Here is a 144179-nt window from a genome sequence, read left to right as displayed (position 1 = left end):
CTCTGTCCTCTCCTCCAGGGACATCTTCATACTGCAGGGAAAGATCCAGTTCTCTCCACTCCCTTCCCACTGCTTGGATATCCATCAGCAGATACAGATGTCTAATGATGCTGGCCACAAAACGCTGAGGGTGAGGGAGACAGAGGGACAGAAAGGAGGAGTGAGGATGGTAGGGACAAGAGCAGAGGCGGCTTCTGTGGTTTCTGAGGCCAAGTCCTTCGAGAGTCTGTTCTCTCTCAGTTGTGAAAAACAACACTTTCTACAGCAGGAAACAGCTTTGCTGCTTCTATTTCCACACTTCAAAGGTGGCTTCAGCAATGAAAGGTGGCTTAGCTGACGTCCGCATCAGCACTAAGGCAGGACACAGGTGCAGAAATGGCTTTGCATTGAGGATTTCTCTTTGGGACCTAATGACTTTGCTGAGGGTCTTTCACAGGATGGTGCTGACAAGCCAGGGCTGCTCCCACCTGACAGGTACAAACTCAGGCTTAATTTCCTGCAATTCTGGGAGACTTTTCTCTTTTCACATCAACTTTAGCTTTGGAGTTTAGCTGGGTACTATGATGATCTACAATGAGAGATTTAAATGAAAGGGTCAGAGCGATGTGACAACCGATGAGGAGGCAGGTGAGATGCAAAGACTTGAGAGACTCCACGCACCATTGCTGCCTCTTAATATGGGAAGGGGTTACCAGCCAAGGAAAGCAGCATCCTCTAGGAGCTAGGAGGGATCCTCAGCTGACAGCCAGCAAAGAAATGGAAATCTCAGTCCCACCACCTCAGGGAACTGAATTCTGCCAACAACCCAAATGAACAAAGAAACAGATTCTCACCTGGAGTCTTTGGAGGGAGCGCAGCCCTGCCGACACCTTGATTTTAGCCCCTTGAGGCCTAAACCCGACCTCTGACCTAAAGAACTGTATGAGATTTAAGTTTGTCTTGTTTTAAGCCACTAAGTGTGTAGACATTTATTACAGCAGCAATAGAAAACTAATACAGGATTTTTCTTGGAACTAGAGAATTTATTGAAAATTTTATCTAAAATACTAAAAGCCCCAAAACTAAGACAAATTTGGAAAAGAAGACCAAGTGGTGAAAAAGTGAACAAGTGGGTGTAGTGGGTTGAATCATGTCCCTCAGAAATGTATGTCCAAAGACATATCCCTGTGAGTGTGACCTTATTTGGAAATAAAGTCTTTGCAGATATAACTAGGTGAAGGATCTCAAGATGGGATCATCCTGGATTAGGATGGGCCCTAAATCCAATGACCAGTTTCCCTTTCAAGAGAAAGTGTAGAGAGACACATAGAGAGAAGGCTGTGTGAGTACGGAGGCAGGGTTGGGAGTGATGTGGCCACAAACCATGGGACGCCTGGAGCCACCAAAAGGTGGGAAGAGGCAGGAAGGAACCTCCCCTAGAGTTTCTGGAGGGAGCACAGCTCTGCCGACACCTTGATCTCGGGCTTCTGGCCTCCACACTGTGAGAGTATAAATTTCTGTTTATCTCCCCAAGTTTGTGGAAATTCGTTGCAGAAGCCACCAGAAACGAATACAGTAGGGGAACATGTGCTATAAAATTCCAAGATGTGTTATACATAGTACTGATGTATTATCACAGACAGAGACAAATGACAAACAGATCAGACCAGAACGCCTTGGCATATACCTGTGTGGAATGAAAAGCGCTTATCACACAGATATGGCTCTGTAAACCTGGGGAGACGAACTCAGCTCGATCGTGAGGTGTTATCTTTCTTATGCATGGCTGGATATGGCTTATTAATGCTTGTTCAGAAGTGTTGCAACTTTGCTCATGAGAATATTGGCCTGTAATTTGCTTTTCCCACATAAGGCAAATTATGTGGGATTTGTCAGAGTTTAGCATTAAGCTTATGTTAGCATCATGAAATGAAAGGCGAGTGTTTCTTCCTTTTGTATATGTATATATGTTGGTAAGTTTGTGAAGTATTAGAATTATGGGTTCCTTCCCAGGCTGGTAGCACTTTCTGATAAAATCATACTGGGATTTTTTTCTGTGTGGGAAGATTTTTAATTACTGATTTTATTTCTTAGTGGCTATAAGATTATTCAGGAATATTTCATATTGAGCCAGCTTAGCTATCATATTTTTCTAGATATTTATTTCATCTCGGCTTTCAAATTTACTGGCATAAAGATATTTTTAATAACCTCTGGCTAATTTTAATTTTTTTAACTGTTTGTGGTATTATTATCTCTTGTAAATAGAAATAAAATAGCAGGAAGAGCTGGAACTTACTAACAGGGCCACTGGTGCAGCGATATTTACTGAAGCCTTGCTTTTAATTGTCAAAAATCAGATGTCCATAACTTGGAGAGGAAATTAATGCACTGTGGTATATTAATACAATGGAATGCAGTACAGCAATAAAAAGGAATGAACTAAATCTACACATATCAACACGGATGAATTAATAAACACACAGTTGGATGAACAAAGCGAGTTCCAGGCTTTATATACTGTATGAAGTCATTCGTGTGAATTTAGAAATGAACGCTTGCACTTACATTGAAAAACTAAGAAAGCATGGGCTGCAGGAGAGCAAATTCATGATGATGTTGTTTCTGGAGATGGAGGGGTGTGGCCTGGGAGTGGAGCTTGGGCACTGCAGCCTTGGAATGACTTGGTTCTCAAAAGAAAACCTGAAGTAAATATGACGCAGCGAGAGAGGGGCGGCACAAAATGTAGTGGAAAATATTTTACAGGAACAAATGATTCTCACTTAAGCCTAAAGTTTTCCATTTGGGGCAGTTTTATGTTCCTACAGATTTTCTTTTTCCCCAGACGACTTCTAACTGTTATAGAAACTGATTGGTTGTTTGTTTTTTATTTTAAGGTTCTCCCTGGCTAATAAAGGCAGTTCTTTTGGGCTTGGTCCCTCTTGACAGAGCTGTAGGGCACTGACTCCGTGCTGGCACACCGGATCTAGGCCTGCAGTCCCGGCTCTCTGGCTTTGCCAAGGTGGCTTTGGAGGTGACACCACCCACCTGGGCTCTCACTTCTGCCAAGTCAGTCCCAGGGAAAAGCCACCTTCATGCATCCTTGCAAATGGTACCTCACTGAGTTACCAGAGGCAGCCCACTTAAACCCGCCCCTTATGAGTGCTTGTAGAGCCCTGGGCCAGGACAGTCGCATCCTGCCCAGGTCAGGGAGGCATCTAGTTCCCTGGGCCGAGGGCAGGGCTGGCTCAAGTGTGACTAGATGAGACTTTCATTCCAAGTTCAACTTAATTCAGCAAATATTCCCTGGAGCCTCCTCTTTGCTAGGTACCATGGGCAAGAATAGGATGCACTATATGATTTGTAGGGCCCAGTGCAAAATGAAAATGTGGGCCTATTATTTAAAAAGCAGGAGAAGAGGACTGTACAAAACTTCTTTTCTTCCATGGTCTCTCTCTTAACTTATCATGATGTCTTATATTTGCTATATAATTTCATTTATAATAAAGAAAAACTCAAAATTTAAATTATTAGCATGACTTTTACTGTTAATCTTTATAGTATATAATGCCAGTTTTAAATGCAAATATAAGAGCATTTAACTCACCAAAATTATACAAATTCACACAATCTGTATTTTGTAGCTCATTCCTGACGGATGGCACTGCAAGCTGGACCAAGGAAGGTTGGAAAGAGGAAGAGAGGGTCCCGAGCTCAGAGCCAGCTGAGTGAACGCTCCTGGGCTCAAGGTATTTGCAGGGGTACAGACCTTCATGGGTACCCGGGCCGCCCTCCTGCCTGCTTGGGGGGCCTCTGAGGAAATCAGGGCCTCTCCATTCCCCATGGCCATCATCCAAGACGTTTTTAAACCTCAGTCACGCTCAGAGCCTGAACTGCTGCAGCACCTCCCATCCTCCTGCCCCCGCGCCCCAGGGTATGTACACCTGACCCCAATCCACCACACCCATACCCAGCCTTCCCGGCCAACAGGACCTGTTGCTATGCCAGGCAGAAGGTGACAGGGGAGGCTGGGCAAGGCCTGGGCACCAGGAAGAACCTGTCCCAAGGAAGCAGGAGAACAGTCAGTGGTAGGACCACTAGAGACAACACACGTGCTCCATTGTCATGTCTGCCGCCACTTACAAAACACAAGGTCAAAGGTGAATGTATTAAGATCACAGATGGTGACAGCAGAGCATTCAGTCAGGTGCAGGGACCTCCTGAGTAAGCACAGAGGCCTGATGACTACACAGATTGCATCCACCCTGACTAAGCAATGAGAGGGGATGGGATCTCGGCCCCCAGTACTCCTCTAACAGAGCAGGTAATAATACAACTGGATGGTTGTGAAACAATGGGTTCCGCCAGCCCATCATGATCCGTAACCTACCCATCTCCTGCCTCACATCCCACTGTTCCCTGAGCAGCTGCTCCTCAGAATCACACTTAGAAAGAGCTCTTGTCACCCCTGCTTGCTCCTGTTCTCATGACAGATACTGCTAGCTGATCCTGGCACAAGCTGCATAGGAAACTGCAGAGTCCAAGGCAGAAACGGCGAATTGATCCCTGCCTAGGCCTAAGAGAGAACTGCAATCCCTCGCACAGCTATCAAGGCAGCCAGTACTGGTCAAGGTTGCCCTCAAAATGACCCCCACCTGTCAGCCAGTTCAAGCCTGCATTCACCTGTCTTCTGTCTTTGTACATTCTGTTCCCACCCCAGCGTGGTTGTTCTACCCTTCCTCTGGCTGATTCTCCCTCATCAGTCAAGACTCAGGAGCCTCTCCCTGGGAAGACTTGCTGCCTCGCTGGGCTGGCGTGGCACCCATTACCCCCCTGATGCACCATGATTCCCATTGTTTCACAACCATCCGATTGTATTATTACCTGCTCTGTTAGCGAGTACTGGGGGTCGGGACCCCATCCTCTCTCCTCATTGCTTAGTCAGGGTGGCTGCAACCTGCATAGTCATCGGGCCTCTGTGCTACTCAGGAGGTCCCTGCACCTGACTGAATGTTGTCAACTACAGTTGGCGCTCGCTATGGGCACTTGCCATCTACATCTACAAGGATTAAATCATGTGCTGCTGCAGCTGCTGACCTTCAACACCCCCTGAAAGGAGTTCGGGGTGGAGAGCAGAAATGAGGCACTCTGTGCTCTGGGAAAAACTGGCAGACAGGTCTTCAGATAGGTAGATAGTTTCAGGAGCTGATTTTATGAGCCCAATTCTTATACCTCCTCATGTCTAGAAAAGCACTAAAATCCTTCATGGTGATATCTGCTCCTCGTGACTAGCAGTAACCTTCAAGAGACTCGCAGAAACCTTCTACAAAAAATACGTGCTGGATTACATGTACTCCCTCTTCACCAAAATCACATACATACTGACCTTCCCCCCTACCTCTTTGGAGCAGTTTCTCAGAACTATCTGAAATGCTGTCTCCTGGGATATAGCCCTCATTTTGCACATTGTGCACTTCTTTAAGTTGACAATGCTCTGCTGTCACCATCTGTGATCTTAATACATTCACCTTTAACCTTGTGTTTTGTAAGTGAAGGCAGACACGACAATGGTTCTGATGTGGGTGTCCTGCTGAGAAACACACATACACTTCCAAGTCCCCCAGCTGGGTCCTGGGCACCTGCCTTAGGTTTGCTACCTCACTTGTGGGGCTGCACCTGCCCAGCGAACCCAGCACTGCCTGTACTTTCCAAACACAGAGCCTTGGTCAAGCGTCTCATTTTCCTCATCTGTAATGTGAAGATGATCATTTATACCTTACCAGAGCCTAAATGGGGTCTTCAGGCCCCAGCATTGCCCCACACTGCTGGCCCAGTGTTCGTGCTTGGGGACAAACCCTGCTCAAGGCCCTGAGCCAGCACAGGGACAGCCAGCCACTTCCCAGGACCCAGGCCCATGTCCTGGTCAGTGTTCTCAGCACAGGGTCTCCTGCTCCCCACCCCCGAGCTCCAGGCTACTGCGAGTGCCCACATGCTTCTGTGTCCAGCCCCTCTGAAATGCAGGCCACATAAAGCCCAGCTGAGGAGACTAGGGAGCACACAGTGACTTCCAAATACCAAAAAGATGTCAGGCCAGACTGTGGCCACCTCCTTCTCCAGTGAATCAAAATACTCTCTGCTTAGTGCTTTTCCCAACAGATAAGAGCAAATGGTAAAGCTGGCTCACACCTAGATAACACTCAAGCTGCATCTGCCCTGTACTTGGTGCTTTAAAACCAAAACTTGGGCGCCTTCCCCAAAGCTAGGGAGGCACCTGTTCTCAGGGTTGTAGAGGCTCAGAAAGGTGAAGCAGAGCATCCAGGTCACACAGCCAAGAAGCAGAGTACCAAGGCAGCTGGCCTCCCCTCTGTGCCTCAATCACTCAGCTGTGATGCCTCCTGGAAGGGAGGAAGCAAACATCCTCTCTTCAAAGTGGGGAAGTTCCAACTCTTGCAGCAAAGTTGTGTGGTCGAAGGATGGGAGTGGTCATGGTTAAGAGGTACTGAGCTCTTCACCTGCACTGTCTCATTAGAACCCCACAACCCTGCTCTTTGAGATGGGCTCCATTATCAGCCCATTTGAGTTGGAGAAACTGAGGATTAAAGAGCTTAAACAACTTCCCTAGGTCACGCAGCTAAGAAATACTGTTTGTGACTTCTAGGGTTATAGTATTAACCACAAGATGAGTTCCTGAGATGGGCCCTGTGAGCAGAGGACGTTAGCTAGACATCAGCCCAGAACTGAAGTGTTAATTACAGCTGAGTGACAAGGTCAGCCTTAGTAATAAGCCTGAGATCCTGGTAGTATTTAATACCTAACCTTTCTCCCTGGTCAGGTCCTCAGCATTAGAAACCTGAAACACTTCTAATAATACATCAAAATAGTGTCTTTCAAAGTGATTCCTTCTGCCAAGTATAAATAAGCCCCATACCCCACAACATATGCTTGGGAGAACTGGGTTTTGCAAGGCTTGTCAGGCCTTTACTATGCAAATGTCTCCAAGAAGGAGAATCACCAAGTAGCTGCTCCCAGAATTTTGTGACTAGTCCCTTTTACCCAGGAGCGGCTGAGGGAATGAGTGCCACATGGAACAGTTTAGGACAGCATTTAAGACTGACACGTGTTTATACCCTGTGAGTGTGGGGAGAGAGGGGGGAAAACATGCCAAGATAGTTTCTGAATCTAAGAAATAACTCATACCAACCTGGAGTCGTCAAGCCCTCAGGTCTGCAGACAGTCATTTTCAGTCATCTCTGACATTCCAGACATACTCAAGGGAATGGCTCTGGGCTGTGGTTGGCTCAGCTTGGAAGGTCAGCAAGTAAAAGGTGCTTATTAACCATTGGTTGATAAATGCAGTTGGTAAGTAATTAGACCAGGTCCCTGCTGTCTAATTCTATTTAAGTCAAACTGATCTATGCTAATGGAGGTCAATAAATTGGATGAATCCAATATAGTACCTTCTGAAGAGATTTATGACAGTCAGCTATTTCTACACACAATTGTGACCTGATTCTCTCAGAATTAAACCTTTCAGTGTTTCAGGATGCATTCCTCTTATGGCCTGGGAATTGCAAATCAAAACAACAAAATACTATGTCCACATCAGATGGGCAAAACTTAAAAAGACCAATACTTCATGTTGGCAAAGATGTAGGGAAACAGCACCTTGCGTCTATTGATGATGGTGAGAAATGGAATATTGCCTGCTGTATCAGTAAACAAAGAATGACACAGTCCTCAGCGATTGCAGCCACTGCCAATGGTGAGCGGTGAGCCCTGAGGGAACTCAGGAAGGAAAAGAACACCTGCCATCTAGCAGCCACCAGACTGCAGGCACTCCCTGTGGTGAGCCCTGAGGAAACTCAGGATATGAAAACATAGGATACTGACCCCAGATAGCTGAGGTGCATATCAAAGGAACTGTTTCAGTGAGCCCAGACTCTTGCATCTTCCCATACATAGAAAAGCGCTAAATTCCTTAACTTGAGATGTCTGGTTTTCTTTCATTAATAATGATCTTTTGACGATCAGACTACCTGCTCTTGGTTGCAGAATTCCTGTATATCCTGGCTCCCTCCTCGTCTCCTTGGAGGAGTTCTCTCAGGGTTACATGAGATGCTGCCTCCCGGGCTTGAAGTCTTAAAACTTTCCACCGAGTAAAACATAACTCTCAACTTTTAGGTTGTGAAAACTTTTTTAGTCAACAATGGGAAACAAAGGTCTACAGGCTTTTCTGTATCTGTTTGTGATTAGAAGACACTAAGGAGCACGTTTATGTGGCCCATTTGAAAAGTAAAAGCAAAACCTAAAATAAATTTAAGAAATAAAATATTTAGGTTGATTGTAAATTAAACTAAAAAATTTTATGAGTTGATTTTTTTTTTTTTTAGTTGAAAGCTTTGTTTTTAACCTCAGTTTATCAACTCAGATATTCATGAGTTAAGAATCTCTGTGCTATCCTGATGGAGCTTCTTCTGTAGACTTACATCATTGTGATCTCGGGTGGCCTCAGCCTGCAGTGGCTTGAAGCAGGATTTCTTGTTCCTGGCCAGAGATTGAAGTCAGGCCAAGGCAGTGAGACCGCTGAATCCTAGCCACTAGACAGTGGCCAGTGACAAGGCCCTGGCCCATATGGCTTTGCAGAAAATGAATTTCCACAAAGAAACAGAAAGTAGTGAAACAAGTGTTTATTAGGAGGGAAAAGAGTATGTGTGGATAGACATACGGGCAGACTCAGAGAGAGAGTCCCGCCCTTGTGTAGTTTGAATCACTTACATGGGGTATTTATTTCTTCCAGGTTTCCTTTGGCCAAACATCTTGTTTTGCCTGGTTCTGAGTCTGTATTTGGTTTATCTCAGGGTCCTCCCATGTGTGCATGTGCATCTCTTAGCCAAGATTGGATTCTAGCAAAGAGGCTTATGGGTAGGTTGACATCACTCCCTTTTTGACCTCCAAGGAGCCTTTCTGTGCGTGTGCAGTTGGGAAGGTCTCCTTGACCTTGAGAATGAGAAATATGTGGTCTCTTTCTTTTATCTGGGCAGGGCTCAGCTCCTCTCTCACTCCCGCTATTTTGGAGTATCTGTCCATAGGGGACAAACTCCAGCTGCTCACACTGAGGCCCATCTATCTCCTGCCTCAGCTGGACACTTCATAGAGTCACTAGGTGGTTCCTTTACTCATAGAACCATGTGTTAGATTTGTGGGGAAGAACTATAAGACAGAGCTACTAAACTATTAAAGACCTAACAGTCAAACTTTTTTATTCTTCGGTATTGTTATACTCCAACTATCTGTACTATGGTGTGATAGCTTAGGCGTGAATATAATTTGAATTTATGAATGGTAAGAGGGTGTCTAAAATTCAGAATGAGGCAGATCCATCTACTCTGACCCTAAGCATGGCCCTAAAGAAAACTACTTGAAGAAATTGGATTCAAAGATTACAGGCGGGGAATTTTTGCAGTATGTCCATATTCAAGTGGAGATCAAAGAAGCATTGACTGACATGACAACTATGGGCTGAGCAAAAACTCTTTTTAAAGGGGCTATCTTGAAGATTAGGATTCAACCATTGGAGGAACTACAGTGATATAGTTTACAGTGGAAGAAATCATAACATGTGAATTCCTTAAATAAAAATGTATTGACAAAAAACTGCATTTCAACAGTGCCAACTCTAAATCTGGACTATTCTTTACCAAAATATATGGTTCACACATACCTCTTTTAATTTTTTTCCTTTGGCCCATTATTTCTTTTCTATATGTTTTTAAGAGAGCTTCCTTATTTAATGTTTCACTGACATGAATATTGAAGTACACTTATATGTACACATTGTCTACACACATAGCATATGTAAAACGTATACAGTACACCTCATACATAGGAAATGAAGTATTTTCATATATTTAGCAACACAGGAAATGTGGGGGAAAGTACAAGAATGTTAAGTGCTGTAGATTAAAGATAATCTATTTTTATTAGTAATGTTTGGCTTGCTTGAAATTCAATTTCTTTAAAACTATGCTGGACATCCTACCTGGTATCTGAAGGCTGCTGGAACAGAAGCCTCCATCTCAGGTGCCTGCTCTTCTCAGAAAGGAATTTATCTGGAATTTATCCCCTGATCCACCTATGTATCTCCTCCAGCCTCAGTTGTGTTTGATTGTCTAGCCTTGCTGAAATGGTAGTTTAGGCCTGGGCATGTGTCCAGCCTTGGCCAGCACAGTTTCCTTTGGGTTGCTGAGAAGTTTTCTGTGAATTTAAGAAGAGACAAAAAGGAGTTTCTCCTCAAAAGTAATGCAGAAAAATCCATGATGAGCAAAATATCCAAATCTTAAATAAAGGCAGGATACATCAGAGCTGGGATGAGGATGTGGCAGTGAGGGGAGCAACTCAGTGGCAGTCTGTCCTCACTGCACTTCTGTGACAAGTCTTAGTGGTAAGCAGAAGCAGAAACTGAGTGCTTGAGTCCTTCCAGTGAAGCTCAGCTAGAGAGATTCTAGGAGTGGAGTTGATCTCAAGGACTCCTGAAATATTTGACAAACCTCAAAGGATAAGCCCAAAGAAATCCATGCCTAGACTCATAATCAATCTGCTAAACATTAAAGACAAAGAAAAAATCTTGAAAACAGAGAAAAACAATATGTTACCTACAAAGGAACAAAGATGTAAATGATAGGATTTCTCATCAGAAATCATGGAGACCAGATGGAACTGGTGTAATATATTTAAAGAGCTGAAAGAAAAGAACTTTTACCCAAGAATTCTATAACTACTGGTAGAAAATATCCTTCAGGAATGGAGATGAAATAAAGACATTCTCCCATGAAGGAAAACTAAGATAATTTATATCTAGTACACCTGCTCTAAAAGGATTACTAAAGAAAGGTTTTCAGACAGAAGGGATACGATATCAGAAAGAACCTGAGAACATCAGGGCTAAAGGAAGAGCAACAGAAATGGGTGAAAATAATAGACTATTGGATTCTTTAAAACATGTTTAATAATTGAAAAAAAAACATTGATGAGATTTTTCAAAATATATAGATGTAAAATATAGGATAACTATAATATAAAGAGTGGAGGGAAAAAGGGATTGATGTGGTGGTAAAGTTTCTATTCTCCTCTTGAAGTGGTAAAATTCTGAATCTAAATAGACTGAGAAGTTAAGTGTGCATATTACAATTAGTGTCAAAATGTAACACTAAAGAGTGCTCAAATACCCAAAAGAAAGTAGGAAAGAGGGAAAAGATTAAATAAAAGCAGGTATAATAAGTAGAAAGCAAATAATATATAATGTATATATAATAATATAAAACTAAACTTAAATACAAACATATCAATAATTACATAAAATGTAAATGGTATAAACACACCAATTAAAGGACACATTGTCAGAATGGTTTTTTTGTTTTGGTTTTTTTTGGGTTTTTTGCGGTTCGCGGGCCTCTCACTGTTGTGGCCTCTCCCGTTGCGGAGCAACAGGCTCCGGACGCGCAGGCTCAGCGGCCATGGCTCAAGGGCACAGCCGCTCTGCGGCATGTGGGATCTTCCCGGACCGGAGCACGAACCCGTGTCCCCTGCATCGGCAGGCGGACTCTCAACCACTGCGCCACCAGGGTAGCCCAGAATGATTTTTTAAAATGACCCAACTATATACTGTCTACAAGAAACTCCCTTCAAAAATATGTGATTTAGGGGGGACTTCCCTGGTGGTCCAGTGGTAAAGAATCTGCCTTCCCATGCAGGGGATGCAGGTTCAATCCCTGGGCGGGGAACTAAGATCCCACATGTTGCAGGGCAACTACGCCCGTGTGCCACAACTACTGAGTTCATGCGCCTCAAATAGAGAGCCCACATGCTGCAAACTACAGAGCCCACGTGCTCTGGAGCCAGCACGCCATAATTAGAGAAGAGAAAACACACATGCCACAACTAGAGAGAAGCCCGCACACCACAACGAAGAGCCCGCGTGCCCCAGTGAAAGATCCCACGTGCCTCAACGAAGATCCCACTTGCCACATTAAGAACTGATACAACCATAAAAATAAAATAAATAAATAATATAAATGTTAAAATATGTGATTTAGGAAGACTAAAAGTAAGATTATGGAAAAAGATTTATCATATAAACAAAAACTGGAGTAGCTATATTAATACCAGATAAAACAGACTTCAGAGAAAACAGAGTTATCAGGAAAAAAAGGGACATTACCTAATGATAAAAGGGTCATTTTATCAATACATAACAATCCTAATGTATATGCAATTAAAAATAGTGTCAAGGGCTTCCCTGGTGACGCAGTGGTTGAGAGTCCACCTGGCGATGCAGGGGACACGGGCTCGTGACCCGGTCCGGGAAGATCCCACATGCCACGGAGCGGCTGGGCCCGTGAGCCATGGCCGCTGAGCCTGCGCGTCCGGAGCCTGTGCTCCACAACGGGAGAGGCCACAACAGTGAGAGGTACGTGTACCGCCAAAAAAAAAAAAAAAAAAATGGTGTCAAAATATAGAAGCAACATTTGACAAAATTGAAAGGAGAAATAGACAAATCCGGGATTATAGCTGGAAATTTCAGTATTTTTTAGTAATAGATAGAACTAGTATCAGAAAATCTACAAGGACAGGAAGGAGGTCAAGATGGAGGATCAAGAGAAAAAAACAGATGGAGGATTAGGAGGAAGAGGAACTCACCTCCCACCATGAACACATCAAAAATACATCTACATGTGGCACAATACTCACTGAAAACTAGCTGGAGACTGGCAGAAAGACTGTTGTACAACCAAGGCTGTAAGAAAGATCCACACAGAATTGGGTAGGAAGGGAAAATAAGTGATCAGGTCAGGACCTGTGCCCCTGGGAGGAGATAAAGAAGAGGACGGGATTACACGGGGGTGGGGGGGGGGATCCTCCATTAGGGAGTGAGCAGTTGGAGCCACATAGACACCCCAGACCTGGGGTCTGACACTGGGAAGACTAGTCCCTATAGCTGGTTAGAAAACCAGTGGGACTAAGAAGAGGGCTGTAAGAAACCTAGACTCCATCCAAGAGGAGTGCACACACACTTGCTTACTCCTGAAACAAGGCGGAGAAAGCTGATTGAAACTGCATAGGACTCTGGATGGTTTCCTGCAACCACCCTGGCATGTGCCCTAGCCAGAGCTGAGCACCACTCCAGTCCCACTTGCTCTTTGGCATAGCTCCACACTAGGGCAAAGGCTGCAGTGACCAAGAGGAGTGCTCAGTTGTGAGGGATGGAGCCAACTCTAACCCAGAACAACATCTGAATGGGGCACAGACAGCTATTACTGGCACCTACGGAGGCAGTGCATCAGAAGTGGCCTGAGACTCTGACTGGAGCTGAGACTGACACAGCCCATGCCCAGATCCACACCAAGCACCCACTGCAGCACTCCTCCTATCTGGATGAGAGTGCCAGTGCTGGGAGGTGGAGGAGCACACACTTAGGGAACAGAGCCAGCTTGGACCCGACCCTCAGGGCTTCCCCTCCAGCAACTTGGGACCCACCCCCACCCCCAATAGGTGATGTGGGCCACTGAGCAGAAGAAAAGCACCTGCTCACACCTGGTTCTGGCTTTAGCCCCTCCCTCTCCAGCCTCACCTCACCAAGGTGATAGCTATCAGGACACTCTGGAGAAAGATGTAAATCATGCTCACATCAGATCCAGCTCTCTCACACAGAAGCCACTGAGCAAGTGCAGGCTGTATAGGGATACTCCCACACAAGGATAGATAACTGTGTCACCTAATTTCATAGAGAAGAGAAAGTCAAACAAAATGGAAAAAAAAAAACAGGAAATTGTTTGAATTGAAAGAAAAAACCCTTAAAAAACAACTAATGAAACAGAAATAAATAATTTATCAGATAAAAAGTTCAAAGCATTAGTAATGAGAATGCAAACTGAATTAGGGAAAAGAATAGATTAATAGAGTGAGAATTTTAACAAGGAACAAGAAAATACATAAAAAATTTACCAGTCGGGGGCTTCCTTGGTGGTGCAGTGGTTAAGAATCCACCTGCCAATGCAGGGGACACAGGTTCGAGCCCTGGTCCAGGAAGTTACCACATGCCACAGAGCAAATAAGCCCGTGTGCCACAACTACTAGGCCTGCGCAATAGAGCCCGTGAGCCACAACTACTGAGCCTGCGTGCCACAACTACTGAAGCCTGCACACCAAGAGCCCGTGCTCCACAACAAGAGAAGCCACCATGATGAGAATCCCAGGCACTGCAACGAAGAGTAGCCTCCTCTCACCGCAACTAGAGAAAGCCCACACATAGCAACAAAGAGCCAACACAGCCAAAAATAAATTAATTAATTTATTTTAAAAAAATAACCAGTCAGAACAGAAGAATACAATAATTGGAATGAAAAACACACTACAAGGAATTAGCAGCAAACTAGATGATGCAGAAGAGTGCTTAAATGATCTGAGAGATAGAATAATGGAAATCACCTAATCAGAGCAACAAAAAGAAAAACAAAATTTAAAAATGAAAACCATAATTCAAAAAGAGTCATGTACCAAAATGTTCATTGCAGCTCTATTTACAATAGCCAGGAGATGGAAACAACCTGAGTGTCCATCATCGGATGAATGGATAAAGAAGATGTGGCACATATATACAATGGAATATTACTCGGCCATAAAAAGAAACAAAATTGAGTTATTTGTAGTGAGGTGGACGGACCTAGAGTCTGTCATACAGAGTGAAGTCAGAAAGAGAAAGACAAATACCGTATGCTAACACATATATATGGAAAAAAAGAAAAAAAAAGTGTCATGAAGAACCTAGGGGTAAGACGGGAATAAAGACACAGACCTACTAGAGAATGGACTTGAGGATATGGGGAGGGGGAAGGATAAGCTGTGACAAAGTGAGAGAGTGGCATGGACATATATACACTACCAAACGTAAAATAGATACCTAGTGGGAAGCAGCCGCATAGCTCAGGGAGATCAGCTCGGTGCTTTGTGACCACCTAGAGGGGTGGGAGGGAGGGAGACGCAAGAGGGAAGAGATATGGGAACATATGTATATGTATAACTGATTCACTTTGTTATAAAGCAGAAACTAACACACCATTGTAAAGCAATTATACTCCAATAAAGATGTAAAAAAAAAAAATGAGAACAGTTCACAGGACCTCTGAGACAACATCAAGCACACCAACATTTGCACTGTTGGGGTCTCAGAAAGAGAAGAGAGAAAGGGGTTAAAATGTAGTTAATGAAATTATGGCTGACAACAGCTTGAACCTGAAAAAGGAAACAGATATCCAGATATAGGAAACAGGGTCCAAAACAAGATGAACTGAAACAGACCCACACCAAGACTTATAATAATTAAAATGACAAAAGTTAAAGAGAATTCTAAAGGCAGCAAGAGAAAAATAAAGAGTCATATGCAAGGGAACCCCCATAATGTTATTAGCTGATTTTTCTGCAGAAACTTTACAGGCCAGAAGAAAGTGGCATGATCTATATAAAGCACTGAAAGAGAAGAATCTGCAACTTAGGATACTCTACCCAGAAAGATTATCATTTAGAATCAAAGGAGAGATAAAGAACATCCCAGACAAGCAAAAACTAAGAGTTCATCAATAATAAAACTACCTTAAAAAATGTTAAAGAGTCTTCCCTAAGTGGAAAAGAAAAGGCTTTAACACGAAGTGTCTATAAGAAAGGAAAAATCCCGCTAGTAAAGGCAAACATATAGTAAAAGCTGAGAATTGGACACTTAAAAAAGCAAGTTTGAAGACTAAAAGACAACAAAATTGTAAAATCAACTGTAACTAAAATGAACAGTAAAGGGATAAATATGAAGATGTAAAATGACATCAAAAACACAAAATGTGGGGGAGGGAAGTAAAAACATGTAGATTTTTTAGAATGCATCTGAACTTAAATCACTACCAGTTTAAAACAAATGGATATAGTTATAGACCAACATATATAAACCCCATGGTAGCCATAAATCAAAAACCTACAATAGGCACACAAAAACTAGAGAGAAAGGAACACAAGCATACCACTAAACAGAATCATCAAACCACAAGGGAAGAAACTGAAAGATGAACAGAGAAGAGTGACAAAAACAACCAGAAAATAAGTAGCAAAATGGCAATAAGTACGTACCTATCAATAATCACTTTAAATGCCAATGGACTAAATGCTCCAATCAAAAGACATAGAGTGGGTGATTGGATAAAAAACAGGACCCACCTATATGCTGCTTACAAGAGACTTACTTCAGAGCTAAAGACACACACAGACTGAAAGTGAGGGAATGGTAAAAGATATTTCATGCAGATGAAAACAACAGAAAGCAGGGGTAGCAATATTCATATCAGACAAAATAGACTTTAAAACAAAATCTATAACAAAAGACAAAGAAGGTCACTATATAATGATAAAGGGATCAATAAAAGAAGAGGTTATAACACTCATTAACATATATGCCCCAATACAGGGGCACCTAAATATATAAGGTAAGTATTAACAGACATAAAGGGAGAAATTGACAATAACAGTAGGGGACTTTAACACTCCACTTACATCAATGGGCAGATCATCCAGGCAGAAAGTCAATAAGGAAACAATGGTCTTAAACGACATATTAGGCAAGTTGGAATTAATAAGTATCTATAAGACATTCATCCAAAAACAGCAGAAAATACATTCTTTGCAAATGCACGTGGAATATTCTCTAGGACAGATCACATGCTAGGCTGAAAAATGGGTCTCAACAAATTTGAGAGGATAGAAATTATATCAAGCATTTTTTCCAACCATAATGGTATAAAACTAAAAATCAATTACAGGAAGAAAAATACGAAAAACACAAACACGTGGAGACTAAACAGAATGATACTTAAAAACCAATGAGTCAATGGAGAAATCAAAGAGGAAATCAAAAAATACCTCAAGACAAATGAAAATGGAAACACGACTTTCCAAAATATATGGGATGCAGCAAAAGCAGTTCAAAGAGTTTATAGCAATACAAGCCTACCTCAAAAAACAAGAAAAGATCAAATAAACAACCTAACCTACCATCTAAAGGAATTAGAATAAAAAAAAAATCCTAATGTCAGCAGAAGGAAGGAAATAACAAAGATCAGATAGGAAATCAATAAAATAGAGACACACACATCCCCCAAAAAATAGAAAAGATCAGTGAAACCAAGAGCTGGCTTTTTGAAAAGATAAAGTTGATAAACCTTTAGCCAGGCTTATCAAGAAAAAAGAGAGAGGACTCAAATAAACAAAATAAGAAAAGAAAGAGGAGAAATAGCAACTGATATCACAGATATACCAAAAAATCATAAAACAATACTATGAACAGTTATACGCCAACAAATTTGACAACCTAAAAGAAATGAACAAATTTTAGAAACATACAACCTTCCAAGACTGAATCAGGAAGAAATAGACATTTTTTAATAGACTGATTACTAGCAGTGAAATTGAATTAGTAATCAAAAAACTCTCAGGAAACAAAAGTCTAAGACCAGATGGCTTCACAGGGAAATTCTACCAAACACAAAAAGAAGAGCTAATACCTATCTTTCTTAAAGTATTCTAAATAAATGCAGAGGAAGGGATACCCCCAAATTAATTCTATGAGGCCATCATTACCCTGATATCAAAACCAGACAAACACACTACAAAAAAAGAAAGTTACATACCAATATTGCTGATAAATATGGATGCAAAAATCCTCAACAAAATATTAGCAAAACAACTTCAACACTATATAAAAAGGATCATATACCATGATCAAGTGAGATTTATTCCAGGCATGCAGATTTGGATCAATACCCATAAATTAATCAACATGATACACCACATTAACAAATTGAAGAATAAAAACCACATGATAATCTCAATAGATGCAAAAAAAAATTTGACAAAATTCAACATTCATTTATGATAAAAACTCTTATCAAACTTGGTATAGAGGGAACATATCTCAATATAATAAAGGCCATTTATGACAAACCCACAGCTAACATCATACTCAATGGTGAAAAGCTAAAAGCTTTTCCTCTGAAATCAGAAACAAGAAAATGATGCCCCTCTTGCAACTTCTATTTAACATAGCATTGGAAGTCCTAGCCACAGAAATCAGACAAGAAAAAGAAGTAAAAAAATGCAAATTGGAGGGAAAGAAGTAAAACTGTCACTATTTACAGATGACACGATACTATATATAAACCCTAGAGTCTCCACCAAAAAACTATTAGAACTAAAATGAATCCAGTAAAGTTGCAGAATACAAGACTAATATACAGAAATCTGTTGGTTATCTGTATACTAATAGTGAACTATCAGAAAGAGAAAGCAAGAAAACAATCCCATTTAAAATTGGGATAATTTTTAACCCCCCAAAATAAAATATCTAGGAATAAACTTAACCAAGGAAGTGAAAGACCTGTACTCTGAAAACTATAAAACATTGATGAAGGAAATTGAAGGTGATACAAAGAAACATATGTATCCAGTATTCACCAATTAGAAGAAATAATATTTTAAAAATGTCCATACTACCCCAAACAATCTACAAATTTAATGCAATCTCTACCAAAATACCCATGACATTTTTCACAGAACTAGAACAAATAATCTTAAAATTTATATGGAACCACAAAAGACCCTAAGTTGTCAAAGGAATCTTGAGAAAAAGAACAAAGCTGGAGGTATCATGCTACCTGACTTCAGACTATACTACAAAGCTACAGTAATTACAATAGTATGATATGGGCATGAAAAAACACACATATATCAATGAAATAAAATAGATAGCCAGAAATGAACCCACACTTACATGATCAATTAATCTGTGACAGAGGATGCAAGAATATACAATGGAGAAAAGACCATCTCTTCAGCAAGTGGTGTTGGGAAAGTTGGACAGCCTCATGTAAATGAATGAAATTAGAACTCTCCCTCACACCATATTTTAAAAAAACTCAAGGTGGTTTAAAGACCTAAATATAAGACATGGCACCATAAAACTTCTGGAAGAAAATATAGACAGAACACTCTTTTGACATAAATCATAGCAAAATTTATTTTGGATCTGTATCCTAAGGCAAAGGAATCATAAGCAAAAAAAATAAATAGACGGAAACTATTTAAACTTAAAAGCTTTTGCACAGAAAAGGAAACCAGGAAAATGAAAAGATAATCAACTGAATGAGAGAAAATATTTGCAAATGATATGATCAATAAGGCGTTAATATCCAGATATATATAAACAGCTCATACAACTCAATATCAAAACAAAACAACAACATTAAAAAATGAGCAGAAGATCTGAATAGACATTTTTCCAAAAACATATACACATGGCCAACAAACACATGATAAGATGCTCAACATTGCTAATTATCAGAGAAATGGAAATCAAAACCACAACAAGATACCACTGTACACTTGTCAGAATGGCTACCATCAAAAAGTCTGCAAATAACAAGCATTGAAGAGGACGTGGAGAAAAGGGAACCTTTGTACATTGTTGGTGGGATTGTAAATTGGTGCAGCCACTATGGAAAACAGTATGGAGGTTTCTCAAAAAAACTAAAAATAGAATTACCGTATGATTAAGCAGTTCCACTTCTGCGTATATATCTGGGAGAATGAAAATACTAATTCAAAAAAGATACATGCACCCCAATGTTCATTGCAGCATTATTTACCGCAGCCAAGATATAGAAACAACATAAGTGTACATCAACAGATGAATGGGTAAAGAAGGTGTGGAGCATATATAAACAATGGAATATTACTCAGTCATAAAAAGGAATGAAATTCTGCCTTTTGCAACAACATGGATGGATTTGGAGAGTATTATGCTTAGTGAAATAAGTCAGACAGAGAAAGACAAATACTTTATGTTATCACTTGTACATGGAATCTAAATAATAAAACAAACCAGTGAATATAACAAAAAAAGAAATAGATTCACAGATATAGAGGACAAACTAGTGGTTATCAGTGGGTTGAGGGTAGTGGGGAGGGGCAAGAGAGGGGTAGGGGATTAAGAGATACAAACTACAATGTATAAAATAATTAAGTGGGCTTCCCTCGTGGCACAGTGGTTGAGAGTCTGCCTGCCGATGCAGGGGACACGGGTTCGTGCCCCAGTCCGGGAAGATCCCACGTGCCACGGAGCGGCTGGGCCCGTGAGCCATGGCCTCTGAGCCTGAGCATCCAGAGCCTGTGCTCCGCAACGGGAGAGGCCGCAACGGTGAGAGGCCCGCATACCGCAAATAAATAAATAAATAAATAAATAAGCAACAAGGATATATTGTACAGCACAGGGAAGTAGAACCATTATTTTGAAATGACGTTAAGTGGAGTATAATCAGTATGTTGTACACCTGAACTAATATAATATTGTAAATCAACTATACTTCCATTTAAAAAAAAAAAGAAAATCAGGAAGGATATAGAGTAAATGAATGACACCATCAACCAAATGGAACTGACATTATTGAAAAATCCTCCCAACAGCTGAAGAATATACATTCTTTTCAAGTGCATATGGAACATTCACAAAGATAAATCTTACCCTCAGTCACAAAGCAAGGATTATTTTTTTAAATTTGAAATAACACAAAGTGTCTTCTCAGACCATATGGAATTAAACTAGAAATCAATAAGAGTAACACAATAGGGAAATTTCCAAACACTTGAAAATTAAACTATGCACCTTTCAAATAATCCATGGGTCAAAGAAGGTATCTCAAAGGGAATTAGAAATATTTTGAACTGAAAGAAAATAAAACTATTCATACATCTCAAAATGTGTTGGGGGAGACCTTCCACGTGGTGGAGGAGTACGACGTGGAGATCACCTTCCTCCCCACAATACATCAAAAATACATCTACAGGGCTTCCCTAGTGACACAGTGTTAAGAATTCACCTGCCAGTGCAGGGGACATAGGTTCAAGCCCTGATCCGGGAAGATCCCACATGCTGCGGAGCAACTAAGCCCATGTGCCACAACTGCTGAGCCTGTGTTCTAGAGTCCACGAGCCACAACTACTGAGCCTGTGTGCCACAACTACTGAAGCCCACCTGTGCTCCACAACAAGGGAAGCCACTGCAATTAGAAGTCCATGCACCACAGGGAAGAGTAGCCCCTGCTACCTGCAACTAGAGAAAACCCCACACAACAATGAAGACCCAACGCAGCCAAAAATAAATAAATAAAATAAATAAATTTATTTAAAAAAATACATCTACTTGTGGAACAACTCCTACAGAACACCTACTGAAGGCTGGCAGAAGACCTCAGACTTCCCAAAAGGCAAGAAACTCCCCACGTACCTGGGTAGGGCAAAAGAAGAAAGAAAAATCAGAGACAAAAGGATAGGGACGGGACCTGCACCAGTGGGAGGGAGCTGTGAAGGAGGAAAGGTTTCCACACACTAGGAAGCCCCTTCGCGGGTGGAGACTGCGGGTGGCGGAGGGGGAAGCTTCAGAGCCACGGAGGACAGCGCAGCAACAGGGGTGCAGAGGGCAAAGCGGAGAGATTTCCGCACAGAGGATTGGTGCTAACCACCACTCACCAGCCTCACAGGTTTGCTGGCTCAACCACCGGGGCAGGGAACTGAGGCTCGGGCTTCAGAGGTCAGATCCCAGGGAGAGGACTGGTGATGGCTGCATGAACACATCCTGAATGGGGGCTAGTGTGCCACAGCTAGCCAGGAGAGAGTCCAGGAGAAACTCTGGACCTGCTCAAGAGGCAAGAGACTATTGTTTCGGGGTGCACGAGGAGAGCGGATTCAGAGTACCGCCTAAACGAGCTCCAGAGACGGACGCAAGCCGGAGCTATCAGCAAGGACACCAGAGATGGGCATGAAAGTTTAAGGCTGCTGCTGTAGCCACCAAGAAGCCTGTGTGCAAGCACAAGTCACTATCAACACCTCCCCTCCAGGGAGCCTGTGCAGCCTGCCACTGCCAGGGTCCTGTGATCCAGGGACAACCCTGGAGAACACACAGTGTGGCTCAGGCTATTGCAACCTCACACCGGCCTCTGCCACTGCAGGCTCACCCCGCATTCCGTACCCCTCCCTCCACTCAGCCTGAGTGAACCAGAGCCCCTTAATCAGCTGTTACTCTACCCCGACCTGTCTGGGCGGGAAACAGATGTCCTCAGGCAACCTACATGCAGAGGTGGGGCCAAATCAAAAGCTGTACCCCAAGAGCTGTGTGAACAAAAAAGAGAAAGGGAAATCTCTCCCAGCAGCCTTAGGAGCAATGGATTAAATCTCCACAATCAACTTGTTGTACCCAGTATCTCTGGAATACCAGAATAGACAATGAATCATCCCCAAATTGAGGCAGTGGACTTTGGGAACAACTGTAGACTTGGGGTTTGCTTTCTGCATCTGATTTGTTTCTGGTCTTATGTTTATATTACTTTAGTATTTAGAGTTTGCTGTTATTGGTAGATTTGTTTATTGATTTGGTTGCTCTCTTCTTTTTTTATATATAGATATATAGTTTTTTCTCTTTCTCTTTTGGTGAGCGTGTATGTGTATGCTTCTTTTTGTGATTTTGTCTGTATAGCTTTGCTTTTACCATTTGTCCTAGGGTTCTGTCTGTCCTTTTTCTTTAAAAATAGTTTTTAGCACTTGATATCACTTGTGGATTTGTTTGTTGATTTGGCTGCTCTCTTCTTTCTTTCTTTCTTTTTTTAAATTACTTTTTTTTTTTTTGAGGTACGCGGGCCTCTCACTGTTGCGGCCTCTCCCATTGCGGAGCACAGGCTCCAGACGCGCAGGCTCAGTGGCCATGGTTCATGGGCCTAGCCACTCCACGGCATGTGGGATCTTCCCAGACTGGGGCACGAACCCATGTCCCCTGCATCGGCAGGCGGACTCTCAACCACTGCGCCACCAGGGAAGCCCTATTTTACTTATTTTTAATAATATTTTTACTTTTTATTTTAATAACTTTATTTTATTTTTTCTTTCTTTTTTTCTCCCTTTTATTCTGAGCCATGTGGCTGAGAGTGTCTTCATGCTCCAGCCGGGTGTCACACCTGGGCCTCCAAGTTAGGAGAGACTAGTTCAAGACATTGGTCCACCAGAGACCTCCCAGCTCCATGTAATATCAAACGGTGAATGCTCTCCCAGAGATGTCCATCTCAATGCTAAGACCCAACTCCACTCAATGACCAGCAAGCTACACAGCTGGACACCCTGTACCAAACAACTAGCAAGACAGGAACACAACACCACCCATTAGCAGAGAGGATGCCTAAAATCATACTAAGCCCACAGACACCCCAAAACACACCACCAGACGTGGTCCTGCCAACCAGAAAGACAAGATCCAGCCTCATCCAACAGAACACAGGCACCAGTCCCCTCCACCAGGAAGCCTACAAAACCCACAGAACCAACCTTAGCCACTGGGTCAGACACCAAAAACAACAGGTACTACGAACTGTAGCCTGCAAAAAGGAGACCCCAAGCACAGTAAGTCAAGCAAAATGAGAAGACAGAGAAACACACAGCAGATGAAGGCACAAGGTAAAAACCCACCAGGCCAAAGAAATGAAGAGGAAATAGGCAGTCTACCTGAAAAAGAATTCAGAGTAATGATAGTAAACATGATCCAAAATCTTGCAAACAGAATGGAGAAAATTCAAGAAACGTTTAACAGGGACCTAGAAGAACTAAAGAGCAAACAAACAATGATGAATAACACAGTAAATGAAATTACACATTCTCTAGAAGGAATCAATAGCAGAATAACTGAGGCAGAAAAAAGGATAAGTGACCTAGAAGATTAAATAGTGGAAATAATTACCACAGAGCAGAAAAAAGAAAAAAGAATGAAAAGAATTGAGGACAGTCTCAGAGACCTCTGGGACAACATTAAATGCACCAACATTCGAATTATAGGGGTCCCAGAAGAAGAAGAGAAAAATAAAGGGTCTGAGAAAATATTTGAAGAGATTATAGTTGAAAACTTCCCTAATATGGGAAAGGAAATAGTTAATCAAGTCCAGGAAGTACAGAGACTCCCATGAGGTTAAATCCAAGGAGAAACATGCAAAGATACATATGAATAAAACTATCAAAAATTAAATATGAAGAAAAAATATTAAAAGTAACAAGGGAAGTTCTCTGCCATTGGGTGAGGCGCGGAGGGAAGTGGAAGGCCGCCCAGGTGGGGCCCGGGGGACCCGGCCAAGTGGGTGCTGGGAGTTGCGAGAAAAGAAACGTCATCATACTCTTCAATGTGGAAGGTGAGCTTTTCGAGTTATCGAAAGTGTTCAGAGAAGACGCTTTTCCTATAGCTTAATCATTCAACAGGCACTTATTAAGTGCAAAATAAAGATGGGTACTTTGATGCTGAATATGCAGAATCTGTTTGAGCAGCTTGTATGCCGGATGGAGATTCTCAGTGAAGGAAATGAAGTCCAATTTATCCAGTTGGCCAAGGACTTTGAAGAATTCCGTAAAAAGTGGCAGAGAACAGATCACGAGCTGGGCAAACACAAGGATCTTTTGATGAAAGTAGAGACTGAGCGTAGTGCTCTGGATGTTAAGCTGAAGCATGCACGCAATCAGGTGGAGGTAGAGATCAAACGGAGACAGCGAGCTGAGGCTGACTGTGAAAAGCTGGAAAGACAGATTCAGCTGATTCGAGAGATGCTCATGTGTGACACATCTGGCAGCATTCAACTAAGCGAGGAGCAAAGATCAGCTCTGGCTTTTCTCAACAGAGGCCAACCGTCCAGCGGCAATGCTGGGAACAAAAGACTGTCAACCATTGATGAATCTGGCTCCATTTTATCAGATATCAGCTTTGACAAGACTGATGAATCGCTGGATTGGGATTCTTCTTTGGTAAAGACTTTTAAACTGAAGAAGAGAGAAAAGAGGCGCTCTAGTAGCCAACAGTTCATTGATGGTCCCCCCGGACCTGTAAAGAAAACTCGTTCCATTGGCTCCACAGCAGACCAGGGAAATGAATCCATAGTTGCAAAAACTACAGTTACTGTTCCCAATGATGGCGGGCCCATTGAAGCTGTGTCCACTACTGAGACTGTGCCATGTTGGACCAGGAACCGAAGGAAAACAGGGACTTTACAGCCTTGGAATAGTGACTCCACCTTGAGCAGCAGGCAGCCAGAGCCCAAAACCGACACAGGCGGCTCCAACACTCCACAAAGCAATGGAGGAATGCGCCTGCATGACTTTGTCTCTAAGACGGTTATTAAACCCGAATCTTGTGTACCATGTGGAAAGCGAATAAAGTTTGGCAAGCTATCTCTAAAGTGTCGAGACTGTCGACACTCATCCAGAATGTCAGGACCGCTGTCCCCTTCCCTGCATTCCTACCCTGATAGGAACACCTGTCAAGATCGGAGAAGGAATGCTGGCAGATTATGTGTCCCAGACTTCTCCAATGATCCCTTCAATTGTTGTCCACTGTGTAAATGAGATTGAGCAGAGAGAGCTGACCGAGACAGGCCTGTATCGGATCTCAGGCTGTGACCGGACAGTAAAAGAGCTGAAAGAGAAATTCCTCAGAGTGAAAACTGTACCCCTCCACAGCAAAGTGGATGACATCCATGCTACCTGTAGCCTCCTGAAAGACTTCCTTCGAAACCTCAAAGAACCCCTTCTGACCATTCGGCTAAACAAGACCTTTATGGAAGCAGCAGAAATCACAGATGAGGACAACAGCATAGCTGCCATGTACCAGGCTGTTGGTGAACTGCCCCAGGCCAACAGAGACACATTAGCTTTCCTCATGATTCACTTGCAGAGAGTGGCTCAGAGCCCAAGCACTAAAATGGATGTTGCCAATCTGGCTAAAGTCTTTGGCCCTACAATAGTTGCCCATGCTGTGCCCAATCCAGATCCAGTGATAATGTTACAGGACATCAAGCGTCAACCCAAGGTGATAGAGCACCTGCTTTCACTACCCCTGGAATACTGGAGTCAGTTCATGATGGTGGAACAAGAGAACATTGACCCCATGCATGACATCGAAAACTCAAATGCCTTTTCAACACCACAGACCCCAGATGTTAAAGTGAATTTACTGGGGCCTGTGACCACTCCTGAGCATCAGTTCCTCAAGACTCCTTCATCCAGCTCCCTGTCACAGAGAGTCTGCTCCACCCTCACCAAGAACACTCCCAGATTTGGGAGCAAAAGCAAGTCTGCCACCAACCTAGGATGACAAGGCAACTTTTTTGCTTCTCCAATGCTCAAGTGAAGTCACGTCTCCTCTTACTTGCCAGCGTTTACTGACTACAAGGAAGGGCGCACCTGTACTCTCTGCTCTGCAGCCTCCTGTACTCATTACTACTTTTAGCATTCTACAGGCTTTTAATTGAGTTTAATTGTGCATGGGGGTTTTATGAAAACTATTTATATCTCCTTCTCCTCAAGTAATGTAATATCAACACCTTGTGCTGTCTTCGGGAGCTTTTAGATGGGAGGTCTTTACAGGGGTAGAAGTGGGGTATGGAATTCGCTGTGATTCTTTTGGGGGCTGGGGATACATCCCTTTGGCTTAAAGCCAAATTCTCTCATGTAATGACCTTTCTCTGGTGTAATTTCCATGAGACAGTGGTAGAAGCCCTACCTCTTTGGTAAGATTGACTTGTCTCAGGGTGGGGAGTGGGAGGGCAGGGTAAAGAAAGGTTTTGACAGAAGATTTAGGATGGCTCCTTCGAGAACTTGGAAATTCCCCTTCCCCCATTATGAACTGAGCCTTCATAGAAATGGGGTACGGTGAGGACTGAACTAATAATGGGAGTGTGCTTAGCTTTAATTTGGATTGATTAGATTTAATAGTGTTAAGTGGCACAACCTTGTAAAAGTGATACTACAATTTATATTTATTTCTAATTGGCCTCTGGCTGGACTTTGGGTTTGGTTGGGGTCAAAGCCAGTTTGTTCTTAAGTTGAATTCATTCTGATGCTTGACAGCCCCCACCCCCTTGTCCATTTAGAAGCCCTGCTTCTAAAAGTCAGTGTTCCATCTGTTTGGCACTCAACTAACAATTAAGAGTAGGCTATAAGGGAGGATTGTCAATATTTTGAGTGGCAAGAAAAGCCACAGTCATTTTGTCTTTGCACTTTGGATACTGAAATCTTCCTGTGTAACATAGCTACATCTAGATAAATGTGAGCTTTTTCGTCTATGAAAATTATTTCCAATGTCTATCAAAATGCTTTTTTTTATAGAATGTTTCTGACCCATAGTGGCCTATAAAACATGTATTTGGAATAATATTTGGAAAAAAGTAAATAGTTTTTTTTCAAAATGAAAAAAAAAAAGTAACAAGGGAAAAACAACAAATACCATACAAGGGAATCCCATAAGGTTAACAGCTGATCTTTCAGCAGAAACTCTGCAAGCCAGAAGGGAGTGGCAAGACATATTTAAAGTGATGGAAGGGAAAAACCTACAGCCAAGATTACTCCACCCACAAGAATCTCATTCAGATTTGACAGAGAAATTAAAACCTTTACAGGCAAGCAAAAGTTAAGAGAATTCAGTACCACAAAACCAGCTTTACAACAAATGCTAAAGGAACTTCTCTAGGCAGGAAATACAAGAGAAGGAAAAGACCTACAATAACAAACCCAAAGCAATTGAGAAAATGGTAATAGGGACACACATATCGAGAACTACCTTAAATGGATTAAATGCTCCAACCAAAAGACATAGACTGGCTGAATGGATACAGAAACAAGAACAGTATATATGCTGTCTACAAGAGACCCACTTCAGACCTAGGGACACAGACAGACTGAAAGTGAGGGGATGGAAAAAGATATTCCATGCAAATGGAAACCAAAAAAAAAAAATGGAGTAGCAATTCTCATATCAGAGAAAATAGACTTTAAAATAAAGATGAGGGCATCCTTGGTGGCACAGTAGTTGAGGGTCCGCCTGCCAATGAAGTGTACATGGGTTTATGCCCCAGTCTGGGGGGATCCCACATGCTGCGGAGTGGCTGGGCCCGTGAGCCATGGCCACTGAGCCTGTGCGTCCGGAGCCTGTGCTCTGCAACGGGAGAGGCCACAACAGTGAGAGGCCTGTGTACCACAAAAAAGAAAAAAAATTAAAAAATAAAGATGATTACGAGAGACAAAGAAGGACACTACATAATGATCAAGGGATCAATCCAAGAAGAAGATATAAAAATTGCAAATATTTATGCACCCAACATAGGAGCATCTCAATACATAACGCAAATGCTAACAGCCATAAAAGGGTAAATTGACAGTAACACAATCACACTAGGGGACTTTAACACCCCACGTTCACCAATGGACAGGTCATCCAAAATGAAAATAAATAAGGAACACAAGCTTTAAATGACACATTAAACAAGATGGACTTAATTGATATTTATAGGACTTTCCTTCTAAAAAACAACAGAATACACTTTCTTCTCAAGTGCTCATAGAACATTCTCCAGGATAGATCATATCTTGGGTCACAAATCAAGCCTTGGTAAATTTAGAAAATTGAAATCATATCAGGTATCTTTTCCTACCACAACGCTATGAGAATAGATATCAATTCAGAAAAAATCTGTAAAAAATACAAATACATGGAGGCTAAACAGTACCTACTAAATAACAAAGAAATCACTGAAGAAATCAAAGAGGAAATCAAAAACACCTAGAAACAAATGACAATGAAAACATGACGACCCAAAACTTATGGGATGCTGCAAAAGCAGTTCTAAGTGGGAAGTATATAGCAATACAATCCTACCTCAAGAAACAAGAAACATCTCAAATAAACAACCTAACCTAAAGCAATTAGAGAAAGAAGAACAAAAAACCCCAAAGTTAGCAGAAGAAAATAAATCATAAAGATCAGAACAGAAATAAATGAAAAAGAAAGGAAGGAAACAATAGCAAAGGTCAATAAAACTAAAAGGTGGTTCTTTGAGAAGATAAACAAAATTGTTAAACCATTAGCCAGACTAATCAAGAAAAAAAGGGAGAAGACTCAAATCAATAGAATTACAAATGAAAAAGGAGAATTAACAACAGACACTGCAGAAATACAAAAAATCATGAGAGATTACTACAAGCAACCATATGCCAATAAAATGGACAGGCTGGAAGAAATGGGCAAATTCTTAGAAAAGCACAACCTTCTGAGACTGAACCAGGAAGAAAGAGAAAGTATAAACAGACAAATCACAAGCACTGAAATTGAGACTATGATTAAAAATGTTCCAACAAACAGAAGCCTAGACCCAGATGGCTTCAAAGGCAAATTCTATCAAACATTGAGAGAAGAGCTAACATCTGTACTTCACAAATTCTTCCAAAATACAGCAGAGGGAGGAACACTCCCAAACTCATTCTACAAGGCCACCATCACCCTAATACCAAAACCAGACAAAGATGTCACAAAAAAAGAAAACTAGAGGCCAGTATCACTGATGAACATAGATGCAAAAATCCTCAACAAAATATAGCAAGCAGAATCCAACAGCACATTAAAAGGATCATACACCATGATCAAGTGGGGTTTATTCCAGGAATGCAAGGATTCTTCAATATATGCAAATCAATCAACGTGATACACCATATTAACAAATTGAAGGAGAAAAACAACATGATCATCTCAATAGATGCAGAGAAAGCTTTCGACAAAATTCAACACCTATTTATGATAAAAACCCTGCAGAAAGTAGACACAGAGAAAACTTATCTCAACATAATAAAGGTATATATGACAAACCCAGAGACAACATTTTTCTCAATGGTGAAAAACTGAAACCATTTCCTGTAAGATCAGGAACAAGACAAGGTTGTCCACTCTCACCACTATTATTCAACATAGTTTTGGAAGTTTTAGCTGCAGCAATCAGAGAAGAAAAAGAAATAAAAGGAATCCAAATTGAAAAAGAACTAAAGCTGTCACTTTTTGCAGTTGACATGCTACTATACAGAGGGAACCCTAAAGATGCTACCAGAAAATTGCTAGAGGTAATCAATGAATTTGGAAATGTAGCAGGATACAAAATTAATGCAGAGGAATCTCTTGCATTCCTACACACTAAAGATAAAAAATCTGAAAGAGGAATTAAGGAAACACTCCCAGTTACCATTGTAACAAAAAGAATAAAATACCTAGGAATAAACCTACCTAAGGAGACAAAAGACCTGTATGTAGAAAACTATAAGACACTGATGAAAGAAATTAAAGATGATACAAAGAGATGGAGAGATATACCATGTTCTTGGATTGGAAGAATCAACATTATGAAAATGACTATACTACCCAAAGCAATCTAGAGATTCAATGCAATCCCTTTCAAACTACCAATGGTATTTTTCACAGAACTAGAACAAGAATTTTCACAATTTGTATGGAAACACAGAGGACCCCAAATAGCCAAAGGAATCTTGAGAAGGAAAACGGAGCTGGAGGAATCAGGCGCCCTGACTTCAGACTATGCTACAAAGCTATAGTAATCAAGACACTATGGTACTGATACAGAAATAGAAATATACATCAATGGAACAGGATAGAAAGCCCAGAGGTAAATCACGCACATGTGGTCACCTTATCTTTGATAAATGAGGCAAGAATATACAATGGAGAAAAGACAGCCTCTTCAATAAGTGGTGTTGGGAAAACCAGACAGCTACATGTAAAAGAATGAAATTAGAACACTCCCTAACACCATGCACAAAAATAAACTAAAAATGGATTAAAGACCTAAATGTAAGGCCAGACACTATAAAACTCTTAGAGGAAAACATAGGCAGAACATTCTGTGACATAAATCATAGCAAGATCCTTTTTGACCCACCTCCTAGAGAAATGGAAACAAAAATAAACAAATGGGACCTAATGAAACTTAAAAGCTTTTGCACAGCAAAGGAAACCATAAACAAGGTGAAAAGTCAACCCTAAGAATAGGAGAAAATATTTGCAAATGATGCGACTGCCAAAGGGTTAATCTCCAAAATATACAAACAGCTCATGCAGCTCAATATCAAGAAAACAAAAAACGCAATCCAAAAATGGTCAGAATATCTAAACAGACAATTCTCCAAAGAAGATATACAGAATGCCAACAAATACATGAAAGGATGCTCAACATCACAAATCATTAGAGAAATGCAAGTCAAAACTACAATGAGGTATCACCTCACACCAATCAGAATAGCCATCATCAAAAAAATCTACAAAAAATAAATGCTGGAGAGGGTGTGGAGAAAAGGGAACCCTCTTGCACTGTTGGTGGGAATGTAAACTGATACAGCCACTATGGAGAACAGTATGGAGGTTCATTAGAAAACTAAAAATAGAACTACCATACAATCCAGCAATCCCACTATTGGGCATATACCCTGAGAAAACCATAAATCAAAAAGAGTCATGTACCACAATATTCATTGCAGCTCTATTTACATTAGCCAGGACATGGAAGCAACCTAAGTGTCCATCAACAGATGAATGGATAAAGAAGATGTGGCACATATATACAATGGAATATTCCTCAGCCATAAAAGAAACGAAGTTGAGTTATTTGTAGTGAGGTGGATGGACCTAGAGTCTGTCATACAGAGTGAAGTAAGTCAGAAAGAGAAAAACAAATACCGTATGCTAACACATATATATCTAATCTTAAAAAAAAATTAAATGGTTCTGAAGAAACTAGGGGCAGGACAGGAATAAAGACGCAGACATAGAGAATGGACTTGAGGACACACGGAGGGGGAAGGGTAAACTGGGACAAAGTGAGAGAGTAGCATTGACATATATACACTACCAAATAGCTAGTGGGAAGAAGCTGCATCGCACGGGGAGATCAACTCGGTGCTTTGTGACCACCTAGAGGGGTGGGATAGGGAGGGTGGGAGGGAGACACAAGAGGGAGGGCATATGGGGATATACGTATATATGTATAACTGATTCCCTTTGTTATACAGCAGAAACTAACACAACATTGTAAAGCAATTATACTCCAAAAAAGATGTTTAAAAACATGTGTTGGATGAAGGTAGAATAGTGTTAATGTGGAAATTTATAGCATTGAATGGTTATGTTTGAAAAGAAGAAATGTCTGAAATCCATCATCTGATCTCCAACCTTGAGAAACTAGATTAAGAAGAACAAAATAATTCTAAAACAAGGAGAAAGTAAACAATAAAGATAACAACAGAGGGAACATAACTCAATATTTTGTAATAACCTATAAGGGAAAAGAATCTGAAAAGGAATATGTGAATCACTTTGCTGACCACCTGAAACTAACACAACATTGTAAATCAACTATTTCAGTTTTAAAAAAGAAAAAAAAAGATACAGCAGAATTCAAAGAGATTGAAAACAAAAACATTAGAGAAACGTGATAAAACCAATAGCTCGCTCTTTAAAAATATTAACAAAATTTTGAAAAATTTAGGAAGACTGGCAGAGAGAGACAGGAGATGTAAACAACCAACATCAGGGATGAAAGTGGGACTACACTACAGAACCTACAGACATTGAAAGAGGAGTCAGAAAAATATTATCTTTTCTTTTGAAGTATAGTTGCTTTACAGTGTTGTGTTAGTTTATACTGTACAGCAAAGTCAATCAGCTATATGTACACATATATCTCCCCTTTCATGGATTTCCTTCCCATTTAGGTCACCACAGAGCACAGAGTAGAGTTCCCTGTGCTATACATTAGGTTCTCATTAGTTATCTGTTATATACATAGTATCAATAGTGTATGTATGTCAATCCCGATCTCCTAGTTCATCCCACCCACTCTTCCCCCTTGCTATCCCTACTTCTGTTCTCTATGTCTGTGTCTCTATTTCTACTTTGCAAATAAGATCATCTATACCATTTTATTAGATTCCATATATATGCATTAGTATTTTTTTTTCTCTTTCTGACTTACTTCTCTCTGTGTGACAGTCTCTAGGTCCATCCACATCTCTACAAATGACCCAGTTTCATTCCTTTTGATGGCTGAGCAATATTCCATTGCAAATATGTACTTCGTCTTCTTTATCCATTCCTCTGTTGATGGATATTTAGGTTGCTTCCATGTCTTGGCTATTGTAAATAGTGCTGCAATGAACATTGTGGTGTATGTGTCTTTTTGAATTATGGTTTTCTCTGGGTATATGATTAGTAGTGGGGTTGCTGAGTCACATGGTAGTTCTACTTTTAGTTGTTTAAGGTACCTCCATATTGTTCTTCATAGTGGTTGTATCAATTTACATTCCCACCAACACTGCAAGAGGGTTCCCTTTTCTCCACACCCTCTCCAGCATTTATTGTTGGTAGATTTTTTGATGATGGCCATTCTGGCCAATGTGAGGTGATACCTCATTGTATTTTTTATTTGCATTTCTCTAATAATTAATGATGTTGAGCATTTTTTCATGCATTTGTTGCCATCCATGTGTCTTCTTTGGAGAAATGTCTATTTAGGTCTTCTGCCCATATTTGGGTTGGGTTTTTTGGTTTTTTGGTGTTGAGCTGCATGAGCTGTTCGTATATTTTGAGATTAATCCTTTGTCCATTGCTTCATTTGTAAATACTTTCTCCCATTCTGAGGGTTGTCTTTTCGTCTTGTTTATGGTTTCCCTTGCTGTGAAAAAGCTTTTAAGTTTCATTAGGTCCCATTTGTTTATTTTTGTTTTTATTTTCATTACTCTTAGCGGTGGGTCAAAAAAGATCTTGCTGCGATTTAAGTCAAAGAGTGTTCTTCCTATGTTTTCCTCTAAGAGTTTGATAGTGTCTGGCCTTAACATTTAGGTCTTTAATCCATTTTTAGTTTATTTTTGTGTATGATGTTAAGGAGTGTTCTAATTTCCTTCTTTTACATGTACCTGTCCAGTTTTCCCAGCAACACTTATTGAAGAGACTGTCTTTTCTCCATTGTATATTCTTGCCTCCTTTGTCATAGATTAGGTGACCATAGGTGTGTAGGTTTATCTCTGGGCTTTCTATCCTGTTCCATTGATCTATATTTCTGTTTTTGTGCCCATACCATACTGTCTTGATTAATGTAGCTTTGTAGTATAGTCTGAAGTCAGGGGGCCTGATTCCTCCAGCTCCATTTTTCTTTCTCAAGATTGCTTTAGCTATTCGTGGTGTTTTGTGTTTCCATACAAATTGTGAAATTTTTTGTTCTAGTTCTGTGAAAAATGCCAGTGGTAGTTTGATAGGGATTGCATTGAATCTGTAGATTGCTTTGGGTAGTATAGTCATTTTCACAATATTGATTCTTCCAATCCAAGAACATGGTATATCACTCCAGCTGTTTGTGTCATTTTTGATTTCTTTCATCAGTGTCTTATAGTTTTCTGCATACAGGTCTTTTACCTCCTTAGGTAGATTTATTCCTAGTATTTTATTCTTTTTGTTGCAAAGGTGAATGAGATTGTTTCCTTAATTTCTCTTTCTGATCAGAAAAATATTATCTTAAAGACAGACAGCAATAGAGAACCTCAAAGGACTAATGAACTCCTATCCACCCCACAAATTCAGGGGGAAAAGCTGTCTGTCCTCTAAAGCTTTCCTTCAATACAACAGCATTTCATTCTTCAATACAACAGCATTTCATTTCATTCTGACCCCCCAAAATATGTTTTATCTATCCTACTTTTTAGCAACTTAACTACCAATACAAGGCACTGCTGTGAGCAAACAAGTCTTAGGTTCCAAAATGGCTTTTATTGTTCTTTTCTGTATACCTGTATCTCCAACAGAAACTGTTTAAAACAATGTTTCTCAGATATTGGGGACCAAAAGTGATTTTAGTTGAGTAGAGGGAGGTGGCACTTCAGTAACATCAAATCATTTCTCATTTATCCTTCTGATTAAGGGGAAAACCCTCATGTTAGTGTGAACTTTTAACACCTAACACTTGTCAATCACCCCTTCTTATTTTAATTAACATCAAGCTTGAGACCCACCACCTTGCAGACAGTACTAGTTAGCAAGAATAAAACCATTACTTTGCTTCATTTATATATTCTTTCTCTCACTTCTATTTGTGGAAGTGATATTAGTTTTTCATTTCACTGTTGGGATATAGCTTCTTTTTCTTTCTTTCTTTCTTTTTTTTTTCTTTTCTTTTCTTTTTTTTTTTGGATATGTTGGACCTTCGTTGTTATGCACAGGCTTTCTCTAGTTGCAGTGAGTGGGCTGCAACTAGAGCACTCTAGTTGTTGTGGTGCATGGGCTTCTCCCTGTGGTGGCTTCTCTGGTTGCAGAGCATGGGCTGTAGGTGCAGGGGCTTCAGTAGTTGCAGCATGTGGGCTCAGTAGTTGTCACACACAGGCCATAGAGCCTGCAGGCTTCAGTAGTTGTGACTCACAAGCTCTAGAGCACAGGCTCCATAGTTGAGGCACATGGGCTTAGTTGCTCTGCTGCATGTGGGATCTTCCCAGACCAGGGATCTAACATATGTCCCCTGCATAGGCAGGTGGATTCTTTTTTTTTTTTTTAACATCTTTACTGGAGTATAATTCCTTTACAATGGTGTGTTAGCTTCTGCTGTATAACAAAGGGAATCAGCTATTCATATACATATATCCCCATATACCCTTCCTCTTGTGTCTCCCTCCGACCCTCCCTATCCCACCCCTCTAGGTGGTCACAAAGCACAAAGCTGATCTCCCTGTGCTATGTGGCTGCTTCCCACTAGCTATTTATTCAACATTTGGTAGTATATATAAGTCCATGTCACTCTCTTTGTCACTTTGTCCCAGCTTACTGTTCCCACTCCCCATGTCAGCAAGTCCATTCTCTACGTCTGCATCTTTATTCCTGTCCTGTCCCTAGTTTCTTCAGAACATTTTGTTTTCTTTTTTTGTTTTTTTAGATTTCATATATATGTGTTAGCATATGGTAATAGTTTTTCTCTTTCTGACTTACTTCACTCTGTGTGACAGACTCTAGGTCCATCCACCTCAATACAAATAACTCAATTTCGTTTCTTTTTATGGATGAATAATATTCCATTGTCTATATGTGCCACATCTTCTTTAGGCAGGCAGATTCTTAACCACTGCACCACCAGGGAAGTCCCTACTTTCTTTTTAAAATATGTTGAAGTAAAAAACAGAGAAACATTTAAAAAAATCATCCCATTTCCGTACAAATAGTACTTGGATATGGCAAAATTATAAAGGTACTTGAAGAAAAGTTGGTGTAAGGAAATAATTGAAGTCTGTGGAAAATTGAATTAAATAATATTATCAATATGTCAATTTTACCTAACAGATATTTAAGTCAATTAAAAGGAAAGTAATATTTAATAGTAGGGCTTCTTTCTTTGTCTCCCCATTAAGTTGGAATAAAAATCAAACGTACTTGCTGAGTCTTTAGCATTTCATTAAAAGACACTGGAGCAATAGTGAAAATAAGTGATTTTAAATGTCTTTCCAAAGAATTCTGGAGAATCTGTGTTAATTTGCTATCTTGATAGCTTATAAAGCCACTTGACATTATCCACAGTTTTAGTAATCAATCTCTCTAGGTAATCTATCCTAGATCAAAAACCTAACAAAATTTCTTTTTGAATTTTATTTTATTTATTTTTTTATACAGCATGTTCTTATCAGTTATCCATTTTATGCATATTAGTGTATATATGTCAATACCAACCTCCCAATTCATCACACTCCCACCCCCACCGGCTGCTGCTTTCCCCCCTTTGTGTCCATACGTTTGTTGTCTACATCTGGGTCTCAATTTCTGCCCTGCAAACCAGTACATCTGTACCATTTTTCTAGGTTCCACATATATGCATTAATATACGATATTTGTTTTTCCCTTTCTGACTTACTTCACTCTGTATGACAGTCTCTAGATTCATCCACATCTCTACAAATGACCCAATTTCATTCCTTTTTATGGCTGAGTAATATTTCATTGTATATATGTACCACAACTTCTTTATCCATTCGTCTGTCAATGGGCATTTAGGTTGCTTCCATAACCAGGCTATTGTAAATAGTGCTGCAATGAACATTGGGGTGCATGTGTCTTTTTGAACAGTTTTCTCTAGGTATATGCCCAGCAGTGCGATTGCTGGGTCATATGGTAATTATATTTTTAGTTTTTTAAGGAACCTTCATACTGTTCTCCATAGTGGCTGTATCAATTTACATTCCCACCACCAGTGCAAGAGGGTTCCCTTTTCTCCACATCCTCTCCAGCATTTGTTGTTTGTAGATTTTCTGATGATGCCCATTCTAACTGGTGTGAGGTGATACCTCACTGTAGTTTTGATTTTCACTTCTCTAATAATTACTGATGTTTAGCAGATTTCATATGCTTCTTAGCCATCTGAATGTCCTCTTTGGAGAAATGTCTACTTAGGTCATCTGCTCATTTTTGGATTGGGTTGTTTGTTTTCTTAATATTGAGCTGCAAGACCTGTTAATATATTTTCGAGGCTAATCCTTTGTCCGTTGATTCATTTGAAAGTAATTTTTCCCATTCTGAGGGTTGTCTTGTCATCTTGTTTATAGTTTCCTTTGCTTTTCAAAAGCTATTGATTCATTAGGTCCCATTTGTTTATTTTTGTTTTTATTTCCATTACTCTAGGAGGTGGATCAAAAAAGATCTTGCTGTGATTTATGTCAAAGAGTGTTCTTTCTATGTTTTCCTCTAAGAGTTTCATAGTGTCTGGCTTTACATTTAGGTCTCAAATCCATTTTGAGTTTATTTTTGTGTATGGTGTTAGGGAGTGTTCTAATTTCATTCTTTTACATGTAGCTGTCCAGTTTTCCCAGCAACACTTATTGAAGAGGCTGTCTTTTCTCCATTGTATATTCTTGCCTCCTTTGTCATAGATTAGGTGACCATAGGTGCATGGGTTTATCTCTGGGCTTTCTATCATGTTCCATTGATCTATATTTCTTTTTTTGTACCAGTACCATATTGTCTTGATTGCTGTAGCTTTGTAGTGTAGTCTGAAATCAGGGAGTCTGATTCCTCCACCTCCATTTTTTTCCCTCAAGACTGATTTGGCTATTCGGGGTCTTTTTTGTCTCCATACAAATTTTGAGATGATTTGTTCTAGTTCCATAAAAAATGCCATTGGTTATTTGATAGGGATTGCAATGAATCTGTAGATTGCTTTGGGTGGTATAGTCATTTTCACAATATTGATTCTTCCAATCCAAGAACATGATATATCTCTCCATCTTTTGGTATCATCTTTAATTTCTTTCAACAGTGTCTTATCGTTTTCTTCATATACCTCTTTTGTCTCCCTAGGTAGGTTTATTCCTAGGTATTTTATTCTTTTTGTTGCAGTGGTAAATGGGAGTGTTTCCTTAATTCTTCTTTCAGATTTTCCATCATTATTGTATAGGAATGCAAGAGATTTCTGTGTATTAATTTTGTAAACTGCAACTTTACCAAATTCATTGATTAGTTCTAGTAGTTTTCTGGTGGCATGTTTAGGATTCTCTATGTATAGTATCATGCCATCTGCAAACAGTGAGAGCTTTACTTCTTCTTTTCCAATTTGGATTCTTTTTTTTTTTCTTTTTCTTCTGTGATAGCCGTGGCTAGGACTTCCAAAACTATGTTGAATAATAGTGGCAAGAGTGGACATCCTTGTCTTGTTCCTGATCTTAGAGGAAATGCTTTCAATTTTTCATCATTAAGGATGATGTTTGCTGTGGGTTTGTCATATATGGCCTTTATTATGTTGAGGTAGGTTCCCTCTGTGCCCACTTCCTGGAGAGTTTTTATCATAAAAGGGTGTTGAATTTTGTCAAATCTTTTTCTGCATGTATTCAGATGATCATATGGTTTTTATTCTTCGCTTTGTTAATATGGTGTATCACATTGATTGATTTGTGTATATTGAAGAATCCTGGCATCCCTGGGATAAATCCCACTTGATCATGGTGTATGATCCGTTTAATGTGTTGTTGGATTCTGTTTGCTAGTATCTTGTTGAGGATTTTGGCATCCATATTCATCAGTGACATTGGTCTGTAGTTTTCTTTTTTTGTAGTATCTTTGTCTGGTTTTGGTGTCAGGGTGATGGTGGCCTCATAGAATGAATTTGGCTGTGTTCCTTCCTCTGCAGTTTTTTGGAAGAATTTGAGAAGGGTTGGTGTTAGGTCTTCTCTAAATGTTTGATAGAATTCGCCTGTGAAGCCATCTGATCCTGGACTTTTGTTTGTTGGAAGATTTTTAATCACAGTTTCAATTTCATTACTTGTGAGTGGTCTGTTCACATTTTCTATTTCTTCCTGGTTCAGTCTGGGAAGGTTATACCTGTCTAAGAATTTGTCCATTTCTTCCAGGTTGTCCATTTTATTGGCACAGAGTTACTTGTAGTAGTCTCTTAGGATTCTTTGTATTTCTGCAGTGTCTGTTGTAACTTCTCCTTTTTCATTTCTAATTTTATTGATTTGAGTCCTCTCCCTCTTTTTCTTGATGAGTCTGGCTAATGGTTTATCAATTTTGTTTATCTTCTCAAAGAACCAGCTTTTAGCTTTATTGATCTTTGCTATTGTTTTCTTTGTTTCTATTTCATTTATTTCTGCTCTGATCCTTATGATTTCTTTCCTTCTGCTAACTTTGGGGTTTTTTTGTTCTTCTTTTTCTAATTGCTTTAGGTGTAAGTTTAGGTTGTTTATTTGAGATTTTTCTTGTTTCTTGAGGTAGGCTTGTATAGCTATAAACTTCCCTCTTAGAACTGCTTTTGCTACATCCCATAGGTTTTGGATCGTCATGTTTTCATTATCATTAGTCTCTAGGTATTGTTTGATTTCCTCTTTGATTTCTTCAGTGATCTCTTGTTTATTTAGTAATGTATTGTTTAGCTTCCATGTGTTTGTGTTTTTTTTCGTTATTTTCCCTGTAATTCATTTCTAATCTCATAGCATTGTGTTCAGAAAAGATGCTTGATATGATTTTAATTTTCTTAAATTTACTGAGGCTTGATTTGTGAGCCAAGATGTGATCTATCCTGGAGAATGTTCCATGTGCACTTGAGAAGAATGTGTATCCTGCTGTTTTGGTTTGGAATGTCCTATAAATATCAATTAAATCTCTCTGGTCTATTGTGTCATTTAAAGCTTGTGTTTCCTTTTTAGTTTTCTGTTTGGATGATCTGTCCATTCGTGTAAGTGAGGTGTTAAAGTCCCCCACTATTATTGTGCTACTGTTGATTTCCTCTTTTATAGCTGTGAGCAGTTGCCTTATGTATTGAGGTGCATATATATTTATAATTGTTATATCTTCTTCTTGGATTGATCCCTCAACCATTATGTAGTGTCCTTCTTTTTCTCCTGTAACATTCTTTATTTAAAGTCTATTTTATCTGATATGAGTATTGCTACTCCAGCCCTCTTTTGATTTCCATTTGCATAGAATATCTTTTTCCATCCCCTCACTTTCAGTCTGTATGTGTCCCTATGTCTGAAGTGGGTCTCTTTTAGACAACATATATATGGGTCTTGTTTTTGTATCCATTCAGAAAGCCTGTGTCTTTTGGTTGGAGCATTTAATCCATTCACGTTTAAGGGAATTCTTTCCAAAGAATTCTGGAGAATCTGTGTTAATTTGCTATTTTGATAGCTTATAAAGCCACTTGACATTAGCCACAGTTTTAGTAATCAATTCTCTCTAGGTAATCTCTCCTAGATTAAAAACCTAACTAATTTTTTTAAATAAAAAATAAATTCAGTAGCTGAGACACATGTATTAGAAATAATACATGCTCAAAAATCACAAAAGTTTTCTACAATATAGAGAAATCAGTACACTTATTGAGCCTTCCTGAATATTATAATTTCAATCCAATGAAAATTTCACACATTAAAAGGTAAGTAGAGGGCTTCCCTGGTGGTGCAGTGGTTGAGAGTCTGCCTGTTGATGCAGGGGACACAAGTTCGTGCCCCGGTCTGGGTGGATCCCACATGCCACAGAGCGGCTGGGCCCGTGAGCCATGGCCACTGAGCCTGCACGTCCGGAGCCTGTGCTCCGCAACGGGAGAGGCCACAACAGTGAGAGGCCCATGTACTGCAAAAACAAACAAAAAAAAAAAGGTAAGTGGAAATGAAACAGACTTACACAAATTATTTATCCCTGAATTTCTTGATCATTTCCCCCAAATAAATAAGATTTGATTCACATTATAGTATTATTTTGAGTTGCATACCAGAATTTATTGAACAGATATTTATTAAAACTAGAGTTATTTGTAAGTAGAGTTCTCAAAATTAATCTATTAGTTGATGAACTTATTTATCAGTAAATTATGCGAAAAATTAAAAATGCCCACTGCTAAATTCTCTGCATGGCTCACGACTGAGCCCCCCTTCATATCAGTGTCTGTTATTCTTCCCACCTATTAAGTGGAGGAGAAAGGTAATAAGCCAATAGAAAAGACAGACAGAAAAAAGGAAAATGTGACTGAGAAGAGAATGACACCAGAAACTTCATGTCTCCTAGAAGATCTCCTTTAACGCCTCAGTTCAAATCCTTCTTTTTAGAAACCTCTTAAATGTAGGGGACCCTGGACTTTGAACTAAATTAGATCCTAACTTCTTATTTTTTAGTTATATATTTACTTGTTTTTACATCATAAATATACCACACACTTCAAACATCATTTTTTTTAATTTTCAAAAAGATATAAATTGAAAAATATTCTCATTGGCTTTGCTGATAATTTACTGACAAATAAGTTTATCAACTAGCAGATTAATTTTTCCCACCCACAATACAAATTTTAAAATCACCTTAAATAGTTAAAAACAACAACTACTACAAATATTCCTAATGACATTTTTATTTGAGTTGAGTTTAATCTAGGAAATTACCAGAGAAGTTTAGTATTTTTATTATTTTGAATCTCCCTATTCAAGAGCTTAGTAACTTTCCAATTGTACAAGTATTTGTTCTTTTTTTCAAGTCTGCTTAACAGTTTTCTTTATAGGTCTTTGTGTTGGGGGGGTCCCCACGACCACGATCAGGTTAATGATTCACTAGAATGACTCACAGGACCCAGGAAAGCTGTTATACTCATGGTTACTGTTTATTACAGCAAGAAGATACAGATTAAAATCAGCAAAGGAACACAAAATAAGTCTTAATAAATTTTAAAAGACTAAAATCATACAGATATAATTTCTGTTCAAAATGAAATAAAACTAAAAATTAATAAGCATAAAGAAAACTGAAATTTTCAAAACCATGTGAAAATTATAAAACACACCTGTAAATAAACAGTGAATCAAAGAAGAAATCACAAGGGAAATCAGAAAATACCTTGAGACAAGTGAAAAACCCAAAAAACGCAGCATAACAAAACATATGGGATGCAGTGAAAGCAGTGTTAAAGGAAATATATGGCTCTAAATGTGTACATTAAAAAAGAATAATCTAAAAAAATCAATAAACTAACAGTATATTTTAAAGAAAAAGAATAAACACAAAGCTAGGAGAAGGAAGGATATAATAAAGAATAGAATGGAGTGAAACAAAACAGAGAGTATGATAGGATATCATATGATATTGCTTATATGTGGAATCTAAAAAAATGATACAAATGAACTTATATACAAAACAGAAATAGAACCATAGACATAGAAAACAAACATATGGTCACCAAAGGGGAGTGAGGGGGAAGGACAAATTAGGAGTTTGGGATTAACATACACACTACTATATATAAAATAACAAACAAGGACCTACTGTATAGCACAGGGAACTATACTCTCTCTCTCTCTCTCTCTCTCTCTCTCTCTCTCTATATATATATATATATATATTTTTTTTTTTTTTTTTTTTTTTTTTTTTTTTTTGCAGTACACGGGCCTCTCACTGTTGTGGCCTCTCCCGTTGTGGAGCACAGGCTTTGGACATGCAGGCTCAGTGGTCATGGCTCACGGGTCCAGTCGTTCCACACTGTGTGAGATCTTCCTGGACTGGGGCACAAACCTGCATCCCCTGCATCGGCAGGCGGACTCTCAACCACTGCGCCACCAGGGAAGCCCTATACTCAATATTTTGCAATAACCTAGAAGAGAAAAGAATCTGGAAAATATATATATATATATATATATATATACATATATATATGAATCACTTTTTTGTACACCTGAAACTAACACAACATTGTAAATCAACTACACTTCAATTTAAAAAACAAAAGGGGGCTTCCCTGGTGACCCAGTGGTTAAGAATCCATTTTGCAATACAAGGGACACTGGTTCAATCCCTGATCGGAGAGCTAAGATCCCATATTCTGCAGTGCAACTAAGCCCGCGTGCCACAACTACAGAGCCTGAGTTCTGCAACTACAGACCCCATGAACTCTGGAGCCCATGCACCACAACTAGAGAGAAGCCCGCCTGCCACAACGAAGAGCCCATGAACCACAACAAAAGATCCCCAATGCAGCAACTAAGATACAGTGCAGCCAATAAATAAATAAATAACTATTTAAAAAATTAAAAATGAAAGGATATGGTTAGCCCTAAAAGAATAAACCACTGACAAAATCAACAAAGTTGAAATTTGGTTCTTTAAAAGATCAACAGAATTGACAAATTGACAGAATCAACAAATGTTTAGCTAGACTGACAAAGAAAAAAGAGAGAAGACAAATTACTAAAATCAGAAATGAAAGTGAGGACATTACTACTGACCTTACAGAAATAAAAAGTATTATAAGAGAATATTATGAACAATTTTACAAACAACAAAGTGAATAACCCAGATGAAATGGATAAATTCCTAGAAAGAACTATGAAAACTGACTCAAGAAAAAATAGAAAATCTAAATAGACCTATAACTAGTAAGGAGATTGAATCAGTTATCGAAAACTTCCCAGAAAGAAAAGCCCTGGACATAATGGTATCACTGGTGAATTCTATCAAACACTTAAAGAAGAACAAATACCAATCCCTTTCAAACTCTTAAAAATAAAAAAGGAGGACACACTTCTTAACTCATTCTATGAGTCTAGCATTACACTGATATTAAAGCCAGAAAAAACACTACAAGAAAATTACAGGCCAATATCCTTTATAAATGTAAATGCAAGGGAAGAGATATGGGAATATATGTATATGTATAACTGATTCACTTTTTATAAAGCAGAAGTTAACACACCATTGTAAAGCAATTATACCCCAATAAAGATGTTAAAAATAAAATAAAATAAAATAATTCATGAAAAAAATATATATAGATGCAAAGATCCTCAATAAAATACTATCACGTTAAATTAAGCCGGACTTCCCTCGTAGCGCAGTGGTTAAGAATCTGCCTGTCAATGCAGGGGACGTGGGTTCAATCCCTGGTCCAGGAATATCCCACATGCCAAGGAACAACTACACCCATGCACCACAACTACTGAGCCTGTGCTCTAGAGCCCGCAAGCCACAACTACTGAGCCCATGCACTGCAACTACTGAATCCTGCGTGCTCTAGACCCACGTGCCACAACTACTGAGCCCGCATGCAACAACTACTGAAGCCCATGTGCTTCGTGCCTGTGCTCCACAACAGAAGAAGCCACTGCAATGAGAAGTCCACACACCACAAGGGAGAGTAGCCCCCACTCGCTGCAACTAGAGAAAAGCCCGTGTGCAACAACAAAACCCAATGCAGCCAAAAATAAAATTAAAAATTAAAAAAACCTAAATCAAGTCACATTTTAAAAGGATTATATACCATGTCAAGTGCAGTTTATCCCCAGAATGCAAGGGTGGATCAAAACATGAAACCCAATCAATGTAATACACCACTTTAATAGAATGAAGGGAGGAAAAAATACTTTATCATCTCCACTGATGCAGAAAAAGCATAGAAAAAAATCCAACACCCTTTCATGATTTAAAAAAAAAAACCCTCAACAAACTAGAAAGAAACATCCTCAACATACATGAAAAACCTACATTATACACAATGGTGAAAGACTGAAAGCTTTTCCTCTAAGATCAGGAACAAGACACAGATTCTTATTCTCACCAGTTCTATTCAACATAGTACTGGAACTTCCAGCCAGAGCAATTAGGCAATATAAAGAAATAAGAGACTCCCTCTTGCGAGAACACCAGAATCACAACTAGCTGCTGGACAGTCATCGACAGGAAGACACTGGAACTCACCAAAAAAGATACCCCACATCCAAAGACAAAGGAGAAGCCACAGTGAGATGGTAGGAGGGGCACAATCACAGTAAAATCAAATCCCATAACTGCTGGGTTGGTGACTCACAGACTGAAGAACACTGATACCACAGAAGTCCACCCACTGGGGTGAAGGTTCTGAGCCCCACCTCAGACTTCCCAACTTGGGGGTCTGGCAATGGGAGGAGGAATTCCTAGAGAATCAGACTTTGAAGCCTAATGGGAATTGATTGCAGGACTTCGACAGGACTGAGGGAAACAGACTTCACTCTTGGAGGGCACACAAAAAGTAGTGTGCACATCGGGACCCAGGGGAAGGAGCAGTGACCCCAGGGGAGACTGAACCAGACCTACCTGCTAGTGTTGGAGGGTCTCCTGCAGGGGCGGGGGGGAGGGCTGTAGCTCTCAGTGGGGACAAGGACACTGACAGCAGAAGTTCTGGGAAGTACTCCTTGGCATGAGCCCTCCCAGAGTCTGTCATCAGCCCCACCAATGAGCCCAGGTAGGCTCCAGTGTTGAGTTGCCTCAGGCCAAACAACCAACAGGGAGGGAAACCAACCCCACCCATCAAGAGTCAAGTGGATTAAAGTTTTACTGAGCTCTGCCTACCAGAGCAACAGTCAGCTCTATCTACCACCAGTCCCTCATATCAAGGCCCTTAGATAGCCTCATCCACCAGATGGCAGAGAGCAGAAGCAAGAAGAACTACAATCCTGCAGCCTGTGGAACAAAAACCACATTCACAGAAAGATAGACAACATGTAAAGGCAGAGGGCTATGTACCAGATGAAGGAACAAGATAAAACCCCAGAAAAACAACTAAATGAAGTGGAGATAGGCAATCTTCCAGAAAAAGAATTTAGAATAATGATAGTGAAGATGATCCAGGACCTTGGAAAAACAATGGAGGCAAAGATCAAGAAGATGCAAGAAACATTTAACAAAGACCTAGAAGAATTAAAGAACAAACAAACAGAGATGAACAATACAATAACTGAAATGAAAACTACATTAGAAGGAATCAATAGCAGAAAAACTGAGGCAGAAGAATCGATAAGTGACCTGAAACACAGAATGGTAGAATTCACTGCTGCAGAACAGATTAAAGAAAAAAGAATGAAAAGAAATGAAGACAGCTTAAGAGACCTCTGGGACAACATTAAATGCAACAACATTCGCATTATAGGGGTCCCAGAAGGAGAAGAGAGAGAGAAAGGACCAGAGAAAATATTTGAAGACATTATAGTCGAAGACTTCCCTAACATGAGAAAGGAAATAGCCACCCAAGTCAAGGAAGCGCAGGGAGTCCCATACAGAATAAACCCAAGACACATAGTAATCAAGTAGGCAAAAATTAAAGACAAAGAAAAATTATTGAAAGCAGCAAGGGGAAAATGAAAAATAACATACAAGGGAACTCCCATAAGGTTAACAGCTGATTTCTCGGCAGAAACTCTACAAGCCAGAAGGGAGTGGCATGATATACTTAAAGTGATGAAAGGGAAGAACCTACAACCAAGTTTACTCTACCCAGCAAGGATCTCAATCAGATTTGATGGAGAAATCCAAAGCTTTACAGACAAGCAAAGGCTAAGAGAATTCAGCACTACCAAGCCAGCTCTACAACAAATGCTAAAGGAACTTCTCTAAGTGGGAAACACAAGAGAAGAAAATGATCTACAAAAACAAAGCCAAAACAATTAAGAAAATGGTCATAGGAACATACATATCAATAATTACCTTCAACGTGAATGGATTAAATGCTCCAACCAAAAGACACAGGCTTGCTGAACAGATACAAAAACAAGATCCATATATATGCTGTCTACAAGAGACCCACTTCAGACATAGGGACACATACAGACTGAAAGTAGGGGATGGAAAAAGATATTCCATGCAAATGGAAATCAAAAGAGAGCTGGAATAGCAACACTCATATCAGATAAAATAGACTTTAAAATAAAGAATGTTACAAGAGACAAGGAAGGACACTACATAATGATCAAGGGATCAATCCAAGAAGAGGATATAACAATTATAAACATATATGCACCCAACATGGGAGCACCCCAATACATAACACAACTGCTCACAGCTATAAAAGAGGAAATCAACAGTAGCACAATAATAGTGGGGGACTTTAACACCTCACTTACACGAATGGACAGATCATCCAAAATGAAGATAAATAAGGAAACAGAACCTTTAAATGACACAATAAACCAGATAGATTAAATTGATATTTATAGGACATTCCATCCCAAAACAGCAGATTACACATTCTTCTCAAGTGCGCATGGAACATTCTCCAGGATAGATCACATCTTGGGTCACAAATCAAGCCTCAGTAAATTTAAGAAAATTAAAATCATGGCAAGCATCTTTTCTGATCACAACGCTATGAGATTAGAAATGAATTACAGGAAAAATAATGTAAACACAAACACATGGAGGCTAAACAATACATTACTAAATAACCAAGTGATCACTGAAGAAATCAAAGAGGAAATCAAACAATACCTAGAGACTAATGATAATGAAAACATGACGATCCAAAACCTATGGGATGTAGCAAAAGCAGTTCTAAGAGGGAAGTTTATAGTTATACAAGCCTACCTCAAGAAACAAGAAAAATCTCAAATAAACAATCTAACTTTACACCTAAAGGAGCTAGAAAAAGAAGAACAAACAAAACCCAAAGTTAGCAGAAGGAAAGAAATCATAAGGAACAGAGCAGAAATAAATGAAATAGAAACAAAGAAAACAATAGCAAAGATTAATAAAGCTAAAAGCTGGTTCTTTGAGAAGATAAACAAAATTGATAAACCATTAGCCAGACTCATCAAGAAAAAGAGGGAGAGGACTCAAATCAATAGAATTACAAATGAAAAAGGAGAAGTAACAACTGACACTGCAGAAATACAAAAGATCATGAGAGATTACTACAAGCAACTCTATGCCAATAAAATGGACAACCTGGAAGAAATGGACAAATTCTTAGAAAGGCACAACCTGCCAAGACTGAATCAGGAAGAAATAGAAAATATGAACAGACCAATCACAAGCACTGAAATTGAAACTGTGATTAAAAATCTTCCAACAAACAAAAGCCCAGGACCAGATGGCTTCACAGGCGAATTCTATCAAACATTTAGAGAAGAGCTGTCACCTATCCTTCTCAAACTCTTCCAAAATATAGCAGAGGGAGGAACACTCCCCAACTCATTCTACGAGGCCACCATCACCCTGATACCAAAACCAGACAAGGATGTCACAAAGAAAGAAAACTACAGGCCAATATCACTGATGAACATAGATGCAAAAATCTTCAACAAAATACTAGCAAACAGAATCCAACAGCACATTAAACGGATCATACACCATGATCAAGTGGGGTTTATTCCAGGAATGCAAGGATTCTTCAATATATGCAAATCAATCAACGTGATACACCATATTAACAAATTGAAGGAGAAAAACAACATGATCATCTCAATAGATGCAGAGAAAGCTTTTGACAAAATTCAACACCCATTTATGATAAAAACCCTGCAGAAAGTAGGCATAGAGAGAACTTTCCTCAACATAATAAAGGCCGTATATGACAAACCCACAGCCAACATCATCCTCAATGGTGAAAAACTGAAAGCATTTCCAGTAAGATCAGGAACAAGACAAGGTTGCCCACTCTCACCACTCTTATTCAACATAGTTTTGGAAGTTTTAGCCACAGCAATCAGAGAAGAATAGGAAATAAAAGGAATCCAAATCGGAAAAGAAGATGTAAAGCTGTCACTATTTGCAGATGACATGATACTATACATAGAGAATCCTAAAGATGCTACCAGAAAACTACTAGAGCTAATCAATGAATTTGGTAAAGTAGCAGGATACAAAATTAATGCACAGAAATCTCTGGCATTCCTATAGACTAAGGATGAAAAATCTGAAAGTGAAATCAAGAAAACATTCCCATTTACCATTGCAACAAAAAGAATAAAATATCTAGGAATAAACCTACCTAAGGAGACAAAAGACCTGTATGCAGAAAATTATAAGACACTGATGAAAGAAATTAAAGATAATACAAATAGATGGAGAGATATACCATGTTCTTGGATTGGAAGAATCAACATTGTGAAAATGACTCTACTACCCAAAGCAATCTACAGATTCAATGCAATCCCTATGAAACTACCACTGGCATTTTTCACAGAACTAGAACAAAAAATTTCACAAGTTGTATGGAAACACAAAGACCCCGAATAGCCAAAGCAATCTTGAGAACGAAAAACGGAGCTGGAGGAATCAGGCTTCCTGATTTCAGACTATACTACAAAGCTACAGTAATCAAGACAGTATGGTACTGGAACAAAAACAGAAATATAGATCAATGGAACAGGATAGAAAGCTCAGAGATAAACCCACGCACATATGGTTACCTTATCTTTGATAAAGGAGGCAGGAATGTACAGTGGAGAAAGGACAGCCTCTTCAATAAGTGGTGCTGGGAAAACTGGACAGCTACATGTAAAAGTATGAGATTGGATCACTCCCTAACACCATGCACAAAGATAAGCTCAAGGTGGATTAAAGATCAAAATATAAGGCTAGAAACTATAAAACTCTTAGAGGAAAACATAGGCAGGACACTCTATGACATAAATCACAGCAAGGTCCTTTTTGACCCACCTGCTAGAGAAATGGAAATAAAAACAAAAATAAACAAATGGGACCTAATGAAACTTAAAAGCTTTTGTACAACAAAGGAAACCATAAACAAGACCAAAAGACAACCCTCAGAATGGGAGAAAATATTTGCAAATGAAGCAACTGACAAAGGATTAATCTCCAAAATTTATAAGCAGCTCATGCAGCTTAATAACAAAAAAACAAACAACCCAATCCAAAAATGGGCAGAAGACCTAAATAGACATTTCTCCAAAGAAGATATACAGACTGCCAACAAACACATGAAAGAATGCTCAACATCACTAATCATTAGAGAAATGCAAATCAAAACTACAATGAGATTTCACCTCACACCGGTCAGAATGGCCATCATCAAAAAATCTAGAAACAATAAATGCTGGAGAGGGTGCGGAGAAAAGGGAACACTCTTACACTGTTGGTGGGAATGTAAATTGATACAGCCACTGTGGAGAACAGTATGGGGGTTCCTTAAAAAACTACAAATAGAACTACCATATGACCCAGCAATCCCACTACTGGGCCTATACCCTGAGAAAACCATAATTCAAAAAGAGTCATGTACCAAAATGTTCATTGCAGCTCTATTTACAATAGCCCGGAGATGGAAACAACCTGAGTGTCCATCATCGGATGAATGGATAAAGAAGATGTGGCACATATATACAATGGAATATTACTCAGCCATAAAAAGAAACAAAATTGAGCTATTTGTAATGAGGTGGATAGACCTAGAGTCTGTCATACAGAGTGAAGTAAGTCAGAAAGAGAGAGACAAATACCGTATGCTAACACATATATATGGAATTTAAGAAAAAAAATGTCATGAAGAACCTAGGGGTGAAACAGGAATAAAGACACAGACTTACTAGAGAATGGACTTGAGGATATGGGGAGGGGGAAGGGTGAGCTGTGACAAAGTGAGAGAGAGGCATGGACATATATACACTACCAAACGTAAGGTAGATAGCTAGTGGGAAGCAGCCGCATAGCACAGGGAGATCATCTCGGTGCTTTGTGACCACCTGGAGGGGTGGGATAGGGAGGGTGGGAGGGAGGGAGACACAAGCGGGAAGAGATATTGGAACATATGTATATATATAACTGATTCATTTTGTTGTGAAGCTGAAACTAACATACCATTGTAAAGCAATTATACTCCAATAAAGATGTTAAAATGAAAAAAATAAAAGAAAAAGAAAAGCTGTTACAGTGGAGGATTACTGGACTGAATGTCAATATTATGACATAGTATGAGTGTGTTTCATGTTTGATAATTGCAATCATTGTTGCTTTTGTTGTGGTCATCCATTTACAATGCTTGGTGTCTGTTTATTTATCTCTTGTAAAAATAAAATACAGTGTGTGTGTGTATGTGTGAAAAAAAAATAAAAATAAAGCCAAAAAATAAATAAATAAATAAAAGCCACCCAAATTGGAAAGGAAGAAGTAAAATGATCTGTGTTGATGATATGATCTTATATGTAGAAAACCACAAAGATTAAATAAATAAATGCAGAAAAGTTTTAGGAATCAAAACCAGGAGTGAATCAGGGCTGATCCAAACTCTGGGATACTCAGAGTTAATCCTTTACTGCACAGGCCATCCCCTGACATTTAGCCTAGATTCTCTTACAACAAAATGATCATATTTGTCTGAGCATCTGTATCTAGTATAGCATTTATGAACCAGATAGCAGAAGTCTCAATACAAATATGCCAAACATTTGGGGGAGTCAGTGTGGGGTAGGGATAGATTGAAAGAACAACCAACTTATTCTAGAAAGCCATTACATACATTTTCAAATTTCTGTACTAATTTACTGACATTTCTCCCGTTGATCCACCAGTATTTGCACCTTAAGATCATCTGAAATAGACATTTAGCATAGAAATTAGCTTATAGCTAACTAAATCCAGTTCTTCCTCAAGCCCATCATTTTTCATTGGTATTACATCTTGAGGAGGTTTTAACTCAATTTCCCAATACTTTTGATCATCAATATGAGGATTATCACATGATTTATCTGAGTACAGTTGTTGAATCTTACCAACAATGCCAGTGTGACACCTTATTGCAGTGTGGATGTAGTACCATTCAGTTTCACTAAAGAACAAACAGAGTAAGAATTTCAGTGGCATTTACTAAGCCTTCTCAACAAAATAGGCCCATGCCCGCATACCAGATAACATTATGGACAGGCGTCATTACAACTGGCCATGACTCAATTATTTCTGGGTCCCAAATCAACGAGGATGTTGTGGGTCACTCTGCCTCCGTTGACAGACTAGACTGAGACTGGTTTCCATTGCGTGCTTTTATTACTTCTTTTCTTCTTTTGAGACTAGTGTGATCTTTTTCTTCTTACTGAGGTATACCTGATTTACAATATTATATAAGTTTCAGGTGTACAACAAAGTGATTCACAATTTTTAAAGGTTATACCCTATTTAAGTTTTTGTAAAATATTGGTTATATTCCCTGGGCTGTACAATATATCCTTGTAGCATATTTATTTTACACATAGTCGTTTGTAGCTCTTAATTCCCTACATCTATCTTGCCCCTCCCCCTTCCTTCTCCCCACTGGTGACCGCTACTTTGTTCTCTATATCTGTGCTTATTGTGGATGAAGACGGTTTTACTACTTTTTCTTTTACTCTTCCTACTATCTTTGTGCATAGATGGTTTTCTACCTTTTACTGTATATTTGCCTTTACCAATGAGTTTTTTCCCTTTCATAGTTTTCACGTTTCTAGTTGTGGCCTCTCCTTTTTCACTTAGAGAATTCCCTTTAACTTTCTTGCAAAGCTGATTTAGTGATGCTGAATTCTTTTAACTTTTGCTTGCCTATAAAACTTTTGATCTCTCCATCAGACCTAAACAAGAGCCTTGCCAAGTAGAGTATTCTTGATGGTACGTTCTTCCCTTTCATCACTTTAAATATATCATCCCACTCCCTTCTGGCCTGTTGAATTTCTGCTGAAAAGTCAGCTGAGAGACTTATGGGAGTTCCATTGTATGTAACTTATTGCTTTTCCCTTGCTGTTTTTAATATTGTCTCTTTAGCTTTAATTTTTGCCATTTTAATTACAATGTGTCTTGGTATGTTCCTCTTTGGGTTAATCCTATATGGGACTCTCTGTCCTTCCTGGACTTGGATGTCTGTTTCCTGTCCCTAGTTAGGGAAGTTTTCAGCTATTATGTCTTCAGGTAGGTTCTCAGCACCTTGCCCTCTCTCTTTTCCTTCTGGGACCTCCATAATGTGAATAGTAGTGTGCTTGATCTTGTCCCAGAAGTCTCTTAAACTGTCCTCATTTCTTTTTCTGTTCAGTGTCAGTGATTTCTACTACTCTGTCTTCCAGCTCAGTGGTCTGTTCCTCTGTATCATTTAATCTACTGTTAACTCCTTCTACTGTATTTTTTATTTCAGTTATTGTATTCTTCATCTCTGTTTGATTGTTCTTTATATTTTCTAACTCTTTGTTTAAAACTTCTAACTTCTTGTTCCGTGTATCCATTCTTCCCCTGAGTTCTTTGATCATCTTTGTGATTATTACCCTGAACTCTTTCTTGGGTAGATTGCCTATCTCCACTTCACTTCTTCTTCTGTGATTTTATCTTGCTCCTTTGTTTAGAGCATGTTCCTCTGTCACCACATTTTGCCTAACTTGCTGTTTTTATTTCTATATATCTGGAAGGGTCGGTTATGTTTCCTGACCTTGGAGAAGTAGCCTCTTGTAGGGGACATCTTATGCATCGCAGCAGCACACTCCCCTCTCATCACCAGAGCCATATGTTCTAGAGGTGCCCCTTATGTGGGCTGCATGGGTCCTTTTGTTGTGGTGAGCTGACTACTGTGGGCAGTCTGGTAGGCTTTGTTGGCCCTTGGTCTAGTTGGTTGCCAGGCCTTGCCTTATGTGGAGGCTGCCAGCTGCTGTTTGGCAGGGGCAGGTCACAAGGCAGCTGACTGCAGAACCCCAGGGGAGTCTGGGGCTAGTGCTGGCTCACTGGTGGGTGGAGTTGGGATCCAGGAGATCCTGGTGCTGGTTCCCACCCACTGGTGGATGAAGCCTGGAGCTAGTGCCTGCCCACTGGCAGGCAGAGCCAAGTCCTGGGATCTGGCTGCAAGGCTCAGGGGTCCCAGAGCTGGTGTCACACTGCTGTGGGTGTGGCTGGTTTCTGACACAGCTGGTTGTGGGGTCCAGTGTGTCCTGAAGCTTGTGTTGGCCTGCTAGTGGGCAGGGTCAGGGCTCAGCCAGTCCCAGGGCTGGTGCTGGCCTGCTGGTGAGTACGCTGGGTCCATAGGTTGTGGGACCATGTTTGTCCTGTGGCTGGTGTCTGCCTGATGCTGGGTGAGGCTGGCCCTGAGACTAGAACAGGTTTGCTTATTGGGTGGAGTCTGTGCCCAGCTGGTCCCAGAACAGTCCCAGAGCAGGATTTGGCCTGCTGGTGGGTGGGCTTGGTCCACAGGTTACGGGACTGTGTTTGTCCTGCAGTGAGTGTCTGCCCACTGTTAAATGAGGCTGGTTCAGAGGCTAGAAGAGGCTTATTGGTGGGGGCAGGGATCTGGAGCTGGTACCTGCCCACTGGTGGGTAGAGCTGGGTCCTAAGTTCTCTGGCTGCAGGTCCCTGAAGGTCCCAGTTCTAATGCCTGTGCACTGGTGCACTGGTGGGGCCAGATCCCGGGCCCTCTGGTAGCCAAGGCTGTGTCCAAGGACAGCTGTGGGCTCAGAGAGTCTTCAGGCAGCCTGTTTGCTGGTTGGTGGAGCTGTGTCACCAACCAGTTAGTTGCTTGTCCTGAGGCATCCTGGTACTGGTGCCTACAGGCTGTAGGGCAAGGGTGGGACTTGGTCTGAGGCTGCTAAGCCAGAGGGAAGATCCAAAATGGCACTTGGCAGCAGCAGTGTCCCAACAGAATAAGCTCCAAAAAGGGGCTTCCACTGGTGCCTATGTCCTCAGGGTGAGCTGCAGTTGCCTCCTGCCTCTCTAAGAGACTCTCCAGATCAGCAGGTAGGTCTGGCCCAGGCTCCTTTCAAATTACTGCATCTGCCCTGTGTCCTGGGGCATATGAGATTTCGTGTGCACCCTTTAAGTGTGGAGTCTCTATTTCCCCCAACTCTCTGGGACTCTTGAAAGTAATCTCCACTGGTCTTCAAAGCCAAACATTCTGGGGGCTCATCTTCCCAGTGCAGGACCCCCAGGCTGGCCCCTCTCACTCTTTTGGGAGGACGTTTGCAATTGTAATCATTCTCCTGTTTGTGAGTCACCCACCCAGGGGTATGGGACCTGACTACATAGCAACTCTGCCCCTCCTACTTGTCTTGTTGTGGTTCCTTCTTTATATCTTATATCTTCTTTATATATTATCTGATAGGTGGTGGTCTTTTTCATCAATTGTTGTTCTATAAATAGTTGTAATTTTGGTGTGCCCATGAGAGGAGATAAGCTCAACGTCTTTCTATTCTGCCATCTTGGCCAATCCCTCTTGTGTGTTTTTACATACCAGGGCTTTTCCCTCCTACAGGAACAAAGAACTATCAATTCACTATTAAACCGCTGTTCTGAGGATTGTATGCAACATTACATGTCCACTTATTGAGGCGTCTCTTTGCTTATGTGTGTCGTAAAGTGAGTTCCTTGGTCTGAAAAATGTGACTTGGCAGTCAAAATGGATACAGTATCTTCTGTTGGGTTCCTTTATGGTATTTTGAGCATTTGCATCTACCAAAAGGTAAGCAAAGCCCAGTCCAGAGTCAGTGTCTATTCCTGCCTGGACCCATTTATACCCCCTGAGAATACTGGCAGTGATCTCATATAGTCCACTTACAGCTGCATGTGGGATCTCCAAATGGGCATCAACATGTTCTACTTTAATGTGCCCCTTTAGTTCCTAGAGTGGTTTCATAGGGCCATGCCCTACATTAACATACATTTAATAGTCCAATTTTCCATGGCCCTTCTGCCTAGTTATATGTCAAGTTTATTGTCCACTGCCCATGAGTCAGTAAAAACCCACGCTGAAGGGCTTTTATCATTTGTGTTTCAATTATTTCATTACAACAAGAGAACAGCATGCGGTTCAGCCCATTGAGCTGATTTGTTCTCCAACTAGAGTTTTTCCATCAGTCAATCGTAGTGCACTGACCTTCCAGCCACTATGCTGTCTGTCTACCTTGGCACTGCCATTTGTAAACTAAATGGCTCTTTATTAGTCAATAGAGAGCTGTGGACCCAGCAGGTGCTCAGGTGGTTCCAAAGCTGCCTTAAAGGAAAGAAGGCCACCTGCCCATGAATATGATGAGTACTTCCTTCCCTTCCCCCACAGCACGTTCCTGTATAAACCATTTCCGTATTATTTTGGAACTCTTCTGGGCACTGCCTTTCTTGTATTAGAGTGTGTCTCTAATATCACCCAACATATTATGGGTATTTCAGGTTTCAAAATTATTTTATACCTTCACTCATAGGGGTAGCGTCAATTAATAACAAATCACAAGCTAGTAATTGTGTCTCAAACAGAATACATGGTACCACCATGCCTGGAAATTTTCCAGTCCAAAATCCCAGTGGTTGCCACTGGGTGGCACTCATGGGCTTTTGCCATGAGCTCCAGTCTGTGTTAATGCTCCATGAGCAAGCAAGCCATCCTCCTTCTCCATGGGCCACACAGGGCTATTGTACAGAGAATTTTTAGGTACCAGGACTCCAACTTCTAATACGTCACTAAAGTGGTCATCTCTTTGTCCACCAGACATCCAATACTGTTTCAAATTAACAACCTGTATGGGCTCAGACAATTCCGCATTTCCCATTAATACAGTTTTATGTCTTCTGTTTTACAATACTAGGTAGGGGAAATGACTTCCAGTCAGACATACTATCCATTGATAAATGCATTTAGGTAAAAGAGATGCAACCACTTCACATAAAGTCCATTCAAACGTTCCAATTTTCCTCCAAATTTTCATCTATCAAACTATCAATCATTTCTTCCTCTATCCTCCCAATCTAACTGTAGCCCCCATCAGGACCTCACCACCAAGTTTTGAATCACAGTGCACAGGGGTCCCAATGTCAGGATGTCCCAGAAAAGTTTCTTCTCCAATGCCCGGCCAATTTTCCCCCATATATCTGCATGGCCTTGAGACCCTAAGTGGGGACTGGGTCAGAAGACACTGATCAATACTGATCCAGAATAATTTGCTGGACCATCACCTCCAGTGACTCAAGATTAGATTTCTCATAGTCATCTTTGTCTTCTGGTTTTTAATTCCTCCAAAATAGAGTAAATAGAGCATATTTGTTTAGGTCTCTTCAATGTTGGGGGAGTAGCAGGGGTTCCTGTTGGTCCATCCAACCTCCATTAGTGTTGCATTAAGACTTTTGTTTCAACTCCATCAATGTTCATTTTATTCATTCTATTTCTTAACTGTTTAAAGATTTCCATGCTTCTGGGAAAAATCCCTTGACTATCCCCAAATTACTGGTTTCAATAATTTCTCTGTGTTGTCTCCCTGCCACCTGGACTACCTTCTTGGTTATCAGGATTCTTAGAAGTGCTTGTTATTTTTTGTTCCAAAATAATTTTTCCCTTTGGTCATGTCCCTGAGGCTAGTAGCCATAGCTCAGATCAGCTGAAATACAAGCTTGACAAACAGCATCAGGTTCCCCATTCAAAACTTTCCTTTAATTTCATTTTAGCTATTCAGACAATTGTATAATTAATTTGTTTTTCTCATTATTTTGCATTTTCTTATATATTTAGTAAGCCAACTTCTCAGGCATTGGGTCTATCAGTTCTAAATTCCATTGGTAACTTTTACCTCTAGTAATTGATCACAGCACAGCTACTGCTTCATACCATGGGTATCAAAGTTTCATTAACACCACTCCTTCAGCCTTCCTCTTCCAAAAGGATGCTTTCATAGTGTTTCAGTAAGTCAGGATCACTACAGCCCAAACCCCACTTCTGATACCAAGTGTGTCAGGGATTTCCCAAGGCCACCCTCAGGTTTGGTGATTTGCTAGATGATCTTACAGGACATAGAAAAGTTGCTATACTCACAGTTATAAATTATTATAGCAAATAGATACAGATTAAAATCAGCAAAGGAAATAGGTACATAGGTAGAGTCCAGGAGAAACCAGGTGCAAGCTTCCAGTTGTCCTCTCTCAGAGGAGCTGCACAGACAGCACTTAACTATTCCTGCAATAATGAGTGACAACATGTGTGAAGTGTTACTAATCAGGGAAGTTCACCAGAGCCTTGGTGTCCAGGAATTTTATTGAATGTCTGTCATGTAGGCAGGGAGCACCTTAGTCTTCAGCCCATCCGGATATCAGACTGACATAGCATATCCCAGAGCCCCAGGCAAACAAAAATAGGCATTCACTATAAACCACACTGTTAGCATAAATTATCTAGCATGGCCCAAGATCCTGGGTAAACAAAGACATTCTTATCAGACAGGATAGTCCAAGGGCTTAGAAGTTATCTGCCAAGATCCAGTCAAGGGCTACTCATTTCCTTGGAATGTGCCAAGTTTAAGCATCCCAAGATTTCTGAGTTAACCCCTTACTACACAGTCCTGAATACTTGTGGTTAGCTTCCTACTAGGTATTATATATTTTTATTTGCTAACTCTATTACTTATATTGTTAAAGTTATTTGTGCATATATATTAATATACCACACTACTTTCTGAATTCCCTTACTAGTTGTTAAATCTGGTTTTCATGGGTTTCCCAGGTACACAATTCTGTCACTTCCAAACACTTATAGTACAAGTTTTCTGATTGCTGCCATAGGCTAAAGTAAAAAATCAAGAAAGTATAGTTCCTGATATTTATGTTACAAATTCTTATCATAAGATTATTTTATAATCATTGATATTCTATTAATTTCTAGAATGCCAGATATCACTTTCATTCTTTAAAAGTACAGGAAGGCATTAAGACCAACACAGTTCATGAGTTTTCACTACCTTTAGCTCCTGTGTGAATAACATTTTTGCTGCTTTCAGGTTCAACCAGAGTCTGTATATTTAATGTTAGATGGATAAAAATAAGGCTCTAGAAAGGTTACCTTGAAAATAATAAAATCTAAACCTACAGAAGAACATTTTAAATACACAGATGATTTGACCATGCCATCTGCATCCTTGTCTCCTTCTCCAATGTCTTGGCTCACCCCCTTTCTAGGAAATCAAATCATAGCCTTAGCCGGCCTCTATTTCTCTGGGCCTTTACATCTAAATAATACTCCTTTATGCTGTATCCTACATGTATTGCCAGAGCATCATTCTAAAACACAAGTCTGATTATGCTCTGAATTCTCTATTTCTTATGTAAAATTTAAATCTTAGCACAGTACAGAACTTTACAACCTGACACTAGCTTTGTCCTATCCAGTACCTACTCTTATCATACAAACCTACTCGATATTCCCCAAACATTTCATGCATGTTGCTATGGACTGGATTGTGCCCTCCCCTATATTCATATATTGAAACCCTAACCTCCAAAGTGATGGTTTTGGAGATGGAGCCTTTGGGAGATAATTAAATTTAGATGAGATCATAAGTGTGACCCTCACAATGGGATTAGTGTTTTTACAAGAAGAGACACCAGAGCATTCTCTCTCTCTCTCTTCCATGTGAGGACACAGTGAAGACAGCCATCTATAAGCCAGGAACAAAGGCTTCACCAGAGAGTAACCATGCTAATACTTTGATCTTGGGCTTCTAGCCTTCAGAACTGTGAAGAAATAAATTTCTGCCGTTTAAGTCACCTAGTCTATGGTATTTTTTTATGACAGCCTAACAATTTTCTACCAATTTCAATGTGTGTGTGTGTGGAGGGAGAAGAGTGGTTTCACCACCAACAAGCAAATCTTGGACACCAGCTGAAAGTCCTACAGTTTAACCCAATTCTGACACTATTTACTTGGAGATAGCATCAGATTCCACAGGGTAAGAGCTCAGTCCCACATGACCGCCCTCTAGTTCAGCTGTCAATTGCAAGCCCGTGTTGTCACCTGCACTTCTAACCGTCTGGCTACAGAATGGAGGTTCCCATGACTCCCTCCTAAGATTTGATTAACTTGCTAGAGTGGCTCATAGAGCTCCAAAAACCTGCTTATTCACTGGATTACCAGTCTATTACAAAGGATATAAATCAACAGCCAAATGAAGAGATACATAATGTGAGGTCCTGAACAAGGAAGCTTCTGTCCCCGTGGAGTTTGGGATCCAGCGTGGTGGCATGTGGAACCATTCTGGTTCTCCAACCCAGTTCTCCAAAGCCCCTCTTTTTGGGTTTATGTGGCGCCTTCATTATATAGGCATGATTGATTAAATTGTTGGCCATTGGGTTTTTCTTATAAATCACAATATTGCACAGCTGAAGCTGACCAAGAAACACGTTTATATCCCCCAGAAGGAGTGTTTGCTGTTCCTCCTGTTTATTTCTGCCTAGAGGTCCCTACTCATTTTCAAGACCCAGGTCAAATGTTACCTCCGTGATGTAGCTTTCCTGACTTTATTTTTCCTCCCACACATACAGGACCTGCAACATAACTGTGGCCCAGTACAAATGAAAATTCATGACCTCGTATTCAGCAAGCAGCAAAAAAGTGCTGTGAAAGGTACCAATACAGAAAGTGCTTTTCTTTCTTCTGCTTTCTCTTGCTTGTTTTTATTTGCTACCTAATGTCATTCTAAGTAAAGAAAAAATAAATTTTAAAATTATAGTATGAATTTTACCATTTGTCTTTATATTATGTGATGCCAGTTTTAAATGCAAATATAAGAACATTCAGCTCATATGCAGGATCACTGAAATTACACAATCCATTGCTCATACGTGCGTACAGATTCCATTCTTACCTGGGCAGAGGAAATGCTACACAAACTTAGGTCAACTGTTTCTATTTCACTTCTTGATACACTCACATTCTGCCAACTCTTTCATCTTTCTAGTGAGTGAGGGAAAACTAAAAGAAAAGCATCCGTGAGCAGCCCTGTCTTCCCCTTTCCTTCCATGGCATCATTTTCAGCTAAGTGGTTGGCCAACGTGGGGGAAGAAACACAGATAAGAAAGAATAATGATAGGTCATTGATGTTCCCTTGAAGCCACTGTCTTCTTTCTGTGTTTGAAGCAAGTTCTGTATTTAAAGAAAGTTCTGCTTGAAGTAGCTCTCAGGCAGTTCCCCCCAAAGCCCAGTTCACCCAGCTGTAGCCTTCACAGGCTTACCTCATACTTCTCCACTTGGCTCCTTTGGCTGTACACCCAAGCCCTCTCCATGCACGACTACACCAGACTTGTTCTGTTGGGCAAGAGATGCGTCTCTCACTGGGCTTCTCTGAGGGCCTGGCCCTGTCCTTCCCTTCATGTGCCAGGCACTGTGCTAGGTATGGGCATGCAGCTGTCAGCAGCATGACCAAGGCCCTGCTCTCATGGGATTTGTGTTCTATAAGGACAAGCTGGAGGTCGATGGAAAGGAGAAGAGAGAGAAAATAGATAAACAAAAAAGCATGGTAAGTGCAGTACCACTGCTCCCCAAACCATGCAGGGTGTCGGGAGGACAAGGCAGCAGCAAGAGGTCCCATGAAGCTCGGACAGGAAGGCAGAGAGGAGGAGCCATCAGAAAGGTTGAGATGAGCATCCTGCTGGAGGAACACAGCACCCATATCCCTAAGTGAGTGGCAGCTGGTGAAGTGGAGCATGCAGGAGGAGAGGGGTCCGTCCAGGCCAGGCAGGACCTCTGAATAAGGATAGGACCCTCGAGCTCCTTCTCAGAGCAGTGAGGGCACTGAGGGATGTAAGCTTCAGGCCTTCCACCTGCCTTATTTTTTGTGGATCACGGTAACTCCTGGTGGGGAAAGCATGGAGAGTCAGCTCAGGAGATCTTGATGGTGAGCTGGCTGAAGAGGTGGCAGTGGAGATTAGAGAAGGGGAAGGAATCCTGTAGTCAGCACACTGTGGGCACCACAAATACTCTGAGTGCATCGCAGTAAGGTCAGAGCTGTCAAGCACTTCTCTCTGGGTAGACTTTCTAAGTTGGGCAGGTAGTTATATACTCCTGTCTTCAGTCCTCCCTCAGATGCTTCTTCCTCCAAAATAGGGGTTGGCAAAGCACAGCCCAGGGCCAGAGCCAGCCTGCCACCTGTTTTGGTTCTACCTGTGATATAAAATGATTTTTACATTTTAAAATTGTTGGAAAAAATTAAAAGAAGAATATTTCATGAGGTGGGAATTATATGAAATTTAAATTTCAGTGCCTTTAAACAGTTTTATTGGAACACAGTCACACCCATTCATGGACGTACTGCCTATGCCACTTCGTGCTAAAAGGACAAGTTGAGTAGTTTGTGGTCCACAAGGCCTAAATATTTACTCCCTGGCTCTTTACAGAAAGTTTGTCAATGCCGCTCTAAAACCCTGGGAGAAGGCAAATCTTTCCTTATCACTTAGTAACGACCAGAGATGAACATAAGGAAAGAACACAGTGGTACAGAGGACAGCATGCACTAAGGCATGGAGATAGGAATGAGGTCAGTATCCACACACACCAAGAGCTCACTCTGTAAGAAAGACCCTGTGGGGACTTCCCTGGCAGTCCAGTGGTTAAGACTCCATGCTTCCAAAGCAGGGGGCACAGGTTCAATCCCTGGTCAGAGAACTAAGATCCCACATGCCACAGGGCATGGCAAAAAAGAAAGAAAGAAAGAAAAAAAAAAGATAGGCCTTGTGGAGGAGGGAATGAGAGTAGATGGGGTGAGTGGGCCATGTCTTTTCAGGAAGGGGCAGAAGAAGGTGTTGTTGTGGTACCATTTGCAATCTGAACCATGGGCTTAATGTGGAAGCCAAGCCACAGAAGGTCTCAGGAGGCCACTATGTCATTCCAGCAAGATGTGAGATCCTAAAGGGGCAGATGAAAGATGTATCCAAAAGTGGAAGCAATAAGAATTGGTTCATCTTCAAGGAATTCATGGAAAAGACTCTGACAAGTACAGGTTTCTGGTAACTGACTATACTGCTGAACTGAATGAATAAGCATTTTCAGAACTCTAATGGAAAACTGATGAATTCATAAAAGTGCTAACAGAAGATCAAGATGAAAAAAAAAATTAATTACATGAGACTGAGTGAACTGATGAGGATGATTATAATTTTTGTGACTTTCTGTTTGAATAAAAAAAAAAAATCCCACAAGGACTCAGAGGCAAAAACTATACAAATCAATTTTCACTGCAAAGTAAAGGAGCTGTTACAGTGGAGGATTACTGGACTGAATGTCAATATTATGACATAGTATGAGTGTGTTTCGTGTTTGGTAATTGCAATCATTGTTGCTTTTGTTGTGGTCATCCATTTACAATGTTTGGTGTCAGTTTATTTATCTCTTGCAAAAAATAAAATACAGTGTGTGTGTATGAGTTGTGGAAACAAATTTTTAAAAGGTTAAAAAAAAAAAGAATTGGTAACTGACTGCTTAAAGGAAAAGAGAAAGAATTGAGTCAAAATTGACTCTAGTTTCTAGCCAAGTTTGAACTGGGGAAAAAGGATTCGCCACAGAGAGAAGAAATAAAACTGGTTTAGGTACAATGGAGGTGAGGTAACAGTGAGACAATTAAAAATATCCTTTAAGCAGACATGAACTAGAAGTCAGGACAAAGAGTCTAGATAAAATTCTAGGCAGCCATCAATTAAGAAACAAATGCAGTCTCCAGGGCAAGAACTTGAAGCAAGGAAAGCCACAGAATAAGCCCTGGTTTCTATTAGAAGGTTAGAGGGGAAATCCATAGGAGGAAAGAGAAGAAGCAGAGACCAGAGAATCTGGATATTATCACAGCACAGAGGCAGAGGGAAAAGACCCTCAAGAAAGGGCCATCACTGTAGGGGTCAGAAGGCATCCTGCAAGGAAGACTTCCTGTCAACACCTTGCAGTTAAGTGTGAGAAGGAAGGTGGAGCAGACAATATGGAGGTAGATAGTCGTGACCAATGATGGCACATGGAGAAGAATAAGGGGGAAATCACCAACACGAATGCATGTGTGTGAAAAGAATATTAAAGTTAAATTACTAAGTGAAAAGTTAAAATTGTAGTCTAATATCTCACAGTAGAGGAGAAAAGAAAAACAGATTAGAGTTTTTGTTTTTTGTTACTAAGAAAAAGATTAAAGTCACACTATAACAAATTTTAGACTTCCATAAGAAAATAACTGACAGAGATGAAGGTTGAATTGAACATTACATAATTAAGAATCCAATTTTACTGGACCTGATACGAATAAATAAAACATATACCAGGTTTATTACTTTTTTCCCTTAAGTTTTCAAATTGAACAAGGTAATCTTAAGTTATATCCCACATTAAACTAAAGAATTTAGGTTTAAAAGCTGGAAAATAAATTAACAAGTGATAAGGGATAGGACAGAGATCAAAGACAAAGAGAGAACACTGATATCACATAGACAGATGGAGAGGGATCACTCACATGGAAAGCAGAGTATTTGCATAAAGCTTACTTGCTCTCAACACACATTCACTGAATGTGAACTACACACAATGTACAAATTAAATGAGATATTGCTCTTCCTTCAATAGATTTACTGTCTAAAATGCTGTATTTATAAAACAGAACCTATTTTCTTAGTGAATCTGAGAAAGAACTCTAGTAACCTGATTTACTTTATAATCATTCAACCTAGGGTTTTGTTGACTCCATAATAGCAAATCTACTGGTTGGAACCAAGGGGGTAAAAAAAGCACAGTCTAAAACGTAAATTCCATAATGATTTTAACTCTCAGCCGTGTATGAAGAAAAAATCTTCGTTTTGTGCCAGGAAAAGCCTAAGCTCCTAAAGTTCTTACATCTGAATTGTGGAAGACAGAATCCCTGATGTTATCCATATTCAGCAAGAGGAACATCTTGAGAGCTCCTTCCCAGTTAGAAGCTTTGCTCTTCTCTCTACTTCTCAAATACAGGCAGAAAAGATAACTTGTAAAATGTAAAAACTAAGTAATTGGAAGAGAGAGAGAGAGAGGAAGGGAAAAGGGAAAGAAGGGGGAGGAGGAAGAGAAGGAGAAAAGAAGAGAGAACACTACCTAACACCCTAAAATGACCTGATGAGGACTTTTCCTTAGATTTATTTTTGTTTCCTTACCATTTCTGTGGTCTTCAAAAATGAGTCATAATTCAGCTGCACACATTAAAACCCCCACAAAAACACTACATTTTATTTCAGCTTGAAAGTAGACATGTGATTTGGAGTTTTAAAGTAATATAGAACCAAGTCATACTTTCTCCCTTCAAGATCCACTTCAAAGCTATTTATGATGTGTCAGCTCTGGTGTGAGGTCAGCCATTTGCACATCATATGACACAAGTTTAATTATGGGAATGTTAGAGAAATATAAGTAAATTAAAACTGTGCATCTCAGAAAGAAGGTGCACATTCCCACAGAATTCATTTATGATTCTTTTATGGAAGTTATGTCACTGAGTCCAAGCTCACACTGCACGCTGCATGACAGGCCGATAAATCGGGAGATGAGGTGTTGAGGCAAGGAATAGGACTTTATTTGGAAAGCCAGCAGACCGAGAAGATGGCAGACTAGGGTCCCCCACAAAAAAATCTTACGGGTTCTGGATGCCAGTTTCTTTTATAGAATCAGAGAGAGAGAGGCAGTGAATAAGTTAAGTAAAAAGGGCCATCAGTCTTGCAAAACATCTCCTGGAATAGCCAGCCTTGGGGAGGGGATGTGTTAATTTCTTCCTTTCCGCAGCCATTCACAGGTGGGCAGGGTCAGATTGTCTCCCTATGAGCTGAACAAAGGCACTTTAGTTTCATACTCAGGCAGAGGGGCAGGGTTCCCTGAGGCAGACCATTATGTATGATTATAATAACAAAAGGAATGAAAAGCAAAGGTTAAAGTCAAAGAAACAGATCCAACATGGGGTCGAAATTGGCTCATCCCTGTTACAGTTAGACATTGAAAATGGGATATATTAATCTGTAGAAAGATAATTGTCCAATCTATGAATAGTCACAATTTATTTCCTATACTAAGGAATGCCAAATCCTAATTAGATGCTCCCCTTTTGCTGTTTTTAGGCATTTATACAAAAATACTAAAACTGTCAAGATTTTTTTAAAATGGAACATAATTTTTAAACTGTGCTTAGCAGCTAGATCTCTGAAAACACCTTTCAAAATAGAAATAGGACATTTTTGAAAAGTGATATAGAAATTAAAATTAGCTGTTTAAAGAATTATTTCTGCTTCTAAAATGGAGTAACACAAAAACAGATGAAGTATATGAAACAATTATTTTTCTGACATTGGCTCTCAAAGGTGAAGGAAAATGACCCTGAGAGAGGGGAGGCAAATAAGGAGAGACTTATGACTGCCCACAGTTCACTGCCTGGAGAGACCATCCAGGGTTCAGCAGGAGGAGGTGACTCCAGGGGGCACAGGTGGTCCACCTGAGTTGAGGAGAAGGAACTGAGAGTCTGGGGAGAACAAAGCCACTAGAGTTTACAGAGCACAGTGCACAAGAGGAGAGAACTACATGGAGAAAGAGCTCTGAAGAATTCCAGAAGGTTCCCTTAGAATACTGAGAACTGAGCAGTGTGTGAATGTGGGGATGCCAGCCAAGGCTAGGGAAAGAAGCACGAGTGAGGAGTGAGAGAACAATCACCAGAGATTTGCAAGCCTGGGAATAGTTCCTGCTCCACCAGTCAGAAGAGAAAACATTGCAATTCTCAGGCTATTAGATAGGGTACTCAGGAGGGTACTTCCTTGGTGGTATAGTGGAATCAGCCCTAGAACAAAGGTTGCTCCGGGTTGTTACCGAATGCAATTCACGTGCCTGACTCACAGTGAGGCCAAATATACCAATACATCAGCATTTAGAAAAGAGAAAAGTTTATTGCAAGGCCAAGCAAGAAGAATGTGTGGCTCATGCTCAAAATCCCTGAACTCTCTGATGGTTTTTAGGGAGAAGTTTTTATAGGCAAAATTTGGAGTGAGGGCTGCAGGGTGTGTGACTTTCTTCTGACTGGCTGGTGGTGAGGTAACAGGGCAGTGTTCCAGGAATCTTATGTTTAGCCTGAAGTTACCATCCTCTACCTGGGTGAGGGCCTTAGTTCCTACAGAAGAACTCAAAGATATTGTTATGTATATTCCTTGAGGAGGAACCAGGACACTTCCCCAAGGTTACACTATTGTTTCTTGACTGCTCCTCCTTTCTTTCTGCATTCCCTCCCTTCCCTAATTAGCAACAATTTGAATCTTCCCTTTGGAACTCAGGGAAAGTCAAGGAGGCTGAAGCCTTTTGCCTGCAAATAAGAAACGGGGGACACAGAAGGGATTTGTACCAGGGAAGGTCCCACAGGGTCTTGCTCCATTTCATGGTCTTACATAACATCTCTCAAGAGCAAACCTTGAAAGATCAAACTGTTACCAAGTGACTTAGCTGCATCTCTAAACAATGTTCACTCATGTTCACAGGAACCCAAAATTAGCCAGCATTCAGCAAGGTAAAACTCACAGTGTCTGGCATGCAAAGAGTTAGGAAAATATGACCCATAATGAGAAGAAAAAACCCAATTAATAAAAATAAGCCCAGAGATGATACAGTTATTAGGATTAGCAGATAAGGACATTGAAATAATTATCGTAGCTGTATTCCATGTTCAATGTTCAAGAAAGATTGCACAGGTTATTAGGGATAGGAAAAATATGAAAAATACCAAAATCAAGCTACCTAAAATGAAAATACAATCTCTGAGATGAAAAATACTGGATGGGACTAACAGCAGATTAGACAATAAAGAAGAAAAAATGAGTGAACATGAAGAAATAGGAGCAGAAACTATCCAAAGTGAAACACAAAGAAAAAAGATTGAAAAAAATAAATGGAGCATCAGTGAGCTGTGGGGCACATTCAGTCAGATTAATACACATATAATCGGAATGAAACAGGAGGGAAGGGGGCAGGGCACAAACTTTAAAGGAATGACATAGCCCAAGGACATGACATAAACTGATTAGAACAAAATGGGTCCAAGATGGCCGACAAGTTGACTTCCATTAGACCTGAGCCTCAGTATATGCTCACTGTAACACATCAGCAAGCTAAATGACACACCCACAGGCACCATGACAGTTCCAAGGCCGACCATAAGGATAAAAAAGTGGGCAGTGCCCCATTTGCTGGAAATCCCCACCCCTTCCCAAAATGGCTGGAATACTCCTCCCATTTATTAGCCAATGAAATTACCCACCCCTATAAAAACTGAAAACCCCATACCCTAGTGCCTTTCTCACCTTCTGAGATGGCCCACATTCTGTCTGTGGAGTGTGTTTCTCTCTAAATAAATCCACTTCTTACCTATCACTTTGTCTCTCACTGAATACTTTCTGAGATGAGACATCAAGAACCTGAGCTTCATTAACTCCTGAAACCAGGTGTGTGATTTCGGTTGGCAGACTGTGGGTTTTGGCCGGGTTCGAGCCCCAGTCAGGGTTTTGGCCAGGTTTGCGTCCTGGCCACATGGGTTTGAGTCCCAATCAGGGTTCTGGCCGGGTTAGAGTCCTGGCCTCGTGGGTTCAAGTCCCAATCTGAGGTGCACAGTTTCAGGAGTCCCTGTAGGAAAAAAGAGGTAAGGGGAACATTATTGGAAACAATAACATCCCCCAAATTTCCAAATCTGATAAAAACTCTAAACCAGTGGTGCTCAACTGGGGGTGACTTTGCCCTTGAGGACATTGGCAATGTCTGGAGTCATTTTTGGTTGTCACAGAGGAGAATAATACTGGAATCTAGTGGGTAGAAGCCAGGAATGCTAAACATCCTATAATGCACAGACAGCCTCCACCAGGCCCCATAGTGCTGAGACTGAGAAACTCAGCTCTAAATCCGCCGGTCCAAGAAGCCCAATCAGCCCCAAGCACAGAGAGAGAGTGGGGGAAAGAGAGAGAAGAGAACAACATGAAAGCATGTCATAATTGGATTGCCTTAATCTGTGATAAAGAGAAATCTTAAAAGTAGCCAGAACAAAAAGGCATATTATGTCACAAAATCAAAGATAAGAATGATAATGAACTTCTCTTCACAAGCAATGAAAGCCAGAAGATAGTGCAGCAACATCTTTAAAGGACTGGGGTCTAAATGTGGGGCTGTAAACCTACATTTCTATAATCAGCAAAAATATTTAGAAAACTTAGGCAAAACAAAGACTTTTTATGATATAGTGAAACTGAAAGAATTCATCTCCAGCAGATTTGTAGTATAGGACATAATTTTTAAAGTTCTTCAGGAAGAAGAAAATCATATCAGGTTGAAATCTGTGAGGAGAAATAGACAAATCACAATTGTAACAAGAGATTCCAACACCCCTCTCTGAACAACTGAAAGAATGAGTAGGCAGAAAATCAGGAAAGGCATAGAAGACTTGAACAAGACTTGAACAATATTATCAATCAGCTTGACCTAGTTGACATTTATAAAATACTCCACCCAACAACAGCAGAATACGTATTTTTCCAAGTGCACATGGGATGTTTACTGAGACAGGCTACATCTGGGCTATAAAACAAGTCTTGATAAACTTAAAATAATTTAAATCATACAAAGTATGTTCTCTGATCACAATAGAATTACCTTAGAAATAAATATTAGAAAGATATCTAGAAAAAAACCAAATACTTATGAAACCAAGCAGGACCCTGTGGGACTCCTGGGCACAAAAGACTTTCTATGTCCCCCATTTCTTGTAGGGAATAGACTCCAGCCTCCATGACCTTACCTGAGTTCCAAAGGGCAGATTCGAACAGTTGCTAATCTGGGAAGGGAGGGGATGCAGAGACAAGGGAGGAGCAGCCAAGAAACAATAGTGCAGCCTTGGGGCAGGGTCCTGGTTCTGCCTCAAGGGACACACATAACAACACCTTTGAGCTCTTTACAGAGCTAAAACCCCCAACAGGTAAAAGATGTTAGCATTCTTCATTCCAGAGAAGACCACCTGAGGCCAGATTAAAGGAACCAGAGAAGTTCATCAGGAGACTACCTGAGACCAGATTAGAGTGCAGGCCCTGCACACACCCTAATCCTTATCAGCAACCCTGCCCTTGAACCGTTACTATAAAACTCCTCACCAAATCCTCCTGGGTTGGGACACACAGTTTTGAGAGGCATGAACCCACTGTGTCCCCCTTTTCCTGGCAAAGCAATAAAGCCATTCTTTTCTACTTCACCCAAAACTCTGCCTCTGAGATTTGATTCGGCACTGGTGCACAGATGCCGAGTTTTCAGCAGCCGTTCTAAGTCAAGGTTAATTTTTTCCTATGGATATCTGATTGCTCTAACACCATTTGTTGGAAAGACTATTTTTCCTTCATTGAATTGCCTTTGAATCTGCATTAAGAATCAGCTACCCATACTTGTGGGGTTATTTCTGGAGAACCTCTTCTGTTCCATTGACCTATGTGTTTATTCTTGCACCAGTACCACACGGTCTTGGTTACCATAGCTATGTAAAAATCTTAAGATTGCTTCCCAATTTATTCTCCTTTTTCAAAGTTTTATTAGATATTCTAGTTCCTTTGACTTTCCAAATACATTTAGAATAATATCATCTATATTGACAAAATCTTGCTGGGATTTTGATAGAAATTGCCATAAATCTGTATATCACTTTAGAGGCAATTGACATCTTTACTATGTTGAGTCTTCCAAACATGAACATATTATATCTCCATTTATTTAGATGTAGTTTGATTTCTTTCTTCAGAATTTTGTAGTTTTGAGCATTGAAGTTCTGTGCATGTTTTCTTATATTTACACCTAAATATTTCACCTCATCTTGAGCTATTGTAAATGCATCCTTAAGTATGATCCTGTCTGTAGGTTTTGTAGATAACTTTTATGAGGTTGAAGAAGTTCCTTTTACTCCTACATTGCTGAAAGTTTTTATCATGAATCTGTATTGGGTTTTCTCAAATGTTTTATTTTTTGCATGAATTGAGATGAACTTATGATTATATATTATTCTATTACTATGTATTACATGAATTGATTTTTAGATATTAAAATCACTTTAGAATAAATCTCACTTGGTCCTGGTGTATAACCCTTTTTATGTATTGCTGAATTTGACTTGGGAATATTCTGGCTGTGATAAGACTGGATATTGTACTAAATTTTTTTTCTTGTGATGTCTTTGTCTGGCTTTGGTATCAGGGTAATAATGCCCTCATTGAAGAAGTAGGGAGTCTCCCTCCTCCTCAACTCTCTGAAGAATTTGTGATATACTATTATTATTTCTTCTTTAAATATTTGATAAAATTCATCAGTGATGCCATCTGGGCCATGCTTTTCTTTGTGGAATTTTTTTATTCCTAATTAAATAATTCCTACTTTCCTTGTTATAGGTCTATTCAGATATTCTATTTGTTCTTTTTTTAAAAATATTTTTCACCTCCTTTATTTTAGCATTGGTGTTTTGACTATAGGTTTTTTTCTTTTTTTAAGAATTGGGGACTTCCCTGGTGGTCCAATGGTTAAAAATCTGCCTTCCAATGCAGGGGACGTGGGTTCAATACCTGGTCGAGGAAATAAGATTCTACATGCCATGGGGCAACTAAACCCATGCACCACAACTAGAGAGCCTGCATGCTGCAACTACTGAGCCCATGCACTCTGGAGCCTGTGAGCCACAACTAGAGAGAAGCCCACTCGCCACAGTAAAGAGCCCACTCGCCACAGAGAGTGGTCTGTGTGCCACAATGAAAGATCCTGCATGCTGCAAGGAAGATCCGGCACACCACAACTAAGACCCAATGCAGCCAAATAAATAAATAATTGAAGTACAGTTGAATTACAATCTTGTGTTAATTTCTGCTGTACAGCAAAGTGATTCAGTCATATATATATATATATATATATATATATATATATATATACATACATGTATATTCTTTTCCATATTCTTTTCCATTATGGTTTATCACAGGATATTGAATATAGTTCCCTGTGCTATACAGTAGGACCTTGTTGTTTGTCCACCCTATATATAACGGTTTGCATCTACTAACCCCAACCTCCCACTCCATCCCTCCCCACTGCCGTTGGCAACCACAGGTCTGTTCTCTATGTCTGTGGGTCTGTTTCTGTTTCGTAGGTAGGTTCATTTGTGTCATATTTTAGATTCCACATATAAGTGATATCATATGGTATTTATCTCTCTCTTTGTGACTTACTTCACTTAGTATGATAATCTCTAGTTCCATCCATGTTGCTGCAAATGGCATTATTTCATTTTTTTTAATAGCTGAGTAGTATTGCATTGTATATATGTACCACATTTTCTTTATCCATTCTTCTGTCAATGGACATTTAGGTTTTTCAGATATTCTATTTCTTCTTGACTCAATTTTGGTTATTTGCATCTTTCTAGGAACTTGTCTATTTTAACAAAGTTGTCTATTTGTTGCTATAATTAGTTCAGAATATTCTCTCATAATTGTTTTGATTTCTGTAAGGTCAGTTGTGAAGTCCACTCTTTCATTTCTGGTTTTGGTAATTTGTGTCTTGTCTCTTATTTTTTTGGTTAATATAACTAAGTTTTGTCAATTTTGTTGGCCTTTTCCTAGCATCAAATTTGGTTTCCTTGATTATCTCTATTAATTTTTTTCTGTGTCATTGATTTCTGCTTTTAATATTTATCATTTCTTTCCTTCTATTTGCTTTATAATTGTTTGCTCATTTTTTCTAGTTTCCTATGGTGAATGCTTGAGTTGTTGGGTTGAGATACCTTCTTTCTTTTTTGACTTAAGGCAGTAAATTCCCCTTTAAGCACTGCTTTCACTGAATCCCCTATATTTTGATTTGTTGTGTTTCTGTTTTAATTGAGTTAAATCTTTAAATTTTAATCTTCTGCTATCTTTTTGGGGGCCATGAATTATTTAGAAGTTTAATTTACAAATACTTGAAGTTTTCCCAGATTCTTTCAGTTATTGGTCTCCATTTTAATTCCATTGTGTTCAGAGAACATACTTTGCATAATCTTTATCTTTTTCAACTTAGTGAGGCTTGTTTTGTGTCTCAACATATGATCTATGCTGGAGAATGTTCCATGAATTCTTGAAAAGAATATGTATTCAGCAGTCATTGGTGTATGTTCTGTAAATGCTACTTAAGTCAAGTTGGTTGATAGTGTTGTTAAAGTCTTCTTCATCCTTTCTGATTTGCTGCCTGGTTGTTCTTTCAATTGCTGAGAGTAGAGTACTGAAATTTCCAACTATTATTTTTGAATTGTGTATTTCTCCTTTCAGTTCTGTCGAGATTTGATTCATGTAAATGGGGACTCTGTTATTAGGTGTGTGTATTTTTAAATTTTTATATGTTCCTTGTGTATTGATAATGAATTGCCTCTCTTTGTCTCTAGTATTATTTGTTTCCTCAAAGTCTACTTTGTCTGATTTCAAGACAAACTAGAATATAGGCCTTCCGGTTCACTTGTGGTTATTATATGCCTACTATATGTTTTCCACACAAATTTGTTTGAATCTAAGATGTGTCTATTGTAGAAAACAAAGTTATATCTTGATTCTTCATCCAGTCTCACTATCTGTGCCTTTTAAGTTGGATGTTTAACACACTCATATTTAATGTAATTATTGATATGCTACCTTTTTCTACCTTTTTTTTGCTACCTTTTTTCTATATGTCTCATATCTCTTTTCTTCTTCCATTCCTCCTTTACTATCTTCTTTTGTTCTAAATGAAACTTTAGAGAGCACTATTTATTCCTCTATTGACATTTTAACTATTTTTTTAGTTATTTTATTAATGATTGCTCTAGGGATTACAATATGCATCTTACCTTATCACAGTTTACTTTAGAATAATACTAACTGAAATTTGGCCAAATAGAGAACATCTGCTCAAATTTATCATTTCTTTCCCTGGCCTTTACACTATTATTGTGACATTTATTGCATTTATATATATTATAAATCCAATAATATAGCTTTAAAATGTTATGCATTTTAATTAAGAGAAGAAATGAGAAAAAATACATATAGAGCCTTTGATATTTACTTATGTATTCCTTCCTTTCTTCCTGTGTATTTCAAGTTACTATCTGGTATCATTTTCTTTCAGTCTGAAGGACTTTTTCTGTATTTCTTGTTAGGCCAATATGCTAGCTCCTCTTGGTCTTTATTTATCTGGAAAAAGCTTTTCCCATCCTCATTTTTAAAGGATAGTTTTGCTGGATATAGAATTCTTGTTTGGCAATCTTTCCTTTGGCACTTTAAATATGTCATTCTACACTTTTATGTTTTCCATTGTTTTTGATGAGAAGTCATTTTCTCATTCAAGTGTATGTCATTTTCCTCTTGCTTTCAAGATTTTCATTTTGTATTTGGCTTTCAACTGTTTGGCTATGAAGTGCATGGTGTGGATCTCTTTGTGTTTATCCTTCTTGGATCTGTAGGTTAACGTTTTTCATCAAATTTTTGAAATTTGGCCCATTATATCTTCAAATATTTATCTGTCCCTTTCCCTTTCTCCTCTCCTCTGAGACTCCCATTACAATTATGTTGGTACACCTGATGTTGTCTCACAGATACCTGTGGCTGTCTTTAACTTTCTTCAATCTTTTTTTATCTTTGTTTTCAGATTAGACAATTTTTATTGATCTATTATGCTTGCTATTTCTCTTTTAGGCATCTTAATTCTGCTTCTGAGCCCCTTTAGTAAAAGTTTCATTTCAGTTATTGTAATTTTCCATTCAAGAATTTCCATTTGGTTCTTTTGTATAACAACACCTTTATTGAGAGTCTCTAGTTGTTGAGTGATTGCTGTAATGCATTGCTCTAGTTATTTAAATATGGGTTCCTTTAGCTATTTGAATTTATTTACAATAGCTGTTTTGAAGGCTTTGTCTGCTATATCCAATATCTGGGGATAACCAGAGCCAATAGCTATTGACTCCCTTTTTTCTGAGTATGGGCCACACTTCGTTGTGCCTTTGCCTGTCTTATGATGTTTTATTGAAAATATAATGTATTGTAGCAACTCTGGATTCCAATTCCCTTCTCTCATGCATTATTGTTGTTGTTTTGTTTGTGTACTCTGTCTCCCCAACAGTGTATGGTTGCTGATGTATCTGCTCAGTTGTTTGTTCTTATTTTTGTGTTTAAGCCCTCTTTCCCAGGTTTTGTCCTGGTGACTGCATAGCTTAGCATTCAGGTAAAGGTTAATCAGATTGTTCTCAGAGCTAATGAGGTTTCCACCTTCTGCTGATGGGTCTGTGTGTGGGCAGAGGAGCACCTTCTAAGCTCAAGTGACTTTCAAGTGTACCTTGGCTTTCACATTCCACTGAAATCTCTTGCATCTTCACTCCATAAAAAGGCATACTGTGATGGCTGGAGATGTGCAAATGTCTTCAGTCTGCTGTAGTCTTTCTCATACATGTGCACACACTCTGGGATATGTTGAGTTATCAAGTTCCCATTGCTGTCTCACCTCCTGGAGCTCCCTAGTAAATTCTCAGCTTTCCTTCTGGTCCATTGCTTGCTCAAAACGGTCCTGAACTGTTAGCAGAGCTTCAGGTCTTCCCTGATCACTTGCTAATGAGATCTACTTTAACTGAAATAACTCCAGATCAAGTGAGATCTCTCTAGCAGTGGAATCAAAGGTGATAGTTTTCTTGCCCTGCCTCCACATTTTAAAAAATAAATTTATTTATTTTTGGCTGCATTGGGTCTTCGTTGTTGTGCGTGGGCTTTCTCTAGTTGTTTCGAGCAGGGGCTACTCTTTGTTGTGGTGTGCAGTCTTCTCATTGCAGTGGCTTCTCTTGTTGTGGAGCACGGGCTCTAGATGCACGGGCTTCAGTAGTTGTGGCCCATGGGCTTAGTTGCTCCGCGGCATATGGGATCTTCCCGGACCAGGGCTCAAACCAGTGTCCCCTGCACTGGCAGGCAGATTCTTAACCACTGCACCACCAGAGAAGCCCCTGCCTCCACATTTATTGAACTATGATGATGGGAGGTGACAGCAGCTTCCCCAAGAAAGAACGTCCATGCTCTTGCTGTTTGTAATTGAATTTCAGTAGTTTTCATTGATAAAATTTTCTCAGTTTGATGTGTGCACTTGGTGAATTTCCAAGCACTGAAATAGTTGTTTGACAGTTCTGACAGTTTTCTCCAGCTTTGATAAATGATTTTTGGGAAGAGGATGTGTGGACTTGCTAACAGGATCATGTCAAAAATCCAAATAGCAAGTGTGCAGGCCTATCCCAGCGGTCAGGGGGCAGGCAGGGCATGGGCATCATGTGGCTCATGTACCTGCTGAGTTGGCTGTTGCTCTTCATCCAGGTGGCCTTCATCATGCTGGCCATTATAGCCGGACTCTACTACCTGGCAGAATTGATAGAAGAATACACAGTGGCCACTCGTAGGATCATAAAATACATGACCTGATTCTCCACAGCTGTATCGATTGGCCTCTACATTTTTGAGTGCTTCCCCACCTGCATGATTGGCATGGGTCTCTGCACCAACCTTGTCTACTTTGGTCTCCTCCAGACCTTCCCCTTGGTCATGCTGACCTCGCTTAACTTCATCCTGTTGTATGGGTTAGTGGTGGTGAATCATTACCTAGAGTTTCAATTTTTTGCAGAGGAATATTATCTTTTCTCAGAGGTCCTGGCTTATTTCACTTTCTGCCTGTGGATAATCCCATCTGCATTCTTTGTGTCACTGTCGGCTGGGGAGAACGTCCTGCCCTCCACCATGCAGCCAGGAGACGATGTGGTCTCCAATTACTTCACCAAAGGCAAGTGGGGCAAATGCTTAGGAATCCTGGTTGTCTTCTCCTTCATCAAAGAAGCCATTCTACCCAGTCGGCAGAAGATATACTGACCCCCTGGGGAGGGGATGCTGGGGCAAGATCAGGAGAGTCAGGCTCCTGGGCCTCTGCACTAGGTGGGGGCCAGTAGCTAGAAGGCACCTTCCCCCAGCCCTGGCCCTCCTTCCCTGACTCCCCCAGATGCCCCCATCCCCACCCTCCTCAGGAGGTTCAGCTTGGCTCAGATCTGATGCTGCCAGAGGCTGAGACTTCAGAGAGCACTAGGGAGGATGCTGTGCCTGCTTAGCCAGGAGGCCGTGGTCCACCTTTGGAGGGCAAAGGCTGAGCTCCTGTGGCCCTCCCGCCCCCTCCTGTGATGGGTCTGGAGTTCTGGCTCAGCCAGGGCAGGCAGGGCAGGGGCCGTGAAGCTGGAGAGCAGATGGTGATAATTGCTGTGGCAGATGGCCGTAGGGAGGGGCCGTGGCTTAGCACTCGTAAGAGAAAGTTTCTGCTGTTGAACTGCGATTTCTGTCCAAGTGCTGATTGCCATTTGAATAAAGATGCTAGATGGCACTGTTTGCCATAATACCCTGAAAAAAAATATCCAAAGAGTACTTTTGTTGCAAGAATTCTCTTGCAGTGCTAGACATTGTTTATCTTTACTCACCATCCATTTCTACATTTATTCTTCTACTCCTTGTGAAGGGTGGGAAGGTTGAAAACTACATCTCCCAGAGACTTTTGCCCTTAGGAGTCTGGATTGATTGACTAGGGTTCTGCCAATAAGATGTGATTGCATGAGATATGGAAGGCAGAAGGGAGGAGGGTGCCATTCTCTTGGCAGAGATGGCACTGATGTGTAGGTTCTGGCAGATGTGAACTTTTGCAATGGCCCAATTCCATATCCCACTCACTTTCACCCAGTTTCATGGGTGTGGCAGCTGTGACCTTGGCAATGGTTTCATGCAGCTTCTTGATCTCTGGATTACAGCTGCTATGGCAGGACTCTGAGGCCTAGTCATAGCCCCACCGACTTCAAATCTTAAAGTCCTTTCCATGATTTTGCAAGCAACTGATTCCCTGTATTAAATCCCTATCTGTTTGAAACATCTAGAGCGATTTCTATCTCCTGAACTACAACTTCATCTATACAATTATATTTTGGAGACTTTGGGATGATTAAACTCTTCTTTTAGGCAATGGTTACTCTCCCTTGAGGGGCTATTATCCAGGTCTGACTGAGAAAATCACATATCACCCATAGTTCCTGGACTGGGATGTGGCAACCATATGAGACTTGGATTGCCTTCATTGGGCAAGGTTGATATGTATTTTATGTAGGTGTGGGCATTATTTAAAGTGTGTATATGGGAAAGGGGTGGTGAGAAGAGTTGTTTGTTGGTGAAATCTCAAACATTTCAGCCCAGATGCCCAGATCCCAGCTGCATGGAGCCTGGGAGGTGAGGATTGGCCCCTTGTTTGAGCTTCAAAACTGGGAGGTTGGCCCATCTTCCATCAAAACTCACATGATGGGGGAATTCTCCCAACACAGGAAAGGGTTCTGATCCTAGAGGCCCAGAAATAACACAGATTTTTCACAGTGGTAGTTGGATGAGAGCCTGGAAAGATGGGGAGGCCACATGGGGGAGCTATGTTTAACACAGCCTTGGAAATTCATCTGGAAATGCCATGTTGGCTGGGGATCCAGGAGGACCCAGAGGTGGAGTAAGACATGAAGAACAGTTTAGGTGGCAGTGGGGTGATGATGATGAGTGAGAGTGTAGATTCCCCTCCCGATCTCCCAGAGCTCAGGGGTTCAAACCCATGGCCATATCATTCTCTGTTCCTCAATTTCCTCATCTGAAAAATGGGGATAATAGCTAGGCCATTAGGCTTTTGTAAGGATTAAATAAGATAAAGCAGGCACATGAGAGCAACCAATGGATTCATTTAAAACAAGAAGTAGGTCGAAGCAGGAGGTCAGAATTCATGTCCACTAGCAGGGACAGCCACCCAGAAGTCAAGTGGCACTCAGATGATAGCTATTCAGAGACAGGTAAATGACTTTTTTTTTTCGTCTTCTCATGTTTTATGAAGGTAATATCATTACAACATTAAAACACTTGAAATTTTTTATCTTAAAAATTTCAAAATAGACCCAAAAGTCAAGAGCATAATGTAGCACCCACCCAGCTTCAACTACCATCAACAACTTCTGAAATTTCATTATCCTCATCTCCCCTTTTTTCTGGAGTATTTGAAAAAATATGTTAACCATCATGTTCTCCACTTGTACATACTTGCAGGTGTATTTACATCCAAACAGTCATTTTTCTACATAATCACACTTTAAATTAACAATAATTCCTTTATCAAAAATGTTTAAAGAAAAATAATTCCCCATACTCCCATCACTATTTAAACCACAGTGACTCCACTTCTCTTCCAGTTCTGCAGGAAGTGTGCAAGGCCCAGCTCCAAAGTTCCAAGCACAGGAACTCTCTCTTCTGTTTCTTCCCCCTCTTAAAATTGTATCATGTTCAGTTCCATGTAGCCCCACTATCTTAACCAGGGGAGCTGGGTGAGTTAATATACCTTTAAAAATACCTTACGACCATTTAGCTCTTATGAATATTGATGCAAAAATCTACAATGAAATACTAGCCAACCAAATTCGGCTGCATATTAAAAGGATTACACCATGACCAAATGGAATTTATTCCCAGAATGCAAGGATGATTCAACATATGAAAATCAACCAATGTATCACATTAACAGAATGAACAGGAAAAAAAACCCACACACATGATCATTTCAATTGATGCAGAAAACCTTTTGACAAAGTCCAACACCCTTTCATGATAAAAACACTCAACAAACTAGGATAGAAGGGAACTTCCCCAACATGATAAAGGCTATATATGAAAAAATCCACAGTGAACATCAAACTCAATGATGAAAGACCTAAAGCTTTCCCCCTAAGATCAGGAGTAAGACAAGGATGCCTGCTTTTGCTACTTCTTTTCAACATAGTACTGGAAGTTCTGGCCAGAGCAATTAGACAAGAGAAAGAAATAAAAGGCATCCAAATTGGAAAGGAACAAGTAAAATTATCTTTGTCCATATCTTATACATAGAAAATGCTAAAGATTCCACACCAAATAAACAAACCCCGAAACCTATTAGTGCTAATAAGCAAATTCAGAAAAGTTATAGGATACGAAATCAACACATAAAAATCAGTTGCATACAGTAACAATGAACAATCTGAAAAAAATATTTAGAAATTAACTTAACCAAAGTGGGTAAAAACTTACAGACCGAAAATTACAAAACACTTCTAAAAGAAGTTAAAGAAGACATAAATATGGAAAGACATTCTGTGTTCATGGACTGGAAGACAATATTGTTAAGATGTCAATGCTACTCAAAGCATCCTATAGATTCAATGAAATTCCTATCAAAATCCTAATGATTTTTTTGCAGAAATTAAAAAAAAATCCTAAAACTCATATGGAATCTCAAGGGACCCCAAATAGCCAAAGCATTTTGTAAAAGAACAAAGTTGGAGGATTCACACTTCCCTATTTCAAAACTTACTTCAAAACTACTGTAACCAAAACAGTGTGGTACTGGCATAAAGATAGACATACAGACCAGTGGAAAAGAAATTCTAGGGAATTCCCTGGTGGCTCAGTGGTTAAGAATCTGCCTGCCAATGCAGGGGACATGGGTTTGATCCCTGGTGTGGGAAGATCCCACATGCCGTGGAGCAACTAAACTACTGAGCCTGCACTCTAGAGCCCATCTGCCACAACTACTGAGCCCACACACCACAACTACAGAAGCCCACACACTCTAGGGCCTGTGTGCTACAACTACTGAAGCTGTGTTCTGCAACTACTGAAGCCCATGCACCTAGAACCCGTGCACCACAATGAAGAGTAGCCCCCGCTCGCCACAACTACAGAAAGCCCATATGCAGCAATGAGGACCCAATGCAGCCAAAAAAAAAAAAAGGTCCACATCAAAAAAATAAAATTAAATTAAAATAAAAAAATAAGAAGAGTGTAAAAAAAAAAAAAAGCAAAAAGAAAAGAAAAGAAATTCCAGAAACAACCCCTTGCATATAAGGTTGATTGATTTTTGACATGGGTGCCAAGACCATTTAACGGAGAAAGGACACTCTTTTCAACAAATGGCACTGGAAAAACTGGATATACGGTATATGTCTGAACCCCTAAGGCCTGGCACAGAGTTTATCAAATGAATGACATTTGGGTCAAAGACTCATCCTACATTACACAATATGAATACGTGGGGGATGCCATGCCATTTATTCTGCTGTCAGTTGAGCTAAGTATGCCTAGGCAGGGAGTCACCAACAGGGGATGGCTTTGCTCCTTGGTCTACAACCAGATAGCCACAGGCAGAGAGGAGACAGGATTCCAGGAGGAGGAGGGACGTTTGTGAGCACCCAGAGCTCCTGAGCAAATAGCAAAAAAGGGAACCTAATAGCAAATAGCCTTTGAGCAAATAGCTTTGGTAGCAAAAAAGTGGCCACATCTAGGCCAGGTCCCAGCCCGGACACTTGTGTGCATAAGCATCCTGCCCCTTTGCCCTGGATGGGAGGAGTGGGGGACCCGGAGCCTTTGCTTATGAAGGTAGAGCGGGTTTCTGAGAAGATATCACTTACCTTTGCCTCCAGGCTAATGGTCACCCAGTCATTCTTGGCAGGGGGGTGCACCATGGGCACCCAGCACCCCAGTGTGACAAAGGCCTCCATTCTCCCATGTCTTCCATCCTGGTGAAGGGGTATAGGGTCCAGGGAGGGGGATAATAAGGACAGCCTGGTCTCTGCTGAGTCCTGAGCCCCTGCAGGACCCTGGCTGGAGGCCCTGGTGTGTGGGTCAGGAGACTGCTGAGGCCTGGTCAAGGTCCCTGCCTCCTGGAGCTGACATTCCAGGAGGAGACAAAGGTGCAAACGTGAATAAGCACAACATGCAGGATGCCACGGAGGAAGATAAAGCCAGGAAGGGGAACAAGTCATGAGGGCAGAAGGGCCACTTCCCAGAATGTGAAGTGTCTTGGGGGGTGGCTGCTGTAATTAGGCTTTGCCTCTGGGAGGGGGCTATGATCTTAAGTTTTGTGCCCCACCAAATTCACACATTAAATCCTAACCCCCAAGGTGATGGTGTTAGGATGGTGGGGTCTTTGTGGGTGATTCGATCATGAGGGTGGAGCCCCCATGATAAGTGGCCTTATAAAAGAGACCCCAGAGAGCTGCCTAACCCCTCCTGCCATGTGAGGACACAGTGAGAGAAGAGGAAGCCAGTTCTCACTAGACACTGAATCTGCTGACACCATGGTTTTGGACTTCCAGCACCTTAAGAAATAAATGTCTTTTGCTTATAAGGCTCCCAACCGTGGTATTGTTACAGCAGCCTGAATGTACTAAAGGAAAGAGTTTTGAGCTGAGGGGGTATGACTTGCCTTGGGCTAAGGATCCTACTGCTGCTGTTAGAGAAAATATAGGGTGAGGGGGCTGGGGGAAGGCCAGTGAGAAGATGACTACAATAGTCCAGTTGGGAGGCAATTGGGTTCGAGCCAAAGAGGGGGCAGTCAGGAAGGCAGGAGGCCAAGGCTAGTTCTGAGTCTGTCGTTTGCTCACAGATTGACAAATCAGATGGAGTGTGTAAGAAGCCAAAGGTGATAACTAAGGATTTTGCCCTGAGCCTGTTTTCTCATTTGTAAAACATGTAGCATAAGCCCCACATCCCGGGGTATTGGGAGGACTCGATGAAATGATGGAGGGCAAGCACCTGGCAATGTTGGAGGCCCAGTTGGAGCCCAAAAAGCAGCAGACCTGCTTCTCTTATCTTTGCCAATCCCCTATTCCAGCAGCCTCACTGGCCATTTCCTGTGCATCTTCTGGGTCTCCACTCAGGTGTCATATCCTCAGGGAATCTCTTCCTGATGACTATTCCCCCAACACTGTCACACATCATGGCTCCTCCAGTGACAGGTCCTCTGTCCCCAGCACCTATGAGAGTCCTTGCCTGTCCCCTTCCACCACCACCCTGTCTCCAAGTTCTAAGCTCCATGGTCAATGCCTGCCTGCACCAGATTCCCACAGCCTTTTCTCTTCTCCCTCCTCAGGCCAGCCTCATATGAAGGCATGGAGTTGGGTGGGGGTTTGGGGTTTGGCCAGTTTGGGTCAGAAGGGGCCACCAATTCTCAGAGCATCTTCCTCTTATGTTCCTTCTCCCTTCTTTTCCCTAGCATCTCTCGCACTTAGACTGAATGGTGAGCCTAGGCCTGAGGGTTTCCTAGGACTTGGGACTCTCAGCTAAGACAAGGACAGACAGGCTGATTGGGCATCTCACTCCTACTACTCCTACTTTAATTTCACAAGTAAAATTATGACATATTCTCCTCATACAAATAAAACATGAAACCACTAAAAGGAATCAGGGCTCCTTAGAGAAATGGCTGATTCCAGGTCTGGGCCCAGAGTACAAGATGATCCTGGAACAACTTTGCTAGAATGTAAGAAAATTCTTAAAAATCGTGACATGTTGAAAGGATACAAAGCCAGCTGGTGGAGCTCCCACTGGCCAAATCTGCCACATCTGAGCATCTAAGTGAATATGGAGAGTAATGGATTATAACTCATTAAGTAAAATAAGAATCCACAGATCTATACCACTAATGAATGTAGTATCTTCCCTAGAGTACAAAGTTAGTAGGTGGAAAAGGAATGATGGAAATAGAATAGTCTGATATATACACAACCAAATATAAAATAGATAGCTAGTGGGAAGCAGCCGTATAGCACAGGGAGATCAGCTTGGTGCTTTGTGTCCACCTAGAAGGCTGGGAGGGAGACGCAAGAGGGATGAGATATGGGGATGTATGTATATGTATAGCTGATTCACTTTGTTATACAGCAGAAACTAACACACCATTGTAAAGCAATCATACTCCAATAAAGATGTTTAAAAATAATAATAAATAAATATATAGAAAAGAATAGGCTAGTAATAATTCCTTTAGGCAAGAAATATCAATGAAAACTACTGAGTTAAACGTTTAAGGAGCTCAGCCTAAGCCATTTTGTGATCTAATCCTGGCTACAATGCTTGCCCTTGAACAGGTCTCAGTAATTAATGATCTTAAGGGAACAAAAGAATGCAGAAACATTACCTGCTATCAGGCAAGAGAAGTAACAATAGCAAAGATAATATATCAGTTGTGAAGACTGCCAGTTATCTTTCAGTGGTAAAGGTTAGCCTGAAGCACTCAACCACCAGATCAACCAGAACCTAAGGGATGATGATGTTGACCTTTTCTGACCCTGGTGACTTCAATCAACTAAAGTTTGGATTCTGTCAACTGTCAGCTGAGCCCCTTCATGAATATGCATGTACCCTCAGCTTACAACCTCCCCAATTTTACTGTTCTGGGACATGCTGCTTTAGGAAAGATCCCCGGTGTTCTCCTTACTTGCTGCAAGTAATAAATCCTTTCTTCTCCTGATTAAAAAAAAAAAAAAAAGTCTAAGGAGCTCATATAACTCAATATCAAAAAAACAACCCAATTAAAAAATGGGCTGGAAACTTGAATAGACATTTTTCCAAGGAAGACATATGGATGGCTTACAGGCACATGAAAAGATGCTCAACATTGCTAATTATCAGAGAAATACAAATCAAAACAACAGTGAGATATCACCTCACACCTGTCAGAATGGCTAGCATCAAAAGACTACAAACAACAAATGTTGGTGAGGATGTAGAGAAAAGGGAACCCTTGTACACTGCTGGTGGGAATGTAAATTGGTGCATCCACTGTGGAAAACAGTATGGACGTTCCTCAGAAAACTAAAAGTAGAACTACTACGTGATCCATTAATTCCACTCCTGGGTATATATCCGAAGAAAATGAAAACACTAAATTTGAAAAGATACAAAGTGCCCCAATGTTCCTAGCAGCATTATTTACAATGGCCAAGATATGGAAACAACCTAAATGTCCATCAACAGATGAATGGATAATGACAATGTGGTGTACACACACACACACACACACCCCCAATGGAATACTATTCAGTCATAAGAAAGAATGAAATTTTGCCATCTGCAACAACATGGATGGACCTAGAGGATATCGTGCTAAATGAAATGAGACAGAGAAAGACAAATACTGTATGTTACCACTTTTACGTGGAAACTAAAAAATAAAACTAGTGAACATAACAAAAAAGAAACACTCACAGATGTAGAGAACAATCTCTACATCTGGGAGAAGGATGTACATCTGGGGAGAAGGAAGGGGGGAGGGACAGGACAGGGGTAAGGGATTAAGAGGTACAAACCACTACGTATAAAATAAAGCTACAAGGATATATTGTACAGCACAGGGAATATAGTCAATACTTTATAATAACTATAAATGGAGTATAATCTTTTTTTTTTTTTTTTTTTTTTTTGCGGTACACGGGCCTCTCACTGTTGGGGCCTCTCCCGTTGCGGAGCACAGGCTCCGGACGAGCAGGCTCAGCGGCCATGGCTCACGGGCCCAGCCGCTCCGCGGCATGTGGGATCTTCCCGGACCGGGGCACGAACCCGTGTCCCCTGCATCGGCAGGCGGACTCTCAACCACTGCACCACCAGCAAAGCCCGAGTATAATCTTTAAAAATTGTGAATCACTACATTGTACACCTGAAACTCATGTATTATAAATCAAGTATACCTCAATAAAAATTTTAAAAGCTTGAGGAGTGACAGGATATTTGCAAAGTCTGAATTGTCTTCTCACAGGATAGTATCAATGATTACAAAGGAGTATCCAGCAGCATCCGGGCCATGGGTTTGCGAGTCTCCTGACAGGATTCTGTGAGAATTTAGCACCACCTCGTTGATATTCCAGCCAAAGTGCATAACCTAATGTAACCGTGGGGATGCATCGGTGTGTACATCTCTGGCCTGCACGCCTCAGAAAGGTCAAGGTCATAAAGACAAAGAGGGAGAAAGTCTCCCAGATTGAGGGACAGTAAGGACACCTGACTGCCATTTGAGGCGTGACCCAGGACCGGGTCCCGGACCAGAACCCACGCTACGAGGGTAGCGCAGGGAAGCCATGCTGGATTCGAGGCCCCGTCAGTGTCGGCGGTCCTGAATTGGATCATCGTAGGAGGCATGGAAATGCCTAATTCTTAGGAAACACGCACGAGGCATTTCGTATTTAGCTGGGGCGAAGGCGTCTCTTCCGCTAGCGGTTTGACCATCTCCCCAACTGGATACGTCCTGGGCTCCGCAGGCCTCGCCCGTCTGAACCGTCGGGTTATAGTCCCCACCGCCACCCAGCCCGCCGTCCCCGCGACGCCCCGAGCGCTCCACGTAGGGTGGTTCAGACCGGTGGCCGGCTCCACCCAGCCCCTGCACATCGCAGTCCGCGTCCTGCCGATGACCTACCGCACCACCTACCCACACCTCGCAGGCCCGGGGGCGGGCACCGGAAAACACCAGTTTCCGGCTCCGCGACGGCGGATGCCCTGGCCAATCACGGGCGTGGGCGGGCGGGCGTGTGGAACTAAGGGCCTTGTAGTCGGCGCGCTGGTGGGACTACGACCCCCACAATGCTCCGCGTGGCAGCAGCGGAGGCTACAGCATTGGAAGGGGCCTCCCGGCACGGGGCGCGGGCCAATCACGGGCGGGGGAGGACGGGCGCTGGGCGCGACGGGCCTTGTAGTTGCCGCGGGCGGGACTATGGCCCCCACAGTGCCCCGCGCGGCGGCGAGCTCACGGCGGCTGCGTGGCGGCGGCGGCCGGGGCGCCGTCGGGTTGGGCGGCGGCGGCGGCGGCGGTGGGGAACCCGGCCTGAGCCTCGGAGCGAGTGGCGTGACTCCGGCCGTGGTCACCATGTCCGCGCCGTCCGAGGAGGAGGAGTACGCGCGGCTAGTGATGGAGGCGCAGCCGGAGTGGCTGCGCGCGGAGGTGAAGCGGCTGTCGCACGAGCTGGCCGAGACCACGCGTGAGAAGATACAGGCGGCCGAGTACGGGCTGGCAGTGCTCGAGGAGAAGCACCAACTCAAACTGCAGTTCGAGGAGCTCGAGGTGGACTACGAGGCCATCCGCGGCGAGATGGAGCAGCTCAAGGAGGTAAGGAGCAAGGGCCGCCGGCGCCACGCCCTCCGCGCCCCCGGCCAATCCCGACCCCGGACTGACCTCAGCTCTGACCCCAGAGCCGGCCCTTGACCGTGGCCAAGACTACCCCCGAGCGGACCCCCAACCAGCCCCCGACGCAGGCCAAACTGACCCCTGACCCTGGGCCGGGTCGACTCCCCAGCCGACCCCTGACCCCAGGCAGCCCGGATCAGCACCGGGGCGCCCAGCGTCAGTGTGCTTGGCCGGCCGGGAGGCGGCCCTGCGGTGGGTGGCGGGCCCCAAGTGTGGTGGGCGATGCGCGTTCTAGAAACTCTGGCCTCCGCGGCAAGGGCTGCGGTGGAACCGTGTGGTCAGCTTTTCTGCTACTGATGGCAGGTCTCGGGCACGGTGGGATGGCGTCCTCTGCGGTGTTTGATTTTCTGAGTGCGGGGGATGGGGACGTGGGATGGATGCAGGTGACCGGCTGGGAAAGACCGGGCGTGTGTCTCCATCGTCTCCAGGCACATCACCTCCTTTCTCTGGGCGCAGCTGCCTTCAGAGGTTTCAGCGCCGGGAGACCAGGAAAAGGCGAAGTCGGGGGCTTGCCTTGAATGTGTTCATCACAGCTGGCGGGAGTACCCCACAGCCTCTCCCCATGCTCAGCTTGCAGACCACCCCGCTAGTTACTTCTCTGTGATGCAGTGCTTCTGTCCACTTCCCGTCCTGGTTGCCCTCCCAGGCCCTTCCCTGAAGTTGGGGGACAGGTCTGTGGGTGTTTGTCATGGATAAGCCTTGTGTCTCCTGTGTGATTTTTACTCCGGGGTGAGCAGATTGGACCCCCAGGCTGCCAAAGAGCCTTGCAGCGAGAGAGCTGTGCAGTCCTGCCGTGAAATAATTCTCTTGGGTGATTTAAGCACCATTTTCTCTCAGTCCTCCTTGCCTCCCCAGCCTTGTTGTGGGGGTGGGGAGGGAGAAGTTGCTTCCTGGGTGGAACACCCAGGTTTGGATCCAGGTCTTGCCTTTTGCTGGTGATGTGGCTATGAGCAGGAACCTTAGCTTCTTCCTCTGCAACATCCCACCCAGAAAGGGTTCGTCTGCGGCATATTTAAAAAGCCTGGACAAGGTGTTAGGTATCTAGCCTGTCAGTGCCTGAGATAGTCTGCCCCTTCCCTACTTGATTCTTATCTTGTCCAGGTAGGCTCCTGGCCCTTGGTCTCAGGATCCACCATGCTCGCTGCTTCCCGGACTGCCCACCTCCCAGCACCCCACTCCCAGTGGCCTCAGGAAGGTGCCTGGGCTATTTTGAGCCTCCGTGTCTCACTGGGTAGACCAGTTGGGTCCCCTTCTGATAGTGCAGGGAATTAATTCATGAAGGTACTTAAATCTATGCTTGGTGGAGCAGGTGCCCTGTAGAAGACAGATAGGGGCCCCAGGGAGGGTGATGGTGGAGCTCATTCGACCCGAGGTCTTGTATCTGTCAGCAGGTATTGGTACCTACTCCAAGCCAGGTTTATCTGGCACTAGATCTACAAGAGGGGTGACATGTGACCCCTCTGGCAAGGGCCTCATCTTAGTGTGTGGGGTAGGGGAATGTGCCCAAGATGGAGGGATGCTGAGGGGGCCTTGAGAATATGGAGTGGGAGACATTAGGCTCACCCTCTGCAGCTCAGAGGTGAGCCTGGTCTTTCCTAGCCTCTCCCCTCAGAGTTCATAGTGAGCTCCCACTGGCAGCATGTGCAGTCCCCTTCTGTGTTCACAAGCTCGAATTCACGTCCGCTGTAAGAGCAGACCAGAAGGGAAAGTTGCACAGGAATTAATCATTCCCTGCTTAGGGACCTTTCAGTTGTCAACTCTTTACTGTCACAGACATTTGGCCAGTGTAAGAATCTTGACTCAGTTTTGTGGCATGTGTCTGGAGGATGGGTCCCCAGTGGAATTGGGAAGATGGTATATTGGTCTCCACAGGTGTTCTTCAGGTGGCTGCTTGCTTAGTTTGATGTTACCGTCTGGCTCTCGCACACACTGGCCACATGGCCTTGGACACATTGTCCCACTGTCCTGAACTTCAGTTTCCCTCATTGTAGGTGGGATGAGAACAGTTCAGCTGGAAGTCTCAGCAGAACTAGAGGAAGGTGCATCAGAGTCTCAGTAGATGTTGCCAGAAACCTCACACCAGTTTACTCAAAGCCATGCCAACACAGGCTCTTGTCAGCCTCTCTTAATTCTTGTTATTATTATACTTGGAAATATTTACTCTTATTTTAAAAATCAAGATTTAAGGAGACCATATCTGTTGGGTCTTTTTAAAATTTTATTTGTTTTCTTCTGTAGAGAGATGAGCCATCTTCATTCTTTTAAAACTTTATTTCTTTAACTAAAGTGGGTTCAGTTACTAACAAATTATGCTACGAACAGAGGGGCCTGTATTCCTGTTGAGCATTTGTAGATAATACTGTTTTAGAGGGAGAGAAGCTGGCTGGTCTGTCCCAGGTGACTGGGTTGTGACCAGACCTGAGGGAGGGTCCTCTGTGGGGCCAGTGGCAGTGGTGCTGGCCCTGCAGCCTTTCTCACATGGTGAGTGTATGTGTGTCTGTGTCCTACTGACACCATGGTGTGCGGGAGGAAGGGTACCCACTGGCCCATTTTGCCTAACCATTTTGCTAGTGATTGAGCTTGGCTTAATAAGGGCGCTGTATGTCACAAGTTCTGCCGTGCCCCCTTCCCCACCATGGTGACAGATTTTGGTCAGCCATGTGATGTTTCCTGTCCTCAGTAGCCATGGAACATCTCACTCTGTGTCCTTAGCTGCAGTTTGAAAAGGACAGGTGTGCTGCCCTTTTCAAGACAGTTCCTGCCTGCATGGCTCAGGCAGGTACCAGGAGTGAGTGGTCCTTGTAGGTTGGGAATGTGAGGGCTGGAGGGCATGCCGCAGGCAAGTGGTGGGGGTCGTGGTGCAGTCTCAGCCCCACCCTCGCTTGGCTCCCAGAGAGAGCAGGAAGACAAAGTCTGGATGCCCTTGCTGACTTATGTGCTACCTCGGGATCTTGTCTGTGCAGTATACTTATATCCCAGGGAAGCCGCGGGTGGAATTTGGTGAGCTGAAGCCTGTCACAGGCTGGGACTGGTGCCTGGCACACAATAAGTGCTTACGCAATAAGTATGTGTTGGCTGGTGTCATTAGCTCCTTCCTTCCCTCCACCTCACCCAGGCCTGGATCCCCTCCCAGCTGTCCCTGTAGTCACCTTGTCTCTGCTCCTTGTTCTCGCAAGGTCTGGAGTGGCCCTGCTTCGTGTCCAGAGGGCGGCCTGAGCCTGCTGCCTGGGGCCTCTGGCCTGGCTCAACCTACACTGCTCTCTGCATTCTGGTTGCCTTCACTGCCCTCACCATCCCTGCCTCTTCCCAATCTTGGATCTTGGAAGCTCTGCCTGCCCTTCAAGGCCTGGACACTTTTCAGAGCCTCCTCTGGACTTGCCTGAGCCCAGCTCCCAATACCTGGATATCCCTCCCATCCTGCAGGCTCTGGCTGCATGAACAACTGTGGCAGAGCTGGTGGGAGCAGCTGCTCTGTCCTCTTTGCTTCCTCCTTCCCATCCCTCTTGTAATTTCCTCTCTCAGAGGATGGGGAAACCAAGGTAGGGATGGGTGTGAGTGATTGAGGAAGGTCCAATAGCTCAGACCAAGTTGGAAGTTTTCTTTGGGCACCAGGTTCCTGTCCAAGTCTGTGTAGAAGTTCCGGCCATGAGCTGGCTTCACAGAGGAGGGTGGTGTGAGGGCTGCCGCTCAGGCCTCGCCCCTGTTGGTGAGCTGTTCCTGCCATAGCCTCCGCATGCCCCACCGACTCCTGCAGTCCTCATGCCATCCCTTGGAGTCACCACCCTGTTATGTCTGTTGTACTGCTGGGGAAACCGAGGCATAGAGAAACTGAGTTTCACTCAAGGCTCTGAGCCTAGGAAGCCTGTCCCCAAGAGAGCAGGCACCTGTGGAGGAGGGAAGGGCAATTGGAGGCCTCTGTGCAAGGCGCATCCTTCTCAAGTGTTTGTTTTGAGACAGGAAAAGTCCTGATTTGGACTAAACCCTGTGAGGATTCTGCTCATCTGATACCACCCTAGAACTTGGAGCAGAGAGCCATTGGGGGTTGGGAGACTCTAGGAGACCTGTGGGCCTTTCAGGGCAAGCTGTGTGGTGGTCTGCTGTCAGCATGAAGAAGCCTGACTTGTGGTGGAAGTGGGGATCCAGGGAATCCTGGAGGTGCTGAGACAGCCCTGCTCCCAGGGGTCTAACAGCTGGGAGAGGCAGCTACCAGCATCCAAAGGCAATGACCACACGCCCCACTGTGGCTGCATTGCTGGGCATTCCCCACTTTCCTGCCTGCAGAGCTTGTGTCTGGCAGGGCGTTGTGAAGCAATCTTGAGGGCTCTTCCATTTTTAAAAATTCCCAAGACTCCCGTGTCACCTGGCATTCTGTCTTCCTGCAGGGCCTGGGGGTTAAGCAGCTGCGTACCTCAGTGTTCTCAGGGTGTGACTTTGGATGGGTGGTTGGACACACTATGAAGGAGCTGCTTTTCCATAACTGGTGCAGGAGGGAGGCCAGGCCTAAGAGTGGCACTGCCTGGGCAGGTGAGGAGGTACTGCATGTGCTGTCCAGGGCTGTGGTTTCCACACTTTGGCTCCAAGGGAGCAACTGGACCCTTCCTGGGCCCTCAGGAGCTATGTGGCCCTGGAGGAATGGCTCTTCCCTCACGATCAGGCTGGTGTACCTGGGGCACTTGGGCAGGTAGTGACCGAGGCTCCTTAAGTTTGAGCAGCTGCCTCAGAGAGAGCCACGGCCAGGTAGACACAGACTCCTGCTGGGCCTTCCCACCTCAGGGACCCCAACCCCTTACTGTGAGGGAGGAGAGATCAGTTTACCCTTGTCAGTTTGGGGCAGCCACCCCTCAGTCAGACCTGCTTCTCCACATCCGTGCACTGGATAAAGGGCCACTACACATGCTGAAGGTAAAGAAAGATTTGGTTTCTTCTTAGACAGCAAAGCGAAGGTGGCTAGCAGGCAGGGGCTGGCCAGGACCCTGCAGGCTCTGATGGATGAGACTCTCCTGGGCCCCAGGCCCCATACTGTCCAGTGTTTGAAGTGTGGCCCCTCAAGCTGTCCCCCAGAGCCGGAGAGGGCCCCGTGTGACTGCCCAGCCGCTGTCCTGGGCATCAAACCTTTCTGTCCCAGCCCTGCTGTGCCATGGGAGGTGGACTGACAGATGGGGCTGCAGGGGCAGGGTGTGTCTCGGGGACATGTGGTAGAACAGGCAGTCCAGGCTCAGGTAGGTGATGACATCAAGGAGTATCGGGGCCTGGCTTCTTCTTTAGAGCTTAATATGCTTAAAAAAATTGTTCATTCACTTTAAGAACATCAAAATGTAGAAATGAGCATGTCTCTGTAGGAATTATGGAGTATGTATGGGGAACTACCGGGTTTTTCTACTTGCCAGCTTTTTTCTTCCTGTGTATGTATGTGAGATACATATGATCTATAAAAACTAGAAAGTGCTTTGAGCATCTATAACAGTTGTTTTTAAAAAGACACAGAGTTTGGTGTTATTCTTTGAGTTGCAGAAAAGTAGGTTTCATTCAAGTGGTCGAAGACCTGGAGGTTTCCATGGGTTTGGAAGGTTCTGTGCACTTCCAGTCTATTGTTGTATCATGTGAAATAATTGTTGTAGTTTGAGTTTTATGGGTTTGCTTTTTTAAGGCAGTTTTTCTGCACTGTTCCCCTCCTAAAGGTCTTCCATCTTTAGGGGAAGTTTTAAGCATAACCAGAGCAGAGAGATTGGCCTGTGTGTTTTCGCGCCCACTTTGGCAGCTCCAGCTTTGGCAGCCTCCGTTCTGTGCCTCACTTCTACTGTAAGTACATTGGTGTGTTGTGTTGAGAAAGTAATCTGTGATTCTGTTTTTCTATAAAAACAGAATCACAGATTAATTTTCATACCTCACAAGATTAACAGTGACTCTTTAATGTCATCTTCTATCTGGTCAGCGTCCGGATTTCCCTGTTTGGCTCATAGTCGCTTTACAGTTGTTCTGTTTGCATTGGGAGCCAAGCAGGGTCCACTTGGTGCACCTGGCTGAGGGCGCCACTGCTTACAGGGCCTCATGTGACCATCCTGAGGCTACCCGTCCTGCTTCCCCACTGGCAACCTGGAGTAGCTGTCCCCGCCCCCATGCAGGCCAGGCATCTCACTCTTGTCTTGTCTTTCCTTTCTCTTTTTTAGGAAATTGGCCACAGTGCTACCTTCAGCTGATACATGTCCTTGCCCTTGCACTGCTGGGTCATTGTTGCCCATCCAGTTCATTCATTAGACCAGCTTTTATTGTGCCGCTGAGGCTCGTGGTCACCTGTCAAGTGTATTCTGACTGTGGTGCTGAGAGGTGTCCAGCTCTCTCTGAACCAGGAGGGAGGAGCTCTCTTTGTCCCAGTTCCATAGGTGAGGATGCTGGGGCTCAGAGTGAGGGCTAACATCCCACACTGTGTGCTAGCAAGGCTTGACATGATCTTGAGTGGTCCTCTCCCTGGGCCTTGGTTTCCTTGTTTTAGGCCAGCACATCCCTGAAGCCCTGGCAGTGGACCAGATTCTCCCTCAGTGATGGTGTCAGGGCAGGCCTGGGACCTCACCCTTCTAGCTCCTGGGGTCCCCTGGGCATTCTCCTCCCACCTTCCCCCTCACATCCTGCCCCAAATTCTCTGCAGGGGTCCAGGCTTCTCCACCGACCTGAGAGATTCCCTGGGTATTGTAGAACTGTGACCCAGGATGATCAGAGGGGATGTAGGCCCCTGGAGTTGCTGCTCCCAACAGTCATGAACCCGAGGCAGTACCTAATGTTGCCCCATTGCCGGTTTGGAGAGGCTGGAATTGCAGTGAGTCCAGCAGCAGCTGACAAGCAGGTCTGCATTCTCATCAGCACTTAGTGTTGTTGGTTTTGTCATCGTGGCCAGCATGGTGAGGGAGAAAGGGTGTCTCAGAGGGTTTGATTTATTTCTTATGGGAGCAGTCAGCTCTGCCATAACACTGTTTTTTTTTGTTTTTTGTTTTTTTTTTTGCGGTACGCGGGCCTCTCACTGCCGTGGCCTCTCCCATTGAGGAGCACAGGCTCCGGATGCACAGGCTCAGCGGCCATGGCTCACGGGCCCAGCCGCTCCGTGGCATGTGGGATCTTCCTGGACCGGGGCACGAACCTGTGTCCCCTGCATCGGCAGACGGACTCTCAACCACTGCGCCACCAGGGAAGCCCCATAACACTGATTTTGAAAATGCAAATTTTTTCCAGAGTGATTGATATTTGAGGGAACAATATGAGCATAATAAGAGTTATGTGTGATTTTGTCCTCAGAAAACACCAGGTGAACACAGAACCTGCACCCAGTGACCCACCCACCTGCATCTGGTGTGACTTTCCATCTCATTTCAGAAGGCCTGCTTTCCCCCTCTGGAGAAGTCATATCCACGGGCAAACCTCAGGGTTTTGTCAAGATAAAGTGCCATGTGTTGCAGCATTTATGTGTTTTTAAACTACCTGACACTTCTAAAACTCTGCTGCCTTTTTTCATTAATTTAAAAAAATAAACTGCTTTAGGGCTTCCCTGGTGGCACAGTGGTTGAGAGTCCGCCTGCCGATGCAGGGGACACGGGTTCGTGCCCCAGTCCAGGAAGATCCCACATGCCGCGGAGCGGCTGGGCCCGTGAGCCATGGCCGCTGAGCCTGCACGTCCGGGGCCTGTGCTCCGCAATGGGAGAGGCCATGGCAGGGAGAGGCCTGTGTACCGCAAAAAAAAATAAAAAATAAAAATAAACTGCTTTAGATCCCCTGGCTGAGGTGTTTGTCAGGCATCTCCACTTCAAGGTGCTCTTTCATCCTTTCCAAACTGCACAGCTACCACCCTAAGGACAAGGCGGGGGCAGGAGAGGGTCATGCTCACTGCCTTGAGGGGAAGCATGTACATACATTGTTCGGAATTTTTCCCCATGGGAGACATGTCTCTTCCCAGTTTACTTGTTTATTCATCCATTCATTTATATTGGTATGGACTCACGGATATTTATTTTATATTTGGGCTTTATTTTGTTGCTTAGCTTGTTACAGCTTTGGCCCCTGGCAGCTCTTTCATTTGGCTCCTGTGCCCCTTCAACATACCTATCATTGTGATTGTTTCCTTCCTTCCTCCCTTCCTCCCTCCCTCCCTCCCTTCCTTCCTTCCTCCCTTCCTTCCGGAGAGCCTCTTTACTTTCTGGTGCTACAGGGTTCTCCAGAGGCATCCTGTATGTTCCCTGCCCCAGTACAAGAGTAAGCATTCTCCAAGGAATCCTGGTTCCTTTTATTGGAGAATGGTATTAGAAGCCAGGATCTGGGTGCTGGGTGTTTGTTGCTGCTGGAGTGTCCCTGCTTCTAGGCCCTCTCAGCCAACAGAGGCAGGAGATAGATCTGGCCCACATATACACACACATCTATAAACATTTCTAGATGTAGTCACATGTATTTATATTAAGCTGAACATGAGTTCCTACTGATGTCTCCAGCTCTGATCTATCACCACGTAGATCATTCCCACCACCTCCCCTTGCTTATCTGTATGTAACCTCCCTCCACCAGAGAGACACCTGGCTTCCCCATCCCCCACACAGCTCCATTCCAGCACACATCACAGTAGTGTCAGAACTGTTGACCTATACCCCTTTGTGAAATAATTTATCAACTAGAGTATAGTGCTCACGTGCTGTTCTTTTTGACTTCAGTCTTATATACTCCACTGATTTCCAAATACATTACTTAAGCAAGCACCTTATTTGCTATCCCCTTCAGTGAGGTGGTTTCATCTATCTGTAACACAGATTGTTTTACCACATTCTGTGTTCCAGCCTAGGATCCCCATATGTCCTAAATGATTTTTTAAAAAAATTTTATACATTAAGGTTCACTCTTTGTGCGGCAAAGTTATCTGGGTTTTGACAAACAAGTAGTGTCATTTATCTACCATTACAGTATCATACAGAATTGTTTCACTCTGTTAAAAAAATCCCCTGTGCTTTATTCAACACCACTCCACCCCAAAAAAAGAACCCCTGGCAACCGCTGATCTTTTACTTTCTCCATAGTTTTGCCTTTTCCAGAATGTCATATAACTGGAATCATATAGTATGTAGCCTTTTCAGATTGGCTTCTTTCACTTAGCAATATGTGGGTTTTTTTGTTTTTTTTTTTTTGCAGTACGCGGGCATCTCACTGTTGTGGCCTCTCCTGTTGCGGAGCACAGGCTCCGGAGGCGCAGGCTCAGCGGCCATGGCTCACGGGTCCAGCCGCTCTGCGGCATGTGGGATCTTCCCGGACCAGAGCACGAACCCGTGTCCCCTGCATCGGCAGGCGGACTCTCAACCACTGCGCCACCAGGGAAGCCCCAGCAATATGTGTTTAAGATTGATCCATGTCTTTTCGTTGCTTATTAGCTCTTTTTTTTTTTTTTAAATCACAGAATGATATTTCATTGTTTAGATATACCACAGTTTGTTTATCCATTCAAAGTGGGCATCTTGGTTACTTCCAGCTGGGAGCAATTATTAATAAAGCTGCTATAAAACATCCATGTACAGGTTTTGTGTGGACATAAGTTTTCAGCTCCTTTAGGTGAACACCAAGGAGTGTGCGACTTGCTGGATCACAGGGTAAGAGTATGTTTAGTTTTGTAAGAAACCGCCAGACTGTCTTGCAAAGTGGCTGCACCATTCTGTATTCCTACCAGAAATGAATGAGAGTTCCTGTTGCTCCACCTCCTCACCTGCATTTGGCAGTTACTAGAGTAGGTGTATAGGGGCATCTCATTGTTCTCATTTGCATTTCTCTGCTGACATATAATGTGGAACATGTTTTCATGTTTGTTTGCTGTCTGTGTATCGTCTTTTGTGAGGTGTCTGTTCTGATCTCTTGCTCATTTTAAAATTGAATTGTTTGTCTCCTTATCATAGAGTTTTAAGAGTCTTTTATCTATTTTAGATACAAGTCCTACTTTGCAAATAAATAACCCAGTCTGTGGTTTGTCTTTTCATTCCCATAATAGTGCCTTTCACAGAGCAGTTTTTAATTTTTTTAAATTTATTTATTTTTATTTTTGGCTGTGTTGGGTCTTCGTTACTGCGAGTGGGCTTCTCATCGGTGGCTTCTCTTGTTGCGGAGCACGGCCTGTAGGCATGCGGGCTTCAGTAGTTGTGGCTCGCAGGCTGTAGAGCTCAGGCTCATTAGCTGTAGCTCATGGGCTTAGTTGCTCCGTGGCATGTGGGATCTTCCCGGACCAGGGCTCGAACCCGTGTTCCCTGCATTGGCAGGCGGATTCCCAACCACTGCGCCACTAGGGAAGCCCGAGAAGTTTTTAATTTTAATGCCATTTTGTTTTCATGTTAAGATTGTCCTCACCAAACCCAGGTCATATAGATTTTTTGCCTATGTTTTTATCTAGAGGTTTTATTAGTTTTGCATTTTATATTTAGATCTGTGGTTCATTTCAGGTTGATTTTTGTGAGAGGTATAAGGTCTTTGTCTAGATTCATTTTTCGCACATGGATGTACAGTTGTTCCAGCGTCATTTGTTGAAGAGACTGAACTTTCTTTATGAAGTTGCTTTGCTCCTTTGTCAGTGATCAGTTGGCTGTATGTGTGTGGGTCTACTCCTGGGAGTTCTGTTCTGTTGCAATCATCTGTGCAATTATCCTTTTTCCAACACCCTGCCCTCTTGAATGTATGTTGCTGATTTTATTAGGTTTCTGTCTTTTTATGTGTTAATGGTGAATCTTTCCCTTAAGCCCTGTGGTTTTTGTTATGTGACTCGGCACACCTGACTGGGATCTGCTGGCCTAGGTCTTCAGCCCTGGGTTGGCAGGGTTGGTCCTGGTCATCATCAATTGGTGGTCCTTTTTTTTTTTTTTTAAATCTTGAGAAAAAGTAAAAACAAAAATCACTAGTACAGTTGGTTAGATTTTTGATAGAAGATGAGTATGATACTTCTCTGTGTCTTTGTGTCACTGTTTTTAAGGTGGTCCATGGGACCTTCTGTTTGAGCAGCTCAGTCAGGGTTGACTTTACTCCTGGGAAACCACCCAGAAAGCTGCTTAACTTACTAGCCTTATGCATTTGACCCAGGCAGTAGTTAGGGGAGGGGTGTGGACTCAGCCACTGCTCAGACCTGGGATTGGGTCGCAATTGGCCGTTTACTAGCTGCTTGCCCCACAGGCAGAAGCTGGTGGCTAGGTCCCTCCAAAACTGTGACAGACGCATCCCCATCTTCGTTTCAGGTACCTTCACTATTATTTCAGGTGCTCACCACCCTATGTGAGCCCCTTTCCAGCCTGCCAGGCCTCTAGGTCTGGCCCTCTTCTCTGGTGCTAGGGTCAGACTCCACCCCAGAGATGCCCGCCCAGCCTTTCCCTATGCCAGCTCTGACTCTTCACTACCTTTGGAATAGGTCTGTAGGGACCCACAATGGATTTATGGTAGGTGTGGGTGGTGTTTACGTGCCAGGCCGCCAAGTCTGCATCTCTCGCAGACTCTCACTACCAAGCACACCTCTTTTTCCTCATGTTCTCTCAGCATCAGTGTCTCACCTCCACTGTGGGATGCCCCTTTGTGCCTGTACTGGTTGAAGTCTGGAACACATATCTGTTTTCAGGACCCACAGGAGCCTGTGAGGCTTTGGGGAGAGGTAGCGTGCCTGGGCCAAAGGCGCAGGGCGGAGGGTCAGGTCCTGATGTGGCACTTTCTTTGGCTGCGATTTGCACAGTGGCTGCTGCAACTTAAAGCAGTGTTGGTGCTGTTGTGATTGGGCTGAGAAATGGCCCCGGGCAGTCTACTGGAGGGTGTCCAGGATGAGTCAGGAGTGTTAGGCTTTCATGCCCAAGCTATGATGAAGTGAGCCATGTGTGCGTGTGTGTGCATGTGTTCACATGTGTGTGTGTCACAGACAGCACAGGAAGGATCCCTGCAGGCCTCACTCTTCTGGGTGACCTCGATGTGTGCAGGTTGGAGGGGCGAGGCTGGGAGACCAGGTACCTGGCTTCAGTACAGGGTCTCAGCCGCCCACCCTGAGCCTCAGATTCTCACCTCTTTTCATGAGCAGTGCAGCATCCTTGGTTCCTTGGGGTGTGGGAGTCCTTCATGACGGGGACTTACCCTGCCAGGGTGACTGTGACAGAATGCCAGACATGGGGGACACTTGGCTCCTGACACCCTTTATCTCATCATGGCTACAGCTGCTGACAGGCCCGTCTGCCTTCCAGAGCCTCTTAGGGCAGATGTGAGAATTGAATCATCATTGCGGCCCATGCCCATACATAGTTCCATTGGCTCCACTCTCGTCTCTAAAGCTGCAGACCTCTGGGTTCTTGAAGGGACATGGCCTGAGTTAGAGTCTCTGGCTACTTGCTGACTGTGAGGCTTGCTGGATGTCCCTTCCTAAATGGGGCTAATAACGTGAGGACATGTGTTGAGATTAGAGATGAGGTGAGAAACCGCAATCCACTCTCCTGGTGTTTCCAGCCAGGTATAGTCCCGGCTGCTCTGCCTACCAAATGTATTCTGAGGCTTGGGATAGATGGGAGCTGATCAGCTCCCTCGACTGCAGGCCATTGAATAGAGGTTTGTGTCGGGTAGCCAGCTGCCTCGGAAGACAAGGGCTTGTCCCCAGACCCCAGGATTGACAGAGGAGCCAGGGTCTGTGGGGAGTGCCACTGGCTACAGGGCTCAGCTGGCCAGAAGCCTGTCTGCTGACACTGGGGCAATTAGAGTGTAATCTTCTCTAAATGGCACCGATTCTGGCTAAATCCCTCCTGCTCAGGAGTGGATTCCCAGTTTTCTAAAAGCAGCTTAGTGTTTGGACACTGCCCAGGGCAGCTGGGCTTTGTGGTTGGTGATGGGATGGATGTGGACCTGTGGGACAGGCGTGGGGGTTGGGGGTGATCCCTGGGTGAGTACCACACCTTGGGGCCAGTTTTTCTGATCCCTACAGCCAGTGTGCAGGTGCTCTGACGGGAAACTAAGACAGGAAGCCACACAGTGGGAAGGGCAGGCCAGTGGAGAACAGCTGTCACACACGTGCCCCTCCTGGGCCTTTGGGGGGAGTCTGGGACAGGGTTGGGCCCTTGGCATGCTGATCTGATGGATGAGGCTTGTTTGCTTGGGCAGGGTGTATGCAGGTGTGCTTGTAGCCTCTGTTCTGCTCCAGTTCCCAGGTGGAACCCTCATCCCCAGGAGGCCCCCATCCTCTCCTGCAGGGGAGATCTGTGCAGCCTTCCCCAGCTCCTCCCTGCCCTCCTGCCAGGTGAGGCTGCTGGGGGCTCCTTGGAGCCCAGCTCCACCTTCATCCCACCCCGCCCTTCCCAGCTCTGGGAACTACTTTGCTGCAAAGAAGAAAAGTTGTTTTTGGAGTGAGAAGCCCTGTGGTGCCATTCAGGGGAATCATCTGACCTCGCTGAACCTTGGTTTGCTCAACTGTGAAATGGGAGTGATAAGTTTCTACTTTGCGTGGCTGTTGTGAAGATCAAATAAGATTCACACCCACCTCGGTCACCTTTGCGGGGTAGCCAGGCCTTCCCAGGCTGCCTCCAAAAATGTCTAGAGGCCTGGGGCCATGCCTGCCACCACCTGTCTGTTCAGGAAACCTGTGAGACAGGGAAGAGGGAGTGGGTCTGGGGTAGGTCCTTCTTGGAATGGAAGGTGGGAGCAGATGAGGAGCAGATGAGAAGAGCTGGCTGAGGGTGGTGAGCTGAGTTCTCCCATGGAGTGCATGGGGTGTCCTTTTGTGTGGGTTTGCAGGTCTCTGAGGGCCTGTGTAGGGAATGGGTCTGTTTCTGGTTTCTCAGCTGGCTTGGGTTCCCTGGGAAGCTCATGCAGAGCCAGTGTGGTGTATTGAATTTCCTGCACGCCAGGATCACCAGGGAGCTTTCAGAAATTCCAAAACATTGGCCACACCCAGAAGGATCAAACAGTTTCAGGGTGGGACTTGAGCATCAGGAGATTTCATGTTTCTGGAAGGATCCCAGTGGGAAGATGCATCTGGGAAACCTATCATGTTACTGCAGCTTATGCTAGGGATCTGAACCCTCCCTGGCCACATGGGTGGACTGTCATTCTGTACTTCTGCACAGCTACAGGATTTATCCGCATCTCTCCACCTTGGTGCACAGTGAGGGCCCAGGAATGCCCTTGGCTGTGTCCACGTGCTGGCGGGAGGGCCTGCCTCTTTGTCTGCTTCCCGCGGCCAGGTCATGGGCCACTGGCTACCCGGGGCTGGTCCTGGAAAGGACCCCTCTCTGGAGGTGTGCATGAGCCACAGGCAGACCCAGGTAGAGGGGTGAGCCTAGGAGCTATTCCTGCTGCCAAGTCATGGGGGTGTGTCTCCTGCTGGCTGGGGAAGAGTGGTAAAGAGGAGATGCCTGCAGGACCTGCTTCCCAGCTCCCGCAAGCACCAAGCCTCACCCAGCACCCCTACTACCTGTCCATTCACTGGACCTTCTGTCCCTGTCCACCCACTTGTGATGTAGCCCTGTCACCCCCTTGCGGTGTCCCCACATCCTCCCTATTCTCCTGTCAGTCCGAATATATTTACTGAGTGCCATTCTCTCGCTGGGAGTGGGCTTGCCCACTCCAGGCCTATACCCAACTTAGGAGGCACAGACTCCTTAGGCACAGGCCAGGCATGGGGTGCTGTAAGGTGCACCACTGCTTGCATTCCCACAGGCCCACCTTCCTTGTGTGAGAAGCCACCTCACCCCCACTGCCCTGGCCTGCACTATGTGTCCAAGGGGTTTGAACCCTGCCTCCCCCCAGCCCAGCTCTGCATCTGTGAACTCAAATGGTAGAGCACCAGCCCTAGGATGGCTTTCTGTAGGGAAGGTGGAAGGTCCCAGAGTAGCCCCTGACACTTTTTTTTGCCTGTCCCCTGCTGTCCCTGGGGCTGACTGCCCTGAGTGCCCCCCCCAACCCAGGCCCCCTTGACCCCTGGTGACACCCTAGGTCTGAGATATGGCCTGATAGGGACCCAGTGGGGATGTCACAGGGCTCTGTTCAGCCCTCCAGAAGGTTCTGTCCTTGTGTGTGAGTTTGGCATGTCATCCTCCCTCCCCACCTTGGTTTCTCTTCCTGGAAGCTGCTCCTGGCCAGTTTGGTCTCACCCACCTGTCGGAATTTGGGTGATTCACTGCGAGGCGAAACTGAGCCCCTCTTCCAGTGGCAGACTGCATTGTTCAGGTACACCTCTGACAGATGCTTCTGGAGTGACAACTCTGGCTACTGCCCAGAGGATTCTGTCTGTAATCAGCTCTCATTTTAAAATTGGGGCATAATTTACCTATTACAAGACACAGAGTTGTTTGTGCTCCTGTGGCTGCCCTGCCTGAGGGTTCTCCTCACATGCCTTCCAGTCCACCCCATCCAAGACAGCCCTGCCAACCTTCTGCTGCAGTGATCAGGTTCTTTTCTAGACTTGCATATTGACGGGCTGCACCCAGGTGGCCTTTTTGTCTGGCTCCTCTGAAAGACATCAGAGCTGTGAGTGAGTGTTGGTGGTGGCTGTTCTCTCTGAGCAGCAGTGCCTGAGTCGTATGCCTGAGTCACCAACACCTCCCCTTGGAGGACATCAGGGTCACCTGTGCAAGGCTCTGTGTGGACCTGCATTCTCAGTTTCCTCGGTGATACCCGAGGAACAGAACTCACTTCCTTTTGTCTAGGACAGATACACACAGTTGGCCACCCTGGTCCCTTGGCCAAAAGGCCAGCTCCTCTGCAGGCTCTGCCCCTTTATTTAGCTAGTGCTTGAGGGTGGCAGGGCTGTGCCAGGAGAGAGGTAATCTCCATAAGCTATGTGAAGTAGGACCAAGGACCAGCACGACCAGCCTCAGCCAGATCTGGGGATTAACAAGCACTGCCCCAGTAAGCTGAAACATTCCAGATTCCAAGCTTGAGACTGGCAGGGCTGACTGGCAGGTGGACCTGTACTTGGGAAGGTACATTTCTGGCTCCTGGTGTGATTCTTAGGTGTGGGCAACTGAACAGCAGAGTCATGGGTCCAGGTGCTGGTTCTGCCTTCCAATCTGTTACGCCTCTTTCCTGCCTTTTCTGGCAGTCCCACCTGGGAAGTCATATGGAGTTGCTTGTTCTCAGAGTTCAGTTTCTTACCTGTGAAAGGAGATCCCTCCTGTGAGAGAAGCTAATGGGCTCATGTTGACACAGATTGTGAAGTGCACAGGCCTCGGGTTATTGCCCACCCTCCTGGGCTTTTCCCACCTGGTTCATCTCTTCCCTGGACTCCATCAGAGCTGGAAGAGGGGCCTGGGAAAATGGGCCTTGGAGCCACTCTGTTTCTGTGTGCTGTGTGAATCTCAGGGTCTTTCTCAAGGACATCTGTCCTGGATGCATCCTTATTGATTGCCAGCTCTAGCCCTTTTTATGCCCCTCTCTCCCTACCCCATCCGGTCCCCCATCCAAGCTGGTACTTTGTAGCTGTTGTAACTTGTTTCTCTCCAGTTGCCAGCAAGACTGTGTTCCTGCATGGGGCAATTGGAAGCATATGGCCCAGAGTGAGCATGCAGTCCATTTTTTTGTCCCATTTCCTGGCTGGACCTTGCATTCTTATGTCAGGTTTTTGCTGAAGTGCATTTATGGAAAGTTGATCTCTCATTGTCTCTCTGATACCTTGTTTCATTAGTAATGAGTAATTGGTCTCCATGGGCTATATTGAGATCTGGGGTACATTTGGTTTGTGTTTTGTTAATCTTATAACTGTACAACATACAGTAAAATGCACAGACTTTAAGTGCATGTGCACACCAACCCAGGCACATTTGCATCCTGCTTCCTGTTCTTTCTTATCACCAGGAGTGGTGGTAGCTAAGGTTCTGAGCATCTCACCTCTAGCATTGTACATTTAGATAACATTGCAGATGTTGCATCTTTTCAATGGTTTGTTTCTATTTCAGTATGCAGTTTCATAAATCATTTTGTTTACTTTTTGAGATATAGTTTACTTCCTATTTATTTTTAAGCCCTATTATAGTTTTGACAATGGTTAAAATTAGTTTTTATTGGAGTATAAAATATAGAAACTACACAGATCATACTTTTACAGTTTGATGTTTCCATGCAGCTCCACAGATGGAGCAAGGAGCATGTTGTCAGCATCCCAGAGACTGTTCTCTAATGCTTGTTCAGGGTTAATAATTCAGACACTGCCCCATACATTGATCTTACCTGTTTTCGACTTACTCTGGGCAGTCCTACGGACCTTGGGTTTTGTGTGTTCACTCAGCATTTTCTATCTAGAGACACTGTTGCCTGAATTTGCAGATTGTTGGCACTCATCACTGGCAGGGTTCCATGTGGACACACCATGCTTCCTTACCCAGGTTTGTGCTGTTGGACTCTGTGCCTCTGTGAGCATGCATGTAGATAGCACCCAGGGTGGGCACTGGCATTTTCCATGTTAAATTCTGGCCTTTCTGATCTGTGTGTCCTAGTCGCCATCCTGATGCTAGTTTGCATTTCCCCGTGGACCTTTCCTATGTTGACTGCCTATTTGGAAACCCTCTTTTGTGAGGAGCCTGTTCAGGACCTTTACCCTTTTTTCTGTGGGGTGTCCACTTTTTTCTTCCTGGTGTGTCAGAGTTCTTAATATATTCTGGACATGGATCTTCCTGCCCTCCAGCAATAGTTCTGACACTGGTGCAGCAGAAGGAGCTGGTGTGAGGGGGTAGGGATGGCCCAGAGTCCCAGCTGTGCTTCTGCCCAGGATAGCTGAGCATGATAGCTGACAGCTTGACATGGCCCTGGCCTCTGGGACCCTTAGTTTCTTCCTCCATAAAATGGGAACCAGAATTCTCCTGAGAACTTTGAGCTAGGCATTAAGTGAAATAATAGATTTAAGGAAAATTATAAGAGTGGTAGCTATTATTGTTACTAATATTAATCTTTTTTTAAATGGGAAGAGACCTTACACCTACTAGGACGGGTAAAATCAAAAGACCAACAGTAACAAGTGTTGATGAGGCTGTGGAGAAATCAACACTGGAATGGAAAATGATACGCTGCTTTGGCAAGCAGTTTGGCAATTCCTCAAAGTGTCAGACATCGAATTACCATGTATATGTACCATCGGTTCACTCCTACATATATACCCAGGGAAATGAAAATATGTGTCCACACAACAACTTGTATTCACAGCAGCATTATTCATAGCAACCCTAAAGTGGAAACAACACAAATTGTCCGTCAGCTGATGAATGGATAAATAAATGTGGTCCGTCCACATTTACTGTATTGTAATACTATACAATGGGATAATATTTGACAGTAAAAAGAAGTGAAGTGCTGGTACACGCTACAACATGGATGAACCTTGAAAGCATTATGCCCAATGAGAGAAGCCAGTCACAGAAGATAACGTGTTGTGTGGTTCCCTTTATATGAAATATCCTGAATAGTCTAAGCCATAGAGACAGAAAGTACATTGGTGGTTCTTAGGGTCTGGGGGAGGGGAGCTGGGGAGTGAATGCTAATGGGGAATGAAAATGTGGGTTATGAAAATGTGAAATTAGATGGTGGTGATGGTTGCTCAACCCTGTGAATCTACTAAAACCCACTGAATTGTACATGTTAAATGGGTGAATGTTATAGTATGTGAATTATACCTTAAATTTTTTTTCATTGGAGGCAAAGGGGAGAGAGTCTTTTTGTTAAATCAGCTGGATAAATTGCACTATTGCTCTCAAGTAATCCCAGAGGATTTGGGGATTACTTCAGCCTTATAGCTGTGGTGTCCCAGACACATGAGCTCCAAGTGACAAGTCAGGCACCTTACTTACCCTTTTAGGTTCAGCCCTTCTTGTTAGCCTATTTATCATTTTCTTTGAATATCATTTTCTGGTTAAATTAATATTCAAGGTTAATGTTTTTTGATGTTGAGATTATAAATGTAATTTTTTTTTTAAAGTACGTTTTCCTAGCCTAATTTAACTTGGGAGGATTGGAGATTTCTCAATGACCTTTTTGGAGGTGTTTCTTAGCGCATTTTCTGGAGAAAATTAGACAATCAGACCTGCAGACAATACGGAATTAACATATCCTTTCTTCTGTTTCTTTCTTCCAGTCTCTGAAGTGTGGTGGGAGGTTATCTTGCCTTGTCCTTTTAAGTGGAGTGGCTCTAGTGCTTGTCCATTATTTATTAACGCGTTCTGTTCCTTGTTAAGTTGGCTCTCATTTTAAATCTGTCTAGGTAGATTTACTGCAGCTATAGGTGCTCTTTCTATGAAATTAAGAAAGAAAGTTACCATATCCATTTTTCTAAAACTTCAGTTGAGGAGTGGATTGAAAGCATCTTTGTGCAGATGACATTCTTACATCCTTTCTAAACATTAGTTTGTCTGTGACAGGGATGTTGATAGTTCACCTTCTGACAGCACTATATGGTTTACTTACTGTGCTTGCTTATCCTGATCCTGGACAGGCGCCAAAGCAATATTTTTAAATTGAATTAAATTAGTGCCTCTGGTTTTGTGTTCCTGGGGCAGGTGACTGATTCTCAAGGTGGACTGTTGGCTTCTGTTTGCTGAGGTCTCACCTAAGTTTTTGCATGCACAGTCAGCCCAGGTGTCCTCGGACACCCCCCCACCCCCACCGGCTTTTGAAGGAAGGATTTGTGGAGCTCCTCTGAGCTCCACAGGGTGTCCATTGAGCCTGTGATGACTGCCCCTCCCTCCCCTCCCCCCATCCTGTCTTGTGCTGTGAGTGGATGTGGAAGTGGACAGAGAAGTCCCAGGTTCCAGTCCTGCAGCACAGTTCAAAGTTCCAGGGAGTGGGGCAGCAGGGCAGAGGGGACTGGCTTACAGCTCCCTGTTTTAGGGGCATGTACTTTTCCTATGGCTATGATCATCACCAGCTTGAGAAAATACACTAACTTAGTGGCTTTTTTTTTTTTCTTTTGTTTTGGGTTTTTGTTGTATTACTTCCCCTTTCTAAGACCTTTGCCTCATTACTTTGTTCAGTTTCTGTTTCTTTTTATCATTAATATGGATTTTTAGTGTAACCCCTCCCGCAGCACGGTACTGCTTTGGCAGTGATCCCCAAGTTCTGATATGAGATGTTTCTATTTTTTGTTTATTTGGTTTCCTGTTGTTTGTTCTGTATGCCCTCTCTGGTCCAGACATTACTTAAGAGACCAATTTCCATGTGTTTGGGTGTGAACTGATTTTATTTAATAGCTTTTATCTTCTAGAACAGTTTTAGATTTACAGAAAACTTTTTGAAATGTATTTAAAAATTTTTCTTCTACAGTGATGCACACGTATATGTAGTTATATTCCCTTTGTCAGATTACTGTGATATCACTCTGTCCCATTGTGATACCATTTCCTTAGGAAAAAGCTTGAAAGGAAGCGTGTGCCCTTCAGCCTTCTGTTGAGTCTTCTTTACGTTGATGCTAATTCTGACTCATTTGAACCCCAGTCGAGTTCTTTGCCAGTTGACACATTCTTGCATGTCTACCATTATACAGTATTTTGTACCCGGCTGTTTTGGCCAATGAATTAAGTGTTGATAGGTTTAATCAACCTTTGAGAGACTTTAATCTCCTAATGCTATAAAATCTTTATCTCATAATGTTATAGAGCTTGTTATCTGTGTCCAGTTCATAAGCCTTAGTCCCGTTTTGAGGTTAATGAGGCTCACGTGGTTTCTTGGGGCTGACAACCTCGCACAGAGAGTGTGTGGCCCCATATCACAGGTCCCCCCATCATGTCTTCTTTCCATTTCTCAGAGTTGCCAGATCCCCCTTGACTCAACCGAGTGGTGAAGCCCTGTGGTTTGTATGTACTAGTTTTGGGGTAGGGGGAAATCCATCAGCCGTCAGTATCTGCTGAACAACTTCTGCGGCAGTCTGTACTGAACTTGAGTTACTGGTTCCTCTTCCTTACCTAGCTCCCTGCATAAGGATTGGGAGGGAGGCCAGCTCCCAAGGCTGCTCCTTCCTGCTTCAGAGCAGAAGCAGACAACTACGGCTTTCTACTGATTAGTAAGTGCTCTGTGCTCCAGGTGGGGCTGAGCCTGGGCTGCCAGGTCCAGTAGGCACAAGTGTGCCAGCAGATGGTGACCATGTGGAGTGATGACTGGAGGGAGTCCTCCCTCCCTGAGCACCAGCTGCCATGTGGCCCAGCTCTGCCCCAGGCTGGTGCCCTGCACCTTGGGGTTCTCAGCACACATTTGCTCTGAGGAGCTGCTTCCCAGGGTGAGGTTCTGGTAGGGACACCACTTAGAACCAGAAAAGAAGTGAGGGACACTTTAGGGACTTCTCACTCTGGTTGGGGGATAGAGAGAGGCTGTGGTGCTGACTGGTTATAGTAATCAAGACCATTCGTGAGCTGAGGGTGGGCGGTGTTTCTGTCCATTCAAGTGGTTCCCCAGGATGCCAGGCTTTGGAGTCCCAGCTGGGATAGAACTGGGTCCTGAGGGCCTGACAGTGTTGGCTCTCCTGGTACCACTGGCACCCACCTGAGGCCAGACACTCAGTAAGCATGCTCTTGCTAAAGGCAAACTGAATGCTACCTGGAAAGATCCTTGTGAAGCTAGCCGGTGGGGTTTCCTATAAGCCTGCACAGGAAGATGATGTGGGGTGGGTACATAATGACCATACCCAGCCCCTGGTCCCAGGAACAGGATTAGGAAGGAAACCCAACAGAGGGGCTTGGATGGGCAGCTAACAGAAGTCGGGAATTTCCGGGATGCCCACACCCTGCTTGGTAGCCCTTCAGGAAGAGGTGGGAACTGCTGTGAGTGGATAGGGCTGGGTAAGCCCAGGAATTCCAACAAGCAAGTTGAGAATCCCAAATCCCAAGCTTCATTGTGAAAACTGCTTCCTGGAATCACGCCTTAACTCCTGGAAATGCTTATTAGTCCGGTTCTCCTCGTTTGACATGTATTGTGCCTGCTGTATCAGATCATCACCCGAAAAACTGGTTCACCTCTTGGTGGATATCAAGCCAAAAGACACGACCAAGCCAAAGAGCAGGAGAAGGAAGGGTTTATTACTTGGCAGCAAGTAAGGAGAGTACCAGGGATCTTTCCCAAAGCAGTGTCTCCCTGAACATCAAAATTGGGGAAGTTTTTTGTTTTTTTCTTCTCTTATTCAATATTATTTTCACTTTATTACTCAAGAATATTTCTGAGCTGGATAGTGTGGCAGAACCCCTATCAGATTTGTCAGTGAAAAGAGGCAAGAGGAAATGTAATTCTGCAGGCAATATAATATAGATACAGTTTTAAAGAAAAAGGGCAAAGAAAATGTAAATGTGGTCTGTCTTCTTACCTATAAAGAAGGTAGGCACAGGAGTAAATTATTTTTTATGTTACATTTATTTCTAAAGGTTTATAAGATATGATTTTAAAATGGGTGTATTTTATGGTTTCTATATTAATTGATACAGACATAGCAAAATACCTATGTGTATAAACTATTTGGCCAGTATCTGCTCACTTCATACCTTTAAGAAAGAGAATATAAGGTTATTTGCAATAATAATTAACTAGTTAATAATGTAAAGCAAGCTAAGTTTTTTTTTTTTTGTGGTACATGGGCCTCTCACTGTTGTGGCCTCTCCTGTTAAGGAGCACAGGCTCCGGAGGCGCAGGCTTAGTGGTCATGGCTCACGGGCCTAGCCGCTCCGCGGCATGTGGGATCTTCCCGGACCGGGGCATGAACCCATGTCCCCTGCATCGGCAGGCGGACTCTCAACCACTGCGCCACCAGGGAAGCCCAAGCTAAGATAATTTTTAAAGAATGTTGACCTGAAAAAGTGTAATGATTCTCAGTGTAGGCGTTCCTGTGTGGAACAAATTATGTGTGAATTACAATACAGTTTAAAAGTACACATGCATATAACTATCCTCTAAAGAGCCTTATAATTTTTGAAGATAAATCTACCACATTTCTGAATAATGTGTTTCAGTCCATAATAATCATCAAAAAACGATCAAGGCTGCCTTCCACATAAGGCGCCCTCTGCTGGACAATATGGGGAAATGAAGAGCTCCGTCAAAATGACACTTTGCCATATGCATTGTGAGATTATGCTGCACAGAAAAGAAGTTCGATTCCTAAGTGATGTTACACTGTATTGAACAAATATAGAGAATTCAACAATCATAAAATTCCCTCAAAAATTGAGGAAGTTTTGGGCTTCCCTGGTGGCGCAGTGGTTAAGAATCTGCTTGCCAATGCAGGGGACACAGGTTCGAGCCCTGGTCCGGGAAGATCCCACATGCTGCGGAGCAGCTAAGCCCGTACACCACAACTACTGAACCTGCGCTCTAGAGCTCGTGAGCCACGACTACTGAGCCCATGCGCCGCATCTCCTGAAGCCCGTGCGCTCTAGAGCCCGTGCTCTGCAACAAGAGAAGCCACCGCAGTGAGAAGCCCGCACACTGCAAACGAAGAGTAGGCCCCGCTCGCCGCAACTAGAGAAAGCCTGCACGCAGCAACGAGGACCCAACACAGGCAAAAATCGTAAACAAAAATAAATAAATTTATTTTTTTTTTAAATTGGGGAAATTTTAAGATAATATCACATGCATATTCATGAAGGTTGGGCAGTGTATGCATATTCATAAAGGGACCAGAGCAAAGGAGAAATCAGCATAGAATTGGGGCACAGATCGATAGAGTCCAAGCATTAGTTGGAAGTCACAAGGGTCAGAAAAGGTCCATATCATCATCCCTTAGGTTCCATTTGATCTGTTGGTTGAGCACTTCAGGCCAATCTTTACCATTGAAACAGAACTGGGAGTCTTTACAAATATATATTATCTTTGTTATTATTACTTCTCTTACTTGATAATAGGGAATAATTTGTTCCCGCATTCTTTTCTTCCTTTAAGATAATTACTGAGACCTGCTCAAGGACAAGCGCTGTGACCAGGCTTAGATCACAAAATGTCTGTGGCCAAAAATGGCTTCTCTTATGTCAAGAAAGCCATGCCTGATTCTTTCTCCAGGGACCCCCTACCCTCTCTGCTAACAAGATGGCCAGGCTGGGTCAGGAAGAAAGGTCCTCCAGAGCAGCCCTGTTTGCAGCCTGGTTCCCACTGCTGCTTCTGCCCTGCTAGGGTCAGGAGCCAGGCTTGTGCTCAGTCCCCTCATGCAGACTTGTTTCTGGCCCCTTGTAGGTGTGTCAGAGACTAAGGATCAACCTCTTTGAGCTAGGACTGGTAACCCGTGCTCATTGCAGAAATGCTCACATTGTTCTCTTGATGGGAAGGGGAGTGGGCAGTGAGGACACTGCAGAGCAGACTCTCACCCAGGGTCACTCTTCAAGCCCTGGCAGTCTTCATAAGTGGGCTCAATGGGGCTTATTTCACCTGGGGCTCAGGGCCCATCAGCTGGCTTGGGACTGGACATTCTACACACAGCCCAGTTTACAGTTGGGCTCAGCGAGGGGAGGGACTTGTCCAGACTCACAGCCAGGATGGAGCAAAGGCAGCAGATGCCACAGTACTCATACCTTCTTTCCTGCCCAGTGAGTGCTAGGGTCTGCCATGGCCGAGGAGGAAGGGGCCTTCTTGTTCAGGGCTCAGAGGCATGGCATAAGGACCCAGCTCTCCTCCTAGCCCACCTTGTCCTGCCCTGGGCTTTCGTCATGGCCACCCCTGCACCTGCAGCACCCCTCATCCTTCCAGGCACTGATCCGATGCACATTTTCTCCTCTGCACCTGGCTTAGGGATGGGCCCCTTCAACATACACTTAATAGTTTTTCTATAGTGAGCCACAGAAAGTGGATGCCAGGTGATGACGAGGTGCTGGCCCAGACTAGGGGTCAGCAAACTGCTGCCTGAGGGCCATATTTGGCTTTCAGTCTGGTCTTGTAAATAACATTTTACTCATTTTTGCCTCTGTTGTCTACGGCTGCTTTCACACCACAGCATCAGAGTTGAGGGTCCTTGCAACACACCCCATGCCTGTGTGACGGTTAATTTTGTGTGTCAACTTGGTTGGACTAAGGGATGCCCAGATAGCTGGTGAAACATCATTTCTGGATGTGTCTGTGAACATGTTTCTGGAAGAGATTAGCATTGATTCAGTAGATGCCTCCTCAAGTGTGGGCAGGCATCATCCAATCCATTGGGGGACTGATTGGAACAGAATGTGGAGGAAAGGTCAGTTCACTCTCTGCTTGAGCTAAGCTGTCCACCTTCTGCCTTCAGGCACCGATGCTGCTAGTTCTCTGGGCTTTGTACTCAGACTGATTACGCCACAGGTCTACAACTTGCAAACAGTAGATTGTGTGACTTCTCAGCCTCCGTAACTGCCTAAGCCAACTCCTATAATAAGTCTCCTCTTATGTATATCTACATATATTCTCTTGCTTTCATTTCTCTGGGCATCCCTGACTAATACAGATTTTGGTGCTGAGAGTATGGAGCTGTTTCAGCTCTCTTCCTGTTTGACTCCCTGTTCCCTCCCTCCTGTCCTTGTGTCTGCCCTGGATGCCCCACCCAGAGAGCCTGTGTGGCAGCCGGGGCTTCTCTGGAGGGACCTTCTGTGTCCGAGGGGTCCTGAGGTCTGTGCCCTGATCCAGGCAAGTTAGGGAGAGGCGGATGGGGCCTTTTACCTGGAAAGTCCACAGACTCCCTGTGGACACCAGGCTCTTGGTCCCTGTCCAGTCGCTGACCCCCGTGTGGGCCATGTGGGCCTCACACCCATGGACTGAAGGCAGAAGCCCCAGCGTCATGCTAGCCTGCTTCAGCTTTCCCATTTAGCTGTGCTCCAGTACAACTTTAACTGTAGAATGAGGCTTGGACCAGACATGGGCCACAGTGTGCTGACCTCCATTCTTCTCATCAGGTGGAAGAGGCAGGAGGGGGGCTGTTTGTCTACTGGTGGGTCCCAGCCCTTGGTGGAAGCAGAGGTTTGGTTTGTTGCATGAATGTCCTCATGGGAGTCTGCTCCCTGCCAAGACCCCACCCTCATAAACAGTTGATGGTCCACTAGTTGTCACCCTCCCTACACTCACTCCATCCCCTCTGTGTCCTGCTCTCTGGGTGCCCTGTGCTCTGGACCATGCGGCCCTCGATGCCTCACTGCCAACACACCGAGATTGGTGGCTGCACTGGACAGCAAGGTGGGGCCACCCGGAGCCTGAACTTCGTGACAGGAACTCATCCTCTCTTGTCTCTAAGGGCTCCCGCAGTGAGACTTCAGGCTTGAGGGAGGGAGGGTCAGGGTGGTACCGGTCTCGTTTACCAAGGTGTGCAAGTGCCCTGGTCTCTGAGCCCTCACCACTGTTGCCACTCCACAGAAACTAGGCAGCATGCTAAGTTACTTGGGGAAACCTCCAGGCCTGACTCCCATCCCCACCCAGCCCCTCTGCTCCCCACTTGGGTCTTCCTGCCCAGGCTGTCCCTGTGGTCTCTGAGACTCTCAACTCCTCCATTCTCAGAAAGTGGCTCCTGATACTTCCCAGAGAGCCTGGGATCTCCTGCCTGGCATGTGCTCACACCGTTCCCCGGGCTTTGGCCCCTCTTCCCACCACATTTGGCTTTGAAATCTTACCCCTGGAACCCTGCAGCTCCCCTTCCTGGGCTGAAGCTTGCCCTTGGCCCCCTCCCCATTTGACACATGCAGCCTCCCCCACCATGTCTGATTCTGGCTCCAGGTGTCCACATAAATGTGGATGTACTTGAAGCAAGGCCCAGCGTGACCTCACAACTGAGCTCACTGGACCTGGGAAGCTTCGGAGCAGTGGGCAGGGTATGGGCTGCAATCCTGTGTCAGGAACAGCGTCAGCCAGCTCGCAGCTGGAGCAGCCCTGAGGGGACATCACAAAGGCACTACCACCGCCGCCTCAGAGTCAAAACAGGCACGCTGTGGTCCAGGAGGTCGTTGCCTTTCTTCCCCAGAGTGGCCAGGGAATTTTGTGGACAGACCTGGGATGGAGGCCAAAGCTGGGCCCCTGAGCTGCCCAGAAACTTTTGGAGGCCCTCCAATAGGCACCGGCCTGGGAAGTGTGCAGTGAGGCGAGGACAAGCATATCCGCAGCTGGACACCCCAATCACATGGTAAATGGTGCTGCTCTGAGCGCTTCCTGGGATAGGGAGGCAGGTTTTGAGATAGACTCAAGCCTGCACATGATGGTGCAAGGTGGGAGTAAGGATGCTTTGGTCAGAAGAAATTCAGACAGGTGGGCTGAGTGACCAGGGGCATAGATAGTCTCCACTTCTCCCAACTTCAACCTCCTGTCCTGTGAGCTGGGGCAGTGAGCATAAGGGTGAGGTCTCCAGGTTGATGCTTCAAAGACATCCAGGTTTTTGTCTTAGCTTTATTGAAGTATAAGTGAAATACAATAAATTGCATATATTTAAAGTATTCAGTTTGGTAAGTTTTCATATAGGTGTATACTCATGAGGTCCACAGTGTGATCGAGATAATGAAGGTATTCATCATCCCCACGTTTCCTCATCCCCATTTGTAATTTCTTTCCTCCTCATCCCCAGGCGACCATGACATATACATTTGTTTGCACTTTCTAGTTTTAAATAAATGGAATCATACAACACATACGATTTTTTTTTTTGGTCTGGCGTAATTTTTAGGTGTACCTTTGTTAACGTGCATATCAATAGCTATTCCTTTTTGATTGCTGAGGAGCATTCCATTGTGTGGCTGCTCCACACTTTTTTTTTTCCCCTACACTTTAAAAAATCTATTTTCCTATTGATGATCATTGGGTTGTTTTGAGTTTTTTGTTTTGTTTTGGCTGTTACAGATATACACATTCCTATATGAGTCTTTGTGTAGACAATATGCTTTCATTGCTCTTGGGTAAATACCTAAGAGTGGATGGCTATGCCATATGTCAGATGTATGCTTAACTTTTTAGGAATCTGCCAGATTCTTTGCCAAAGTGGTTGAACCATTTTACTCTCCCCATCAGCAGTGTAGGAGAGTTCTAATTGCTCCACCCTCATGCCAACCTTGATAGGGTCAGGCTTTTTTTTTTTTTTTTTTTTGCAGTACGTGGGCCTCTCACTGTTGTGGCCTCTCCCGTCGTGGAGCACAGGCTCCAGACGCACAGGCCCAGCGGCCATGGCTCACAGGCCCAGCTGCTCCGCGGCACGTGGGATCTTCCCGGACCAGGGCACGAACCCGTGTCCCCTGCATCGGCAGGCAGACTCTCAACCACTGTGCCACCAGGGAAGCCCCTCTTCTGCCCATTTTTTATTGGGTTATTTTTCTTACTGAGTTTTGAGAGTTCTTATATTCTGGGTACAAATCCTTTATCAAATGTCTGATTTGCAAACATTTTTTTCCCAGTCTATGACTTGTCATTCTCTTAACTTGCCTAACAGCATAAATTTGTAGTTTTGGAGTCCAGATTACCAGTTTTCTCTTTCTGTGGGTCATGTCCAAAGTCACCAACATTTTATCTTGTTTTCCCCTGGAAGTCTTATATTTTCAATGTTTGAGCCTATGATCCATTTTAAATTACTTTTCATATATGCTGTAAGGTATGGATTGTAGCTCATTTTTTTATATAAGGATATTCATTTATTCCATCATCATTTGTTAAAAGATTATCCCTTCTTCACCAAATTGCCTTTGTACCTTTGTCAAGTCAGTTGGCCATACGTATGGGTCTATTTCTCGATTCTCTGTTCTGTTCAGTACCTCTGTTTGTCCATCTTTATGCCAATAGTATGCTCTCTTAATTACTATAGCTTTATAATATTGAAATCAGTTAATGTTAGTCCTACTCCTTTGTTGTTCTTTTTCAAAGTCATTTTGATTGTTCTAGGTCCTTTGAATTTCCATAGGAATTTTAGAATGAGATGTTCAGTTTCTACCAAAACAAATACTGGGATTTTGATTGGCATTGTGATGAATTAAAAGATCCACTTGTGGAGAATTGACATCTTAACAATATTGAGTCTTTTGGCCCATGAATAAGTATATCTCTCCATGATTTAAATTTCTCTCAGCAATATTCTGTAGCTTTTAATGTATAGAGGTCTTGCACATCTTCTGTCAGATTTAATATTTTTAATGCTATTGTAAATAACATTTAAAATTTTTTCACTTTCTGATTGTTCAATCCTAGCATATAGAAATAAGCTTGATTTTTGTATATTAATCTTGTGTCTTGCAGCCTAGCTGAACTCACTTATTAGTTCTAGTGGCTTCTTTGTAGAATTCTTTGGATTTTCTATACAGACTGTTGTGTGATGTGTAAATAAAGACAGTTTTACTTCCTCCTTTCCAATCTAGATGCCTTTGGTTTTTCTTGTTTCATTGCACTGTAGGCTGGGAACTCCAGTGCAAGGTTGAACAGAACCAGGGAGACTCAGTTTTTCGTCATTAAATATTAGCTGACAGGTGTTTGGAAGATGCCCTTTATCAGGTTGAGGATGCTCCCTTCTGTTTGCTGAGAGTGCTTATCAGGGATGAATGTCGAATTTTGTCAGGTTTTCCTGCATCTTTTGAGATGATCCCATAGATTTTCTTTTTTTGTCTTAATATACTGAATTACATTGTTTTTTTCCTAGTGATTGCTAATCAACACTACATTCTTTGGATAAACCCCTCTGGATCATGGTTCCTTATCCTTTTTATATATTGGTAGATTTTTTTTGTTTTGTTTTGTTTTGTTTTTGTTTTTTGCGGTACGTGGGCCTCTCACTGTTGTGGCCTCTCCCGTTGCGGAGCACAGGCTCCGGATGTGCAGGCTCAGCGGCCATGGCTCACGGGCCCATCCGCTCCGCGGCATGTGGGATCTTCCCGGACCGAGGCACGAACCCGTGTCCCCTGCATCGTCAGGCGGACTCTCAACCACTGCGCCGCCAGGGAAGCCCTATTGGTAGATTTTTGTACTGTCTTTGGTTTTGGTTACAGGGTAATGCTGGTCTCATAAAATTAGGTGGAAAATATTCCCTGCTTTTCAGTTTTCTGAAAGAATCTGTGTACAGTTGGATTTATGTTGTTCTTAAATGTTTGGTAGAATTCACCAGTGAAGCCATCTGAGCCCAGAATGTTCTCTTTGGGGATTTTAACTACACATTCAATTGCTTTAGTACATATAGGACTATTCAGATAATCTATTTCTTCTTGAGTGGGCTTTGGTAGTTTTTGTCTTTCAAGGAATTTGTCCATTTCATCTAAGTTGTCATGTTTGTTGGCATAAAGCTGCTCATGACATTCCCTTATTATGCTTTTTAATGTTTGTGGTGCTCCTTACCCCCACCCCAGTTATTCTGGCTAGAGATTTATCAATTTGATTAATCTTTTCAAAGCACTTGCTTTTGAATTAATTTATTTTATCTATATTTTTTCTATTTCATTCGTTTCTACTCTGATCATTATTACTTCCTTTTTTTCTTTGAATTTCATGTGCTCTTCTAGTTTTTTGTTTCTGTTTTTACTTTTCATTGAGGAAAAACATACAAAGCACAAAGCATAAGTGTGAACTTCCAGATGCTAAACACACCCATATAACAAACACCCAGATCAAGAATCAGAACATCTCCAGCCCCAGAAGCCTCTTTCAAGGGCCCTCCCCCAACCCAACGGTCACCACTGCCCTAATACCAGCAGAGATTAGTTTTACTTATTCTTGGAACTGTATATATAAATGGAATCATACAGTATATCTCTTTTGTGTCTGGCTTCTTTCACCCAATATTATATGAGATTCGTCTCTGTTGTCTAAATAGCAGTAATTCACTCATTTTCATTTCTGTGTGGTATTTCATCATGTGACTATATCATAATTTTTCCTTCTGTTGACAAAACTTGGGAACTTTCTGGGTTTTTTGTAAATAATGCTCCTATAAACACGCAGGGTCAGAGAACAGGTGTGTGCTTAGTGTTAGTAGATAATAGTTTTCCTAAGTGGTTGTACCAGTTACACTCCCACCACCAGAGGATAAGAGGTCATGAGGGCTTTAGGCAGGGCATAACAATATGTGTCCTAGTCCACCATCCTGCTATCCAGTGTTTGTTGAGCAACAACAAACAGTGAATACACAAGCACACAGCTGAAAAGAGAGACAGTTCTGACTGGGGCTGGCTGAACTCTCATCACATACCATGTGGGCCCAAAGACTAGCCGTAAACAAGAAACAGCTCCTCCCTAAGTAATACACAGTCTATAAGGAGGGTTTAAAACCATGCTCCCAGTGGGGTTTATAGGGTCTGTGTTTAGTACAGAATTTGTGTCTGGGACATAGAGGTGAGGAACATGGCAGCCACCAAGCAGGACTTGAAGGCCTTCATCCCTCGGTCTGTAGAAGGCCCAGAGAACATTTGGGCTAAGGCCTGGAGGAGTGTTGTCTGGAGAAGACGAAGCATGCATGGTGAGCTGGGGTGAATGTGGGGCTCTTAGGAGCTTTGCACCTGGGGCCTAGGCTCTTAGCCTTGTGAGCCTCAGTCGTCTCATCTGTTAAAAGGGCTTAACCCCACAGGGCTTTTAGCTGTACCTTGAGCTTTGTGTCCATTACCTGGTCTAGTTTTTAAGATGGGAGTGAGGTTATTGATTGGATTGGTGTTTGGTTTTGTTTTTTGGGTTTTTTTTCCTGTAACATACTCATTTAGTGCTATAAATATCCTCCTAAGTCCTTGCTATAGTGACATCCCACAAATTATCACATTCATTTCATTTTCATTTAGTTAAAAATACTTTCTAGTTTCACTTTTGATTTCTTCTTTGACCCATGTGTTGGTTACGTGCCAAATATAATATTTGAGGATTTTCTAGAGAGCTTTACATTATTGATTTCTCATTTAATTCCCTGTGGTTAGAGCAAATTCTCTGTATGGCCTGAATCCTTTTGGGGCATGTTTAATGGCCCAGAATATGGTTTGTCTGGGTAAATGTGTCATTGAAAAGAATGTGTGTGCTGCTGCTGTCGGGTGGGAGATTCTACACATGCCAATTAGGTCAACCTAGTTAATAGTGTTGTTCATGTCTTCTGTGTCCTTACTGATGTTCTGTCTACTTGTCCTATGAAATCTTGAGAGAAATATGAGGAGCTGGATGTTGAACTCTCCCAACTATAATTTTGGATTTATCTATTTCTCCTTGCAGTTCTATCAGTTCTTTTTAAATTCTATAGTTACTCTGATGTTTTTTTTAAGTTATCCTTTCTTTTTATGTATGTATGTATGTATGTATTTATGTATGTGTGGCTGGCTGTGTTGGGTCTTCATTTCTGTGCGATGGCTTTCTCCAGTTGTGGCAAGCGGGGGCCACTCTTCATCACGGTGCGCAGGCCTCTCACTATTGCGGCCTCTCTTGTTGTGGAGCACAGGCTCCAGACGTGCAGGCTCAGTAGTTGCGGCTCACGGGCCTAGTTGCTCCGCGGCATGTGGGATCTTCCCAGACCAGGGCTCGAACCCGTGTCCCCTGCATTGGCAGGCAGATTCTCAACCACTGCGCCACCCGGGAAGCCCAGGTCTATCAGTTTTTGCTTCATAGAATTGTAAGGTTCTCTTTGTGACTTAGACTCCTTTTTTTGGCTGTGTTGGCTCTTTGTTGCTGCACGCAGGCTTTCTCTAGTTGTGGCGAGCGGGGGCTGCTCTTTGTTGCGGTGCATGGGCTTCTCATTGCAGTGGCTTCTCTTGTTGCAGAGCACGGGGTCTAGGAGCGTGGACTTCAGTAGTTGTAGCACGTGGGCTCGGTAGTTGTGGCTCACGGGTTCCAGAGAGCAGGCTCAGTAGTTGAGTTGCTCCACGGCATGTGGGGTCTTCCCGGACCAGGGATCGAACTCGTGTCCCCTGCATTGGCAGGCAGATTCTTAACCACTGCGCCACCAGGGAAGTCCCTAGACTCCTTATTATTATGAAATGACCCTCTTTGTTGCTGGTGATATTCTTTGCTTTGAAATCGACTTTATCTGATATTAATAGAGCCATTTCAGCTTTCTTTCTTTTTTTTATTAATTAATTAATTTATTTTTGCTGTGTTGGGTCTTCGTTTCTGTGCGAGGGCTTTCTCTGGTTATGGCGAGCGGGGGCCGCTCTTCATCGCAGTGCGCGGGCTTCTCACTATCGCGGCCTCTCTTGTTGCGGAGCACAGGCTCCAGACGCGCAGGCTCAGCAGTTGTGGCTCACGGGCCTAGTCGCTCCGTGGCATGTGGGATCCTCCCAGACCAGGGCTCGAACCCATGTCCCCTGCATTAGCAGGCAGATTCTCAACCACTGCGCCACCAGGGAAGCCCCTCAGCTTTCTTTTGATAAATGTTAGCGTGGTTTATCTTTTCTCATTCTTTAACTTCTTTGAACAACTTTAACGGCTTTATTTATTAATATAATTCACTTACCATACAATTCACTCATGTAAAATGTATGGTTCATTGGCTTTTATATTCAAAGTTGTGCATCTATCACCACAACCAATTTTAGCACATTTTCATTAGCCCCAAAAGATACCCCTTTAACTGTCACCCACTCCAACCTCCCAACTCCACCCCCCGCCATGGGCAACCGTTGATATGCTTTCTATCTCTATAGGTTTGCCTGTTTTGGACATTTCATATAAATGGAATCATAAAATATGTGGCCCTTTGTGACTAGCTCTTTTCACATAGCAGAATATTTTCAAGGTTCATATATGTCGTACCGTGTATCAGTAATTCATTTCTTTTTATTACCAAATAATACGCTATTGTATGGATAGACCACATTTTATTTATCCCTTCATCAATTGCTGGACATTTGGGTTGTTTCCACTTACTGGCTGTTATGAACATTTGTGTACAAGTTTTAGTGTGGATATATATTTTCTTTTTTTTTTTTTTGAGTCTATACCTAGGAGTGGAATTGCAGAATCATATGGTAATTCTGTGTTTAACTTTCTGAGGATCTGCCAGGCTGTTTTCCAGAACAGCTGCACCATTTTTCATTCCCACTAGCAATGTATGAGGGCTCCAGTTTTTCCATACCTTCACCAGCACTTGTTATTTTTCTTTTTTTTTAAATTTTATTTTTCAATTATATCCATCCTAGTGGGTGTGAGGTGCTATCTATTGTGGTTTTGACTTGCATTTCCCTAATGTCTGCTGATGTTGAGCATCTTTTTATGAGCTGATTGCCTTTTTTTTATATGCTCTGGATACTAGACCCTTATCAAATGCAAAATTTAAAAATATTTTCTACTGTTGTATAGGTTTTTTCACTTAATAGTGTCCTTTAATACACAGATTTTTAAATTTTTATGAAGTACAATTTATCTATTTTTTTCTTTTGTTACTCACGCTTTTGGTGTCACATGGAAGAACCCATTGCCAACAAGGTCATGAGGATTTATCCCTATTTTCTTCTGAGAGTTGTAGTTTTAGGTCTTCCATTTAGGTCTCTCATCCATTTTGAGTTAATTGTTATATATGATGTAAGGAAGAGATCCAGCTTCATTCTTTTGCATGTGGATTTCCATGTGTCCTAGCACCATTTGTTGAAAAACTATTCTTTCATCACTGAATTATTTTTGCACCCTTCTCAAAAATCAATTGACCACATATGTGAGTGTTTATTTCTGGACTCTTCTGTTCTGTTGGTCTATATTGTCTATCCTTATGCCAGTACCACACTGTTTTGATCACTGTAGCCTTATATTAAGTTTTGAAATCTTAAGTTTGAGAATTTCAAAACTTAATATGAGTCCTCCCACTGTGTTTTTTTTTCAATATTGTTTTAGCTGTACTGGGCCCCTTTCAGTTCTGTATAAATTTTCATTTCTGCCAAAAAAGGTCATTGGAATTTTGATAGAGATTGCATTGAATCTCTTAATTATCTTTTAAAGGGATTTACATAAGAAGAAGAACAAGTCTTTTATATTTACTCACGTAGTCACCATTTCTGGTGCTTTTAACTCCTTGTAAATCTAGATTTCCATCTGGTATTGTTTTTCTTCTTCTGAAGGATTTTATTTAGCACTTTGTAATGCATATCTGCTGGTGATGAATTCTTACAGATTTTGTATGTCTGGAGTCTTTATTTCACCTCTATTTTTGAACAGTTCTCACTGGGTATGGAGCTACAGTTAATAAGTTTTTTGTTTTGTTTTTTCAAGATGTTGCTTCTCTGTCTCCAGGCTTGTCAGAGAAATCCTGTGTCATCCTTATGCTTCCTTCTCTATAAGTACTGTGTCCTTTTTCCTCTGGCTGATTTTAGTTTTTTTTTTTTTTCCTGCATCACTGGTTTTAAACAAGTCTGTGATATGTTTAGTGCAGTTTTCTTCTTGTGCTTGGAGGTTGATGAGCTGCTAAGATTTGTGGATTTATAGTTTCCATCAAATTTGGAAAAATTTCAGTCATTATTTCTTGAAGTTTTTTTTTATCCTCATCTCTTCCTCTCCCGTAGGGACTCTTAACTACCGTGTGTTGGGCTCCTTGCAGTTATCCCACAGCTCGCTCACACTGTGTTTGGTGTTTTAGTCTTTTTTTGGTCTATGTGTTTTATTTTGTGTAGTCTTATTGCTGTTTCTTCAAGTTTACTAATCTGTGTTGTGCAGTTTTCCGTTAGTCCCATCCAGTGCCCCTTTCATCTCACACCTTGCAATTCCATCTCCTCTATCTTTGGTTGCTGCTTGGCATGGCTCAGTGTTCCTGAGCCTGTAGAAATCAGTCCTGCCCCGTCTCCCGGCTCTGTCACTGTGTCACTCTGTCCTCTCCTTTCCTCGTGGACTGGCTTCTCTGCCCCTTTGCAGGCCCAGCCACCAGTGATTGGGTGCCAGGTTCTGGGTTTCACTGTGTTGGGAGATGGTGCGGTTGTTCCTGTGTGTGTTCATGTGCTTTATTCTGGGATATAGTTTGATCCTTTCAGGTTTTGCCCTTAAGCTTTGTTGGTCGGGACCAGAGAGCATTTCCCCAGCTCCACTTTGCCCTGACCTGCAAGGGCTCTACCTGCTGCCTGTGGGTTAGGGCTTCCCTCTTGCTGGTAGGAACAAGTGCTGCTTACAGCCTCTGTCCCTATGGGTGGCGTTTCCTGGCTTCGGTGGCTTCCTCACAGGCTTGCACTGACTGTCCCCTGCGAGGACTGAGGGCCCCTCTGTTCAAAGGTCTACTGCCTTCACTGCCTTGTCCACTCACTGTCTTCCAGTACCACCTCCTTCTCTCAGTCCTGCCAGGCCTCAGTTTCTTTCTGCACGGTGGCTGAAGTTCCTTCCTGGAGGAGTGGGGGGTGTCACGGAGCTTACCTGTGCCCTGCCTCTCACTATCTGGTGTTCAATGACTTGAAAACTATTGCTTAGTCACATAAACTTCCCAGTTGTTTTTAGTTTTCCACATGGGAGGGAGATCCAGACTCTGAGTGTCTTGTCTTGGCAGGGAGGTGTAAGTCTCCAGCTCCATTGTCTTTGAAAAGCTGCCTGGGTGCTCATGGGCCCCAGGCTGGGAGCTGGGTGGAGGTGAAGATTCAGGCCAAGGTGTGAATGTGTGTGTGTGTGTGTACACGCGCATGCGTGTTTAGCCATCCCACCTCAGGATAGCCTCTGAGGATGACATGGTGCCTCAGGAGATGTTGGTGCTCCAGCTCGAGATTCAAGGGTGTGTTCTGCTCTGTTTACCCCGTTAGGCTTGTCTGGAGGTTTGGAGAGACACCCATGACCTGGCTGATGCTTTCCAGTACACCTGCCCCATGGGTTGGGTTCTTCCTGCACTTCTGGCAAGTTCTGGTTCGCCCAGGGCTGGTGTGCAGCTGGGGGTTGGGGCTGCCACCCAGGATACGGCAGGTCCTATGTAGACACAGATTTATGCTTTAGTCTTTCCCTGGGACCAGGATGGAAGAGGTGGAGGACAGCAACAGAAATCATAGAGCTGAGCTGACTTGATTTAAAAAGGAGCCTGTGTCTTCACAGAGCAGGTTGTCAGTGGCTGAGAGCAGATGAACAAGACTCACTCTTGGGAGGGAGAGCAGTTACCCTGACCATACCCTACCCTACTTTATTTAGCCAGTCCCCTGCCGACAGAGAAACAAGACGCTTTCTACATTTTGATTTTTTATATTACAAACAGTCCTGCTCAGTAACATCCTTATACATGGCGTTGCACGTTTTCCCAGTTGTTTTCTTGGACTAAATTCCTGGACTTCATATTAAATAATAAGTGAATGAAAATGTTTCTCTTTCTCTCAAGAGATAAAGGCATCATTTTCTTTGCTCTTTAGGAGCCCTCTCTTTTATTTTTCTTCTGTGAGCCAGGAGCCCTGTAAAGAGACAAGGTCTCCCCTCAGAGGTCTGCATGGGGTGGCCAGTGGGAAGGGAGCCCCTGGGGAGGACACACACTACAGGCCTATGTGGGTCACGTCCTGGCTACTGTGATGGTGCGGGTGAGAGGGAAAGAGAAGCAAAAGTGCTTACTAGGGGCCGTGACACCTGGGGGGACACGGCACGATGGCAGGTCCGAGCCAGCCGGGACCTGGGGCGTGGACTTGGGCAGGCCAGCACCAATCCTGGTTGTACTTGCCCATGGGGGCTCCTCCCTGAGCCAGCCACATGCTCCTTTGCCTCTTACAGCCCAAAGCTCCTGCTGGGTCTGCGGATGGTGGGTCCTCTCTCCTCTGGTATTTTTATCTCTGTGCTCAGGCCCTGGACAGGTGGGCAGGGTCTCCTGACTAGGACACACATGGGGACCTGTTGGCTGATTCTGAGTGTTCTGGTTCACACTCCTGTCCCTTCACTTGTGCCAGGCTTGGGCTTCCGCCTTCCCAGGCCTCCCCAGGCACAGGTGTCTCCCAGGATGAGTGAATCAGGATCAGGCAGGGGAAGGGCACTTCCCTGAGTCTCGGTTTCCATATCTGGAGGGAGACCTCAGACCCACCCTGGTTCTGGGGGCTTCCCTTCCTGGCCCCGAAGTGGGGCCAATCTGCTGATGGGGGCCACACTGGCAGAGATGGTGGCTGGGGCTTCTTATCCCTGCCTCACCCCAGTTTCTCCAGCCCGTCCCTCTATCCCATCCCACCAGGGCTCCTCATTAGCTCCACTCCCAGCTCTTCTGTAACCTCACAGCCCTCGTGTAGCCCTTAGGTATCTTGCTCCTCCTGTGTCCCCTTCTTCCCCCACGTGTCTGGCCACAGGGTTGCCTCCAGGCTCCCTCTCAAGAGCATCTCATCTCCTGCAGGCATTTGGACAGGCCCACACGAACCATAAGAAGGTGGCTGCAGACGGCGAGAGCCGGGAGGAGAGTCTGATCCAGGAGTCAGCTTCCAAGGAGCAGTACTATGTGCGCAAGGTGCTGGAGCTGCAGACAGAGCTGAAGCAGCTGCGCAACGTGCTTGCCAACACGCAGTCAGAGAACGAGCGCCTGGCCTCAGTGGCCCAGGAGCTGAAGGAGGTAAGCAGCAGAACTAGGGTGGGCTGCTTGACTGTGGGTGGGTGGGAAAACAAGCCAGTGCTTCCTGGGGGCAAGGCCACCCACAAGTTGTTCCACTCCCAGCCCAGTTTTATGTGATTCATGGTGGTCCAGGAAGGGCTGAGGGTGGCAGGATCCCAGCTCTGCCCTTGGGCTGATGTGAATCCTGGGTTCCTCATGTGAACAACAGAATTATAGTGTCCACCTGCCAGCTCATGACAACAAAATCAGAAGGGACCACCACAGATAGCTCCTAGGATCAGCTCGGCCACTGACAGGGGCCTGGCCATGAGAGGCCTGGGCCGGTGGAGAGGGGAGGGCAGGCATCTAGTGCCCTCTGAGAGAGGTGGGAGGGTGGACCACCATTCGCAAGATGGGGTGGGACAGCATCAGGGGAGCAGCAGAAGTCTACGTGAGCTGCAGTCCTGGCTGTGGCCTTGAGGGGGGGTCCCTGGTTGTTAGAGCCCACAAGTTCTCATTAGGAAGGGCAAGAGGCCTTGTTCTGGGCTGTGGGAAGACCCACTCTCTGGCCTCTATTCTCCTGGTTTGGGGCGGGGAGGGGGGAGCAGTGACAAGTGACCAGAACAGCAGATGGTTCTGAGTGGTGGGCAGCTCTGAGGTCGACACCTCAGATGTGAGGATGTATGACAGTCAAGGTCCCACAGGGCTGGGAGGGGACACTGGCAAGGTTTGGGGCAGAGCCCAGGATCCGGCAACAGTGGGGAGTAGTCACCCACCCTGGTTTGGGATCAGAGATCACCAAGGCTTGTGGGCCTGGGAGGAACTTGGCTGGATCCAGGGGGAGTGCATGATCTCATTTCCTCCCACAGGAGCATTCTAGTCAGGGTGGGGAGAAGGGGCCATTGGAGCTGTAGATTTGACCACCCAAGTTAGAGACTAGACTCTTTGCTGGCTAAGCACCCTTTTCCAGAAGAGCCAGTAGAGGTGCTCTGCCCAGCCCAGACTCATTCTGCTCCTTCCCCCTTCTAGAGGGGGCAGTCAGGAGCGTGGCGGGGGACTTGCTGACTACTGGCTTTGGTGTCAGGAAATGAGCTCAGCCAGTCCTACACACTGCTATTAAAGAACAGGTCTGGTTGGGCCAGGATTCCTGCTGTTTCTGTTAGTGCTTCAGGAGGAAGCCTTCCACTCCCCACCCCCATACACCCTCAGTTCATCTTTCTCCTGAGGCCCCACCTGTGCCCCTGATCACTGTAGGAGCTCTGTAGGATCACTGTGGAGCCATGCCAGGTTCTTGGTTGGAGTGGAGGCTCTCCATCACTGCCTACTCAGACTAGAGCCCTGGTCAGTGTCCCCATGATTGCTGGCTCTGTCTGAACTCCGCGCCCATCCCACTCAAGTTACTCTTCTGCTGGTCCTGGCCCTGCTGCTTCTGCCTGAGCTGCTCTGCTGAGCTCCTCCATGGCCGTCCCCCATCCTACAGGAGGCTTGCGCCAAGGCTCGGGCCTGGCTGAGGAGGCTGGATCATGAGGACACAACACCAAGCACTGTCCCTGATAAGCACCAACCTGTACCTGTCTTGGTGTGACCCAGCCGAGGAGGCTTTGCACAGTCACCATAGGAGATGCCCCTTCCACAGAAGGTCATTTCCCTCCCTGTGCCTGGTCCTGCTTCCGTCCATGTTCAGTGACTGATGGGCCAGCTGTGCTGTGCCCTCTGACCCCCACCCCCATCCCCATCCTTCCACCCTGCGATAACTGGCTTAGGGGTTCAATCCCCCATGCCCAACTCTCCAAGAGGAACTTGTGGCCACCATCATGTGACACGTGTAGCAAACATGCTCAGCATGTGAGACAGTTCCAGCTACCCCATAACTTGTCCTCTCAGTGACGCTGTGGGCATCCACTTACTTCCCCCATCTCACAAATTGGGAAGCCAAGGTGCAGAAGGTTTGGCTACATGCCTAAAGTCAGTGGGTCCTGACCTCTGCACTGTGAATGGACGGGCCCTGTCGACTTCTGTCCTGGGACATGGCCTTGGGCCCCATTTTGCAGATGGAGAAGCAGAGACCCAAGGAGCTGGGCACAGCCACAGCTGGCTGGAGGCAGAGTCAGGTCCTTGGCACATGCCAAGGCCTTCCACGGATTTGCCTTGGGAATGGAGGAGTGAGGGCTTCCTGGCGAAGCAGGACTGTGAGTTGTGGAGGGGTCAGCAGCATCTGCCCAGTGGGACCCCCCACTAGGAAAAATCTTTCTGTCCCATTGGACCCTGGCCTTGCTTTCCTGGTGGACTCTGCACATGTCAGGCCCTGCACAGGCCCAGGAGTAAGTGACAAAGATGTCCCAGCAGAAGTTATGTCGGCTGTCATCTCCCCTGTCCTGGCTAGGAGCCAGGAAAAGGCTTATTTCCTGCTGTGGTGGCATCTGGGCCACCAGGAGCTGCTGGAAGAAAGCAAGGTGTTTGGCCACAAAGTGAGGTGGTGGGTATTGGGTGAGGGGCAGCAGCCCCGTGCTCCAGCGTGGAGTGGACAGGCTTGGACAGAAGGACACCTGGCTCCAGAGCCAGGGCATGGAGTTGTCACATGAGCAGACAACCCAGAGGTTGCTAATCATCCAGATTCCTCGCTTACTAATTCTGCCTTCCACCCAGCCCTGGTATACAGCTCAGTCTGGTTTTCTACCGCCTTACAGCAAGGACCGCCTTTCCACTGTTTCTTGTTCCCTCCTAAGGCCTTACTGGGAGCACTTCTAACTACCATTCGTACCTCTTCTAGTGTTATTTTGTGATGGTATATGCATTCCCTAAGGCAGCTGAAGATTTCTCTGTGACTCTTCTCTGAACCTCACCAGAGTCACCTGAAACAATTACATTTCTCCCAATAGTCTCAAGGCAGTCTGGCCTTTTCCTGTCCTCCTCAAAGCTCTTCCAGCTTCTGGCCATCCCCACCTCCACAGCCACTTCCACATATTCAGGTATTTGTTACAGCAATGTCTTTTTCCTGGTATTAAACCTATATTTGTATATTTGTTCTTTCGGGCCACCATAATAGATTGCCACAAACTACTGGCTTAAAAACCACAGAATTTTATTCTCTAAGATTTTCTGTGTCTGAAATGAAGGTGCTGGCAGGACCGTGTTCCAGGTGGAGCCTCTCCAGCTTTTGGGTGCCGGCAACCCTCAGTGTTCCTTGTCTTGTGTTCACGTTGCTCCGGTCTCTGCCTCTGTCTTCACCTTCTCCCTGTGCAGGCTCCACAGCTCTGACGGGGCTGGGGCATCCCTCCCACCTCCACCCTGGCCTTACATGGGGCCACAGGCCTTTCCTGGGGCTTGGGCTATGGCCTCATGGCTAAACATCTTGTCCTTTCCTCTGAGGGAAAATACTGACCAGCTTTGGAGCGCTCCTGTGCAGGGCGGTGCTCCCTCCCTGTGCCTTAGTTCCAGCTGTGCCGTGATGGGGCTTCTGCAACATGGGGTACTGGCTGCTCTGCATTCCAGACTCCCAGACCTGACTTCAGTACAACACCCCTCCTCACTTACTCAGGGCCTCACTCAGCAGCAGCTGACACCAGTTGGCCATGTGTGTGCTGTGCGTGGGCGACTATACACGTGCCTCAGTGAACAAGACAGAGCCTAGAGCAGCACCTAGCACAGTTGGTACTCAGTAGTGAAGGAGTGGGTGATGCCCCTCGGGGCAGTCAAGCACCAAGTGCAGTGCCAGTATGGAGACAGCGCCAGTGAAAGGTTTTCTGAGCCACACAGAGGCCACATGTTGTTCAGGTCCATTTCTGTGAAAGGCAAATCCACAGACTGAAAGAAGATTGGTGGTTGCTAATTGGTGTGTGGTTTCTTTTTAGGGTGATGAAAATGTTCCAGAACAGGTAATGGTGCACAGCTCTGAATAAGCTATAACCACTGAATTGTACACTTTCAGTGGGTGAACTTCATGGTATATGAATCATATCTCAATAAAAAAAAACAAAGACGATTCCTGTGCAGGAAGACTGTGTAAGGGTTCAGCTCAGCAGAGGTTTCTGGTGCAGCCTGGGCACATAGGTTCCGGGGTGCAGAGGGCTTCGGCCTAGGCAATCAGGCTGGCCCGTGGTCTTATCTCTTTCTGTGTTCTTTCTGTCCACCTCAGGACCACTTGTTTTATTGAGGGGAGTTGTTAAATTTTAAATAAAGCCCATTTACATTGTTCGTGACCAACAGCTGCCCCTGCCCGCTGCCCCTGTCTCACCATCTTACCTCCTGTGTCCTCCCATACTGAGAGTGGGCAGGTGGTCTCAGCAGGTGCATCAGGCCAGAGTGGGCTGAACCACACCAGGTGGGGAGCAACCAGCTTGCCTTACACAAGGTGGATGCAGCAGGCATGGTTCTTGTATAGCAACCATTGTGTTAGTGAGGACTCTCCAGAGAAGCAGACCAAAAGGGGTGTGTGTGTATAGAGAGAGAGATTTATTGTAAGGAATTGGCTCCCTCAGTTGTGGGAGCTGGCAGATCCAAAATCTGCGGGTTGTGCCAGCTGGCTGGAGGCCCAGGGAAGAACTGATGTTGCAGCTTGAGTCTGAAGGCTGTCTTTTTTTTTTCCTCAAGGCCTTCAACTGACTGGATAAGGCCCACCCACACTATGGCACGTGATCTGCTTTACTCAGTGGGTCTACTAATTTAAATGTTAATCTCATCTAAAAGATACCTGAATGGCGACATCTAGACCGGTGTTTGACCAAATATCTGGATGCCAGGACCTAGGCAAGTTGACGCTAAGATTAACCATAACAGTCAGTTGGGTGGTTAACAAGGGAAATGGCCAGAGTCGAGGTGTATGCAGAACTTTGTTAGGAAGCAAGTAAGTATATGTTTCTTCCCATTGCCACTCACACTGTTATTTTGTTTATTTTTGCCTAATAGGAGTTTTGGTTTCCGGGGGCCTTGCATTTCTCCAGTCAGTAACTTGGTGTGTTTTTTCTGGTGTTGGCTCTTGGGTACCTCCTTGGGTCACTTATTGAGAAGACTGCATCAGTCCATTTACTGGAGATTTTGGTAGTGAGCGTTTGTCACGAGTGCTTGACACATATAATGACTCACTCCCCTCTCTGTTGCTTTCTTGAACTTTTTTTCTTATTGGTCCTATTTCATTTTACCAATCCAACATTGCCGTTCCGTGTGTACCTATATGGAATCTTAGTGTATGCACGGATGTGATCACAGGAAACCTCAGCACCAGCAGAGAGGCCAGTGTGCTGGGTGAGGAGGACAGAGTGAGCTATGGGGCCCAGTGGGTGATGGCGCTTCTAGCCGAGGGTCCAGGTGGGGCGGTGTTGGCCTGGGGGTGGTGGTGTTAGGTCTTTGCAGGCATGTGGGGGAAGCTGCTTGGATTGTTGGGAACAGGGATGTGGGGAGAGATGGAGAGTTTGTCTAGGGGATGATTCTGCCCCCATGGCACACTGGCCATGTCTGGAGGCAGTTTCAGTGGTCACAACAGGGGTGCGGGCTGCATCCAGTAGGCAGGGCTCAGGTCGCTGCTAAGCATCCTGCAGTGTATAAGATGGCCCCAGAATGTGGGCCAAGGGACCCAGGTCCTGGCACACGGCGCATAGTAGCAGCCGGTTGAGAATTCCCACCAGTCTTGAGTGCACAGTTAATGACAGGTCTGCACTGGCCTCTCTCCGTGCATGATATCTGAATCCTCAAGGCACCTCGGAGGCAGGAACTCCTTTTTTAACAACTTTATTGAGATAATTCATAGCCCTTACAACTCACCCACTTAAAGTGTACAGTCAGTGGATTTTAGTATAGTTACAGATTTATGCACCATCCCAAATCAATTCTAGAATATTACATCATTCCAAGAAGAAACCCCGTTAGCAGTCACTCTCCATCTCATCTTCTCCTTGCCCCCCAGCGACCACCCATCTGCTTTCTATCTCTGTGGATTTGCCTATTCTGGACATTTCATGTAAGTGGAATCTTACAATACAATACATGACCACTAACACCTCTTCTTCTACTCATGTTGTTTTCAAGATTTATTTGTGTTACAGCATGTTATCTCATCAGTTGGGGGACATTTGAGTTGTTTCCACCTTTGCTATTGTGAATAGTGTCTGAACATTTGTGCACAAGATTTTGATGGACGTGTGTTTTCCTTTCTCTCGAGTGCATGCCGAGGAGGGGCATTGATGGGTCAGATGTTAACTCTGTGCTGAACTGTTCGAGTAGCTGCAGACTGTTTCCACAGCACTGCACCATTGTACATGCTACCAGCAGCATGTGACCGAGGAACTACTCTGAACCCCATTTTACAGATGAAGAAACCAAGGGTCAGAGCAGGCTGAGATCCTGCATTGTTCACTGCAATACCTCACAGCCCAGGGCCCCAGCTCCTCGCCAGGTGGCCACATCGGGCACCAGAGCAGGCCTGGGATTCCAAGTCCCAGCTGTATGACCACTATGGTGGGCCTGGCTGCACTGAGCTCCTCCTGCCCAAGGGGTGGTGAGACCAGCTAGGGCAGGCTGCTCACACCTGCCTTCCTCCTGGCAGATCAACCAAAATGTAGAGATTCAGCGTGGCCGCCTGCGGGATGACATCAAGGAGTACAAGTTCCGGGAGGCCCGCCTGCTGCAGGACTACTCGGAGTTGGAGGAGGAGAACATCAGTCTGCAAAAGCAGGTGTCTGTGCTCAGGCAGAACCAGGCAAGTATCTGGGCTGGGCAGGTGGGACAGGTAGGTTGGCTCTGGGCCACGGCCCTGGCCTAACCCTCACTTTCACTTGGCAACACTTTAAGTCACCTGACAAATTGGCAGTGTGGATGTGTTCTGATTTCCGTGGCATCTCTGGTGATGAGCAAGTCTCATGCTTCTGCACTGTTCATACCACGTGCACGTGTGTCCCAGGTGTGGGCTGACCATTTCCTGTGTGCACCTCATGCCTGTAACTCTCTAAGCATCCGTGTCTTCCCAGCTGTGTAGTCAGCACAATGGTGCTTCTTCCCCATTCCTCAGGCATAGAAGAGTGTTGACCTCTTTCACAGGTGGAGTTTGAGGGTCTCAAGCATGAGATCAAGCGTCTGGAGGAGGAGACCGAATATCTCAACAGCCAGCTGGAGGACGCCATTCGGCTCAAGGAGATCTCGGAGCGGCAGCTGGAGGAGGCGCTGGAGACGCTGAAGACAGAGCGGGAGCAGAAGAACAGTCTGCGCAAGGAGCTGTCGCACTACATGAGCATCAATGACTCCCTCTACACCAGCCACCTGCACGTCTCCCTGGACGGCCTTAAGCTCGGTGATGACGCCGAAGCCCTGGCCAATGGCTTTGAGCACGGTGGCCTGGCCAAGCTGCCGCTGGACAACAAGACCTCCACGCCCACCAAGGACGGCCTTGCTCCACCTTCCCCCAGCCTCGTTTCTGACCTCCTCAGTGAGCTCAACATCTCTGAGATCCAGAAGCTTAAGCAGCAGCTAATGCAGGTGAGCGGGTGGGTAGCCCCACCCCACCCAGGTCTTGTCACAGCCCCGGGCCTTGGGCCCACGTGCACCATTCCCACCTCCACTCCTGTCCCCCATGGTGTTGGTCAGACCTGCTCGTCACCAGGACAGCGCTTTCCTGACACTTTGTCAATGCTATGCACCTTCTTTTACTTACGTTTCTTTTACATAGGTAATTCTGTATTGTTAACCTAAGTGGAATTGCAGCATTATAGGTGGAAGGTGCCCAGAGAATTAGGTTTCTGGTTACAAGTTTGGGCACCACCAGAGGTTTTCTTATGTCGCTCTGAGGTCCCTGTGTGTAGTTTCCCATGCTGTGTCCTGTAGACACGTCACGTCAGGGTTTCCTGCCCCGACGGAACAGAATCCCAGGGTCTGCACCACAGCCCCTTGGTTCACTGCATGTCTCTGAGGAGGGACTCACCAAGCCCCGCAGCATCTGGGCACGGGGAAGAGCCATCATAGCCCCACACATGACACCTCCACCCGAATTTATCACAGAGAGGCTAGCAGGGTGATGGTCATGGCATGGATGGGGTCACTCCTGGGACTGTCCAGGGGTCTTCTGAGCGCAAGTACTCCTGTGGGCTGTTGACGGGCCTTTTCTGTGCCTTCGCAGATGGAGCGGGAGAAGGTGGGCCTGCTGGCAACGCTGCAGGACACACAGAAGCAGCTGGAGCAGGCCCGAGGGGCCCTGTCGGAGCAGCACGAGGAGGTGAGCCGCCTCACAGAGAACCTGAGTGCTCTGCGGCGCCTGCAGGCCAGCAAGGAGCGGCGGACAGCCCTGGACAGTGAGAAGGAGCGAGACAGCCATGAGGATGGTGACTACTATGAGGTGGACATCAATGGGCCTGAGATCCTGGCCTGCAAGTACCGTGTGGCCCTGGCAGAGGCTGGTGAGCTTCGGGAGCAGCTGAAGGCGCTGCGCAGTGCACACGAGGCCAGCGAGGCCCAGCACACCGAGGAGAAGGGCCAGCATGAGGCCGAAAGCCAGGCGCTCACTGAGAAGGTCTCCCTGTTGGAGAAGGCCAGCCGCCAGGACCGCGAGCTCCTGTCCCGGCTGCAGATGGAGCTGAAGAAGGTGAGCGACGTCGCAGGCGAGACACAAGGCAGCCTGAGCGTGGCCCAGGACGAGCTGGTGACCTTCAGTGAGGAGCTGGCCAACCTCTACCACCACGTGTGCATGTGCAACAACGAGACGCCCACCCGTGTGGTGCTGGACTACTACCGAGAGGGCCCGGCTGGCGCCGGCAGCTGCAGCCCTGAGACCCGTGGGCGTCGCTCACCTGTCCTGCCCAAGGGGCCGCCTGCCTCAGAGGGTAGGGCCAGGGACAGCAGCCCCTCACCTGGCTCCTCACTGCCCTCGCCCCTGAGTGACCCACGCCGGGAGCCCATGAACATCTACAACCTGATCGCCATCATCCGTGACCAGATCAGGCACCTGCAGGCAGCTGTGGACCGCACCACAGAGCTGTCGCGGCAGCGCCTGGCCTCACAGGAGCTGGGCCCAGCTGCGGACAAGGACCGGGAGGCACTCATGGAGGAGATCCTGAAGCTGAAGTCGCTGCTCAGCACCAAGCGGGAGCAGATCACCACGCTGCGCACGGTGCTCAAGGCCAACAAGCAGGTGTGCACGGCGCTCGGGTCCATCAGGGGCAGGCATGTGGGCGGGGGGTTTCTCACCCTCCCTGGCCTCCTGTCCGTGCTGTTCCTGCTACTGAAGGAAAGATGTGAGAAAACCTCACCTCAGTGCTGCGGGGAGGGGCTGAGGCCTTTGAGAGGGCTGGCTGGGGCCTTGGTCTGTGGCACTGAGGCAGCAGACCTCTCCTGGCGCCCCTCACCTGCCCGTCTTTTGCATCTCTGACCCCCTAGACAGCAGAGGTGGCCCTCGCCAACCTAAAGAGCAAGTACGAGAACGAGAAGGCCATGGTGACCGAGACCATGATGAAGCTGCGCAACGAGCTCAAGGCCCTCAAGGAGGACGCGGCCACCTTCTCCTCACTGCGTGCCATGTTCGCCACCAGGTAACGCTCACTGCTCCTTTCGCTGCTCAGCAGCCCAGGGGCCCAGTTTTGTCTCCACTTTACGCCTAAGATGAGAAAGTTGGAAGCAGAAAGCTGAAAGAGTGGGTCCTTATGGCCAGGCTGGAGGCATGAGCTTCGAAGGAGAAACAGGCAAGTGGGCAAGCCAGTGATAACAAATGAGTTTGCCCCCAGAACTTGGTGGGAAGTTCATGTATTTAGAAGGAAGGTTTCCCTCCCAGCAGGGGCGGGGTCTCAGTGCTGCCCCTCTGACCCTACCAGTTAAGAGTTTGTGGGGGTGGCAGGCGGCGTCTTTCTTTAGGCCAGTCCTGTGGTCAGGAAGCCGGGCAGGTGCAGAGCTGGAGGCTGCTTTTGGGGCCTGCTTCTGGGTGTTTCCCTATTCAGAGAGGCATGGTGCCATCTGCTGGCCAGTGTCAGTCAGGGTTGGGAGGCTGAGGCTCTGGGTTAAACAGCGTTGAAACTGAGCTCAGGGCCTACTTTGCCTTGTGCCAGGGTGCTGGGCACTCCCTGCATTTCAGCGATGTGGGAGGAGGGGGCAAAGACAAAGAAAGAAGCTTCCAGGCCTCTCTGGAAGCTTTCTTTCCTCCTGGGCAAAGTGCTTGGGAAAGATCTCAGTTAGTCCTCAGCACATAGTATGTTGACCCTTGCTTCCTCAACTTGTTTTATTTAAAAGCCTGACTTGTCAGATGGTGCCAAGATTGCAAACCTCGGGGCAAGGGTTAAAACTTGCTGATGGTCCTTGGCCTTGGTGGATGGGGGTGTAGGGTGGGTGTGCCCACCATCCCCTTCACCCAGGCCGCACTCCCTCCCTCAGGGACAGGCCCAGGATGGGCATTTCTCTCCCAGCTCCTTACCTAGGTGGGGAGCATGTGCCACAGCTCAGCAGATACTAAAATAGGGCTGTTTATGACATCCACATGTGCTTTTCCCAGGCTCTGGTTAGCCATTTGTTCTAGACTTACTAAGCACCTACTGTGTGCCTGGGCTATTCCGGGAGCAAGCCAATTCCTGCCCTCGGGTTTATCCCCACATCCTGAGAGCCAAGTGATATCACACCTCCAGCCCGCTGCCCCTGAGCCACCTGGAGGCCTTGAAGGGCAGCCACCACCTCCTTTAGTGAAAACTGGCTTCAGAGAGCCCCTCCCAGAGAAAGCCAAACCTCAGAGGGGCACATCCTCTTCGTTTCTAGCCCAGTGAGCAGATGGGGTCTGCTCACCTTCTGGAGCCCTCAGTACGGGAGCCATGATCACACACGCCGCTGGCTCTCCCAGGTCCTTCAGCCACGCTCTTGCCTCTTGCGTCCCTGCAGGTGTGACGAGTACATCACACAGTTGGATGAGATGCAGCGGCAGCTGGCAGCTGCTGAGGACGAGAAGAAGACACTCAACTCGCTGCTGCGCATGGCCATCCAGCAGAAGCTGGCGCTGACCCAGCGGCTGGAGCTGCTTGAGCTGGACCATGAGCAGACCCGGCGAAGCCGCGCCAAGGCCACCCCCAAGGCCAAGCCTGGTACCCCGAGCGTAAGTCACACCTGCGCCTGCGCTAGTGACAGGGCTGAGGGTGCTGGGCTTGCTGCCCAGGTGCTCTGTGGCGAGAAATATAACGTTTACTGCGATTAGGGCCGCAAGGGTACACGCTGCAGCTAACCTGCCGCATATCACCTGTCCGCTTCACCTCAACTAACCTGGCAGCAGCGGGACCATGGTGCTAGGCTGGTCTTAACTGTGACTAATGCACAGAGGGAAGAAGTTAGCAGAGGCAGCCTGCTTCTCCACCTGGACACTGCAAGCTTTGTGTCTGTTTCTCACCCCTCGGGACCACCCTTCACAGCAGCTGCTCTCTTGGAGGGGTGGTCAAGGTGGGGTTGGAGCCATCTGTCCTCACAAAAATGTGGCTTCCCAGGGCCCGCGTGCCATTGGCTCTCACTGGGAGGGGCAGAACTTGCATTGAAACTTGCATGTTCCCTGCATGTGTCTAATGCAGTTGTACTGCCCCGGCACCCAGAAACCAGTGTTAGAGGTTCCAGCCTGAATCCCAGGTGCGGCCTCGGAGGACACTCTGTGCTTGGTACAGATTACGGAGACAATTATTTTGTAGTTTGCGCGGCATCTCGTTACAGTTTATATTTGGGACAGAATTACAGAATTCCTTCCCCTAAACCCAGAGGAAGAGCAGCCCTGTGTCCCATGTCCTCCAGCCCAGGCGTACACGTGCTCAAGAGGCCCAGGCATACCTAACCACACCCCAGACCAGAGCTCAGCAGCCTCAGCTTCTCTTTCTGAGATTTGTACGCTTGTCCGGCGGCCTGCAAGGTGACAAATCGGCAGGCCAAAGGCTTGGGTTTTTTCTAATGAGAAAAACTTCCCAAGTGCCTGGCCAGACCTCTGTCCTCACAGGATGCCCATCCTTTTGTACTTAGAGTGTCCCCAGCTTCCAGTTGGATTTTTTCACTCTCTGCCCATTATCAGGCCTTCCTCTCAGGGGGCTTCAGACTACAAGAAACAGGGCTGTGGAAACCCCCAACCTGAGCTTGAGTTACCAGCGGGCCAGGCTGAAATGAGGGACTGGGTTCCACACCTATTAACTGAAGCCCAGCCTGGTGTAGGAAGGGAACCTTGAATGGACCCAGGGCTAGTTTCAGGATTCACAGTAGGAGGAATATGGTTCTTGATCATCAGTGCAATTCCAGAGGTGGTGACAGGCAGGAAAGGCAGCCATAGTACTCCCCCATGCTCAGAAGCTGCACCCACACCAAGAGCTTTGGCAGCCGAACTTCTCTCAGTGTTTCTCTCCATGTCATCCTTGGGCCCACCAGTCATGAAGGTGCAGTCTTCCTGAATAGCTCTTTGCCTCCTCTCTCTGGGGCCCAGAGGGGGAATTTTCATTGTCCCTGCACACTGGTATCTGCCCTCATTCCACTCTTTCCCTTAATTCCCAAGCATGTCTCAATTCCCACCAGATGCCAGGTGCTACCCAGACCAACTTGGATTTGGCAAACTGCGGAGTGAAGATACACAGGATGGACCATACCTGTCCCTTCTGTGTGCCTATACCCAGCTCCAGGCTGTTTTGCAGATGGGATGTCAGATCTTGGATTCCCCTCCCACTTGAGAAGATGTCAGGCCATCTCCCCTCTGCAAGCAGGACTTCCAGGGGCGTGGCTGCCTGCTGGTGCCGCATACTGCTTCTGCCTCCTTGCCAAGCCTGGCACACAGCTTCTCTCCATACTTGTAAAGTAAAGGGTCTTCATGAGGTACTCGGGGCCAGCGGCGCCCCCTAACATATGCAGGTCTTCTCTGCTGCCAACTAACACACCCATGCCCTCACAGCTCGGTGAGAGCTTTAGTTGTCTGACGGGTGACCGGTTCTAACGTTGTCTTGTTTTCTCCCATTTTCAGCTGTAGAGTAGCTGCTGGGAGGACTCGGCCGCCGGCCCTGTCACACTGCAGCCCCCTCCCCTCCTCTCCCATGGGCCCACGCAGAGGAAGGAAGGGCAGCCTAAAAGTCCACTTAGAAACGTTTTTGGATATGCTACTGCAATTCTTTTCAAAATAGCATTCCCCAAATTTTTAATGGCAGAGGAAATAAAAGCTTTAATGTTGAGAATGCCGGCAGCTGCTGCTTGGAAAGGCCTTTGTACAGGCGCTGAAGAACCTGCTTGGACAGCGACCACCAGGCTTGCTTAGGAACCCTCTAGAAACACTCACCACTGGGGTCTCCCTATTACAGATACTCCTTTTTTACCCAATCCACCTGTGCACTTTTGATATTTTGATATTATATTTGCTTCCTTCATCCCTGGCGTAGAGATGGTCTCAGATGCCGTAGTCTGTCTCGTGGTCCTGTAGCTCCCAACGGTGTGTTGATCTGTTATCAGCACATGGCACAGGTGTGTCCTCCTAGCGTGTAGCTCTAGACTGTTTAGGTGAAGGCTTCAACTTGGTAAGGAGCCCGGCTAAATGTATCCATGCTGTGGTTCAGCAGCCTTTTAATTATACGGCATTGTGGTTCGTGTTTGAAATTACAGATTTTAAATGCCATTGTTCATTAAGAAATCCAGGGTATTCGGATTCTGGGGTTTTTCATATTGTATTATTATTATTCTTAGGAATAGTTCAATGTAACAAGAAGAAAACTTGACCTTTGCTCTGGTTAAACAGTAAAAGGCACTTGAAAACAAAAAGATAAATTATTGAATGAGTAGTATTACCTACAAATTCCAGAATTTTCTGGGTTTTAGGACATTGTGAAGCATGACTGATTAACAGAATTTTATACAACTGTACCAGTGAAATTCCAAATTGGAATTGTTTTGTTACTCCGGTTGTTGTGCCAAATTGTGGTACACTTAGAAAATTCTACAGTCGTCGATTTTTAGGGTGTTATATTTCAACGCCTTTTTGTTAGTAATCATTGCCAGTAGTGCCTTCATCAGTTTAGGGAGGTGTTCCAGCGTAGTTTATTCTCTAAAATGGACAGTGAAGAGCTAGTTGGGAATGTTGAAGGCCAGTGTGGACCAATCAGTGTGAACAGGTGCACACCTTCTAACCTGACCCTGGGCATCTTCATTGAGGGAAAGAAAACAGCAATTGTGCAAAATTCTGTTAGTCAGTGATTCTTTACTGTGCAGATCCTTGCAAATTCAGGGGCTGAGAAAACGAAAGTGAACACAAACCTTGAGTGTGCTTTGGGAACCAAATGGACTTTATGGGACAAGCTAAGCAAGCTATGTGAACAACACGCCACGTTTGTGAAGAGTGGGGCGGGTGGCAGGGGAGCCGGCACCGTCGGCCTCGTGCATTGGGGTGAGGGCTAGCCATAGTATTCTTTGCAAATGTGAGAGAGAGACATTATATATTCTCTTGCTTGGTGTAACTAATCACTGTTAATTTCAGGAAACAGAAGTCACTAAAGCTCCTTAGCAAACCAGATCTATGTCCTGTCCTGATTTGCTGAGTGAGGTTGTGCAAGTGGTCAAATTGGTACTCAAGGAGGAGGAAGAAAAAGTGTCCTCTCTCCTCCAAAATACAGGACAAATTATAATAATATAAGTAGCAAGAATAGAAGAATTCTGTTTCCTGGAATAAGCATTTTTATTCCTAGTTGTAGGGACCCCTATTTTTACCTTCTCTTACAGTGTTGATTCATAAGAAATAATGTTACATTTACAAAAACTTCATCTGTACGGGGTATTTATTTGCAATGATGTCTGTGTACTGTATTTTTTCTGTGCATTACCTTAGTGTCAGAATGTCTTTATTTTAAGATCATATGCATGTTCTCCTGCCAAGGAACCTTTACACAGACCCAAACAAACAAAAATGCCTTCAGATTCTGAGAAAATGAGGCACTGCATGGAAAAGGAATAGGAAGGAGAAATCAGTCACAACTTGGGACACAGACATATGGTGCAAATGTCTGTAAAGCCAGTGCACATAGGAACAGTGGGCCTGGGTAAAGGGTCACGTTGGTAGGACCAGTAAATAAAGAATAATAAAAAGACAAAGCACAAAACTTGTTCTCTGTGGCTGCTCCGACCCCCTGCTCCAGATGACTGTGGGTCCAGCAATGCACTATAATTCCAGCACCTAAAACAAGAAAACCAGCCTGTCGTTAACCCTGGTGGTGGAAACTGGAAGCAACCTGAAGCCCATCTCAGGAGGCGTGGGGGGAAGGGGAGACAAGGGGTGCCTCCCGTGACGGGCGTCAGGTGTCATGAGCACCCAGCAGCGTGGCAGTGAGAGCACATTGCCTTTGCATTGTACTGACTAGGAAGCAAAGAGATTTGCATGACGAGGGATCATTTGCCCTCCAAACTCTTGCTCGTTGTGCCCAGGAATGAATAGGTGCAGGCAACAAGAGTTACTTGTTTGTCAACACAAAACCATGTTCACCTGCAGGAATGTGTTCAAGGCACGCTGAGCCCGTCCCAGTGATTGCTTGTGAGTGTGAGCATAGGGTACAAATCATGTCTGAGGGAATAGGAAGTCTTAGGGACAGTTTGCCACCTTTCCTTCTGATGGTCTCAGTCAGGCCTGAGTGATTTCACCCAAATCTCAGGGCTTCCCTTGGGGAGGCTGTCTGAGGTCAGGATCCTGCTACCCTGGCATCTCCTCTCCACCCGGAGTCTCCCTTGGCTTCATGGTCACTGAGAGGCCCCCTCCTTCTGACAATCCCCACCCATCCCACTTTAGTAGCATGGACCCATGTTCAGTTTGAACCTTTCTTTCCAAAGAGAATTGTTTTTGTAACTCAGGAGCTAGAAGGAGTCTTCTTTCCCTACTGTCCTGTCATCCCAGCAGTTCCCTGGAAGAGGTTGGGAAGAGAGCCTGCGACAGATCTGGAGGAGACCCCCAGGAGGAGGGGGCATTGGCAGTGAGCTGAGCAGGGCAGGCTCTTTTTCAGGTGGGGATACCACCCGGTCCTCGGCCCAGTCCTGCTTTTTGGGGTGTTTGATTTGCACAAGCGCATATGCTGAGGCCTTCCCTACCCCTCAGTGTGCTTCAGGTCCTTGAACATGTGCTTCTTCAGGAGTGGCAGGCTCCTGAGTGGGTGGGGTCCTGGGGAGCCTGTGGGAGGGGGCAGTTGGAGCTGAAAGGCTTTCCACTTGGTCTTCCTTTCCGAGAGGGAATGTCCCCATTCCTGCCACCTCCTCCATCTCCCTGCAGTGATTTTCACCCCCACACACCCAAGCAGGTTACCAGAGCTGGAAACAACAGCGCCAGCTTGGAGACACTGCCTCCTGCCTTTGGGAGCCTCCTGGAAAAACAGATATGCCTTCAGTCTGACATCAGACTGGTGTGGAATTTTGGCAGGGATCAGATGCCATCAGGTTCGCCTCTGTGCTCATCTTTCATGTGTGCCCAAACAGAGCTGGAAGAGCGATGTGTTATCATTTTGTCAGATTTCTTGTGGGAAAGCACACTGGCTCTTGTGAGTTCACCTCAGTCATCCATGAACTTGCCTTGGTAAGCCTAGGTCCCTGGAGCGGAGGCTCCCTCCTCCCCGCCACCCCCCCACCCACACACACACAGCTCCTCCTCCTAAGCAAATGGCAGTGCCACAGTACCTTACCCACAGAAAAGGCCTCCCTGCCTGGATAGTATGAGCACACCCCCTCGTGGGCCTCCATGAGAACAATAGGAATCAGTGGTCACACCCACACACACCAGGATCCATTTTCATCTCTTAAGGAATCAAGATTTGTTTTATTTACCCTAAAGTGTTTGTGAAGTATAGCACACATACATAGGAGTGCAAGCAAGTGTCCAGTGGCTGTATATTTGCAAAATGGACACACTCTGCAGCCACCATCCAGATGAGAAAGCAAATGAAGACAGGCAGTCCCCCAAAGCCCTCGTGCTTTCTGCACCCACTCCCTTTCAGGGATAACTCCCTGAGTCTGTCAGTTCAGGCCACTTGTGCCATTTTCTGTACTTTATATAAATGGAAGCATACAGTAGAGACCCAGACCTATAATAGATTTGCTTACCAAACTACATTTGATTTCTCACACCATCATCGAACTATGGTTGTCTCACTTTTGATTCAAAGACATAAATCGATTGTAAAATGACGGGAAAAGTTATTCCATGCAAACAGTATCCAAAAGAGAACAGGAGTGATTCTACTAATATTAGACAGAATAGACTAATTAAGACAAAAATTGTTACAAGAGACCAAGAGGAGCATTATATAATGATAAAAAAGTCAATTCACCAATAAGATATAACAATTATAAACATATGCAACAGACAACCGAGCCCCCAAATACAGTGATAATACAAATTACAGAATACAAAAGAATAGACAAATAGATCGATGGAACAGATTAAAGAATGGTACTGGAACACCTGGACATCCACATGCAAAAAGTTAATCTAGACTCAGACCATAAACGCTTCACAAAAATTAACTAAAATGGGGCTTCCCTGGTGGCGCAGTGGTTGAGAGTCCACCTGCCGATGCAGGGGACGCGGGTTCATGCCCCGGTCTGGGAAGATCCCACATGCCGCGGAGCGGCTGGGCCCGTGAGCCATGGCCGCTGAGCCTGCGCGTCCGGAGCCTGTGCTCCGCAACGGGAGAGGCCACAGCAGTGAGAGGCCCGCGTACCAAAAAAAAAAAAAAAAATTAACTAAAATGGATTGAAGACTTATACATAAAACTCAAAATTGTAAAACTTCTAGAAGATAACATAGGAGAAAATCTAGATGACCTTGGGTTTGGCTTTTTAGATACAACACCAAAGGCATGATCCATGAAAGAAATAATTGATAAGCTAGGCTTCATTGCAATTAAAAACTTCTCCTCTGCAAAAGACATTGTCAAGAGAATGAGAAGACGGCTGTCTTCTGGAAAGAAGCTATTTGCAAAAAACATAAACGTTTCATTTTGGATAAAATAAAAGGGAATACTCTTACACTGTTGATGAGAATGTAAATTGGTGCAGCCACTATAGAAAACAGTTTGGAGGTTCCTTAAAAAACTAAATATAGAGTTACCATATGATCCAGCAATCCCACTCCTGGGCTTATATCTGGAAAAGACAAAACTCTTAATTTGAAAAGATACATGCATCCCAGTGTTCATAGCAGGACTACAGTAGCCAAGACATGGAAGCAGCCTAAGTGTTCATCAACAGATGAATGGATAAAGAAGATGTGGTGTATATATATATGCAATGGACTATTACTCACTGTAAAAAAGAATGAAATAATGCCATTTGCAGCAACATGGATGGACCTAGAGATTATCATACTAAGTAAAGTAAGTCAGATAAAGACAAGTATGATATCACTTATATGTGGAATCTAAAAATTAGTATAAATAAGCTTATTTACAAAACAGAAACAGACAGACAGAAAACAAGCTTATGGTTACAAAAGGGATAGGGGAGTGTGTGTGTGTGTGTATTCTAATCACTTTGCTGTAAACCTGAAACTAACATGGTATTGTAGGTCAGCTATACTTCAATAAAAATAAATTCAAAAAAATTTCAGAATACCTTAATACCGTAATGGTAGTGTGTAAATCACTTAACTCTAGTATAAAAGCTAAAAGACAAAATTTAGCCACAATAATTTGTTAATGGTACACAATATAAAAATATGTAAATTGTGATATCAAAAACATAAAATGGGGGTGTAAAGCAGTACAGTTTTTATGTGTGATCAAAGTTAAATTGTCAATTAAAAATAACTGTTTTATGTAAGCCTCATGGAAACCACAAAGCAAAAACCTATAGTAGAAACACAAAAGATAAAGAGAAAGGAATCAAAGCACAACATTACAGACATTATCAAATCACAAATGAAAATAGGAAGAAAGGAACACAGGAATTACAAAGCAGTCAGAAAACATTTAGCAACATGGAAATAGTAAGTCCTT

At 44.1% G+C, this 144179-nt stretch overlaps 2 protein-coding genes and 1 pseudogene across 4 annotated transcripts; all 3 read left to right on the top strand.

Annotated features, from left to right (window-relative positions):
* Positions 1-24225: 24225 nt before the first annotated feature.
* Positions 24226-26269, top strand: LOC307189400 (rac GTPase-activating protein 1-like; the record flags this gene model as incomplete). The annotated part of the gene is given in 3 exon segments (XM_079927452.1): positions 24226-25334; positions 25336-26230; positions 26234-26269. Coding segments are annotated over 3 exon segments (1890 nt in total). The 5' UTR covers positions 24226-24375.
* Positions 26270-76243: 49974 nt separating this feature from the next.
* On the top strand, positions 76244-76834 carry LOC307189446 (protein TEX261-like; annotated as a pseudogene). The gene has a single exon. The product of its transcript is annotated as a protein TEX261-like (transcript).
* Positions 76835-86638: 9804 nt separating this feature from the next.
* Positions 86639-141332, top strand: BICD2 (BICD cargo adaptor 2). 2 transcript variants are annotated; one of them, XM_079927635.1, is made up of 8 exons: positions 86639-86924; positions 125077-125289; positions 131807-131959; positions 132298-132732; positions 133370-134377; positions 134623-134774; positions 136102-136312; positions 138191-141332. In XM_079927635.1, the coding sequence occupies exons 1-8, from the start codon at positions 86685-86687 to the stop codon at positions 138194-138196; spliced, it is 2418 nt and encodes an 805-aa protein (XP_079783761.1). In that variant the 5' UTR covers positions 86639-86684; the 3' UTR covers positions 138197-141332. The 2 variants fall into 2 exon arrangements, with proteins under 2 accessions (XP_079783761.1, XP_079783760.1); XM_079927634.1 differs by having other exon boundaries at positions 136102-141332.
* Positions 141333-144179: the final 2847 nt, after the last annotated feature.

Source organism: Stenella coeruleoalba (genome assembly GCF_951394435.1).
Source record: "Stenella coeruleoalba genome assembly, chromosome: 7".
Lineage (NCBI taxonomy): Eukaryota > Metazoa > Chordata > Mammalia > Artiodactyla > Delphinidae > Stenella > Stenella coeruleoalba.
The sequence above is the reverse complement of the archived record's forward strand: the minus strand, read 5'-3'. Positions and strand labels throughout refer to the sequence as shown.

Excerpts from the sequence above, each read along its gene's own strand:
- BICD2 (XM_079927634.1), top strand. The coding sequence starts at position 86,685 with ATGTCCGCGCCGTCCGAGGAGGAGGAGTACGCGCGGCTAGTGATGGAG. Across the intron at positions 132,733-133,369 it reads TTAAGCAGCAGCTAATGCAG|ATGGAGCGGGAGAAGGTGGG; the intron begins GTGAGCGGGTGG and ends GTGCCTTCGCAG. Across the intron at positions 134,378-134,622 it reads TGCTCAAGGCCAACAAGCAG|ACAGCAGAGGTGGCCCTCGC; the intron begins GTGTGCACGGCG and ends CTGACCCCCTAG.